Genomic DNA, 144,179 nt, shown 5'->3' with positions numbered 1-144,179 from the left:
CCGCATCTTCTAAGCTGCCTCCTTGCTTGCAGATTCCAGAAACAGATTTTTCTTCAATTCAGTGCTGTAACATGTACTCTTCCCGCCAGCCTGGTCCCAGAGCCGCATCATTCCAAATGAACAGACAGGAGGCTATATTAATTATGAAGCTGTTGGCTGTTCACGATGCCATGTTTAAGATTTGTTTGTCACCTTTGATCCCCTTTCCCCAAGGGTTGCAGAGAAAGAAACTCTACTGTAGAGACCACAACAGTGGTTCTCAACCTGTGGGTCTTGACCCCTTCGGGGGTTTCATATCAGATATCCTGCATATCAGATATTTACATGACAATTCGTAACAGTAGCAAAATTATAGTCATGAAGTAACAATGAAATAATTTTATGGTTGGGGCCACCACATTATGAGGAACTGTATTAAAGGGTCTCATCATTAGGAAAGTTGAGAACCACTGGTCACCCAGAACATTCCCAGAAAGGCCTTCCGTTCACACACTTTAACATTGATGACACCCACTGCCCCAATCCTCTCAGCAGGGACTCCTCTCTCCAATGTGACCTTCTCATTGGCAACTTCCATCTTCTGCTCTTGAAACCTCAGCGCCAAGGCCTGGAGGAGCTCAGGAAAAGTACCACAGGGGAGTGAGTCACACAGAGACTCCACTATCTCTCCTCATAAATTCCAAGGGAAGTGAGAGGAAACTACCAGTGGCCCCTCCCACCCCGGAAGTTCCGTTTCCTGCACACCTACTGAGCACATCCACTCTTCAGCAGAGAGCAAGGCCATAAGAAACTTGGGACTGGAATTCATAACCAAATTTACAACTTCCTAGTTGGATGGGTTTGCACTAGTTACTTGAAACTCTTGGGGCCTCACTTCCTTAGAGAAGGAAAGATGAGGTTATAGGAAAGAGTAAATGAAATACAATAGCATAGTCAGACTCGAGAGACTTCTGGACACATGTGAGAGTTTGCTAGACATTCGCTGTCATGCAACAAAGCACTGTTTCTTAAGCATCTACTATGCACCAAGTCTGAACTGCAGTTGTGAAGCCCCAAGTCTTGGTCCTTGTCTTACAAAGTTTACAGTCAGAAGAGGAAGGGCTATGTAATCCCCAACCGTGAGCAGTTGGAGGGGGAAATGGGTAGTGTTAACAGAGAGACTAGAAAGACTAAGAGGAAGCAATGGAATTAGGCTACGAGCAATGACATTTAAGCTGAGACGAAAAGGATGTGCAGGATAAAGGTGATGAGCTATGGGGATAGATGCCAAAACCTGGAGGTGGCCAAGAACACTGAGCCATCAGAAACCAGGAGAGGAGAGTCCAGGGTAGCTGACCATGTGGCCAACAAGAGAAAAAGGGTTGGAAAAGCAGGCTGCCTTCAGCTCCCCTGGGGCTACATGAGAGATCAACATTTCACTCTACATCAGAGGGAAGCCAGGAGGACAGAGTATGCAGACATAACTTAGTTTGTGTTTTCTAAAAACCCCTGTGCTGATAACCATGGGTACCTAACCCAGAACATCTTAAAAGAAGTGACTGTAACCAGGGAGACAGCTGGGATGGTAGCAATGCACATGAAAATATGGACAAACAACTTGATGGTCGGCTGGATTTGGGAAGCAATGGAGCGTGGACGATGAAGACCTTTAACTCAGGTGAATGAAGACTGAAGAAGGACCAAATGAGCAGGGAGACAAAAAAGTCAGTTGTGGCAATGCCAGACGTATCATTCCATAAGAGAATGCGGAATATCAAAGAAATAAATACCTGTAGGAATATGCATTTGGGAATAAGAACATATAGATACATTTATCAAGTAATATGAAGGAATAGACTCACAATGTCCTTTCTGAGTTGCTGTGGAACAATCTCTGTACACTGTAAATGTGCATTCTCTCATTGTTAATAAAAATATCTGATTGACCAATAAATGGGCAGGAAGAGATTGGGTGACATAACTTGAGGTAGAGAGAATTCTGGGAGGAAGAAAGGTAGAGTCCCAAAAATCACCAACCAGACAGAGAACAAGTCAGACATACAAAATGGAACATGAGCTTCAGGGCAGTACATGGATTAATAGAAATAGGTTGAGTTGTAAGAGCTAGTTAGTAATAAGCCTTAGCTATTGGCCGAGCATTTATGATTAATATAAGCCTTAGACTGGTTATTTGGGACCAGGAAGTCGGGACAGAAAATGACAGTTTGTCATTCTGGAAGCTCACAAAACATAGCCCAGAATATAGGAGTGCACAATAGGCTTGAACTGTAAGCAAACAGTAGCTGAAAACCCAGTCTTGGTAGCAATTTGACCCAGTCAGCAGCAGCAGTACAGGGCATACTGTTGAGTAAGAAAGTTAGTGTAGAGGGTGTTAATTAAAAAGGACTGAAAAGAGCTGAGATAGGAGACTGGACAAGTGGGTTACAAGGAGAAAGACTGACATGAATCCACTAGGAAGCAGATTCCAGCTAAAGACTGCTTTGTAGACCAGGCTGACCTTGAACTCAGAGATCCGCCTACCTCTGTCTCCTGAGTGCTGGGATCAAAGGTTTGTGCCATCATTGCCAGGTCAAGTTGTCAGATATTTTGAGCTCACCTGTTTCATCCCTACAACATCCCAAATCTATCCAGACATCACCCGTCAAACGGTGGATGAGTTCAGGTTCTCCTGAATTCTTGACTCAAGGGAAGGACTGAGGCCTTTTGTATTATGGAGCCCTGGGTTCAAGACCAAGCCCTGTCTCCACGATTTAGTGGCCATGCAAATGTCAGTATAGGACTGGGAAATAGTCACTAGCCAGTTTCCTTAGAATTCTGTCTGTTTATTGGGCTCTTAACTCATTAGGTAACTTTATAGCGTGTCTCTTCAGAAAAAATAAATAAATAAAAACTACATCAAAACCAAAGAGGGGGCTGGGGTCTAATGTCATAACAACTATAAGATGAGTTAGAATTTGCTTGTTGGATCCAAGACTAGGATTCCCCATACAAAGAAATAACAATGTAGGAATAAAGGAGACAGGTCAACTGGTAAAGTGCTTGCCATTCATGAATGAAGACCTGAGTTAGAACCCCAACATAGCCAGTGTGGCCAAAGGGGTACACTCCAGGTTCAGTGAGAGACTGTGTCAGGTAAAGGATAGAGGAAGACACCCCAACATTAACTTCTGGCAGGCACAGATATGTGGGTGCATGCACACGCATGCACACACATACACACATACACACACACACACACACACACACACACACACACAGGCACAAAACAACAGTGTGGCCCAGGCAGCCAGCTGTTTACCAGTCTCCTTGTTCTGGGCATATAGGTAGACTACATTCCCCAGATGCTTCTGCAGGTAAACATGAGCACATGACTGAATTCTAGCAAAACCCCCAAGAGAAGCACCATCGGCAGTGAAAGACCCATAGGGAAGAGAATTGACCAATGGTCAAGTTTAACCCCCACAACAGAACCGAAACAGGAACTCCAATTCAAATCCAGTATTTGCACATCTGAGTTTAAGGGCCAAGACGCAGCTTCTCCCACAAGGGGGCTGAAAAGCCTGTTCTGCCTCCCAGAAGAAGCTATAAGAAGCAAAATCAAGTCACATGCCTCATAGGAAACATCCAGTTGCTGTGACCCCTGTTTTAATATTGTCAGAGCAGTAGAGGTGGCTTCAGCTGGGGGTGACGGGAAAGGACAGCCAGTTCCAAAGCATTTGAAGGATGGAGCTCACTTAGTAAACATAAGGGCCTGCAAACATAAGGGCCTGCGTGTGATTGCCAGAACTCATCTAAAAAAAAGTCAAACATGGCCGGGCGGTGGTGGTGCATGCAGGCGGATCTCTGTGAGTTCAAAACCACCCTGGTCTACAAGAGACAGTTCCAGGACAGCCTCCAAGAGAGAAACCCTGCCTTAAAAAAAAAAAGCCAGACACGGTGGCAGGCACTTGTCATTCCAGCACTGGGAAAGCAGAGACAGACAGATCCCTTGGGCTCACTGGCCAACCAGCATAACCTACCTGGCATGCTCCAGACCAATGAGAGAGCTTATCATAAATAAATAAACAAACAAACTAATGAGTGAATGGATGGATGGATGGATGGATGATGGACAGACAGACAGATAAAATGAATGGTTCTGTCTCCACCCTTTCTTCGGCCAGAGCAGCCATCTTTCCTAGAAGTGCACAGCTACTTGTGAAGACAAAGGCCTCATGATGGAGAGCAGGGTGTGAGAATACCTGGGGGTATCCTCATCACATCAGTTGGTCCAGGCTACCTGGAGGTCCTTACCTAAGGGAATGATGACTGTCCTCTCAGAGAAGGCAAATGGAACCAATGTGTCCCTCAAGTCACAGTTTTCACTGTTTGACCCTTAATGAGGACATTGCTTAACTGATATCAGTATTACTTCAAATCAAGAATAATAGTTCACGGCTGGGAAGATGGCTTAGCAGTTAAAAACACTGAATGTTCCAGAAGACTGGAGTTCAATTCCCAGTACCCCTATGGTGGCTCACAATCATCTGTAACTCCACTTCTAGGGGATCCAACGCCCTCTTCAGGCCCTCAGAATCTCCAAGCATGCAAGTGATGCACAGATGTACTTGCAAGTAGAACATTCATACACGTAAAAATAACTTTTTAAATTATGAAAAAATAAATGGCTAAAAATCAATGGGCTTTATTAAGTACTCACCAGGTAGAAGGTGTTACACCAGAAATGTCCATACAACATGCCCTTCTCATAAAAATGGTCACAATCCTTATTTAAAAGTTGAAATGCCCCTAGGCATTGCAACACATGCCTTTAGTCCCAACACTCAGAAGGCAGAGGCAAGCGGATCTCTGAGTTCGAGGCCAGCTGGTCTACAGAGTGAGTTCCAGGACAGCCAGGGCTACACAGAGAAACCCTGTCTCAAAAAAACAAACAACAATAAAAAAAAACTTTAAAGACGCAGCACCTAAGACCCAGGAAAACAGTCTCTTACCTAAATTCACAATTTGATGTAGCAAAGCCAACATTCCAGCTAGAGGCAGTCTGACTTCAGAGCAACTAAGTTCTTCTACTCATGAAACTGCACAGTGTCTTACACATACTACTCATGAAACTGCACAGTGTCTTATACATACTCTTCACCCTTTGCAGGAGACATAATATTTTCTATAGGGGCAGCTTCTAATTAGTACAGGCCTTCTCAATTTCCATGGTACCGTGTTAACGGAAACATGCACATCAAAACCACATCTTCACTTGCAAGTCTCAGTTGCCACGGAATTATGCAAGTGTTAGCCTCATTGCCATTATCAGACTATCTACCAGCAAGAATGCACCGTCATAGCCCTTCCCAGAGCTCAGTGACCTACAGTAACAACCACTTATTTGTGTCACTCTCAGATGAGTTGGCTGCGGGTCAGCTGGCTTGTCTCTGAGCTTTGGGCTGGGTTCAGAGCTATCCGTGGCCCCACGCATTCTTCTTGGACCTGCAGTAACCAGGGAATGTTCTCACAGCAGATCCCAGGAGCACCAGAGGCCACGTTGCACAAGAATACTTTGGGCCTGTGAACATGCCTCTAGCATCTCATTGGGCCAAACAAATCAGGTAGCTAAGCCAGTATGGCTGGGAGGGGGAGGATACTGTAGAGTCACATGGGAAAGTGGGACTACCCAGTCCTTCTGCCCAGGAGGTAGACAATGAAAACTCACAGTCAGGCAGACACAGATTGAAACTTGGCTACCAGAAAAGGCTGGCAGAGAAATCCTGATGTCCTATTGGCCTCCTCTTCTCTCTGGCCCTTCTTAGCTCCAGTGGCTCAGGCACCCTCCTCTCCTGGTTCCTTGGTCCTGATTATTGCATAGAGAGGTGAATTCTCGCCAAAACTCAACTGATCCCAGATAGAACTTAAGCAAAGTTGGAATGATACTCGTGATAACAGATAAAACCCCAGAGTCTCGAAGCTCCCTCCCAACCTGATCTTTGCAGTCGTGGGAAGCACACGGGGCTGAAACGGCTTTTCCGGACCCTCACTCTGTGCATGAGGGATCTGAGGCTCTGAGAAATGAGATGAGTGGCTGGAAGTCTTACAATAGTGTCACAGTGGCCCAGCCAAACTCGAGTGTGTGTCTCCTGTCTCTAGGCCATGGTTACGGGAGGAAGGAAACATCATCCAACCCAGATCCTGAAAACAGCTCGGGTTTGGGCAAGTCAGACTTGGTTGGGGAAAAATGTCTGGGGGAAAGGCGTGTCCCACGAAGATGCCCCGCAAACACTTCGTTCCGGAAACTCGGGCTGCTCAACTCTACGCCCTCTAGCTTTCCACAGGCCCCCATTGGTCCACAGCCAGAGACATCCGGGCCACAGGAATTCAGTGTCCTTCTGAGTGTCTACCAAAGAGCAGATCTCGTCTTAATTCTAGGAATGATGTGTTCGCTCTGATTCCGTCCCAGAGCACCAAAATGACATTATTTCTATTTCCCTAGCCACCCTTTCCTTCCATCTTCTCCAAAGGCCCCAACTCAGTTCCCACCTCTACACAAGCATGCCTTCTTCCCAGTTGATTTGGTTTGAAATAGGCTAAAAAATTTTTAAGTAAAATCCATCTTTAGCTACCAAGTGGCCATGCTATGTTTGGGGGATGATACTAAAATAAGGACCTTCTTTTTTTTTAATGAATTGGCTGACATTATGATGTCAGAAGGACTGGAGCCAAAGGTGTTTTGCTAAAGGGAGTCTCCCCACAGCCCCCCTCCAGACGACAGGGCACCCCTGGAGCCCATAGTGCTTACAACTGTTCCCACTGTTTATACTCCCAGCTCCCCTGACTGCCTCTTTGTGGGAAGTTGTTTACATGAATTTATTTTGGGAAAATTCCATTCGCCAGGACCAGGATTTCTTCACAAATCATTGCCTCTCACTTGTGTCTTGATCAGATCTGGGCAGGCGACTCTCTTCGGCGCTAGCTCTGTCCCCTCAGGTTTCTCCTAAGGGGTGAGGGGAAGACACAGGGTGGTGGTGAGGAGGGTGATGATGAAGATAACGTGGCCAGGGTAGGCTTGGAAGAAAGAGACTTTAGGGAGAAGAATGATGTCCCACAGGCGTGGGGTGGCAGATCCCTTACCCGTTTCCAGGCCACAGCTAAGCATGGACTTGCCCATCTTTGTTCCCAGCTTTATGCTAAGACACTCGGACACAGAAACAAACTGATAATGTTCTCTTACCTCACAAAAGCTCAAGAGCTTTAGAAAAGAATGACAGAAGCAAGTGATCCCAATCAGCCTTGTGATCCTGGTTGGACCTCCACGCCCTTGCCCCACCCGTCCCTCCCAGGAACATCTTGATCCTTCCTTGTCAACTCTTTCCACTGCACTGAAGGAGGATCGAAAACAGCAAATGCATTCAACTCGTTGCCACTGGTGGCATCGCATATACACACAGGCCACACCACCCTTATTTTAGGGCTGGAGCAATTTCCTCTTCCTCTTAAAGATAGACTTACTGGAGAGCTGGTGAGTACCAGCTGCAGGACTTCAAAGATGCTAAGACGTCACTTTTGCCCTGCAGGAGAGCACTTGGGCCCAGCAGAAGGAGGGAAGGAATGGGGACTACAAACAAACCATGGAGTGGATACTTAACTCCTAGATGGGGTGAGGAGGGAGTTGGCTGTGGTTACAGGTAAGCTCTGAGGAGAGAGTGCAGGACGAGGCAGCCTCTCACATCAACCCTGCCCCCATTTTGTCTCAAGACCCTCGTTGCTCAGCAAGCCTGGCTTCTCTGTCTGTTTCTCCCAACATTGCAGCCCACTGAAGCACGTGGCAGCATTGTTGAACAACCCTAGGATGGTCAAACTCTCTGTTATGTATATTCTCTTGTCTAATTAAAAAATAAAAAAGAGGATATAGTGCCAGGCGTTGGTGGTGCATGCCTTTAATCCTAGCTCTTGGGAGGCAGAGGCAGGAGGATCTCTGTGAGTTCAAGGTCAGCCTGTTCTACAGAGTGAGTGCCAGAAGAGGCCCCAAAGCTACACAGAGAAACAAACCAAAAAAAAAGAGGATATAGGGTTGACTTGCAAATACATAGACATGGAAAATCTTTGGGAAAACAGAACCTTGGGTAATGAAATGGCCCACGTTTACTAAGCACTCACATATACCATGCATGGGTCCAAATGTTTTATCCAGACAAGTCTTTCGGTCACCACAACTTTGTAACTTAGGAACTCAGCACAATCATGCAAACTTAGGAAGTCAATGGAGATGTGCTCAAAGACCCACAAGTGAGCCAGACAAATGCACAGCTCCTTTTGTAAACACGAGGGTGGCTGGACTTTCTCCATAGGTCTAACCGGAGTCTCTTGGTGTTTGATTTTTTTTTTTTTTTTTTTTTTTTTTGGTTTTAGGAGACAGGGTTTCTCTGTTTTGTTTTGGAAGCTGTCAGTCCAGCCCGGCCTCGAACTCACAGAGATCCGCCTGCCTCTGCCTCCCGAGTGCTGGGATTAAAGGCGTGCGCCACCAACGCCAGGCTGGTGTTTGAACTGTTTGGACTGCTTGCTTGTTATTGTTTTTGTGGGGGACTTCCGCATGCTAAGCAAGCACTCTACCACTGAGCTACACATCCAGATTTCAAAGACCCCACTATGCAGACACCATTGCAGGCCTTTGGTAGACCCCTCCAGGATCCCGTGAGTGCAGGAACACCAATTTCAGATTTGGATCCCCTTCTTTTCCCCATTCTATCTCTCACTAACTACTTCAACAAAATCCCTAAATGTTTCAGGTCTTGGTTCTCTTGTACTGCTATCATAAACATGAAGTAAGATCACATGCACAACACTTAGTTGGCACATCTACAGCAGATGTTTAAAGACACAGTGAAGGACTGGAGAGATGACTCAGCAGTTAAGAGCACATCGAGCATCTTCCAGAACACCTGAATCTGATTTCTTGCACCTGCATCAGGTGGCTCACAACCACCAATAACTCCAACTCCAGGAGACCCAACCCTCTGCCTCCTTGAACACCTGCCCTGACATTACATACCCACAAACAGAAAACACACACACACACACACACACACACACAAAGTGATAAAAATGATATTTAAACAGAAGTTTTTTTTTAACACAGTAACTGCTACTGTTGTTCAGATGGGCACAAGGGGCCCGGTATTGAAATGATACTAATGCAAGATACCATGGCCTCCCTTTGTGAACATTCCTTCAGACTGCTTGTATTTAGACCCTAGAGACCATCAAAGAGACTGGCCCTGCCTCACTGCTCAAATACGTGTCCACATGCATTGTGAGTGCTACTGAATTTTAAGTGATATATCGAATGGATGAACAGATGAGTGGACGGACAGATGGATGAAACCAAATTAACCCCCACCACTTTACTAGTACGCTTTCTGATGCAGCAACAAAATACCTGAGATTGGCAACTGAAAAGGAAGAACAATGTATTTGAGTGCATGGGATTATGCGTGGTCGTCAGCCTGTGGCCACTTGGTCCTATGGTCTTTGGAAGCCTGGTAAGATGGAACATCATGGCGGGGAGTATGTAGCATAGGATGCTGTTCGCCTCCTGGAGGCCAGGGAGTAAAAAGGGAAAAGGAAGAGAGAGAGGCCCGATATCCCCTTCAAGGTCTACAGTGACATAACTTCCACCAACTAGGTCCTACCTCCAAGTTTCCACACACCACCAACAATGCCACAAGCTTGGGATTGAGCCTTTTTAACACAGGAGCCTCTAGGGGACAGCCCACATCAAAACCACAGCATTCCACCATGGCTCCCAGTGCAAAAATGTGCTCTGTCTGCATACAATGTATAGGGACCAGTATAGGCTCAGAACCCCCCAAGACCAAGGTCTCAGCACAAAGGAGATTTATTTGTCCCAGAGAAACACAGAGAAGAGAATAAAAGACAAACACAGGAGACAGAGGACGAGGGAGAATTGGAAGGGAACAGGGAAGCAGGGTCTTTGTTCCAAAGGTATGAAAGACTACCTCTGGGTAAAGAGGAGATTCATGTGGTACATAAGCAAATGGCGGTTTATAAAAGTACACGGGGAAACCCTGTGTTAGAATACGGTGTTTAACTTTAATTGGGCGTGTTAATTAGATGAGCCAAAGGGGCTTTTGATTACTGGATTTTAATACTTTGATATCTGGACCTTGGAAGTCTGCATCAGGAGGAGGAAGTAGCCAAATAGGGGAACAACCTTTGGTGACTACCTTTAGAAATGTAATCTAACAATTTTTAACCAGGCAAGGAGAATGGGGGAGAAGGTAAGGCCTGCCAGAGCCATATTTGCCATGCTCAGGCAGGCTAACGTCCCTCCAAGACACACTTTATAAACTGGCTAAGATTTTCTTTCCGTGTGAAGAATAACTCATCCTACGCATCTAACCAAGGTACGGTTTGTCCTGTAAATTTTACTCCATGCTTAACAGCAAACTTCACTTCGTGCTTAAACAATAACAAATATATTCAATCCATCTCCAAAGGCTTTTCTTTTGAAGACAGAGTCCCTCTATGTAGCCTAAGCAGGCTCGGCTTCCAAAATCTCATCCTGAGTTCCAGGATTTGGGGGTAGTCATTACCATGCCCCAGGCACCATAGTCATCCACAGTTTCTTGCTCAAAATCCTTGCATGTGAGTCCAAGTATGAAGTCTTCTCTGCGATTGAAGAAAACATTTAGCTTTGAGTCCCTGCAAGAATAAAAACAAGGTAAGCCATATATCCCCATGATACAGGACACACCACATATATTCCTACTCCAAAGAGCAGGCCAGGAAAACAGCTAGGAGGAACTGAAACTCATGGGGGGGCTGATATTAAATCCTATCGCTCCAGATCTTGCATCCAATGCATTTGGTGGCAATACACAAACTCCTCTGAGAGCTTGGGAAGTCCTGCCCTTATGAACTTGCTGAGTTGGGCCCACATAGCTATTTTGGGGAATGGGAGAGGAAGCTATTTCTGCCTCTTGCCTATGACTTCCTCAACAGATGGTCCTTGTTCCTGGCTTCTCTCACCACCTGGAGTCTCCAATGGCATCTTTGTCTTTACTGTCAACCTTCATCACCTTCTGACCCCCTCCTCCTCCCCGCCACACAATGTCAGGTTTCCCAAGCTTTCTTTTGAAGTCTTGATGGAAGCCTCCATGAGCCCATAACTGTTGCCTTCCATATGGAAGCAAAACCATGATCATGTGGTCGTCACACGTCTTCTGCCACCAGCAGGTGCAGTAGCTGTGTCCTGTTGAGTTGTGGCTGGATAGCCTTTGAGTCCCTAGACTGCTGGACAAAAGAAACAAATGCTGGAGAAACAATTTGCTGAGGGGTCCTTCATGAGCCCTTCTTGAAGGGCAGGGGACTCTTCTTCAAACAACAGATGTACAAATAGTCCTCATTTTACACTGACAGGTTTGGGCAGCCTTGGTTCCATCCTTTCTACTGGAAGTAGAATGTTTGTTCTGTGTTACTGTGTCTTGGAAGTATGTAACTTCTTGTTTTTACGGGAGCTCCCAGTTGTGAGCTCACCTTGCACCTCACAAGAGACTTTGGACTTAGACTTCTGGGCAGTACTTGACTGTTGACTGGGGACTCTTGGAGATGGACCCCACCCTTTCCCGGATCTCTTTTCACTTCCGGCCTCCAAACGTTGAACAGTCTCTGCTACCACCCACTCCTGCCCTGCCGTCCTGACTCACCAAAGGCAATAGAGTCCAGTGACCCTAAGCTGAAACCTCTGAATCCATGAGCCGAAACAAATCCTTCCTCCTTTATTTTGTTGTTTACTTCAGATGTATTCTGACAGTTAAGGGAAACTTAATACACCATCCCAGACTGTGTTTGTTTTAGCACCTGAGAGGATCACTCCAGTCTCTGACCCCTCTCCGCTCTCTGAAGCCCCATGAGGCATCTTCCAAGGTGTCTCACTGTGACCTCTTTGCTGAGCCCCTTCACAATGGTGCATTGTCCCACTATCTGGTACTTGTTGACTCACCTCTGTGCAGCGTCCTCCCTGCTAGGACTCCATAGCCCATGGACCAGCTCCATCCCAATTCCCAATTCCACCTTCCATAACCCCAGCCTGTGCACAGTGCTTTCAGCCTGTTGGGGAGGAGGTAGTGTCCAGGTATTTGTTCCCTGGGGCCCCAGTCCCTGGAGACCTGGGCTGGAACAGTGGGTCCTGTGTGTCTTGGCATTCCATGGCCAGACTCCAGCCACACTCTGAGGTTGTTTCATACACGACTCTAAGTGTCCTGGGCTCTGCCTACCCAAGAGCCAGGAGCAAGTCCAGCCTGAGGCTCTGTCGCCCTCATTTGGTAGTGGGTAGTTGTGAAAAGAGAAACTGGCCACCAGCAGAGTCTGGGGCTAAAGTCAGTTATAATTTCCTAGGGGTCAACGCAGTCATCCAGCAAGACATGACTCTAGATGAAGCTGGCCCTCCAATGCCAGGGCTGCCAGCCTGGAACACCAGCACACCCTCAATGCCACACTATAGTTCTTCTCTCATCTCCACCAATCCCAGAAACACTACCAGTGTCTTGGAGAACCAACCCTCCCCTTACCAGTTGAACACTACCAAGAAAACCACAGGCTCAAAGGCTCAGGTTAGTACATGTCACCTGCTTGGTGTTACACCTGGTAGGAGCAATGACAGAGCCAGTATGATTCCTTCTTGTGGCTGGGGAGAAGCAAGAGTGAGTTCATGTATAGGATATGAGGGCATCAGGACATTAAGGACATCAACTTGTTTCACACCCCAGGCCCAAGTTTCAGGGGAAAAAAATGGCCCACGTTTCACCAGAGTTCCAGGTGGAAAGATGCTAATTAGTAAATTTAGATTCCGATGGGAGATACGAGCTCTCATCTACCTGAAGGCCAATGTCTACACATAAACATTCGTGGCAGGAACTCCTAGTGTGGGGGAAGGGCAGCTGGGAACTGAGAGTTCTCCCCACAGAGTACATGGGAAGTATGCCCAGTGGCCTGTGTTGTCTGTCATTGCTGCTCATCTTGCCTAGCAACCATGACCCAACCTTCTGTCTCAGTGTTGTCTTCTCCTGGATACCATTTCTGAGCTATTGGATCAAAAAGAGAATTTTTTTTAAATGTGTTGTATGGGAGCAGAGTTAGAGAGAGTCCCATTTCTGGATCCCACAGTAGAAAGGAAAAACTTCCAAAAGCTCTCCTCTGACCTCCACACATACAACATGGCATATATGCATGCCCACACATACATACACACTAATAATGACTAATAAATAAGAATTAATTTAAAAGTAAGAATTGGAGCTGAAGAGATGGCTCAATAGTTTAAAGCACTTGTTGCTTTTGCAGAGGACCCAGGTTTCAATTCACAACACCCACATGGTGACTCCCAACCATGCATAACTCCAGTTCCAGGAGCTCTGATGCTCTTTTCTGACCTTTGCAGGCACCAAGTACACACACACACACACACACACACACACACACACATACACACACATACACACACACATACACACACACATACACACACACATACACACACACATACACACACACACACACATACACACACACACACACACAGAGTATTGTTGTGGAATGATCTTTTTGTACACTGTGAAGATTTGTCACTTGGATTGGTATAATGAAAAGCTGAACAGCCAATAGCTATGCAGAATGTAATGCTGGGAAGAAGAATAAGGGCAAATACGCAGAGAGCCACCAGGCAGACGAATAGGAAGCAGCATGGGTATTACAAAGTAAAGGTAACTGAGCCACATAAAAGAGCATAGATTAAAAGACATGGGTTAATTTAAGATGTAAGAGCTAGTTAGTAACAAGGGGAAGCTATCGGCCAAGCTTTCATAATAAGAAGTCTCTATGTGGTTATTTGGGAGCTGGCAGGTGGGACAGAAAAGTTCACTAACAGTGTCCAGACATGTATTTCCACATAAGATCTAAAACCTAAGAAAGTTTAGCACAGAGTCAAACACAGCTTCCTGGTGACTGTGCTGTCTCGAGTAGGCTTGGAGCTAGCAGCATACAGAGGTGCACCTTTTTTAGGAGGCCCTGCTACCAAACACTTAAATGGGGTTTATGAGCAGCGGATGGTGCACTACTAGGTGGCATGACATTAGGTAGGAATACCCACAGCAGCGTGGACCCAGAAACTTCCAAGAACTGGAAAAGTTCACGTGGCTCCCACCAGTACTTCTGTCATGAAGCTAAGCTCTTAGGGAATCAAGGGTGGCAGAAACAGCCACCAGCACACCATGAGCTAAGCTGCTCAGCCATTTAAGATTTTGCTCATGCAGACAAAAAAGGTTATAGATAAGTAGCAAAGCAGGTTTATACAGGGGGAAAAAACTGTAAACAGGTTACAGTGCATTTAACTATGTGTGGATGCTTAAAGGAAAAAGAGTATAGACAGATATAAAAATAAATAGTTTAAAATAATAAAGTCCTTAAAGAAAGAGTAAAGTAATAAAAATAAGAATAATAAAGAATAAGCCATGTAGACATAGGAAGTACATGAGGAGTCTGGATCCTGTATGTTTTTGTGTTATCTTTGAAGTTTTTGATGGCTGATGAGCAAACAATACCTGCTGAGATATATTGGATATAGTAACTGCTAAATTAAACCAACCTATTTATTTTTAAAATGTCTTAACTTCAAAATAGAAATCAAAAAAATATGTTTCATTGGAGAAGAGGTTATGCTTTTGTTTACACAGAAAGCAAAAGGTTGTAGATTCGTTCAAGGTTAAAGAGAATCAGGGTTGATGGGGGGGTGAAGCCCTTGAAAATCCTGACTACAGACATAGAAAAATAAACCTAAAAAACCACAAGACAAAAAAATGGAGGGTGGGGGGGAAAAACTACAAGGCAGGTGATGTATTTTTTAACCTACTCAAACATAAAACAAAAAATAATCTTTGGCTGCTTTATGTACCACACACAGTTCATACTTGTGTTAATGCAGATATGTATGTTACCTTTGAAAGTTTATGTGTTTTCAGAGCAAGGAGACCAGGACACCAATGAAAATGGATGGCCCAGGTGATCCAGCATCTCAGAGTGCCACATCCTCAGAGTTCTACATCCAGAACAACTTCAAGGCTATTGGCTGAGATGGCCCAGTATCAATCACAAACTACTCCAACCAGGACTTCAGATAAACCCTGCGCTTTCCCATTATATATACACTGAACAAAAATAAATAATACAGCTAACTCTCCCAGAATTTGACCATTATCCTAATTTTTCCCAGGGCTTCCTAAAGATACAATGCCCCCAGACAACAGGAAGCAGTCTAGAAAATGTGGCACCCACATTCCCAACAGTGGATGGCTTTTGGTCATTTTATGGGTTATAGATTTTTGTCATCATTTAGGGGGATTGTTTACAAATTGTTATTGGTCATGGTCAAGAAAAAAGCTAAACAAAGGAGTTAGATTCAAGGATCTGTTTCTGAAAGAAAAATGGGGGATATAATATAGAAATGATGAGATAAAGGTGTGGATTGTTGTGTCTACTTTTAAACAGCCTCCTAGTCTCAAATATCTTACATTGTTATGGGTTTTTATATATTGATACAAATTTAAGGTTATTTTTGTTAGAGAATACTGTTTAAGGTATTGTACTTATACAGCTCATTTAACAAAGTAATATAAATTTCTAGTCCTTGAAAGTTATTACTATAAACTAGGATAATAAAGAAATACAGGTTAGAAGTTAATCACCTGTAACAATCAAACTTGTAGTTATGTTAGGTATGTCTTCAAGATCAAACAGATATGTTTTAGATAGACAGATGGTCTTCAAACTCATCAAAGACCTACAGAATATGGCATTTAAATTGTTTTGGTAACATAGGACTTTTCAAGACCATGAGACACATCTGCTCTTGGCAGTACCAATTTACTTCAGAGAACATAATGGGCACAGAAGAAACTCCATATGAATTTTGCTTTCAATGTGACAAAATTAGCCATTTGGGCAAGTGGCTCCCCTTACCTCGATGGCTGACAGTATGCTGTTCAAACTTGACAAACAGGACACAAAAAAGGTGACCACTGGACTTTGCCAAGATGAGGTAGGACAGTCCTTCAAAATTCCTGCTTTATAGAAAAGTCTGTCAGATATCCTAAGCCTGTAGGCCAGAGATGATGCCCCAACATTGCAGAGGAATCTTGGGTGACTTTCCAGGCAGCCAGATATCTCTATTGTTTTGGAAGTGGTTTGCACTGCACTTCCTGTTTACTCGGGTAGTACTATGTCCTTCTGGGGTCTCTGATGGACTTGAAGACTAGGTAGTTATAGCTACAGATATCCTTAGTTATGTTAGAAGATAAATTAGGTACAAAGCTTTGGGCCCATCAAGACAGAATAAATAATGGAGTATTTTCTTCATATATGCCAAATTCAAATAAACTGGACATTGTAAATGTAATTCTTACCTGATAATTGTTCTTATTGTTTATGTTTTATTATGTTAAAGTTAAAAACCTTTCTTTCTTATTTAGACAAAAATGGGGAAATGTTGTGGAATATTCCTTTACACTGTGTGAAGATATGTCACTGTGACTGGTTTAATAAAAAGCTAAAATAGTCAATAGCTAGGCAGGATCTTTGGGGCAGAGAGGACATTGGGAAGGAAAAAGGCCGTCACAAGCTAGACAGAGAGGAAGCAGGATGAAGAGTACAGAATAAAGGTAACCAAGTCACTTTAAAGATGTAGATTAAAAGGCCGGGCGTTGGTGGCGCACGCCTTTAATCCCAGCACTTGGGAGGCAGAGGCAGGCGGATCTCTGTAAGTTCCAGACCAGCCTGGACTACCAAGCGAGTTCCAGGACAGCCTCCAAAGCCACAGAAAAACCCTGTCTCGAAAAACCAAAAAAAATAAAATGTAGATTAAAAGATATGTGTTAATTTAATTGTAAGCAATAAGCCTAAACTATCGCTGAGCTTTCATAGTTAATAAGTCTCCATGTGGTTATTTGGGAGCTGGCAGGTAGGACATAAAGGCTGCCAACATAGTGTAAATACACACAAGCAGGTAAAACACCCATACATATAAAATAAGTCTAAAAGATAATGAAAACAATAATTGTCTTTGAATTAGAATTTTGCATATATGATTACCTAGGAAATAAAATGACCCCTGTGAAAACATCCAGGCAGCAACCCAGATGTGCAGAGAAGATGGGAGACTGCAAAGGGTATGTGCACTGACTCTTGACTTGGAACAAAAGGCTCAAAGGTAACTATAAACTCTGAACTTTATCAGAAAAGAACCTATAGTGAGTGACTCTACTCCAAAGGTCACAGCGATTTAAAAACTTAGCCATGATAGTGCAAAGGCCTGGCTTGATGTCCACAACCTGTTAGTTCTGTTACATGGCCTGAGTACCTCATCACGGGGCAGAGGAGAGGACTCATTGGCAGGCTTCAGGTCTAGCTCTCAAAGCTATAAAACAGGGTGTAAGCCTAGTCCAAAGAGAGCTTCAGACCAGGTCTGGATACCTGAGGCATCAGTGTGAACCTTCCTTAGTCCCACCTTGTCAAGGGTGGGCCATTAGCAGAGCACCTGGCCACCCATTCCCAAAAAGTGAGCCAGGTGCCAGGGTGCTGATGAGGTCCTGTTCTTTCTCTTGGACACACTACAAAAGCATGAGACTTGTGAACAGTACCCATGCTGAACTCTGAGATTTGTGCTATCCCTGCCCCCACCCCGTACTTGTTATAATCCAAGTAAATGTTTTTAGGTGCCAGGAAGCCAGATGCCCTCCCCCTAGTTCTTCCCAGCACCTGCACGGCTGGGCAAAGGGACATTCTTGCAGCTGTTGCTGTAGATTGTCTGGTTTCATCTGAGTCATTGATAGGCTTGGGCAGGCCAGCAAGGGTTTTCAAAAGGTACTTCCCCTTTGGCCACAAAGCTCCATGCATGGCCTCAGCCTGATCTTTCACTCCTTGAACGCATTTCTATGTGCAACCCTCATCAGGTTCTAACTGAACCAAGCCTCACCTTTAAGTCCATCCAGCTTCCATCACCCACAGGGAAGATCCAGAAGCAAGGATGCAACCTCCAAAGCCCCCGCCTCCTTGCTGTACAGCAGCTGCTCCTGTACACTGCAGAGTCTGCTTCAGGGGATTCTCAGCCTCCTTGTCTCAATGTCCATTCACACAGCCAGGTCCCAGAACAGACCCCCATCCTCTCACAGGTGGGCCACTACAGATGCTCTTGACCTCGAATTTGCCTAAAGTCAGAGGGCCACTCCCTCTGACATCATCAGACAGCATCGCTGATTACACAGCAGTGGTTCACACGATCAAAGTTAGCTTATGCCATATAGTAGGAGTGTCTACTCCTGCGATCCTAGCACTCTGAGAGAGGACCTTACACTCAAGGCCAACCTGTGCTACATGGAAAGGCCTGTCTCAAAATATAAACAGAGAGGGTTGGAGAAATGGCTTAGCAGTTAAACACACCAGCTATTCTTCCAGAGGACCCAGGTTCAAGTCCCAGCACCCACATGGAAGCTTACACCTGTCTATAACTCCAAGATCTGACACTCTCACACAGACATACATGCAGGCAAATACACCAATGCAGATGAAATAAATTTTTTAAAAAACTTTTTAAAAAAACAAACAGAGCCTTCAAGATGACTCAGCAGATAAAAGCACTTGCTGCTAAGCCTAATGACCTAACTTTAGTCCCCAAACCCATGTAAAGGTAGGAGAGAAATCTGGCTCTACAAATCTGTCCTCTGGACTCCACACATGTCCCACGGCATACACACACACACATACACATACTCACACACACTCACCTGTTAAACACACACATAATAATAATAAATACTTATTTTGAAAGTAGTATTGACTTGTGAACCAAAGAAAACTGGGTAGTGGGCCAGGTAAGGCCTGTGGGAAGTTTTCAGATCCCTGTTACAAAGGGATCAGACCCTCACCCAGTCCCCTGCTTTAACGGCCATGACAGGCTGCAGAAAAGTCCCAGCAAGATGTAGGCATCTGACTCAGCAAACCGTGCTGAGCTTCCTGACCTTGCCCGTCCTCACAACCACTAGGAGTTCAGATACCCTCCATGTGGCAAAGAACCAATCAGAAGTTAGCTGAAAGGCTCTCCCCATGCTTTACAGTAAAAGTGGTGTAACTGTGGCAGAAAGAATACCCTGGTTGCTATGCTACAGACCATAGCAACCAGTTGACCAATCAACACAAGACAGGTAGCCCAAGTCCTAAGACTGTGTCCCTACCCCTAGACTCTCCTCTTACACACCCCAATAAATTCCCCACCGTTCCCCAAGTCCGGGTTCTTCCCCCACTACCACATCCTCCCCTCGTTAAACAATAAAACTCTTTGCTTTTTCATCAAAATGGGTCTCTCGGTGATTTGTGGGTTCAAGATTTGGGCACAACAGTCAAAGGATGAATACCACAGCCAGGCGAAGATGGAGGAATAAGGCAGACGTGAGTCTCAGCAAAGAGCCTCTTCGGGGACTAAAGAGCATAGAACGAGTCAAAGCTGTTCGTGAAATAGAGATTCATATCGAGTGTGGGGGTCAGGCTGCAAGTAGAACCACAGTCCTCCAGTTAGTGTTAGAAGGACAGAGAGAAGAGGAAAAAGAGATGTCTCCAAGGTGTGGGGGGAGGGGCGCTATTTGCAAACTTCGGGGCTGGAAAACAGCTCAGGCGGTCAAGTCTGTGTGTCATGAGCATGAGGATCTAAGTTCCTTCCCTAGAACTCATTTTTTTTTTGTTTGTTTTGTGTTTAAAAAAAAAAAAAAAGACCAAGCATGGTGATGTGTGCTTGTAATCCCAGTGCTGGGGAGGTGGCGGCAGGCCCTTCACACACTGATCCACCAGCTTTGTCTAGTTGGTGAGTTCCAGCCCAGAGAAAGACCCTGTCTCCCCCACACACCCTCTAAAAAACGGTGAAGAGCCTGAGGTGTCCTCATATTCTCTCTCTCTGTCTCTCTCTCTGTCTCTCTCTCTCTCCCCTTCACCTCCCTCTCCCCTCCCCCTCTCCCTCTCTCAAAGAAACACTTCCAACTCTGGGCTCAGCTCAGCTTGGCCCTTCTTACGCATACCTTCTCACTGACTTCCAAATTTAACCTAGTATTTGAGCCCCAGCCTCTGGCTACCCGGTGTAGGTTTGCCTAAAAGCGTGGAAGGAGATGCTGGTGAGGTCCCGGCCAAGCCTTCTACTGCCTCTGTCTGTCAGTGTGTGTTTCCATCATATACAGCTGCCCACAAAGCTATTTGGGCACCCATGGTGCTCCACGAGCAGGCAGTGTGTATTTATAACCGCACAGCCATGTGTGGACAGCCCCACACATAGATCTCACCTCCATCGCTTCACACATCCCCGAGGTGCCCCGGGCCTGCTTCCTGACCTCACGTCAGGCGCTGTGTGCCCCGTAATTGACTCTGATGGGAACCGTGCTCTGCCAGCCAAAGGCATGCAGCCCACCACCTCCCACAGCCCACGGCTGCTGCCCTCCCACAGATTCAGGGGCCGAACCTTCCTGGTAAAGCTATGCCTGCCCAGAGACGGGCTATAAACATGCCACAGGCTGACCTGCGTATGGAAATGAGGCTCGCGGTTGGGACTGGCGCCCAGCCACAGGCCTGTGGCCTGGCTGCCGCCTAGTATCTTTAGCATGAACTTGATTCCCATCAGTCCTTTCTCTGCTCTGCCTCCCGGCTCCCTGGTCTCCCGCCGTGTCTTCCACTCATAGTTTGTGGCTGAGGTCTTAACCTCAGGCCTGCACAAAGGGTTTGGCTCCAGCCTCCCCGTCTGACAATGATAACAACAGAGTCATAGCATGGTGCTCCTGTGTCCAGAACCTATCCAACGCTTGAGTCTCGCCGCACTACAAATAACGACCTGAAGCCGGGAGAAAGTCAGTCGTTCAAGACTAAATTAAATGGGACAAGGTTAGCACAGTTGGAGAGGACTCCCAGAGCTACCGGCACCAGCTGGAAGATGGTGTTGGATTAGGCAGACACAGAGCAAGGATGTGCAAAACACCTAAAATGCAGAGGACAGCTGGCAGAGAATCAGACTCACCTAAGGTGGTAAGAGGGTGGAGAGAGAGGAAATGAAGAATGTCTCCGAGCCTGCATCAGAGCTACTTACAGAGTTCTTCTCCAAGAGAGAATAAAGGCCATCCAGGAGACCTTCTTAGAAGATGCACCCGGAGGATACTCAGACCTCTGGAGATGGTGCAGGCTCAGTGCCCTAAGGGGTCAGACATGAAAGGTCTCTTGAAGACCCCCAAACCACTCCTGAAAGCCTCCAAGATGTCTGCCTACCCTTTCATCATCAACATGACCCAGCCAGTCCTGGAGTGGGACCCAGGCACCTTGGGAGAAGAAACGGAGGACACTTGACTGCTTCACGTATCAGTGGACTGTGGTTCCTGGGCTCAGCTCCCATGGGGACCCCTGATGGAGGCTGGCCATGCCCGACTCCCGTTTAAGCCACTACGTGTATGTAAACCCTCCCTCTCTCCTTCCCTATCCCTTTTCTTCTTTCCATCCCTTCTTCCCATGCCCTTTTTCCTACATTTCCAAAGGATTCTATCTTGGGTTGAACCATGCTGAACCTCCCTGTGATTTCTGGTCATTTGCTCTGCTTCTGCCGTCAGGACTGTACCAAATGGATGGTAGCATCAGCAAGAATGGCGTTTCATTGGTACTAAATGCTTCTCATGCAGTATGTTATTTATCCTTCCGGCATTGGGGCGATTCAGTCACTATCCAGTCTTTCACAGCCAACAACAGGTGGCAGAGTGCAAGTCTTCAGCCCTGGCAATCTAATGCAAGAGCGAGTTCCTAGAATCACTTACTGAGACATTCCAGCTCCCCTCTTGCCCTGCATTTGCAAACCTTGAAATACTAACGTCAGAGTCAGCAAGACAGTTCAATGACTGGTAAAGGTGCCTGCCTCCAAGCCTTGACAGACTTGAGTAGGATTCCCAGAACTCTCGTGGCAGGGAGAGAGAACCACCTCACACAAGTTGCCCTCGAATCTCCATAACACACAAGTACCCAAACACATACACACACAACAAATAAAATATTTTAAATACTGAAGCACTCACCCCATCTAACTGGGCCAAGCTACATCGGCTTCCTAACCATGTTCCCGCCACGTTTCCAACCACTCCATCAAGCGCCCCAGAGTCAAACCACATCTTCCCTGTCCTGCCCACCTGACAGGACCTTCGCAGAGCTGAGTGCAAACCGTTCCCCCACTTCCAATCAGCCAGTCTTCCCCCAAAACTCTCATTCCATCCAGCCCACAGCCTGTGAAGATCCACTGAGACTCTTTAAACCTAAGAGTGAGAATGGAATCCGCTGTACCGAGCATCAGCCCCCCCCCCTTCAGTCACACCCACTAAGGGAGGTCACTCATCTGGGGATCTTCTCTAAAACAACTTTCCACCCCTCTTACTGCTTCCCATCCCCTGCCCGTGGGTCTCACTGGATTCTGTGTCTCTGGCTCCCATGCCTCAGGCCGTAATAAACCTCGCTGAAATGTAAGTCCAAACCCTACCCATTGTCATCCCGTAAACAGCCTGGACCCGAAGACCACCTCCCTCCCTCCCCAGCAGATGAATAAATCAGATGTAGACGCCCATTGTTCTGGACACAGTCAGAGTCAATTGCAGGATTTTAAATCTCTCAGCACAGAGCAGCTGGCTGGCTATGAGAGGCCCCGCTCTGTCTCTGGGAAAACCAGCTTGGGGTGGAAATAAGAAAGGAAAAAAGCCTAGAGAGATCAAATAATCAATAGTCACCGAAAGCTCTGGGTGGTATCCCCTTGGATCCCACAGTAAGCAGATCCCTAACTTCACCGTGATTCTCACACTGTTAGAACATCGGGAGGGGACAGACAGTCAGGCCAGGAGGCGGCAAGTCTGGTAGGCCTGGGGTTAACCCCCATTTGGGTGGGTCCCCTCCACACCTACCCTCTAACCTCAGCAGGGGCTAATTTCATCTGCAAATGTTTGAATGGTTCCTAGGTGAGCCTTCACTGTCCTAAGCCACTAGCTGAATTCCAGTTTATTATCCCAGAATCCCCAAGAAGAATTCATAGAAATCTTAGACTAATTATCATCACTCCCTGGACACCCCCCACCCCTTGGGTTTTGGTTTTGTCCTGTTGTTTTGTTGTTTTAATCCCTCACTCTCTTGGGAGACATGGTGTGTCTACCACTGCCGCCTGAGTGGCTGCCTGCATTTTCCCTCCCTGTATATGTGGAAAATCATAAAAATATTTGGTGGCCAAAAAAAGAATGGGGAAATGCTTTGGTGGTCTGATGCAATAGAAATGCTTGAAGGGAGGGAGAGAGGGAGGGAGGCGGGAAGCTGGTTGTCTTATTCTAATCCAAAGGCTTGCACAAACACTGTATTGATTGGAAAATGCTAGGTGGAAGGCATTTTCCTGGGAGACCTGCCCCGCCCCACCCCCTCCAAGCAGACAAAAGCCCTGTTGGCATCTGGTAGAAGGAAAGTCACTTAGAATCAAACCACAGAGTTTGGGAAGAGCTAAAAGCTGAAATTTTGTGGGCTATGTTCAAGGCTCCTGCCCTGGTGGCCCAATTCCCTTGACTGAGAAAAGAGGCGGTGCTGCTGGTGTTGGAGCAATGGCGGTGCCAAGGTCGGTGCTGACAGTGCTGGTAGAGAGAGGGCAAGAGGGGATGGGGGATTTAAAATGGAGGTGTGTTGGTTCGAATGAAAAATGTCCCCCACAGGCTCACGTATGTGAGCACTTGCTCCCCAGTTGGTGGCACTGTTTGGGAGGCTATGGAACTTCAGGAAATGGAGCCTGGCTGGGAGAAGCCCATCACTCAGGGTGGGGCTTTGGGAGTGTACAGGCTCACCCCAGTCCAGCTCACTCTCTGCTTCTTGGGGGTGGGGGTTGAAGCGTGATCTGTTTGCCTCCCACTCCCGTTACCACGCCATCCCCACTATCACAGGCATCTAGCCTTCTGGGCCTGGAAACCAAAGCAAGTTGCTTAAGTTGTTCCGGTCGTGGTATTTTATTACAGAAATGGAAAAGTAACTAATGTAGGAGGGGAGGAGAAGAGAACAGGGACTTGTGCTGGTTATGTCAACTTGACATAAACTAGAGTCGTTTTGAAGAGGGAATCTCAGCTGGGTATAAGACACGCCTTTAATCCCAGCATTCAGGAGGCAGAGGCAGGGGAATCTCTGAGTCTGAGGCCAGCCTGGTCTACAGAGCAAGTTCCAGGACAGTTAGGGCTACACAGAGAAACCCTGCCTCAGAGAGAGAGAGAGAGAGAGAGAGAGAGAGAGAGAGAGAGAGAGAGAGAGAGAGAGAGAGAGAGAGAGAGAGAGAGAGAGATTCTCAATAGAGAAAACGCCTACCAGATAGGCTTGTGGACAAGCCTGTGGTGCATTTTCCTGGTTGATGTTTGATGTGAGAGAGCCCAGCTCACTGTGGGTGGTGCTACCCCTGGGCTGGTGGCCCTGGTGCTATAAGAAAGCAGGCTGAGCAAGCCATGAGAAACAAATCAATAAGTGGCACTCCTCCATGGCCTCTGGGTCAGCTCCTGCCTTCAGGATCCTGCCTGGCTTAGTTCCTGCCCTGACTTCCCTCAGCAATGGAGTGGGACCTGAGAGTTTGAGATGAAACAAACCCTTTCCTCTTCAACTTAGATCATGATGTTTTATCCCAAAATAAAACACAGGAACCCCAAAATATGAGTGAAGGGGAGAGGAGAGGAGAAGAGAGGGGAGGGGAGGGAAGGGGAGGGGTGAGGGAGAGAAAATAAGGGGATGGGGAGGGGAGGAGAGGAGAGGGGAGGAAAGGGAAAGAAAGGAGTGGGGAAGAGGAGGGGGTGAGGAAGAGGAGAGAGGAGAGGAAAAGAGAAAGATGGGAAAGGGAGAGGAGGAGAAGAGAGGGGAGGGAAGAGAGGAGAGAAGAGGAGAGGAGAGAAGAGGAGAGGAGAGGAGAGGAGAGGAGAGAGAGAGGAGAGGAGAGGAGAGAGAGGAGAGGAGAGGAGAGGAGAGGAGAGAGGAGGGGATAAGAGGGAGAATAGAGGAAGAAAGGGAAAAGAGAATAGAGGAGAGGAGGAAGAAGATAATAATAGATGAGAAGAGGATAGGGAAGGGGAGAGAAGGAACAGGAAGGGATAGGGGAAGGTAGAGGAGGGAAAGGCGGGGAGGGGAAGAAAACATAAGCTTTCGTGCTGCTTTAGAGCTGAGAAATCGGCATGGTTATCTCCTTCGATGTCCCTGATGACTCCCAGGGGCAGTGCAGGTGCCATGATCACAACACACCCATCTCAGAAAATCAGAAAACAAACCCCAGAGACTAACATGTCCTAGCCAAGGACATAGAGCTCGTCAATGGCAAAGCTAATGCTCAGATCAGTCCTACACATCAGCTTCATGCCATGTGTGCTCTTGACAACAGAGAGTGTGAGTCACGGGTGTCCTTTAAATATGCAAACTGTCACTTTATTGAGTTTGAAGATGTAGCATGGTATCAGATGCATGATGGGAATGGGCCATTTTGCAAGGCTAACAAAATGGAGAAAGGTGCTGGTTTGCACACCTCCCCCAAGGCAAGTTCTCCCAGAACATCTGACTGTGACATTAGTTGGAAGTGGGGTTTTGAATATCTAGTGAGTTAGAACAAGTTCACACTGGGTTAAAGTGAGTTTTGAACCAATGACTGATGTTCTTAGAAGACAGATATTGAAATGCGGACAGAGGTCACTGGTGAGGGTGCCACGTGAAGGAGGAAGCAGATCTGGGGATGTAACTCAACGGTAGAGTGCTTGCCTAGCATGCTTGAGATCCTGGGTTTAATTCTCAGCACCCCACAAACCGGGCATGGTGGCACATGCCTGTAATCCCAGGAATGTTGTGCAGGAAGATCGGAAGTTCAAGGCCATCTTCAGCTATATACAGGATCTCAGACTAGCATGGACTACTTAAGACCCTGTCTCAAAAAGGTGGAGGGGTGCTGGAGAGATGACTCAGTGGTTAAGAGCAAGTGCAGCACTTATAGAGTTTGGTTCCCAGCACCCCATATCAGGAAGTTCATCATCGTCTGCAACTCCAAGTTCACAGAATCTGTCTCCCTCTTCTGGCCTCCGAGGGTACATGCACTCATGTGTACATACTCTGCCCCACCGTCAAATACACATAACTAAAAAGATAGAGGTGCTGTGAAATATTAGTTTATGATGTGTCATGCTTGTTTTGTGCTGTGGAATATTTGTTTAATGGCGCAAAGATGTGTTGCGTTCATTTATGTTGTATTTTTTTTAATTATTAAATTTTTTTTATTTTTAAGTTTAAATTTAGATTAGAAACATGGTTGGTTCACAAGTCAGTTCCAGGTCCCTCTCCCTTTCCCTCCCCTCCTCCCGTGCCCTCCCCCCAATTCCCCCCTTATCCCCTCATTTCCCCAGGGAGGGTGAGGCCCTCCATGGGGGTGTCCATAGACTGTCATTTCATCCAGGGCAGGGCCTAGACCCTCCCCCCAAGAGTTCAGGGTGAGAGTGCACCTCACATTGTTGGATCAGAGTCCAAAGTCCGTGTGTATACTCGGGATTAATACTGATCTACTGCCCAAGGCTCAATAGATTACCTAGGCCTCCTCACTGACACCCCCATTCAGGGGGTTATGTTGTATTTGTTTAACTCTGTAAAGCTGTGTTACTTTGCCTTCCTAAAATACCTGATTGTTCTAACGAAGAGTTGAACAGCCAATAGCTAGTCAGGAAAGGGATAGGTGGTGCTGCCAGACAGGGAGAATTTAGGAGAAGAAATCTAGGCTAGAGAGATGAGCTAGGATCAAGAAAAGGAGAAAGAGAGGAGATGTCAGAGGCCAGCCACCCAACCACACAGCTAGGCACAGAATAAGAAGGAAAGAAAGAGATATAGAATAAAGAAAGGTAAAAAGCTCAGAGGCAAAATGTAGATAAAGAGAAATAGAATAATTTAAGTTAAGAAAAGCTGGATAGAAATAAGTCAAGCTAAGGCCTGACATTCATAAGTAAGAGTAAGTCTCCATATATTTATTTGGGACCTGGTGGCAGGTCCTCAAGGAAGGGGAAGGGAGAACTACATAGAAGCAGACAGTGAGTTGTGTATATACAAACCACAGAATACCAGTTACTAACCCCAGAAACAAAGAGAGAGGCTGTTATGGTTAAATTTTTTTAAGTTTGTTTATTATTGTATGTGTATTGCCTGCTTGTATGTAGGTACACTACGTGCGTGCCTGATGCCCACGGAAACTAGAAGAGGTGTCAGATCCCTGGTAATTGGAGTTACAGATGATTGTGAGTACTAAGAATCAAACCCCTGGAAGAACAGTCAGTACTCTTAATGGCTGGGCCATCTTTCCAGCCCCTATGGTTAATCTTGATTGTCAACTTGATTGTACTGAGAGAGGCACAGACTGGTAAAATATACTTCAAGGTGTGGTCTGAGGGCATCTCCAGAGACAATTAACTAAGTGGAGAAAAGGCCAGCCCTAAAGGGGACAGTACCCTCTCAGAGCCTGGAGACCCTAGCAGAATTGGAGGGGGAAAAAGGAAGGAGTCCGCCAGCACTAGTATCAGGCTCTGTGCTTCCCGGCCACTGGGATGCAAGCAGCTTGTGCTTACACATACTCCAGCCACCATGAAGTTCTTCCTTGCCTGGGACCCACAGCAGGGCAAGCTGACCCCAGATTCCAGCTAGATCTTTCCTCCCGTGTGCTGTCAAAGCACCATGGAATACTGACACACAAAAGCATGGAGCGGCATCTGTCTCAGAAACAACCTAGATTTTGGACATCTAGCCTCTACTTCTTTGAGGATCTTAACTCATAGCCCACCCATGACAGCAGTTTCTTAAAGCAGCCCCAAGAAACTACTAGAAGAGGAAGGGCAAGCACACAGCTAACTAACTGAGCAGACAGAGCTTGCAATGGAGACGGTGAGGACCTCCACACTGGTTTCACTGGCTGCAGGCCTCCACCCTTCTATGCTGGTAATTACATGTGAGCCTTGTGAAACATGGAAGCCTTCAAGTGAAGGGCTAAACGTTTCAAATAGTGTTCTATGGAGGTGACGGTAAGCTATCTGAGGCATCCGTTACCCCACTGATCACTGGGTTGATTCTAGCTGGCCAGGAGAACATTCCCTTCCTACCTCACTGTTCCATGTGCATCCATCTCGAAGCCTCGATAGGTCAAAAAGGACAAACTTCCCCAAACAGAGGAGGGCCAGCATTCATTCAAGGTACAGAGCAGCTGCACTTCCTTCTAGAAATCTCCAAACAAGTTCTCAAGGTCCCAATAGTGTCCTATAAGGGAGAAAGTCACTTACTCTGAGAAGTGGGACTCAGAGGGAAGGATATAAACCACAGTCAAAGTGAGAGGACCGTAACATCAGTTCAACAAGTCAACTTGGGGTGGGGTGTTGTTAGTTGTTAGCTAGTTTGTTTGTTTGCTTTGAAACAGATCTTGATGTGTGATCCAAACTAGTCTCAGACTCCTGATCCTTCTACCACAACTGCCTCCATGATGAGGTTATAGGTGCATGCCACCATGCCTGGCTCTACTGACAGAATGTTGTTACTGTTGTTCTGGAGATATCCCAAATAACCCAGACTGGCCTTGAACTCACTGTGTGGTCACACCTGACCTTGAACTTTTCCTGCAGGTTCTGAGGCTGAAGGCTGATTCTGAGCAAGAACATTCTTCCATCTGGGCAGAAGCAGGACAGCTAGGAAGAGCTTAAGATATGAGGTAGGGACTCCCCAGTGGGATGGCCTAGCACAAATCCTGACAGGGAATCTACACAGATGCAGATTGCTAATCTGGTGGGCTCACATCCCCAATATGGTTTGTGCCACATAACATGTCACCCTGACTCTGACCTGGGTGCTCCAATTGTCATGCATTTCTAGTAATATAGACACTAGTCAGAGAGCCATGGAGGACCAGGGGGTGGAGAGAGCCATCCATGTTTGAGGAAGCGAACAGGAAAACCAAAAAGGCAGTGCAAGTCAGAGCAAAGCAGAAATGGTATATGTCCTATGTTCTGCTTATTTCTGTATCTCCAACGCCTTCCAAAGTCATCGGCTCAGAACAGCAACCCATGTGCCACGAGGTGTAAGTTGCTGAGTTAGGAAGACGGCAAGGCTCAGCTGACTGACTCTTCAGTCGATATGACATGGACGGAAATCGCTCCATTCTAGTCTGCTGGCAAATCGGCTGGTACAGTATCCAGAAGGGCTTCCCTTACCGCTGGCACCTGGACAGAGACGGCTGAAAGATCAGGCTTAGTTGGACTGTAAATGAAACCTGCCTAGACTCTCTCCAGCATGCCCTCCTGGGCAAGCTAGACTCTACTACAGTGAGTCAAAGCTCCCAAAACTGAGTGTTCCAGTAAGCAAGGCAAAGGCCTTTTATGACCTGGAATTGACACAGCACCTTTATGCCATATTACTCTGCTCAAAGCAGTCACAGGCCAACTCAGACTCAAGGGGCAGTGAAGAACACAGTCCTCATCTCCCCAGAGAAGAGGGCCCAGCAATCTACACCCATAGTTTAAAATCACCATCCCAGAGATGCATGAGAGATGGGAAGAATCGCTCTCTAATTTGTAACTCTCCTAAACACTAGCACGGCGAGGTAGACCAGCAGGATAGCACTTGCTGGTATACACAAGACCCTAGGTTTGTGCTGGGTGTTGGTGGCACATGCCTTTAATCCCAGCACCCGGGAGGCAGAGGCAGGCAGATCTCTGTGAGTTGGAGACCAGCCTGGTCTACAGAGCGAGTTTCAGAACAGCCTCCAAGACAATACAGAGAAACCCTGTCTCGAAAAACAAAACAAAACAAAAAAAGACCCTAGGCTTGTCCTTTAGCCTCACAAAATAAGAAAAACTTTTCTTTAAGATTTTTTAAATGCGTATATACATATGTGTCTGTGTGTGGGTATGAACACATGAGTGCAGGTACAGTGAAGGCCAGAAGAGGTCATCGAATCCCCTAGAGCTGAAGTTACAGGCAGCTGTGAGCTGTCCAATGTGGGTGATGGGAACGAAACTTGGTACAAAACAGTAGACACGCTTAGCCACTAGGCCATCTCTCTAGGTCCCCAAACCACTTCCTTTTGAAAATGTAATGTATATGGGTGTTTTGCTTGCATGTGTGTCTATGCACCATGTGCGTGACTGGGGCCCACAGAAGCCAGAAGAGGGTGTCACATCCTCTGAGAGCAGAGTTACAAACAGCAATGAGCTGCTGTGCGGGTACTGGGGGTAACACCTGGGTCCTCTGGAAGAGCAGCCAGTGCTCTTAACCACTGATCCATCTCACCAGCCCAATTTTAAAAACAAAAATCCTGTATGTGGGTTTCTGTTCCCTATTGTGGGTTGAATTGTATCTGACAAAAAAAAGTTGAAGTCCTCACCCTTACACATTTTAAAATGTGACTATAGTTGGAGACAGAGCATTTAGAGAGGTAATTAAGTGGAAATGATGTCATTAGGGTGGGCCCTAATCCAATATGAGTGGCGTTCTCACATGAGATGGGAATCAGGACGCAGGCACAGAGGTAAGAACACGTAAAGACACAGGGAGAACAGCCATCTACCAGACAAGGAGAAGGCTCCAAAACTCTGTGTGTGTGTGTGTGTGTGTGTGTGTGTGTGTGTGTGTGTGTGTGTGTGTCAGAGACAGAGAGAGAGAGACAGAGACAGAGAGAGAGAGACAGAGACAGAGACAGAGAGACAGACAGAGACACAGAGACAGAGACACAGAGGCAGACAGAGAGACACACAGAGAGAGGGAGGGTGTTGTTTAAGTCTCCCAGTCTGAGGTAATTTGTTATGGCAACCCTAAAAACTTACTGCAAGCCCCGGCTAAGCCACTGTGCCCAGCAAAGGAGTCCTGGTGTTTATAGAAGCAGTGAGCAGTCTGGGCTTGCAAGGTTACGGTCAGAGCAGGTACAGAGTCCGGGTGGTTTCAGTGTGCACAGGCCAGCTGCCTGCTCCTTGTGTACCAGAGCAGAAGATGGGAAACGGTGGCTCACTGCTCCCTTCTCTGTGAGGTGCAAGCGGAGCCGTTAACCTTCATCCTCCACAAAAGCAACAACACTTTCTCTTTGCAAAGATAAACAATGGCCCCATCCAGGTCTCTTATAAACACAGACCTTGAATGCAAACAAATGCAGGTATGCATAGACACACACTTGCATACATACACATACTTGCATGTACATACAAACATGTTATTCCTGGATTCTCTCCCAACATACTCCCTTAATCGCTCACCAATATCCAGCAACACACCAGGAGTCAGGAAACCTGGACTTTGTCACAGCTCTGCTAATTTTCATTCCTCCTAGCTTTCTGTTTGTTCCATTTTAAAGGCTAAGGACTAGACTAGAGATGATTCCCAACATGATTTTCAGCACTCAGGACTCGCCTGGCATGACAGCCGCGTAGGGGTGTACTGACCACAGGCAGCCTGGTCACTTCTGGCCTCTATTCCCTCCGCTGTGAAATGTTCTTAGCAGGCTTCCTCTTACAGTCTAAAGGAGAGGTCTGCCCTTTGTCCTGTCAATTCTCCATCCAACCTTCCTTGATTTTGCTGGGGTTTTTTTGTTTGTTTGTTGTTTTGTTGTTTGTTTTCTTTCAACAAGAATGCCTCCTCCTTATCCTCCTGAGCCTCCTGAATGACAAAAAGAAATAAAAACAGATAGAAGGACACAACTGCTCCTAGATTGGTGGAAGAGAGGGTTTATTGTAGACAGAAGGGAGAGCATAGCCAGAGGCAGGGACATCTGGGAGAGTCCAGAGTGAACATGACCAGACTGAGCTGCCCCTGGGGGTGGGGGCCGCCCACCAAAAAGGGTGGCCCGGGCCAAGAGGGTAAAGAGTAGACAAAAGGACAAAGGGGCCAGGTAACCTAAATGTCTGGATTATATAAGAAAGGGCGTGGGGGGGGGGAGACCAGCCCTTGGGCTGCAGAAGTTTAGGGTAGGGAGCAGGGTCTGCCAGCCAGAAAAGCCCTGTAGCAGGTAAAGACTGAGGGATGCAGGGAGAACCTGGTGGCCAGTGTCTGCTTTGACGTGTTAATGGACACCTCAGTTAGCCTTTTGCTTGACCCTAACAGCCCCTCGGTGTCTTCCCAATGCTTTGCTTTCTCCAGTCCCAGCCTGCCTGAGCCCCCTGTTCAAACTTTCCCCACTGCGTCCCAGCTAGTCTACTGCTCTAGCCTCAGTGACCTTGACTGACCTCCATTTCCACTCCCTCTCCCATGATCCTAATGGACCCTGGGCCTTCCCCACCAGCGTCTCCGCCCACCCTGTGCCAGGGCAGCCACCATCCTCACACCCCCTTTGTTTGCTGACTCTTACCACGCTCACCCTTCATCCCCACAAGATGTCTCTTGATCGCTGAGCCCCCCTCTCCCGTTGCCACTGAGAACCCCTCAAGTTCCACTCAGCCTTCCCAACCCCAGGGCCTTGGCATCAACCCAACAAAGTACCTTCTCTCCTGGCAGCTCTAGACACCAGAACTAAGCAGAGAGCAATCCTCCAGCTACCCAGACAAGTGCCAAGCCAGATGAGAGAAAGGCCCCTGCCACAGCTGGCCCTAGACAGAGACCACCTGTCCCTAGTCCTTCTGGCCCCCAGCGTCCTTCCCAACCTCCTTCAGCCCTTTCAATCTCCCAGCCTGGGAGCTGCCCATCACTCCCTCACAGGATGACCTGGCCTCCCCCCACGGCACAGAAAATAGAGGTGATCAGGAAATGACGCCCTCATCTTCCTGCCACCCCACCTACAGCTCCACACATGTGCCCCAGCCTTCCTGCCTTTCCTCCCCCTGCCGGGGCCAACCCCCTCCTGTGACAGATCCCCCCCACCCACCTCTCCCTCACTCCTTGCCCTGCCAGAAGGGACAGCCCCCTCTGTCTTTGTCCTTTGCCCTAGTCGTGGGTACCTTGTCATGTATGTATGATCACGTCTCTCCTTTTGGAAAAGAGGACTAGAATGCAGTCCCTGCCCTCCGAAGTAGCTTGTCCCCTCTTCCTTTCCCGGCTCAGACACTAGAAATCAGCCACTGGTCTGGGACTTTCTCATCCTACTCTTATAGATGTTGAAAGTGACAAAATCTTCTGGGATTGTGTGAGAGTGTGTGTATGTGTGTGTGACTGTGTGTGAGTGTGTGTGTTAGTGTATGTGTGTGTGAGTGTGTGTGTGAGAGTGTGTGTGTGAGAGTGTGTGTGTGAGTGTGTGAGCTCATACAAGCATCAGCTCTTATCTTCCACCTTGCAGAGGCTTAGCCTCAGCCTCATCTCTCATCAATGCTACTGTGCCAAGCACTCAGGCTAGCTGTGCTCTGAACTTCAGACAAACCCCCTGTCTCCACTTGAGCTGGCACCCAGTCTTGTTTTGTTCTTTTAGTTTTTTTTTTTCAAGATGGATTCCAGAGATCGAATTCAGCCTGTGAGGCTTGTATGGCCAGTGCCTTTTTTTATTACATTGTCTTCCTGACCTTAAAATTTCTTCCTTGTTGTTAAAAAGCACATGCTCAGGCTGGAGAGATGGCCCATTGGTTAAGAGCACTGGCTGCTCGTCCAGAGGACACAGGTTCAATTCCCAGCACCCACATGGCAGCTCACAACTGTCTGTAACTCCCGTTCCAGGGTATCTGACACCTTCACACGAATGCATGTAAAATAAAATTAAATAAGGTTTTTTTAAAAAAGCACATGCTAATTGTGGATTCACAAGATGCAAACAATGCAAGAACATTTGAAAAAACAATTTTAGCCAGCAGGATGACTCTGTGGGTAAAGCTGTCAGTGTAAGCCTAAGAACTTCAGTTTGACCCAGAAAACCAACCCCAGAAATTTGTCCTCTGACTTCCACATGCACGCTGTGGCACACACACACATAAATAAATTAAATACATACAAAGAAAATTTGAAGCCAGCTGTGGTGGCGCATGCCTTTAATCCCAGCACTCAGGAGGCAGAGGCAGGTGAATTTCTGTGAGTACTAGGCCACCCTGATCAACGGAGTGAGTTCCAGAACAGCCAAGGCTGTTACACAGAGAAACCCTGTCTTTAATAAATAAATAAATAGAGATGGGGGAAGAAGGGAGTGATGGAGGAAATCTAAAATAAAGTCAAAACTTCTTCTGCCTCAGGGAGTAGGTTTGACATACCGCCACACAGCTTGCACCCAGGCATCAGCCACTCAGCTACTCAGGCGCTCTTTACAGACAGCTTTCAGAGTTGATGGATGGCTCTGGAACCTGCTCTTCTCAGCGCACAGTGGGCTGTGGATGTCTTTCCATGGTAGCCAATGTGAATAGACACCATCAGAGGTGGCTCCCCACAGGCCAGTGTATGGCCTCACCGTCACTGATTGGACTCATCTCCAGAGAAGGGATGTTTAGCTTGCCATTCAGAGCCTCCCTCCCAATTTGGCCAAGTGTTGAAGGATGTAGCTCAGGACTGGGATACAGGAAGTACAATCAGATGCGGCACTTGCCCTATTGCTCTCTTTCCACCGAATGGCTCCCCCGTCTCCACTTTTTCCAGGATAACTGCTTCATTCCCCCTTCTCTCCTGTTCAGCCTCCAGTCCCTCATCAGCATATTTGTGACCTCAGGCCCCGAGTCCACCAGGCCTTCCAGCTTTGCTCCCCAAGGAGCAAGCTATTCTTTCACAACCATCTGAGACAGGCTGGCCTCCTGTGCAAAGACTCTCCAGTGTCCAGAACCAGTAGCCAGCTAAGTCATGATCTCACGACTTTCCCTTTTCACTAGTACCCATAAGGACATCGCCAACCGCTTTCCCCACATCCCCCTTCCATTTGCTTCCAAGCCACTGGCTCTCTATAGTACCTCAAGCCAGACTCGCCTGTACTGAGAGTCTCCCTGCCACCACCCAGCCTGTCCTATCCCCAGTCCTTCCCAGCATCCCTCTAACCACCTCAGGGAGTGATGTTCTCAGCCACCTGGCAAAAGACTGAAGTACGACTTGGTAGTTCCCTTACTGTAGGAGGTGTGTGTCATAGTCACTTCAGCTCCAACTCAACCCAAGGAAGGCACAAATACAACACATACACACACACACACACACACACACACACACACACCAGTACCACAACACTCTCAGACAACACCCTGGCACAAGGTCCAGGACAAAACCAGCATCAATGCTGATCTACGGAGAATCTTGACTATGGCAGCCCCTCTGTGACCAACATCAATATGAAGCTGAGCTGAAGTCATCAGTCTTGCCATCTTACCAATAATAGAGACTTCCTTCACTCCAAACCTCTGTTCTCTCATCTGGAAAATGGGTATAAAGATACAAGGTCTGTAAAGAGATGGTAACCTAGAAGCAGGTGGAATGGAGGTGTAGGGAGAGGAGTTGACAGGGTCCTTTATGGGTACCAGTGAAAAGAGGAAAGCCATGGAAACAGTGCTTAACAATGGGGTGACTGAGAGATGGTGTTTAATACATATGTGTGTGTAGGCATGTATGTATATGTCTATGCATATGTACACTGAGTCTTCTACTCTTTCCTCTGTCTTATTTTTCATCCCTGCCAAAGCATTCCAGGGCCAGGACTCCTTTCCGCTGCAGTCCTTGAAGTAAATGTCACCAAGGCCTACTGCAGCAGTGCCCCAGCTGAGTCACCTGCTGTCTTTCAAGCCAGCCCCACATTTGTCAAAGCCTCAGTGAGACATCTAGGTAGTAGATTAAGGGAACAGCAGCCAATTGTCACCAAACTGGCTACAAAAGCAAGGGTCATGACATCTCTTCACAGCAATAGAAATTCAGTGTCTATGTCCAGTGTCTGCCATCCCTCCCTGCCCCAGCAGTCCTAGAGTTCTACTTGGGAACGCAACACATGCTGTGCCCATCCATGCCCAACAAAGTCAGACGGAGTGACATTGTTATGATCTGAATGTAAAGTGTCCCTCCAAAATGCTACTGAAGTTTTAGGGTCAGAGTCCAGGCCCCGGCAACCTTCACAAGCTATGCTCAGCCCACCCATCCTCAATAGGTCAATTAACCACCCAACTTTAATAAAACAATTAACCACCCATCCTCAATGGAACAATTAACCACCCATCTTCAATAGATCAATTCGTCACCCATCTTCAACAGATCAGTTAACCACCCATCCTCAATAGATCAATTAACCAAACAAGTAATGGCAACAAAGAGATTTGCTCGATGTGGTCACACTAGGAAGAGGAACAAAGAGTTCCAGTGACACTTGCATCCTAACAAGCTCATCTACAGGGTCTTGACATGAAGCTTAGGTTTAAATAGGGGCAGAAGTATGTATAACTAAGTAGTACTGGTCAAGGTGTGCCCTGATAATCATGGATGCCTTGTTGACGCATCGTTGTCCTGGCTCCTATTCTTTCTGTAAGGTGATCTGACAAGTTGTCATAACTGGGTGAAATCTCTTTCAGGGAACACAATTTCCACTCTAGCTGGGACCAGGCTCCATTTAGTCTTTTCCTTCTCCCAGCATGAGATCACTGGAGAAATTCCAATATCCTGGGTTCCATTGTCTCAGTCTGATAGGGAGCTCACAGTTATCTATCTGGAATATCTTCATTCCTACCAAGATCATTGCAAAAAGGCTTTTACAGAGCAGACTTAGTCCCCAGGTAGATCCAATAATTGAAATGTGATTGGATAATGAGACCTTGGCCTACGCAGTGGAGGACTCCACCCATGTGAACCCCGTGATGGCATTGCTGGGAGATGAAGGCAGTGTGGAAGGCAGGGCCTGTCTGGAGGAAATAGATCACTGAGAGCTTGGGGGATCCTCTCTCTCTCTCTCTCTCTCTCTCTCTCTCTCTCTCTCTCTCTCTCTCTCTCTCTCTCTTTCTCCTTCCTGGCCACCATGAAGAGACATCCCCGCTCTGCCTCATACCCACCACCATGATGATTCTGCCTCTTCTAGGGTCAGAGACTGTGAACCAAATCAGCCTTCCCCTTTGAGCAGCTAAAGGTTGGTTTCATGAGAACTCAGTGAATCAGACAATTTCTCCTAGCAGGGATAGAACTAGGCACCCAGCAACCACCAACAATGTCCTTCCCAGAGCTGAGAGGCTGGACATGAGCCAAAGTCTGAGAGCGAGCCCAACACTAGGAGCAGCCATGGCACAGATAGGTCAAGAAGTGCCCCAACACAAGCCAGGCATGGTGGCACATGTCTGTAATCATAGAACCTGAAAGGTAGAGGCAAGAGGATTGGGAATTTAAGCTCATTGTTAGCTACCTAATACGTCTGAGACTAGTCCAACTGGGCTGCATGAGACCTTGTCTGTCCCAACCTCTTATCTTACATTATGAAGTCCTCACAGTGTCTTCCCTTGGACAAACCCAACAAGAAGACAGAGGGTGAGTAAAATGGAGGGTGTGTGGCCCATAGGGACAAGTCTCCATATGGAGAGAAGGGTCAAGCATGGCCCTGGAGGAAAAGGGCATTGTGCTCTCCCACCCTGCTCCCAGTGGAAAGAAACAAAGGCCTGCCATAGCGAATGCTTGGCACAATCCGGTCCTTATCCTCATCATTATCAGCTGCATCACTTGCCAGTCATAAGCCCAGCCTCTGCTCTTCTCTTTAGCGATCCTTGTCTTCCCTCTAAAGAATGAACTTGGTTCTCCATTATCTTCTTAGGGAAGGAGCCACTGATGAAGACAACAGCATTCAGTTTCATTCTAGTGACCACATGTCACATTCCGGTATATTAGGGTGGTAAGGAATCTGAAGCAACCACACCTCCCTCATCAACTTTGTCCAGCCTACCAAAAGCAGCCCATGAGGCTTCCACTATTTGCCCCTTGGAGTCAAGGCATCAAGGAAGCTGACATTGGCTGAGCTACTACAACACCCAGCACCATTCCACATGACACGCAGTGCGGCTTGACAGTTAAGCACACTGGCTTCGAGACTAAAGGCGGTGTTCAAAGGTGGATCACTTTCATGAAATGCTTGTGGCCCTGGGATCCACCCCACCACTGGAAAAGGGTGAGGGGGGAACCTCAGCTTTGAGGCAGACCAATCCTGGACAAACTGTTGGATTTTTCTGATTCCCCGTTTCCCCCATCAACAGGATGCTGCCTGTAAAAACTTTGTGGTGACAATGAGGAGGGTCTGGTACAGAGACATTCTATCATCTCTCAGGGAATGTGTGCCCGATGGAGAAATGGAGATCAGACCCGGTAAGGGGTTTCCTATGGGCTTCCGCAGTGGTGACTTTTGAACCCAACCCAAAGTCAGTAACAGTCCACTGCCTGCATTACTGTACCCCTCCCATCAGAAGCCACCACTGTGTTTTGAAGAAGCTTAGACAACACATTCTGTAGTCTTATTTTCCCCATAATGTTGCTTAGTTGTTGGGGACAGATATGCATGGGTGTGGGATTTGTGGCCTCCCTGGAAGCAGCTACAGGAATCGCTTAGAAAGGAGGATAGAGGAAGACTTCAGCTGAGAAAATCCTCATTGTGTGCATCCCTGCAAGGGGACCAGCTGAATGCATCTTGTCCTTTCACTGAAACTACCAGCAGTAGGGGCTTGAGAGGGATCCCCAAGAACCCCAGCACTATCTCTAAGTTAGCTGCCAATCTAAGCAGCCACCTCATATCCTGGCCTCCAGAGCTAAAAAAAAATGACTCAACAACTCTCCCTGCAAGGCCTTAGGACACTGTTCTCAGAATCTGGTCTCTAGGAAATCAATGTGAGGTCTGCTTCGGAAATGAACTTTGATGTAAACTAGGCTGGTCTTTGACCCCTGAGGCGAATCTTTTTCTATGCAACAGTAGGAGTTGATCTTCCAAGCCTCAGTATCTTCATCTTCGAAACCTAATTCCTGGTGTCATTAGGAGGGTGCACTGAGGTCAGGTGTTTGCAGGGGAAGGGACACAACACCATGGGATCCAAAGCTGTGGTCTCCTACCAGCTTCGAGCCAGGGAAAGCTGAGCACACCTGGATTCTTCAGACAGAGTCAAGGCTGGCTCCTGTCTGTGGCCTCGGAGCTCTGGCCCCCTCTGGCCAGGGTTGCCTATTGTTCCCCTTTAAAAGGAGGAAGTACCCTTCCTCTGGAGACTGCTGTCCTGAGCCCAGCCCTGGAATTCTGGAGACATTCACTTCACGATGAGTATGTGGAACCACTTTCTGGGTTTAAGAAAATATATTATTGTTTACCTAACATTTCCTCAGTGAGAAATGGGTGTCTGTTGCTTTAAACAGAGGCAGGGTATGCATACAGAAAGACTCCAGACTTGTTTGTAGCCAAGAGGAAGGGAAAGGAGGCATCCTGTTGTTAACCAAGGACAGACGGACAGAGGGACAGACAGACAGGGAATGAATCAGCAGAGACCTGAACAGAAAAACCTAACTCATTTTCCCTCTCCACAGAGAATCATCTTTTTCTCAAAAGTAGCTCCTTTCCTTTTCTTTCCTGACATGTGTTTTGCCAGCCTCACCTCAAACACTACTAGTTTGCTTTAAAAAAAAAAAAAAAAGCAAACTTTCTTCACACAGGCTCTGAGGGACTGACTGGCATTTCCACCTGACTATGTCAACCCTGAAAATTCAGGCAGCCATTTTATGAGCAGCTCCTGAACTCAGAACCTGGGCAACGGGAATGTGAAAAGCCCATCTTGTGAGTTGAATGGCCCAGTGGCCATGCCTCTCCCATGGTGTCTGCCGCACCTGCCTGCTTCACAGATACAAAAGCAGAAGGGGAGGCTTAAGAGGGCTGAGGGTGGGCCAGGCAGGTATGCAACTGACTAGTAGTGGGTTGAGGTTTCACCATGTATCTTTAGGTCCCTCCTCCCAGCACCCACCCTCACAGACCCATCAGCAGGTGTGAGGGGAGTAACAGGGGAAAAGGGAGTGACTGGATGGGTTTCTGGCCACGTGGCTTGCCAGCTTCTGAGTGCCTCTGGTTGTCTCTGGCAACGCTTTGTTTCTTTAAAGTGCTCCAGCATCAAGATCCAAGCCCAGGATTGTCATATCCCGAAGGTGCGTCTGATTCAATAACTCATTCTCAGCAATGTTAGTGAGCATTAAGGAGCATCTATCAATTGCCAATTCAAAGTGGTTCTCCCAAACCTCCCTGCATGAGCTGGTCTCTACATACTCCTCACTTTCATCCATCCATCTCCTCACTTTAACCCTTGCTGGGCGTGCTTAGCCAAGCCTTCAAGAGTCTCTCAGCAACTCTAACTCCGCCCTAACCTAAGTGTAAACCTGAGACTCCCAGCAGCTGCTCCAGCATCACCAGGAAGCAGAGGGGCAACTCCAGACTTTTGCCCCACTCCAGAACTGCTAAGTGAGAATCTGCCTTCTGCTGAGATCTGTGTGTGCACATTAAAGTGTGAGAAGCACCATGACAACACAGTCACCCCCTCCTGCCTTGGGACCTTTGTACAGGTAGCACTCTCTGTCTAGAGCACTCCTCTTTCATCTACGCCAGCCTTGGTCTACTCATCCTTAGCTTGTATGTCATTCCTACTGAAAGGGATCACTTGCTCCTCCAACAAAAATGTCCAGTTCTTTCCTTTTATAATATAACTTGCAGTACGTAATTACACACCAGCTCACATCTGTCTCCATGAAAACTCAGGCCATGTTTTACCAGCTTACACATAATATAGTGGGAACTTCGAGAATGCATGTTGACTAAATAAACTATTGCCACCTGGAGAGAGAAGTACACAGACAGACTGCATGGGACACTTAGTCTCTCTGGGCATCATCACACCGTCTAAAAATATTTGCTGAGTATTATTCCTTTACGTCCCAAGCTGGGATCCAATGTATAAAAGGATGGCTTATTACAAAGGAGTCCAAAACTTGAAAGAGTAAGTCTACTGTCTTGTTTAATGGACATGGTCAAGGGCCAAATGAAACTACTCAGGTTATTCTTGCTGGCAGCAGCAAGGAACCCTCAGAATCAGGGAAAGGAAATTAATATATCCTACCTCCTGCTTCCAGAGTAGGTGTCCACATAGCCAGCAAGTGTCAAGGAGGGATTTCAAGCACACCAGAGTGACGTACTGATTACTTCTCTAAGATCCATGACTTGTGCCTTGTTTTCATGTAAAAGGAATTCCAGAAATCCAACATGGGCCATCAGGCTTGCGTCATTGGCAGCAAGCCCGTTACCCACTGAGCCATCTTGCCAACCCTAATCCTTGTGACATCAAGAAGCAAATTTACCCTGATGAATGTAGTCTTCATACTTCATCAAGGACATTTCTCTTTGCCATAGATGGAGACCACTATGGAAACCACAACCAGTCCATATGAAGAGCGAAGAGACCAGTCCCACGGCTAAACCTACAAAACACTTACACACCTAAGGCTCAAGGAACATTGAGGAAGAGAGGGTGGAAAGGGCATCAGAACAGAGGACCAAGGACTTGGCTGTGAGATTGTGTCTCCCAGGAATTTCAGAAGCTACACCCAAAAGAATCTAATGCCTAAACATGAGCTGGACAAGGATGTCACAAGTGAACATGCCAAATACATGGAGAAAGCCCTCGAGGCCTCAACTCTAACAAAAAACTACAGACAGCTGAGTAAAGTTGAGAGCAGCAGAGGCGGCCTTCCCCAGGGAAGAGCACACCAACCAGTTGTCCAGTGTCGAACAGTCAGCCCTGAAAACAGACATACAAGTAACCTTGTGTGGACTCAGCAGGTTACATTTGGGAATATAAATATATATGCATGTAATAACGACTGATTAAAAAAAGAGGCCGTGTATTTGAAGGAGAGCAGGGAGGAGTATATGGGAGGATTTGGAGGGAAGAAAGGAAAAGGAGAAATGTTATAACTAAAGTACAATCTCAAAAATAAGCAGCAATCTATTTGTATCTATCTAATGTATCTATTTGACCCGAATAAATTATATCACTGTTAATTATCTTTATAAATTCAAGCAATGTGGTAAAAATGCATTATTCATTCAGCTATCACTGGCCCCTTCTCCCTTCCCCCTACCAAGACAAGGTTTCTCTGTGTAGCCCTGATTGTCCTGGAACTCCATCTGTAGATCAGGCTGGCCTCAAACTCACAGAGATCTGCCTACCTCTGCCTCCCAGCTGCTGGGATTAAAGGTGTACGCCACCACCGCCCAGCATCACTGGCCCTTCTTAAATTACTAACTTATAAAAATTTTAGGGTATCTCTATTTTTTCTTAGCTTACCTCCCCATGCCCATCAGCAGTTTCAGACATCTCTATATTTACAGTGCCAATGATAATGACATTCACATTCTGTAATTTGGTCAAAACAATAATTGTCCTCAATTCTTTGACTATCTAAAATTTGAAATACATAGCACTTATATTATTAGTCTAATAATACTCGAAAATAATGCATAACAATACCTGCTTTGTCATAAGCGTTATTGTTTTCTTTCAGTTTCCTGTTGCTTTTGTTTTCCATGTAGTGTTTGCCTTTACTATAAGTCCTCCCTTTTTACTGCAAACTTTCCATCATACAGTGTTCCACTGGGACTCTGTCTTAACACACTGCCCCTCACCTCGCATCCACAGCATCTTCTAGCATGGTTGCTTTCAAGTACCACAGAGCTTGCTGGCAGATCAATCACACAAGAATGCTTTCTCAATTAAGGCTCTCTCTCTCCCAAATTGGCTCTAGCTTGTGTCTAGGTGACATAAAACTGGCCAGCACAAACTGCTACTTGTGTGCGTGCGTGCGTGCGTGCGTGCGTGCGTGCGTGCGTGTGTGTGTGTGTGTGTGTGTGTGTGTGTGTGTGTGTACAGGTATAGATGCATGTGTATGCACATGTATGTGGAGGCCATAGTCACCCTGGATGTCAGGCCTTGGGAGCTATCCACCTTGTTCTGTGTTTTGGGGGGCTGTTTGTTTGAGACAGGGTCTCTCTGGGACCTGGAGCTTGCTGGCTAAGCTAGGCTGACTAGCTACATATCCCGCCTTCTCAGGACTGAGATTACAAAGACCACCACACCCAGTTTTTCCTGTGGGTGCTGGGGATTGAACTCAGGTCCACATGCTTGAATGGCAAGCATTTTACCAACTGACCTATCTTCCCAGTTCCTTCTCCAGCGTTTTTACAGGAATATAGTCTTAACTTCCAAGTCAGTAAATGAAGAGTTTGTGGCACACAGCTTTTATAAATCCTTGTAGTTTTTTAAATATACCTCTCAGTTACAATTGATAATTTTTCTACATGGCTAAATCGATTGAGAATCATTTTTCCTCAGAACTCTGAAGTCACACTCTTTGTTTCCTATTTTAGCATCTGGTGCTGCCAATATGGAATATGACTTAAAGTCCCTCATAGACTATGTTTTCTTTCTTTCTCTTTCTCTTCCTTTCTTTCTCTCTCCCTTTCGTCCTAGGCTTGCTTTCTTCTGGATATTTTCATTCAGAAAAAGTTCACAGTGATTCATCTTTCCAATTACAAACTCATGCCCTTCAGCTCTGAGAAGCATTGTTTTGTTTACAAATCCTTGTTTTCTGTTTTCTTTATCACTTTTCTAAAGCTCTGCCTCCTAGATGGCACCTTTATGAGTCTTGTTTCCTTTCTCATCACTTCTGTCCCTTGGCCTATGCTCTGGGATGTCTCCTTATCCTTATCATCCAAACAGACATTTTAGTTTTATTTTATTTTTTAAATAAATCCTTTCTTTTTATGTGTATAAGTGTTTACAGAAAAAGTTCAAGACCAGCCTGAGCAACTTAATGAGACCTTGTCTCAAAGTATAAGAAGGCTGGGGGTATAGCTTGGTGGCAGAACACTTGCCTAGCATGCAAAAGATCTCGGATTCAATCCCAGAGCCACAGAAAAGAAAGGAAAGAAAGAAGGGAGGGAGGGAGGGAGGCAGGGAGGGAGGGAGGAAGGAAGGAGGGCGGGCGGGCAGGCGGGAGGAGAGAGAGAGAGAGAGAGAGAGAGAGAGAGAGAGGGAGAGGGAGGGAGAGGGAGAGAGAGAGAGGGAGAGGGAGAGGGAGAGGGAGAGAGGAAGAAAGAAAGAGAACGGTCTCTTCAGTCTCTATTACAGGAGGTGGGATCCTCCTGTGCCCACACGGTTTGATCTTGAACTACACCAAGACAGGCTGAAGGGGGTGAGCAGGGCTGAAGTCAGGCCCTCTCTGCTCTCCAATACATGTGTCCTGGCCCAGGGATTGTTAAGCCCAGCTTGGGCTCTATTTCAGCCTCTCATTGCCCTCTCCTGAGCACTCGTGCAATGCACAACCTGCTTGCACATTCACAGAAGGGCTGTTTCTCTCCGATAAGACTTGAATACACTAGATCTCATTGTCATAGGGTGAGATGCGAAGGAAACCGAGTCCTACATCCTCCTTAAATTGAGCACATACTCCATGTCCCCACGATCTCTGCTCAGCTTGCTTTATTTATGTTACCCACGTGATCCCTGCCCAAAGAATTTGAGTTTATGACCGTTATCTTAAACAATAATATTTTTATGTTGGTTTATCCAAGTAATTAGTTTCATGGTCTATTTCTGAATGGCATTTTTCTTTCCCACCCAACCCCCTTTCCCAGCACGCTTGGTTAATCTATTTGTGCTCACTCTACCCTCTTCTAAAAATACATACAATGCAACAAGATTTTTTAAGGTAATCTCTGGAATGTGCGAAAAGCATTCTGACCACAAAAGCTATATTAAGGTGTTTAACTATCAGAAAATTGCTGTATAATAAACCTATCAAATAGTAAGTGTGTACCCTGCATGTATGCACTGGGAATTCCTAAGCAACCTCAGTCTGTAAACCTATTCACCTCACCCGGGCACTCAACTGACTCTTTATGCCTTAGCTTTGACCAGCTTGGGAAGCTTGGAGGTTCAGTTGCATCTGAATAGCTTTAGGATCCCGCAGTTCCGGGGAGCTCTCCAAGCAGATAGGACTTCCCTAGCTCACCCAGAAACTGTGCTCATTCTTCCCTATTACTACCAGCCCACTCTGAAGGAATATATTTGTTCACTTTCTATGTTTCAGGAAGTCTCTGGGGCTCCAGGTCACTGTCGTGGGCTGTCTCCATCAGCTAATGCTGTATAACAAGCAACCACAAACACCACAGGAGCCTGTGGTGTAACAAGAAGCATTTCTGAGGGTCTCGTGGAGTGGCTTGACTTCAGGATACATGTCCTGGGGTCACCTGGGGCAGCTTAGCTCCGCATAGCTCTCATCCCACAGAGCCCTCGCGATGACACACATATAAAGAGGAAGTGTAATGACATAAACTATTTCCACTTCTTCATAGTGTATCATCCATTAGCATCAAGTGAAATACAGAATCTGGGAGCCAAGGGCAGGAGAACGTGTTTGTCTCTGGAGATGGGTGGGAAGGGAGAAGAGGGGTATTGACAGACTTTCGTCACTTGTCTGCTCTTTTTTCACAAATATCTACTCCTTTCCCACATGCAAAATGCACTCCCTAGATCCCTGAGACACACCACCAAACCTGGCATGGATCTGAAATTCCAGAGTCTCATGATCTACACCAAAGCTAGCCGAGGCTCGTCTTCATTTTATTGTGAATGAAAATAAGAAATAAAAAAGGACTCTGTGAGTTCTACAGAGCAAGTTCCAGGACAGTCTCCAAAACAATACAGAGAAACCCTGTCTCAAAAAACTAAAAAAGAAAGAAAGAAAAAAGGAAAGACATGGCTGATCCTAGGTATGGTGGAGAAGAGTTATGGTAGATAAAAAGGAAAGCATAGTCAGAGGCAGGGACATCTGGGAGACTCTAAAGTGAACATGACCCTGAGGAGAAGGGGAAGGGGAGAGGGGAGAGAAGCTGCCTGGGCCAAGAGACTGGCATAGTCAGAACAGCTGAGTTAGAGAGAGAGAGAGAGAGAGAGAGAGAGAGAGAGAGAGAGAGAGAGAGAGAGAGAGAGAGAGAGAGAGAGATGGGACAGAGGAGCTGGGGGAGGGAAGCCCAGCCCAGTATTTGGGTTGAAGAGTTCTGGGTAAGGGGCAGGTTATGCCAGTCAGGAGGACCCTGTAACTGAGGGATGCTGGGAGAACCCGATGACTAGTGTCCACTTTGATATGTTAATGGGCACCTCAGTTAGCCATTTGTCCTGTGTCCTAACAATAAGGACCCGAGAATCAACAGGATGCGTTTTTTCCTGAGACACCTAATATACAATGGAGCACCGTGTACTGAGTTCTTGCAGAATCACTTCTCTGGTTCCTGATGGGAAAGAACGGAAGGCAGGCAGCCCTCGTTCATCCCCACAGTTACCACATCAAGCTGGGGATGCTCTTCACTCTTGTCCAGCCTGGTCCTTTCCTTCCTTGGAGCTCTTGGCTCCTCCCCCTGCAGTATCTTCCCTGCCCATCTGACTCTGCCACTTTGGAAGAGCACGTCTTAGGGCAGGCAGATCACAACCCGCTGTCTGCTTCCAGCCAGACGTATGCTTGCATCTCCAACCGCCTCGTTTCTCTTTTGAATCATCTGGTGGAATTTCTTTCTGATATTTTGTTAGCATTCTGTGATGTTCATTCCATTTGACTCCAAGCACAAAAGCCATGTCCACAATTCTTTTTGAAAACAAATCATTTTGCCAGGCAGTGGTGGCACATGCCTTTAATCCCAGCACTAGGTAGGTAGACGGATCTCTGAGTTTGAGGCCAACCTGGTCCACAAGAGCTAGTTCCAGGACAGGCTCCAAAGCTACACAGAGAAACCCTGTCTCGAAAAACAAAAACAAAAAAGGAAGGAAGGAAGGAAGGAAGAGAGGAAGGGAGGGAGGGAGGGAGGGAGGGAGGGAGAGAGATAGAGAGACAGAAAGAAAGAAAGAAAGAAAGAAAGAAAGAAAGAAAGAAAGAAAGAAAGAAAGAAAGAAGGAAGGAAGGAAGGAAGGAAGGAAGGAAGGAAGGAAGGAAGGAAGAAAGAAAGACAAGCCATTTTCTCTCCCTGCAGAATCATACCCTTCATTTTGTCCAGGAGGCTTTGTGTACAGCTGAAAGGGTGCACCATATTCTAGTTGGCCACAGGGAGCAGCCACTTAGTGAATATCTGAGCTAAAAGACTTCAACTAAGAAAAATCAATTCAACTGGGCCAAAAAGTCGCTGAGTTTCCTAGTGGCTGATGCAGTGAGCAGTGAAAAAATCCATGCTAGTTTGTTAGAAAAATTATGTTCTTTTTTCTAGAGATTATCATATACAGTAAGCAAAGTAAAATTCAGATTCGGGGATGGAAGGAGCTTCTTGAAGTGAAGACTACTTCTCACAGTCCAGGAAACTTAATAATGTCCTTAGGGTTTAAAAAAAAGGCTCAAGTGAACCTCAAACAAGAAAATATGCTATCCTAAAGGCAGCTTCCACTTACCTGAAAGAGAGAGGAAAATGGGGTAACTAAAAAGAAAAGGTATAAAGGCACGTGAAAGGATAAGAAACTCAAGATTTAGCCAGCTGTATTTTATTTGTTTCATAAATTTCAAAGTGCTGAAGAGAATATAAGCCTTTGGTGAGATGGAAGGTCCACTTGCTGTCTGGCTGACCACTTGCTGGATTCGCTGTCTAAGCTCTGGAGATGCTGGGCTGGTGTTCTGTCTGACCGCTGAGGGCTACTAGTGTAGACCTTCTTGTCTGAAGTGGTGGGGAGCTCTCACAGAGGCTTAGGGATGGTGGTTCGTGTCTGAGCAAGAGAATGACTTGCTCCCTTTGTTCTGAAAGGGTACTTTGTGTATCTGAGACATGTGAGGTTAATAATAGACAGCGGGGGTCAGCAAGATGGTTCATCAGGAAAAGGTGCTTGCTGTCAAGCCTGATGACCTGAGTTTGATCCCAGAACTCATACTGATTTCTGTAAGATACCATCTGGTGTCCACACACATGCTCTTACATGTGTCCCTATACGCACAACACACAATCAATAAATAAAAGACAGTGTGCATGTGTGAGTGTGTGTGTGTGTCCCTCTTCAGGAATTCTAAGAAAATGGGCTGACTACAGCCCTAGTGGCTTCTTTCTGTCCAGCTCTGCTGAGTTGACATGGAAGTGAGAGCTTCACAGGAAGGAAGATGGAAGGCTGGAGTTGGAAAAACTCCTTAGAGCTGATGTCACTGATACAAGAGGCACTTGTATGTCCTCACTAGTGTCCTATCTGATCATGGCTGTGGCCCAGTGCTGAAGCCAAAATTTGGACAGACTCTTTCCAGATTCCCAGCTGGGTATCTCTGTCCCAAGTGGCTGCTATCTTCCCTGCTTACTAAATGTGCATTGTGATCCCAGTTACTGGGAGACAGAAAATCCACTGCTACACCCAAAACGCCACATGGCTAGCCTGGTTCTGGGTGATGCTCTCACTCTCCAGTTGATACGTGTGTCTCCCCATTCACAGTGCTGTTACCTGTCTTCTGGCGCAAGAAGGCTCTCAGGAGGTGATGATTCATTCATAGTGGTGGGCACAGAGGTCAGAATAGGGGAAAAGCCTTCTGTCTGTCATGACACCATCCCTTAGAAGAAGGCAGGGTTTCTAATTTGAGACTCCTTTCTAGCAGAGGCATGCTGAAGGGTGGCATGAAGAATGTTGCTCAGCCAGCCCACCAGTAAAGCAATTACAGAACAAAATTAGGCTGGTGCTCAGGACCCGATTGAGGAGGGTTACGGTTTAGGATATAGCACAACAAGTCTCCCCTCAAACATGCCCTAACCTAAGAGCCCATCCCTAGGACTCTGTGGCCCCTCAGGCAGCCTCCCTGCTGAGGATTGAGCTTCCCTAGCAAGCAAGGAAATCATCAAAGGCTCGGCAGCAGGGATGCTCAGCCATTAGACAGGGAAGACAGATTCCCTCTAAAACCAGCCTTTAAAGGCAGCTCATTTACCTTCAAGGGCCTCAGGAAAGCCCCAGATAGGTGCCATCCAGGAAACAGGGATACTTTGAGATCAGCAGGGTATAATGCAGCATAAGAGAGGCAGGTCAGGCCCAGAAACAACTTCCTGACTCGGAGGGCTTATTGGACCATGAAAGAGGACTCCTAGGGAGACTGCGAAATCACCATCTTTCTGGGCCTTTAGATGCTTGTTTGTGTGAGACAGTGGCTTCCTGGTCAATCCAGAGGCAGGCTGGGGGATATGAGGACTTCTCAAGTCCCCTCCTGTCACCCCAGGAGGCTATTTCAGCCTAAGAGCCAGGTTTCCCCTTTCTGAGTGGAAAATCAAGTCCAGAAAATGGCATTATCTTTATTGCCTTAGAACAGCACAGAACTATCCACTTACCACTCTTCATTCACTCATTCATTCAACACACACAGTAAACATTCATTGCAAGAATTATCCAGTTCTGCCTATTTGAGAGTAGTGGGAGTCCTTTGATGTTTTGTGATTTTTATTATTCAAAGAGGGATGGTGTAAGTAGAAAGTGGCAGATCTGCTTCAGAATATATTCTCAGCCTGGAAGCCATGTCAGTGTCTTAACTCTGTGGGGCTTCTCCAACTTTGAAACAGATGTGGGATATAAAATAGAATCCATGGTTCTAAAATATCAAGTGGAAAGTGATGACTCAGGATAGTGCAGGCAGGAGCTAGAAGCTGGGGAGGGGACCAGGCAGATGAGGATGAAGTGAATAATAGTTTTCTTTATGTTGTCTCACATACCCACACTACACACACACACACACACACACACACACACACACACACACACACACACACACACACGCACGCACACAATGTCAGGCCTGGAGAGATGGCTCAGCAGTTAGGAGCATGTACTGCTCCATAGAGGATGGAGTTCAGTTCCCAGCACTCACATGGAATGGCTCACAACTGCGTGTAACCCCAGCTCAGTGTATCAGACCCTCTCTTCTGGCCTCCTTGGTCACTGCACTCACATGTATAAGCCCACACTCAAATGCTCACATATGCACATAAACTTTTAAATATTTTTAAGATAAATACTAAATCAGAACTCTCAGCATCCCCCAGGAAGTATAGATTTTATAGTAGCAGAATGCCTGCAATTTGGGTTAGAAATTCTCTTAAAATTTAAATGCAAATTCCTTAGGTGACCTGGTCGTGTACAGACAGACAGCTGTGTCCCAGCAGCTGGACAAGAATACTCCCTGTGGGAAGGGTGGAGTGTGGGGACAGAGACAAGCCTTTCATGTCAGCTCTTTGGAGTGTATGGTCTTTCTCCAGAATCATTCTGGGGCTCACAAGCCCAGGATTACCACTCCAGTCCTCTTCCACAGTCTGCTGAGTTAGGAGCTTCTGTATTTGGGGTATATTTATTGGGCATTCACATTGCTCCTGGAAGTGAACTGTCAGGGTGTGCTGGGTCCTGCCTTCTCCTTATCTTTCCTGCCTGCTAGGTTTGTATTCTTAGTGACACAGAGATCACAAGTTTATTCACTCACTCACTCTATTCATCCACTCATTCATTCAGTTGTTCATGGAGTTACTTGTTCAACACACTCAGTAAATACTCTTTGTATTTTTATTACATTTTTTTTTATTTAGGGGAAGGGGCACACAGGTGCTGTGTGTGTGTGTGTGTGTGTGTGTGTGTGTGTGTGTGTGTGTGTGTGTGAAGATCAGAATGGGTCCTCGGAATCAAACTTGGGTCATCTGACTTGGCAGCAAGCACCTTTATCTGTTGATCCAGATCACCAACCCGGAAAATATTCTTGAAGCTTTGTCAAGAGCTAAAATACAGCAATGAACAAGACAGCCTCCATTCCAGTGGTGCTTAGACCTAATTTCTAGTGAGGGAGAGGTACATAAATAAGAACAATGAGATGTAATGGAGAAGATAGATAGATTGATAGATAGATAGATGATAGATAGATAGATAGATAGATGATTGATAAATAGATAGATGATTGATAGATAGAGATAGAACTTTTACACTAACTTCATGTATTATACACACAAGTATGCAATTTCAAAACCAGGGTCAAGTAACAGTGAGAGGCACAGCATTGTCTCAGAGGAATGGGAAAGCCCCTTTGTACCGCTTGTGACTCTATGAAGCCTGCATCAACAGGAATCAGCCCAGTCCCTACCCACCAAGGGAGAGCCCTCCAGACAAGCATCTGGAAAGTGCCAGGACTGTGAGATGGGAAGCATCTTGGTACAAGAAGGGCAGCAGAGCCAGGACACGGGAAGACAGATCTGTAAAGGGCCATATAGATCAAGTAACAGCTTAGCCCAGTGTTAGTGCATTAGTGGAAACAGACAGATCCTGGGTGTGGTGGCTTGAAAGAAAATGGCCCCGAAGGGAGTAGCAATATTAGAAGGCGTGGCCTTGCTGGATGAAATGTATCGCTGTGGGGACGGGCTTTGAGGTCTCTTTTTCTCGAACTTCCCTCCGTGTGGCAGTCAGTTGACTTCCTGTTGCCTGCAAGATGTAGCCCTCTCAGCTCCAGCCCCATGTCTGCCTGCACGACACTGTGATGCTCCTGCCATGATGATAATAGGCTGAACCTCTGAAACTTTAAGCAAGTACCCCAATTAAACGTTTTCTTTATAAGAGTTGCCATGATCATGGTGTCTCTTCACAGAAAAACAACAACAACAACAAAACCCTAAGAAACTGGGGTTCAATTCCCAGCTTGAGTCAGAGGCCAACCAAGAATCCCTAGCTTGTTCACGGTGACCCAGCAGTGGAGCAAAGGGCCAGAACAGACCCCAGAGCCTGCTGAGCTCCTTGCCCGGTGTTTGAGCCACAGTGTCGCAGCCCTAGGGAGGTGCTTCCACCCCAGAACCTCTAGAGGTCACTGCGGTTTGCGGAGGATGCATTCAGATTGGCAAAAGCAGGAGCAATAGGAGGTGAGGAGAGATCACTATGAAAAACCCAGACTTCGAAGTGGCCAGAACTGAACTCCTCCAGTTCAGATAACACATTCTCGGGTCTACGACCCTGAAGAGGGCATTCAGTCTCTCTGAGCTTCAACCTTGCTCTGTGCGATATGAGATAGCACAGACCCACTCTGGAGACGTACTGTGGGTACAGAAAATGCAGGGCTTCGCACAGGTCTGGCATGTGTCAGGAGCCCTTAGGGGGTAAGTTTACCATTACAGTCCTGAACCTAGAAAATCTTTTTCCATTGTTCTAGAGAGAACGGCCACACACAAACACGCCCGACTTATGCTTGCTCATACGCATTCTGAAAATATGAGGCAGCCGATCTGTGCCTCATCTCCTTCTAGTCACTAGGAATACAATATAGAGTCTACGCAGCCGTGAGCATGCTAGCACAGAAGGGAGGCGACAAGGAGCCATGTGAAGACTGGCGAAGATGCGACTTCAAGCAGGGCGAGGCCAGGGCCCTAGAGTGGTGGCTCGTGACTTTACTTGGGAGGCCAAAGCAGGCAGATGTCCATGGGTTCAAGGCTAGCTTGGTCTATATGATAAGTTTCAGGACCGCCAGAACTACATAGTGAGGCCCTATCTCAAAAAAAAAAAAAAAAAGAGAGAGAAAGAGAGAAAAAGAAAGGAATGACTCTATGCTGGCATCCAATCAGAAGCCAGAAGAATGAAGCTCCATAGTCAATCCCACCCACCTGAGATCAGCTCCAAACCTTCCCATTGACATCATAATAGCTTGGCTTCTGCTCTGGGGAACTGTTTCTCCCTGGACAGTTCTAAGCGCCTATTGGAAAGAAAGAGGTGTGGTGGTTTGAATAGGAACAGCCCCCACAGACTCATGTGTTTGAACACTTTGCCCATAGGTAGTGGCACTATTAGGAGACATGACCTTGTTGGCATAGGTGTGACCTTGTTGGAGGAAGTGTGTCACTGTAGGGGAGAGCTTCAAGGTCTCAGGTGTACAAGGTAGGCCTAGTATAGCATTCACTTCTGCTGCCTAAAGATCCAGATGTAGAACTCTCAGCTCCTTCTCCAGCACCACATCTGCCTGCATACAGCCATGTTTCCTGCCATGATGACAATGACTAAACCTCCTAACTGTAAGCCAGCCCCAGTTAAATGGTTTCCTTTATAAGAGTTGCCACTGGAGCCGGGCGGTAGTGGCGAACGCCTTTAATCCCAGCACTCGGGAGGCAGAGGCAGGCGGATCTCTGTGAGTTCGAGGCCGGGCTGGACTGACAGCCTCCAAAACAATACAGAGAAACCCTGTCTCGTAAAAACCAAAAAAAAAAAAAAAAAAAAAAAGAGTTGCCACGGTCATGGCGCCTCTTATCAGCAATAGAAACCCAAACTAAGACACATGGCAAACAAATGTCCTTGGATCTTGCCCTCTGTGGAAGCTTTATCAGTTTCTGTTGTTCTCAGGGCAAAGTGCAAAGTCTCAGACTGACATGCAGAGTCCTTTGGTATCTGAGCCTTCATGGAAACTCCCCAGCTGCACTGCGCTCTTCTCCCCCTCCCTCAAAGTGCGCTTCCAAGCACACACGCTGTCTCACCTCTTCCCAACTGGACCTTGATCTTTCTGGGTTCCAGGCCTTTGTTTCTTCTGTCTCTTGCTGCGTGCTACAGGATGACCAAAAGTTAACCGGTCAAGGAGAACACAAGGAAGAAAGACACCTGAGGCAGAGGGAGATCATGACCCATCTGTCTGCATCCTCTGAGTACCTCTCTCCCCTTCCATTCATCCTGCCTTCCAACCACCGTCCGTCCACACTAGATATGTCTATCTATCCTTCCATCCATGTCTGCTCATCTACTTGTTAATCTACCTTTCTTTCTACCCATCTTCCCTTCTACACATAATCTACCCTTCCATCCGTATGCCTAGTCATCCGCCTATTTATTCATATATCCACCCACACACCCTCTGTCCTTCCGTTTACCCTTCAGTCCACTCCCCATCCATCTCCCCACTCACCTATATATTCATTCATCTGGCTATCTTTCCATTCATCCACCTACCCCTCTAACCATCCATCTTGCTCTATCCATCAATCTATCCTTCAACCTACCCATTCATGCACCTACTCACTTCTCCATCTATCTTTACTTCCATCCCTCTTACCCACCTCCCGTAGAAGCTAACAGCCTAATGGAAAGGCAGCAAGTGTCACCCATTGCTTAAACCAATGATGTCATAACTTGTTTGAAGCCAAACCTTGCCAGACCTTGCCCTTGCAATTGGTGACAATTCTCACTTCCCTCCTCCTGATTCTATTTCTATCAGTGTTTCCACAGATGTCATCCCACAGTGGGTGGTGGAGACGTAACTCCAGCATTCGTTACTAATTTTCTACAAGAAACGCAAATCCAGGAGGATCACTGTGAGGTTGGTGACCTTGCTGTAAGTGCTAGAGCACTGAGGTAAAGGTAGTGTCCCACACTCCTCAACTTTCCATTGTTTTGCTGTTTTTTACCCCAATTACCCCCCCCTTTCCAATGTCCAAGCTACTAATATGGGACCCTCTCAGTGGCACCGTCGTCTGGAAGGGTAAACTCATCCTCACTCCCTGCTGTGGCAAGTCCCCAGGATCTGGTCAGTATAATGTTCCTCCACAACTCCTCTAGACTGTTTGCCAAACTGCAAGTCAAGACCTCCCAAATCACAAACATGGGCACCTACTAGGATTTCGGTTCATTTCCCAGGATTTTCAGGTCAGCAAAACCTGGAGCGCACTTTCCCAGCATTCTTTGCTCCCCTCCACACCAGCTACCACCTCTTGTTGCAGCATCTAAAAGCACCACAGATCTCAGGAGGACACCTGGTCCCAGCTCCTCCCCCTTGAGCCCTCAAGCAGGCTATTTTTTTAATCATTTTTTATTTTAATTTTAAATAGCTTGTTTTACATGTCAATCCCAGTTCCCTCTCCCTCCCCTCCTCCCGCACTCCCCTTCCCCCCACCCTCCCACCCTATTGCCAAATCCTTCCACATAGGGGATATCTAGAGTCTGTCATTTTACTCTGGGTAGGGTCCAGGCACTCCCCTAAGAGTCCAGGCTGAGAGAGCAACCCTCTTTGTGCTATAGGCACACGAAGACTGTTTGTATACCAGGGATAGACACTGATCCACAGCTCAGGGCCCCATAGGTTTCCCAGGCCTTCTCGCTGACACTCACATTTGGGGAGTCCAGATCAGTCCCATGCTGGCCTCCCCACTGTCGGTCTGGGGTCCAAGAGCTCTCCCCTGTTCAGATCAGCTGTCTCTGCTGGTTTTGCCAGCCCATTCTTTGCCAATTTGCTCATCACTCCTCTCTCTCTGTCACTGGGTTCCTTGGGTTCAGCTCAGTGATTAATTGTGTGTTTGCCTCTGCTTCCATCAGTCACAGGATGAAGGCTCCCGGATGGTTATAGACATCAAGTTCATTATCAGGAATGGGCATTCGAGGTGGTCTCTCCACTATTGCTTAGCTTGCCAATTGGTGTTATCCCTTTAGATCACTCGAGGTTGCTCTGGTGCCTGATCTGTATTCGATCCTATGATTCCCTCTTCCCCCTATTCTACCCCCACCCCCTCAACTTCCTGTTCCCCCATGACCAACTCTCTTCCTCTTCACCCCCTCTCTTCTTCCCAGGTCCCACTCCCCCCCACCCCTCGCCGTGTTCCCCATCCATTCAGGGGATCTTGTCTCAATCCTCTTCTCTTGGGTACTATGCATATATCTTTTAGGTTCTTTCCTGTTTCCCAGACTCTCTATCAGTGGAAGTGCAGACTGGCACTATCCTGATCCATTTTGTAAGAGATCTCGGACTTCCAAGTCACTCTCTTCGGGCCCCCTTAGACAACACCTTGCTTTGAATCAGGAAATTGTATTTTGCCTGAATCTGAATCGTGTTCAGATTCAATATCATTATCAGAAGGCACAGAATGGGAATGGTTTCTAAAATCAGGGTGGGAGGCGTGTTCTCCAATCTCACCCCTAAAGCATTCCTTCTGCAAATGACTTTGGAAGCAACTGCTCTGTGTCACGTGACTTTCCCTCATTTGCTGGGAATGACAGACTGAGCCACACAAACACCGGTTTAGGGGAGGGGCGGGATTAGGGGGAGGGGCGGGAGTGGGGGTGCTTACTCAGCAAATCAGTTCTCTGGTCCTTACTCAACCACTCCAGGGACTCACAGAAGAGGGGACCCAGGAGACAGGCAGTTCCTTTCTTAAGAAAACTGGAGACAGTCTTGTTTCCATGCAACACTTCTGCCCTGACTTAAACTTTGACTCTGTACCAGTAGCCTTTCTGAGCTATTTGCACTGTGAACATAGCACCTAAAAAGATTTACTTAAAAAAAATTAAAAAGAGGTGACTGTCATTTTTAGAAAGGCGAGACACCCAACACATCCTACTCTGAGAAGATTTCTTTGACAGAGTCTGATGTTGCCCGGATGGTAAATATACCCTCAGACTGCAAGTAAACAGTCCAAGGCATGGAGCTGGGGGTATAAAAGAGGACATTTTACTCAACGCGGCCACACACACCTTGTTATTTCCCAGAAATTAGAGGGTCTCCCAGTGACCCCGTAAATTCATCACAGGTCCACAGCTTCAACAGCAGACTCATTTGGATAGTTTTCCAGTCCCGTTAGATAAGATGCAAGAAGCTGGGGGTAGGAAAAGCAGAAAAAAATTCTTGGTCTCTGGGCTCCTGAAGGAAAAACTCCATTAGCAATGAGTATCTGTTGGTTCAGGATGGGATTGACAAGACTAGATGAGGGTTGATTCCTCTATTGGGGCAGCATTTTTACTGAAGCGGTAAGAGTTTATAGGACTGACTAAAGACAGGCATGCACACCGCAAGGGCTGAATCAGGCGGGCTAGCATCCTTCTGCCTACAGAATGGATCAGAGAGGTTTGGAACTAAAGGAAGATCTCAAGGCCACGCTTAGCAACTCACCACTCCCCTTTTACAGCCCCAAGGTTGAATTCAAGCCCTTGGGCATGTAGAGAGGTGCTCTCCCACTGAGCTCCATACACCAGCTCCTTTACCAGCCCTTCACTGGGCAGCTGTGGAGAACTACAAATCCCCATGTTCTAAGTAGTTGCCATTGACTCCCTCTAAACCAGGTCTTTCCACCACTAGTGGCCACTGGCAAGAGCCCAGCCCTGAGCACTTGACACATTAGAGAAAATACATTGTTCGATCTCCACCATCTGGAAGACCAAAGGTGGGAAATAAGGCTCACTCAGCCTCACCCAGAGTCCGATGCTGGGAAGGACAGAGTGGGGAGCTGTAGGAAGTCCTCTGTGTGAGTCACTTGGGCTGTCCTCTGTAAACTGGCAGCCTTGTGGGTTTCTTTGTGTGGTGGGTTGTTGCTTTGCTTTTTGAGCTAGGTCTGCCTGTTTTACAGTGGCATTTCCAACCCCCACCATTTATTTATCCATCCAACAAGTGTTAATAAACCTTTACTGTCTATGACACTGTGTCACTGCTGAAGATTTGTCTTGTACAGAATCTCTTGTAGCCCGAGATGGTCTTGAACTTCTGACCTTCTTTACAGGCATGATCCACTATCCATGTTTTATGCCATCCTGGAGATTGAACCCATGGCCTCACAGATGGGAGGCAAGCACTGTACATCTTGGCAACATCCTAACCCCATCTAGACTTTTTCTATAATAATGTATTTAATGCATATTGGTGTCCTCTTCCTTTTCCTCTCTCTCTCTCTCTCTCTCTCTCTCTCTCTCTCTCTCTCTCTCTCTGTGTGTGTGTGTGTGTGTGTGTGTGTGTGTGTGTGTGTGTGTGTGTGTCCCATGTGCATACGGTACCCAGGGAGACCAAAAAAAGGGCATATGATCCCCTGGAACTGGAGTTACAGACAGTTGTTAAGAACAGTGTTCCTTTTTGGTTTTGGTTTTTCAAGACAGGGTTTCTCTGTGTAGCTTTAGTTCCTGTAGACCAGGTTGGTCTTGAACTCACAGAGATCCACCTGCCTCTGCCTCTCAGAGTGCTGTGATTAAAGGTGTGTGCCACCACAGCCCGGCTGAGTTACAGACAATTGTAAGCCACTTTGTGGGTGCTAGGAATCAAACTCAGGTCCTCTGGAAGAGCAGCCAGTGCTCTTAATCACTGAACCATCTCTCCATACCCCCCCAGCATCTAGACTTCTAATTAAGACCATTTCAATGATCAGCTGTTGTCTTTCCATGGTGGGCTTCACACTTCATTTTCATGCCCTGAGACAGCATCTCCTCCCACACTGTCTGCTTACAGAAGCTGGTGTCTGTTCTGAAGTTGGAAGTAGGTCCACAGAGTTCTTTGATACGGACTTAAGTGTGGCTGTTATGACATCCAGCAGGAAAAAGAAAAGCAGTCATGAACGAAATGTCGATTATAACAATGGTGACAACGTTCCCATGTTCCCACCTGTCAAAGGTGAGGCCTGTGAATGAATGCTGGAGCTGGGATTCAACCCCAGGTCCTGAGATGCCTCTCTCTGAATGCTTCCCGCTGATGCACATGAGCCCAAGTGGACGGCGCCCTCTGGAGAAGACGCCACACAGGTAGCGTGGCTAGACACGATCGACACAGAGCGAAGGGCTGGAAGGCTCCTGAGCCAGACAGCCTGGGTTACAAGTCTGACCTGTGACAGCAGCTGGATGGCCTTGGGCAAGTGGCTTAACTCCTTGACCCCTCAGTTCCACAAGGATCAAAATCAAATCACGATAGTGCCCACTATTGTAAAGACCAGAGAGTAATAACCCAAAGTATCTTGACCTAATAAATGTCACTCAGTTGTCAGTTGCTCTAGCATCATGGGTAACCTGAAGGCAAGTGAGGCTGTGAGAGCAAAACAGAAGAGTACAAAGGTCCCTAGCTGGGAGTCCAGGGGGAAGACGAACTGAAACTAACAGGAACCCACTCTACCACTTACTCTGCACATCGTGAAAAGATCCGAGGCTTTCCCGATCACTGACTCTCTCATCTGTCGGGTAAGGAGTTCAATCGTATTAGTCATCACTACTTGGCAGAGACCACTGACTCCCTCGTACATCCAGTGGCCCCTGGAGATGAAGCCTACCCAGCTGGACTGCTTGGACTTAGAACAGCTGGTGAAGATGACCGGTCAGTTTCCCTGAGGTCCAGACTCACCAATTCATCCCAGATGCTGGGGCTTTCCCAGTTCGCACTGGAAGTTCTACATTCCAGGAATACAAATGGAGGAAAACCAAGAAGGCAGGCTACCCTGGTGGTCAACTCCTTTTTTAAGATTCCATAATCTTTTTACAGACTTTGCCATGCATTACCACCTCCGTAGATTTTCTTTTTTCTTTTTTGTTTTTGTTTTTGCCATAGTTGGTACAGAAGTCTTTACTCAAAGCTCAGTTCCCAAAGACTTTTCACATCATTTTGTCAGCAGTAGGTATAAGTCAAGTCAGCTGTGGAAATAAATGTTCCCATAAAACAAAGCTAGAGAGGTTGGGGAGATGGATCAGTCAACAAAGTGTTTACTGTGCAAGCGTAAAGGCCTGCGTTTCAGTGCCGCAGAATCTATGTTAAGAAGCCGAGATCAGCCTAGCAGTGGTGGCGCACACCTTTAATCCCAGCACTTGGGAAGCAGAGGCAGGAGGGTCTCTGCGAGTTTGAGTCCAGGTTAATCTATAGAGCAAGTTCCAGGACAGCTAGGGTTATTGCAAAGAGAAATCCTGTCTCCAAATGAAGGGAGGGAGGGAGGGAGGGAGGGAGGGAGGGAGGGAGGGAGGGAGGGAGGGAGGGAGGGAGGGAAGCTGAGCACAGAGAAGCTTATTGTAACCCCAGCATCAGGAAATTGGAGACAAGATGATCCCTAGGGGTTGCTGACCATCCAGTCTATCACAACTTACCAGCTCAAAGTTCACTTGGAGACCCTGTCTCAGAAACATTAAGTGGAGGAGTGAAACCACCTACTGATGTGAGGCTGGGCCAAGCCCACCAAAGAGACTTCTAAGAGCAAGATCACCTGCCTGACTGAAGAAATGTGTGAGCAAGAAGTTATTGCAGTAAAATAGTGGCAGAAGAATGTAAGGAAGGCTGCAAGGCTTTGGTCCCTTTACAAATCTTGTGACTGATGAGGGTGTAGGGACAGTAAATGGGGACAGCCCAGTGACTCTGGAATGGTATCAAACAAGGAAACAGCTCATCATAGTAGGGCCTTGGGACAAGTTTAAACAATGGGTGTTCAGCAGGGCAGCCCGTAACCCTCCCCATAGAGCCTAGTTTACTATGACACAAAGTCAGATCATACGCACTTTTATATGACACTTTCTGCTAAGAACATTTTTATAATACTCAAGAGAAAGAGGAGTATGGTGACTTTGCATTTAACCCCAGCACTCAAGAAGCAGAAGCAAGCAGGTCTTTTGAGTTCAAGGCCAGCCTGGTCTGCATGGAGAGTTCTAGATGAGCTAGAGCTACATAGTGAGACCCTGTCTCAAAAGAAAAAAAAAATAAAATGGTGAAGAACAGTTGAGACACCTGATGCTAACCTCTGGCCACCATATGCACATGTATGCATACACACCCACACATGTTCTTAGACATATATGCACAAAAAAAGGAGGGAACTGTGCTGGACCAAGTAACACAGATCTAGAGCAAGCTGCTTCCTTTTTGCCTAGCAACTAGGTCCTGTTCATTCCTTACCATTCAGCTTAGACAACACTCCTCTGGGATGCTAAGCTAAGATAGAGTCCTTCAGCCCCATGTAAATCCCAATGCACCCTGAGCCCCTGGCATTCCCTCTCTCCCAACATTCATTAAGTGGTCTTAATCAGGCTGCAGCCTCCATGGAGACAAACACCCACCACCATCCACATACCTACTGCACTGACCACGGGTCTAGCAAGTGGCTCATGAATTTTGGGAGATCAAGTGATAACCACAAAAGACACTCTCAAGCAATCACCAACCCCAAGATCAGCGTCACCCCCCCAATCCCAAGCATCTCTTTCCCAGTCACCCCAAGATCAAGGCCTCCTCCCCACCGACTTTCTCAAGGAAGGCAATAGCATGCACTCTGGCCACGGAGAACGTGGTATCTGGTGACACTACTGGGAACGCTGACAAAAATGTGGCTGTAGTGGGTTCATCCTGCTCTCAGGAAGGACTAGGTATCAGTCAAAGTTCCTCACACACAGGAAGAACACAAGCTGGTGCCGGCCGGCCGGTGGTGCTGGACGACCCGAGCCTTTGGTCTTGGCTTTCCCGTCCTGGAGTATTTATATCCATCCGGAGAGGCTGGCTGGTCTCGTCAATGTGAATGTGTGCCCACCCAAAGTAGCTATACTCCGAATGGGTTCAGTACCAGCCTTAGATAGGCGTTCTCTGCCATTTTGAAGGTTTTAATAAGATACGAGGTGAAGGGCTCAGGGAGTGTGTCCAACACTATCTTTGTCTTCTCAGAGGGGTGAGCACCACGATTGGCGTGTTGTTTGACTTTGGTTTGGTTTACGGTCCTGAAGTTTGAGTCTAGAAAGTCATACATGCGAGGCAAGCACTGTACCAGAGAACTTCCCAGCAATTTTCTTTCTTTCTTTCTTTCTTTCTTTCTTTCTTTCTTATTTGAATCAAGGTCTTGCTAAGTTGCATGGGCTGGCCTTGAACTTGGGGTCCTCCTGGCTCAGGATCCTGAGTAGCTAGAATTACAGGCCTAAACCCAAGGCCTGGTTTGCATTGTTTATTTTTACAGAAACAACTGTCTTACAAAAGGAAAAAGAGAGAGGCGTAAGACCCTCATGGTCTAATGAGTGTAAAAGGACGAGCGTCCAGGAATGGAAGCAAAGACTGCCGATTCTACACCCAGGGTCTCTATGCCCATCTCTATGCCCAGTCTGTGTCCTGGAGACCTGGTTCCTGCCTCTGATTTAATCCTTTCTCTCCAGAGAGCTGCAGAAAAGCTGCAGTCGCCTCTCTGGCCTCAGGGACTTAATCTTTGCAGGGACAGCAAGGAAGGGCACACATGATTTCCAGTCACAGAAGTCAGCACGAGCTCCGTGCAGTGCAAGGCACGCAGGTGCAGCAGAGCTGGCTGTCCCAGAAGGGAGAGACCTGCCACGCGATGGGGGGCCGAGTCCGCAGCCTGTCCTGCGCTTGCCAGATCCTAGAACTGGGAATGCATCAGTTACTCCCACCCAGGCTCCACTTCCCAATCTATAAAGTGAGCCGGATGGTGATGATGGGATCGTTGGCCAGATCTCCTGGTATCGCTATGAAATAAGAGAGAGCGGGGAGAGTCCTTCGACTAGGAGGAATTCATTCAGTATCCACTGGCCGCTATTTCCAGTACAGGAGTTAAGGCCCTTTATCCACATATATAGCCTACTAACAGTGTATCAGGCACAGTACCTGAGATACAAAGAAGAATATGGAAGCTGGCTCAGGCTTCGGGGTCACTGTATGTGACTCAAGTTCAGAGAAAGACAGCCAGGCGGAAGTTGGATCCTTGTGGAAGGAACTGGAAAAGGCGTGGTGGAGGAGGTTGCGGAGGATGCTAGACAAGGAGAGGCAAGGAGACCACTTATCCCTGGCCCCTCAGCCCAGTGGTTGCACTTGGGATGAAAACCAACACAGGTCAGATTTGGTCTAGGTTCCACGGAAGTAACTCCGTTCCTGAAGTCTAATTTCCAGAGTCCGCTCTCGACAAAGGAATAACTAAACGCTGAAGTGACCTCAGATCAAAGTGGATTATTTCCTTTTTACGGCCAGTCATTTGGCTAGTTAAGCCAGACTGGGAAGAAAACGGAGTCGTCTTTGTACAGAGGCACCAGAAAGTGAAAGGAGAGAGAAGCGATTATGCAGGACTTCTTGTCCGCCCTGCCACCCCTTCCAAGAGTCTCCGGGTGGAATCCCGCAGTCCGTCTCCTGGGAGCGGTTCGCTCTCCAGAAAATATGACACTATTTCCTGCCCTTGTTTGTTAGCACACCCCGTCACCATCCGCCTCGGTTTCAAGTAACTGCCAACCGGCATTAACACCCTCCTCCTCGCCGGGGCAGAAAATAGAAAAGGAAGAATTCAGCAGACCACCCCACCCCACTCCCCCCACCGCCCTGTGCCATCCTCGGTGGCACCAAGATAACCAGGGCAGAAACCACGGGAGGATCTGTGCTCCCTTCGCCAAGGAATGCTAAAGACACAGTTTGACTACCTCCTGCATTTTCCTGCAAAGAGAAAGCGTATTGTTTAGACTGTCTAGGCTCTCTACCGCACTACAGAGAAAGACAACCCCGCACCCCCTCGGTGCCGCCCCCATCCCCTCCTGCTCCCAAGTACAAAGCCAGAGGTGTTGAATACAGCCGGGCAGAAGCTGTCCGCTGCTGTCTGCAGCCATCAGGTGAGCCGCCCGCCGGCGCCTGCAACGGAGACACACTGACCCCTAGTGGCCGACTGAGTCCTTGAAGCCCTGTGCCCACCTTTGCTTAGTAAACCATCCCTTGTCACAGAGCAACCATGTAGGTTCTCGAGTGGGTGTGGCCCGTGCGGTGCCTCCACCACCTGCCCCAGCACACTCACCCACACCCCATGTCCCTTTCCCCTTCCAGACCGTAGAAGCAATTTCTCCTCCTTTAGTCCATTCCAGAGAACAATTTCCTAAGTACCTTAGAAGGGGCTCCTGGGCTCATCTAAGGCAGGTTGCTAAGTTTGGGGGGGATGGGTAGGGAAAAGAGAGATGGGCCAGTGGGTAAGAGCATTTGCTACTCAGGCAGGAAGATTAGCGTTCCAATCCCTTAGCACCCTGGTAAAAAAAAAAAAAAAAAAAAAAAAGTGGGCGCGGGGGAGGGGCGGTTTGCTGGAGAAATGACCCAAATGGTTAAAACACTGGCTGTGCAAACATGAGGGCTTCAGTTTTGATACTTAGAACCCACATAAATGTCAAGTGGGTGCCTGCCTGTTACAGGTGATCTCCAAAGCAGGCTGGCTAGCCTATGAGTGAGCTCTGAGTTCCCGTGAGAAACCCTGCCTCAAGTAATATGGTGCAGAGCAAACAAAGATGTTTTCCAACGCCAACCTCAGGCCTGCACACATGCACCCAACACCCATGTACACACATATATACATGAAAAGATTAAAAAAGAACAGGTGCACCTGTAAGCCCAGCACTGGGGAGTGGGATGGGTACAGATGAATACACACACACACACACACACACACACACACACACACACGGGCACACGAACACACACACTATTTATTTATTTATTTATTTATTTATTTATTTATTTTGGTTTTTCAAGACAGGGTTTCTCTGTATTGTCTTGGAGCTGTCCTGGAACTCGCTTGGTAGACCAGGCTGGCTTCGAACTCAGAGATCCGCCTGCCTCTGCCTCCCAAGTGCTGGGATTAAAGGCATGCGCCACCAATGCCCGGCGCACACACTTCTTAAATTATTCATGTGCAATCAATATGCAGTTAGAACTATACCGCCACTTAACAGACAAGCAAACTGAGACTTAGAAAGGCTTAATAGTCAGGGAGGATGAATCCAGCAGGAAAGCCAGGCAGCCTGTCTCTCAGCCACGGCACTGAGCTCTATGCTATGTGGGTACCAGCAAAGAGGTGACCAGGATGACGGCAGGGTGTGACAGGCTCTAGACCCCAAGCCCTTCTCTGTGTCACCCTTACCCCTAAGTCTTAAGGGCCATGACAATGCAAGATGGAGCCAAGGCAGGAAGTGGTTGCAGGAGGCAGCGCTCTGAGCTCCTTGCTTCCACAGAACGTCACTCAGTTTTGGAGCCTCGTGGGCGCCGCACAGGATGTGCAGTCAAACTCGAGCTGGACAGCGTGAGGGAAGGTCCCAGGAAAATGGGAGAGCAGGAGGAGGGCAAGAGCTCTGTGAACCATAATGCTGAGTGGAAGCATACCTCGTGTTCTCCAGGGCCATCCCAAGAAGAGGGGTCTTAGGGTGCAGCCTCATTGCTCCTTCATTCTGGAGCCAGTACAAGGGGCTGAGGCAGACCTCAGCTGAGTCCTGAGGTCCACGTCTGAAAATGGAAGCCCCTCTCTTTAGTTTAGCTCACACGTGTTTCATAGACATCTTACTGCATAGGAGTAAATACAGCGTGGCCTTTAATGTTTTCATCACTTATTGTGTGTCTCTGTGGAGCAGGAGGAGACATGCACGTGCCACGACCCACATCTGGAGGTCAGAAGACAACTTGCCGAGGTCTGTTCTCTCCTCCCACCGTGTGGATCCCAGGGATGGAACTCCAGTCATAAGCCTTGCCAGAAAGTACCCTGACCCACTGAGCCAACTCACAAGCCCACCAGGCCCTGTTTTTGACTTGAGAAAAAGGAGGTCTCTGCCAAATGGGCTGAGTCACTATCTCAGGTTTCCTAGGGAATGAGCAGAGACCCCACACACCCGCTTCCTGCATCAAAGCAGCTGCCTTCCCACACTGTGACTGCCACCAGGACCCTCATGTGCTGAAAACCCAACCGTTCCCCCATCTCCCTTCTAACAGTTCAGCAAAGCTTGTCCCTGTCTGCAGACCTTTACCCGAGCAGCTCCCTCAGCCGGGAGTGTCCTTCCTGTATGTGAGGTTGGCTCCTTCCTGTCATTCCGGTGTCAGCTCAAGTGTCACCTCCTCCGAAAAGCCTTCCCTGTGCACCCAACCCAAAATAGCCTTCCAGTTACTCTCTGTTGCATCACCATCGTACCTGCTTCCCAGCAGTTATTAATCTCAGCAGTGTCCAGTCACCCTTGGTAGGTTCAGCCCATGTGTAATAGGGGCATCCGTTACACAGCAAAAACCTTCCATGGGCCACTGCAAGACCATGCCAGTAGGTTCTATCATTATCCCCGTTGAATCGAAAAGGAAATCGAGGCATGGAACATTCTACAGCTTGTCCAAAATTCTACCATGAACATTAACCTGTCAAAAGAGCAAAAACCAACTGAAATTTTAAACAAGCACGGGGTTTGGAGATTCTTCCCCTCAAATGACAAAGAATTAGCCAATAAGAAAGTGGAAAGATGCTCAAAATTGTTATTAGACACTGGAGAAATGCAAACCGAAATCCACGATGAACTCCCTTTCACACCCACTGGGAGTGTTTAATTGTTTTAAGTGGGAATTAATACGTTACTGGCAAGGACATCGAGAAGTCTTGATGCCTGTGTGTTTCTGGTGGGAGTAAGAAATGAGGCAGCTGCCGTAGAGAATAGAAGCTTTCCAAAAGGTTCAATGCAGGGCTGGGGAAATGGCTCAATCAGTAAGGCATTTGCCCTGGAAGCCTGGGGACTTGAGTTTGATTCCTAAAACCCATAAAATTGTTTTCTTCTGTATGTTTAAAGTTGTCTGTAATGTGGTGGCACACTCACTTGTAACCACAGAGGCAGACAGGTGGAAACAGGCGGATCCTTGGGGCTCACTGGCCAGCCAGTCTAGCCTAATGGGAGACCCTGACTCAAATTAAGGTGGGTGGCGTTCCTAAAGAATTACACCCCAAAGGCAGTCTGATGACCGAGACCCATTGTGCACAAATGTGTGTGTGTGCGTGTGTGTGTGCGCGCGTGCAAGCATGACAAAACTCAGTGGAAATGACATACGATCCAGAAATTCCCACTCTAAGCAGAGACCAAAAGGAATTGAAAACAGTTTCCAAACAGAGGCAAATACCTGAATGTTCACACCACTCAGGAGGGCTAAGAAGTGGAAGGAACTCAAGTGCCCATCAACTAATAAACATGTGATAGGATATATATCCTCTCAATGGAATGTCAGTTGGCCCTGAGAAGGAAAACTGATGCATGCTACAGCGACAATATCCTTGAACTCACATGCTATGTGTAAGAAATCAGAGACAAAAACATGAGAGTCAATGTATATGAAATATCCATAGTAGGCCAGTTTGTACAGAACAGGCAGATAGGTGTTGCTGAAGACTGGAAGGAAGGAAAAACAGAATGACAGCTTCGGGGACATAGGGTCTCATTCGGGGTGATGAAATGGTGGGAAGCGGACAGAGGTGCTGGTTGCACGACCTGTTACTGGATGAACCACCACTGAGTTCTGTGTTCTAAGGGTTACAAGAGACCTAGACAGATGCCTCGGCAGAGACAAGCCCTTGGCAACCTGGGTTCAATACATGGAACCCGTGTGGTGGAAGGAGAGATCCGACTCCCGCAAGCTGTCCTCTGACTTCCAGGCTCACAGATGGCATGTATATTAAATAAATAAATGGATTATAAATAAACAAATAAATTGGCCTTTGGATGCAGCAAAGATGGCTCAATGGGTTGCAAAAACTTGAGGACCTGAGTTCAGATCCCCAGCAGCCATGCAAAAGAAGTCAGACATGCAGCCTGCACCTGTAATCCCAGCTCTGGAAGGCAGAGATTTACAGGCTCGATGGCCAGCCAGACTAGCCCATTGATGAGCTACAGGTTTGTGGAGAGATCCTACCTCAAAAAGGACAGTGAAAAACAATTGAAGAGTTGACTTCTGACCCCGTGTACACGCATGTGCACACACACGCACACACACAAGCAGCACAAAATCTGCTTTGCATGTTGTGTTTCTCACATCTCTGGACCTAGGGCCACTAGTGTCAGGTATATGGTAAGATCATACATAATCCCCTGAAGGTGTGAGGGAGGGATGGGCCAAGCATCCATGTCTCCCAGCCCACTCAGACCCTTTCATGCCATCACAAAGTTCCAGGAAAGTTCTGGGTCCATGGTTCCCAAACTCCAAATGCTCCCTCCCCAAGAATCCCACTGATTCAGAGGGCTGGTGAGGCCTGGAAGTGTGCACGTGGAACTCAACGCCTGTCTTCCACAATTCAATAACATGACTGCATGCCTTCCCATTCATCCGCAAAAGAGGTTCTCAGCCAGATAGTAACAGCACATGCCTTTAATTCCAGTACTCAGGAGGCAGAGGCAGACAGATCTCTGTGAGTTCCAGGCCAGCCTGGTCTGCAAAACGAGTTCCAAGACAGGCTCCAAAACTACAGAGAAATCCTGTCTTCACAAAAAAAAAAAAAAAAAAAAAAAAAAAAGAGGTTCTCGGAGAAAGGGCCCGCACCTGTGGGGAAGGGGCAGACACTGAACCATACTGTTTCATAGTAAGAGATCTCTAGCAAGGTCTCAAATTCTGTGTGTGGAAGGGGGAGTTACAGGCTCGGGGAGGGACAGGATAACCAAATGCACACTCCCAGGACCTACCCCGCCCCCCATGACCTGCTTCCTCCAGACAGGCACTGCCTCCTAAAATATCCAGAAACTAAAAGTGTGCTATTAGCTGGGAATCAAGCCTTACATGGTGGTGGTGGTGTTTTAGGAAAAGTCTCGTGAAACTCGAGCTAAACCTCAAGATTGCGGTTTAGCTGAGGATGACCTTGAATATCTGGTCCTCCCACCCCTACCTCCTGAGTGCCCAGATCACAGGCATGGGTCACCACACCCACTTTTATGGAATTCTAGTAGCCCAGCCTAGGCAAGCACTAGTCAACTCTCCAAGTCAACTTTCCAGCCCAGTACAGCAGTCTTTTGGGAGCATCTCACATCCGACAACATGCTTCTGTGTTACCAGGTTAAAGATTTGCAATTCAAAGCTGAGCTGGGGGCTGGGACAGGACAGGGAGAAAATTCACAACTGAACAAACAGATACTTACTACATGTCTCCACCCACAGTGACAGAGAGTTGGGACCCTTTCCAGAAATGCCTGCCTGTAGGAGGAAGCCATGTGCTGCCATTAGCCATGTGACTTACTAGAGGCGCATACAGATGAGGTAATAAAAGAGCGGTTTACCACACCGCTAACCACACCCACTTTAGGCATGACTAAAGACGTATACGGACGTAGGCAGTGAATTACGTCACTAGCCAGGCCCACTTTTGGGCATGGCTAGGGGCGTTACAGGGGAAGGTATAAAAGACTGAACTACGGAAGTCTTGGTCTCTTTTTCCGGCTTTCGGCTTCCAGTTCGGCGGCGGAAAACTACTCGGCTCATCTGGGTTACTTGTTTGGTCTCTTGTGAGTAATTTCTACAATAAATACTTAGTTTTACTTTCAGTAAGTGTGCCGTTTATCGTTGCAGCATCACCTGCCAACTCCTAACCTGTCATGCAGACCTCTGAATACATGTGTCTCTCATTGTGTACTGAGTCCATCTGAATGGAGACCATCTTTGTCTAAGAGCATCGAAAAGAACAAATTCACTTCCTGGCTAGATACTCAGGGCTGGCTAAATGAAATACAAAATGCAATTTCTCACAGAAATCCTAATGCCCATGCTTTTTTTTCTTATATCTTAGTGTATGTGTGTGTGTGTGTGTGTGTGTGTGTGTGTGTGTGTGTGTGTGTGTGTGCGTGCGCGCGTGCATGCGTGCGCGTGCTGGAATGTTTATGTGTACAATGCGAGCACATGTGTGGAAGCAGAGGACAACTCTGGGAGTCAGTTCTCTCCTTCCACTATGGGAGTCCCAGGTATAGAACTCAAGTTTTCAGGTTTGGCATTAAGTTCCTTTACCCTCTGAACCATCTCACTAGCCCATGGGTAGGTATCCTTTCTGGCCACAAACCCAAGCCATCTGAGCCAAGACTCTCTGCCTGTTTCAGGAAGTACATACCATGTTGGTCAGCAAGCCAGGAACCAATACCCTTCTCATTCAAGGGGCTCGAGGCTACATACTAGCTCCCATGTTAGATACCCTCAATGACACTGTTTCTTTCTACTCCACTGAGGGATGCCTCTGACACAAGAAATATGTAAAAGATCAATTAATGGGGCAAAGGTCTTGCCATATAACCCAGGCTGGCCTGAAACTCTCTATGTAGATGAGGCTATCCTTGAACTTACTCTCCTGCCCTGACCTCCCGAATACCAGGATGACAAGCATATGCCACCTCTCTTGGCCTGCTTCTAGTTGTAAGAATCCCATCAGGCATATAGAATTAATGCCTGTGTGAGGACACCGGTGTGGTGACACCTGCCTGATCCTTTTTGAAAGATGCCAGATTTTATCTTCCCTGGGACCACTCAGGAGATCACCCTTTCCCCCCCAGCATCTGCTTCGGTTGGCATTTATTTCTTCTCTAGAAGTTGGTATGATGACCTTCAACATGAACACCAAACAGAGATGCCCTAAAATATAACAGTGCTTGTGTGGAACCAGCTTTATAATGGGATATAAATACCACAGAAGCTGTGGGAATGTTCAAAAAGGAAGAAGAGGTGGTGGCCACGCCTTTAATCCCAGCACTCAGGAGGCAGAGGCAGGCGGATCTCTGAGAGTTCGAGGCCATCCTGGTCTACAGATCGAGTTCCAGGACAGGACAGCTAGAACTGTTACACAGAAAAACCCTGTCTCAGAAAAAAAGAAAGAAAGGAGGGAAAGGAGGAAGGAAGGGAGGGAGAGAAGGGGGGGGCTGAAGAGATGGTTCAGGGTTAAGAGCACTGCTCATTCTTCCATAGGTCCTGAGTTCAATTCCCAGAAACCACATGGTGACTCACAACCGTCTGTAATGAGATCTGGTGCCCTCCTCTGGCCTGCAGGCAACATGCAGGCAGAACACTGTACACATAATGAATAGATCTTTTTTGAAAGGAAAAAGCAAACAGAATTTTCAAGACAAAAAGATTACATTAGACATAATGAATCAATAGCCCTCAGTCACAATGATCAATAACAAGGGTAGCGTCAACCCCAAGTTAAGCAGAGTGAGGCTAATGTCTTTACAGAACTTTCTATGTGAGGTGTCAGAGGCCTTTGAGTTCTACTAGACTTCTTTTCCACAGTTGCTATCAGGCAATCATGTGTAAGAAGCCTGCCTGTCTCACACGCGACTGCCTTTTTTACTGCTTTGTCTTCCTAGAGGTGACACAAGGGACTCCATTTTTTGTCCTGCCAGCTTTCTTCCCCATTGATATGCAGAGGCTCCATAACTTTATCACTAAACAAACCCAGCCCAACCTCCCTACAGGCAGACCCACCCCTGACACCACTGAAGATGACGCCCCTGGCTAATCTCTGATTCTGGGACTGGGGTACAGGTGAGGACTAAGGTGGCCAGAGAAGCAGCCTGCTTTCCAGGGGAAATCTCTGCCTTGCTACCTTTGCTAGAAGACTAGGCATGTGTTTGATGTTGAGTTATGGCCCTGTTGGGTTGATCTTGAGCAAATACCTTCTTTTCAAAAAAAATTTTTTTAAAGCAGCCCCTGTGAAAAACTGCCAAGTGCTCATTTTTCCATTCATTTTTAAATCACATGCATATCTAGTCTATCTATTCCCATGAATGGGTGTGAGCATGCCACAGCACGTTTGTGGAAGTGGGGGGGGATTTACAGGAGTCGGTTCTCTTTTCTCATCATGTAGGTCCTGGGGGTCAAACTCAGGTCACCAGGCTTGACAGCAGGCACAGTCACCCACTTAGCCATCTCACCAGGGTCCATTCATATATTTAAAGAACAGCACAGGCTGGAGCGATGGCTCTGTAGTTAAGAGCACGTCATCCTGCTCTTGCAGAGGACCCAGATTCAGTTCTCAAACCCCCCCACACACACACGGTGACTCACGACTCCATTAACTCCGGTTCCACGAGATCAGTGTCCTCTTTGTGGCCTCCTAGCACATGGTGTACATATACACACGCAGCCAAACACTTACACATATAAACCAACATTAAATAAGTTTTGAAAAAATAACAAAGAGCGTTACACTATCCGGAACTGGGTTTACAGAGGTGGGTAAGGGAAAGATATCCCCAGTACTCTCCTTGTAGGAAAACAGACACACAGAAAGGTCAAACACCAGCTTTTATTAGTGCAGCAGAGGGGGAAAAGAAGCAGATGACCCAAAACTCAGCAGCTCCAAGGGATACCATCCCCTTCTGAGCAGGGTACCCCCAAGGTCCCCAGTGCAGACAACCCGCCCCATGCCTGTTGTGCAGCCCCCAGATCCATCCCTCTAGGAGGACTTGGACCCCGCCTATGCTTGCAAACTGGTAGGAAAGCCTCAGGAGCCCTGTGACTCAAGCTGTTAGTTTTCACGATGCGGGCCGGTTAGTAAAACAGAGCAGAATATAGATTTGTCATGTCCCTTGAAGGCCACTTCTGGCCTGCCCACAAAGGACCACAAGTTCCTGAGGTCGGAAGACCTCATGTCTACAGTTTCAGATTAAATGGAAGATGAGCTTCTCTCTGTCCCAGCAGTCTCCGGGTCACAGTCTGTCAACTTGCTGGAGAAGAAAAAGGGAGAAAATAATTTTAGAGTGGCAGTGGTGGTGGTGGAAGAGAAGAAAGGAGCCCCCAGCTGTTGCTTCCTGCAAATTCCCTCTGTGTGCACCAATTTTGAAAGATTTATTTTCTTTATGTATATGTGTATCTGTGTAAGCACACATGTGTATGGAGGCAGGTATGCCAGGAAGCCAGAAGAGGGTGTCAGACTTCCCTGGAGCTGAAGTTATACAGGTGGTTGTGAGCTGCCAGACCTCAGTGCTGGGAATTGAATTCATTCAAATGCTATGGAAGAGCAGCAAGCACTCTTTTTGATGATGTTGTTTTTTGTTTAGTTTTTTTAGTTTTTTTTTATTTTGGGGGTTTTATAAGACAGGGCAGCCCTGGCTGTTCTGGAACTAACTCTGTAGGCCAGGCTGGCCTCTGCCTTCTAAGTGCTGGAATTAAAGGCAAATGCCACCACCACCCAGCACAGCAAGCCTCTTGACCCATTGGGCCATTTGGATCCTGAGGACAATAAAAAGGAGAGGCTCCCTATAGCTACATCTTACAGGAGAAATAGAAAGCAGACAGGCCAGCTTTTTCCAATCCACCAGAGACTAGTGGACTCAGACTCAGGATCTGTAAGCTGTTTTGACTCCTAATTCCAGGCTGGGGTGCTCTTGAAACCACCACTTCCTTGTCTCTGTGTATGTGGGAGCTGTCTGGAATGAGACGGAATCCCATGATTCTGCTGAATAAGTCACTCACTGAGTACCAGGCCCAGAGACAATGTCACCCCAATATGTAGATGCAGAAACTGAAATTGAGAAGGGAGAAGTCACTTGCCACAGAGCTGAGACACAGAGCCTCAAGCCCACACTGGCCATAGAGTGAACCCCTAGCTACTCCACAATTCTGTTTTAAATTTTAGTGTGTGTGTGTGTATGTGTGTGTGTGTCTGTGTGTCTGTGTGTGTGTCTCTGTGTGTGTGTGTCTGTGTGTGTGTCTATGTGTGTGTGTGTGTCTATGTGTGTGTTTGTCTCTGTGTGTATGTGTGTGTATATCTTTGTGTGTGTGTCTGTGTGTCTGTGTGTGTGTCTCTGTGTGTGTGTCTGTGTGTGTGTCTGTGTGTGTCTGTGTGTGTGTCTATGTGTGTGTTTGTCTCTGTGTGTATGTGTGTGTATATCTTTGTGTGTGTGTGTCTGTGTGTCTGTGTGTCTGTGTGTGTGTCTCTGTGTGTGTGTCTGTGTGTCTGTGTGTCTGTGTGTGTGTCTCTGTGTGTGTGTCTGTGTGTGTGTCTGTGTGTGTGTCTATGTGTGTGTTTGTCTCTGTGTGTATGTGTGTGTATATCTTTGTGTGTGTCTGTGTGTGCATCTGTGTGTGTGTCTCTGTGTGTGTGTCTGTGTGTGTGTCTGTGTGTCTGTGTGTCTGTGTGTGTGTGTCTGTGTGTGTGTCTCTGTGTGTGTGTCTGTGTGTTTGTCTGTGTGTGTGTCTATGTGTGTGTTTGTCTCTGTGTGTATGTGTGTGTATATCTTTGTGTGTGTGTGTCTGTGTGTCTGTGTGTGTGTCTCTGTGTGTGTGTGTCTGTGTGTGTGTCTGTGTGTGTGTCTGTGTGTGTGTCTATGTGTGTGTTTGTCTCTGTGTGTATGTGTGTGTATATCTTTGTGTGTGTGTGTCTGTGTGTCTGTGTGTGTGTCTCTGTGTGTGTGTGTCTGTGTGTGTGTCTGTGTGTGTGTCTGTGTGTGTGTCTATGTGTGTGTTTGTCTCTGTGTGTATGTGTGTGTATATCTTTGTGTGTGTGTGTCTGTGTGTCTGTGTGTGTGTCTCTGTGTGTGTGTGTCTGTGTGTGTGTCTGTGTGTGTGTCTGTGTGTGTGTCTATGTGTGTGTTTGTCTCTGTGTGTATGTGTGTGTATATCTTTGTGTGTGTCTGTGTGTGCATCTGTGTGTGTGCATTCATATGTATGTACATGCTTATGCCACAGTGCAGATGTAGAAATCAGAGGACAGGAGCACAACTTGTGGGAATTGGTCCTCTCCTCCCATCATGTGGGTCCCAGGAACCAGACTCAAGTCATCAAGCCTAGTGGCAAGTGCCTTTTCCAGCTGAGCCATTCCACCCGGCCCCACAGTTCTGTTTTCCAGAATAAACCAAACAAGAGTTTTCTATGATAGAAGACACAGCCCTCCCTTAAAGGAGGAAATGGAGCCTGGAAGTCAGGAGCATGTCCGTATGTAGCCATCCTGGCAGAAATAAAGGTATTCTCAGGAGACAATTGAGGGGCTGAAGATGCAACTCAGTTGTTAAGAGTACCGCCTAGATGGGGCTGAAGAGATGGCTCAGAGGTTAAGAGCACTGACTGCGCTTTCAGAGGTCCTGAGTTCGATTCCCAGCAACCACCTGGTGGCTCACAACCATCTGTAATCAAATCTGATGCCCTCTTCTGACCTGCAGGCAAACATGCAGACAAAACCCTATACAAAATAGACAGACTTGCCACTAGGCTTGACAGACAGACAGACAGACAGACAGACAGGAGCACTGCTTAGCATGCATGCAGCCCTGTATTTGACCCTAGAACTGAACAAAACCAACTGTGGCCGCACACTCCCATAATCTCCGTACTTGAGAGCTGTGGGAAGAAGGATCAGGAGTTCAAAGTCATCCCAGTCTACACAGGTTTTTAAGATTGGGGCCCTCCCTTTGGCTATCAGGCTATTCACACAAAGCCTTAGAAATCAGTATTTCTCTAGGAGTTCCACACTAGGAGAAGGAAAAGACTGAGGCCCAGCGCCTGCAAGAGAAGGAATTGTCTGCTGGGAAGAGGCGGGAGCCTAGACAATGATGACTGAGTGACCACGCTTTGACCAGGGCCACATACTGAGGCACGCCTCTGGTCCCCTACTTAATCCTACGCCTCAAGTCAGGAGAAGGAACCCTGAACCTCTGCTCCTCTTCCCTATGTGGCCCCATGGAATGCCTCCACTCTCTAGTTCCCTCCATTAATTATGTCTTTATCCTATTGGAAGCAAGCAGCTGAAACTAGCTTGCAGGAGCTGCCAAGGCCCAACTCTAAACATAAATCTAGAGCTGCGTGGCACACTAGAGGAGCTGGTCCAGAACTGGGGTCGGAAAGAGCAGAAGAGGGAAGGAGCCCAAGCCTTACTTCTCTTCCACTCTGGGAGCATCCTCTTGCCCTCTGCGAGGCTGCCTCCCAGGGAAGCCTTGGACAGCACCAAGCAGCAGACTGTGTAAACTTTGCAGGATTGGGAGTTATCAGAAGATGGCCATGCCAGCTCTTTCTGTGTCTGAGTGAGGAGCTCCATTAATGCACTTTAGCCAGCTAAAGTGCATGCCATCGATGACGCTAGGGTAATGGCAGAACTTCTGGGAGAGCGCTCTACAAACTACCGGCTGACACTCTGAAGGGAGCATCCAATATGCAGTGGCAAAGATGAGAACATTTCTTGTGGCCACGCACAATAAACCATCCAGTTATGCTCTGTCCTGCTCGGTCTGTAAAAACCTCAGAGAGGGCTAGGCACTGAGGTGCATGCCTTTAAGTACTCAGGAGACAAAGACTGGAGGACTTCTTTGAACTCAAGACTAGCCTGATCAACACAGCGAGCTCCAAACTGGGGGAGGGGAAATTACAGAGACATGACTCAACGGTTACGAGCTGCTCTTTTAAAGAACTCAGATTCAATTCTAGTACCCTCATGGTGGCTCACAACTGGCTTTAACTCCAGTCCCAGAGGATCTGATGCCCCCTTCTGGTCTCTGTAGGAACTGCATGCAGGTGGATGGCAAGGTACCATTCCCCACCCCATCTGGGAGCTCTCGGTGACAAGTAGGCTCCTCTACTTTCCTTCTTGCCTGGCTCCCTTGCCACCCCTTAAGCAACAAGCAGTTCACACCCTGGTCCCTAAGCACACTGCCCCAGAAAGTCTTCCCACCATGAACATGCTTCCCACAGTCGCCCTCTCCAACAGAAGGCCTGGGACATACCAAGGCATCCCTGGGTGGTTTACACGGGGTGGACCAGGTTCCTGTCGCAGTGAGGCTTACAATGGGGATTCAGCCAGTGTTCCAGAAACTGCTCCTCAGCACGGTGCTCCAGGACCAGCAGGTGGTGCACATACTCCTGAAGAGACAAACCCACAGCAATGAGAGACTCTAGGAACTCGCTATGTAGACCAGGCTAGCCTTGAGCTCAAAGAGATCAGCCTGCCTCTGCCTCCCAAGCACACACCCAGCTTGTTCCTTCTTCTTAGCCTGTCTTTCACACAGCCCAGTGGGAAGCCAGTCAGCAAGGGAACCAGATGGTTCAGCCTGCAGGGTCAGCCTCCCTCCGAAAGAACCTTGGGTGCTATAACCATTATATTTCACACTGCAAAGTGTGTGTGAAATGAAACCACATAAATATTTTTAAGTAACTCTAAAACAGACCAGTAAAGTGGCATTTCACCTTGAGAGAATGAGCGTATTCAGTCACACAGTATTTGTGACAAGATTAAATCATTTCGATATGTGTCTAAACATTCTAAACATTCATGCACACACACAGAGAGAGAGAGAGAGAGAGAGAGAGAGAGAGAGAGAGAGAGAGAGAGAGAGAGAGAGAGAGATTTCAAGACAGGGTTCTTCTGTGTAACAACTCTGGCTATCTTAATACCCAATTTGTAGACCAGGCTAGCCTCGAACTCACAAAGATCTACCTGCCTCTGTCTCCTGAATGCTGGGAGTAAAGGCCTGCGCTGCTACCACACAGCTCAAAAATGCCTTAAAGTGCATAAACCTTCCTACAGCACTGAAAAGCCTTTAACAGAGGGCCCGGTTTGAACTTGAAGTTTTTATGTTATGAGAATGTCCTCTAGGAACCCTATAACCAGTACTAAATACAATCATTAAAAATTGGTAAAGGAGGGGCATGAAGCAGGGAAATAGTTCAGTTAGTAAGGCATTTATCATACAAGATTAGGACCTGAGTTCAGATCCCCAGCTCCCACATTAAACAAAATGTGCATAGTGATGCATGCCTATAATTCCAGTACTGACGAGATAGACAGAAAGATCCCAGGGCTAGCTGGGCAGCCAGTCTCTCAGAAGTCTTGAGCTCTGGAGACAATGAGAGACCCTGTCTCCAAAAAGCAAGATGGAGAGCAACTGAGGACCTCTGGCTTCCACCAGTCTGTGCACACAGCTGTACCTGCACAGCTGCGCAGGAAAACACACGTACACATACACCATACGTGTGCACACATCCAGAAAAGCCAGATAAGGTGGCTACATGGCTGTAATCTCAGAACACGGCAGGCTGAGGCAGGAAGACGGCCGTACATTCAAGGCCAGCCCAGACAACAGAATGAATTTCAGGCCAGCATGGGCTTAGTGCGAGGCCCTGTCTCCAAAGAAAAGAAGTGTTATACGGAAAGAGGGGAGGCTAACATTCCCCTTGATGAGGGCCTAGAGCACGCAAACAGGTAAAGCAAGCATTACCACCTACTTAGTTGCATCCACTGCTTTTTGGAACTGGAAAAAATTACACTGAGTGAGGTAACTCAAGCCCAGAAAGACAAACACCACATGTTCCCTTTCATATGCAGATCCAAATGCCGGCCTCTGGGGCCACTGCCCTCACATGGTGCACACACATACATGCAAGCAAAACACTCCTACACGTAACATAAAAAATAAGCCTATGAAATAAATGTTAAGTAGAGAGAGGGCTACATAAAGAGATGGTGTCTCAAAAACAAGCAAATCCTGGTCTCAAGTGATGATCTGCCTTAGCCTCCTGAATAGCTAGTATTATGTCACAAGCTACCCAGCCCAGGTAGGTTTTATTCATTGGTTTGTTTTTTATGGCAACAACCACAGTAACTGAGTGTGTGTCTTAGTGCCTGATGCACAGTAGGGCCTCAGTATAGCTCACTGAAGAAATATATAAATGAATACATGAAAAGATTGCTTTTTATCCTACTAAATCCTCCTTGGAAGGTCCCTCACCATCTGTGTCGATCATCTTGCTGTAATAGCCAAATGTACATAAAAGCAAAAGTCAGTATCTATTTCACAGCAGCTGAAGTCATCACTAAAGAAAAGCCATCAAAATAGACACACACTGAGAACAAGAAAGAAGCCAGCACCGGTTTCCATGACACTTCAGTATTTATTTTAAATGTTAGGGAAATGAATATGCCACAAAGGCCTGAAAGCAGTCATTAGTCAAAGATGAAAAGCCAAACTACAAATCTGCTCAAAACCACAAATTCAACAATTGCATTGGCCGAGTCCGAAATGACCCAGCATTAATGATCATCTCAAATGTTCCTGGACTGGGAAAGGAGAGGGAGATGGAAAACAGGTTTTCATTTCTTTAGATTCTCTTCTCTGGGGAAGGGAGAAATTAAACAAAAACAAAAACCAGCATTTGTGTTCCGTGTCAAATGCCCATTGTAATGATTTAAGTGAATCGTTTCCCGGTAATTGGAATGGAAACTGCACACAGACCCTCACTGGAGTGGCCTGATAATGAAGTGTCCAGCAGAACCTGACCTGACCCGAGAGTGACATAGCAAAAGTCTATCAAGGCATGAACGTTTTCCAAGATGTCACCATCCTTTCCTATGACATTTGGGCTGGGTTACAGATCCATTGACATTTGGAAGAATTATTTTGCTCATTAGTCAAAGCAAGGTAATCACACAGGCTAGAGGATGGCTCAGAAGTTAAGTGCCCTGGATCCCCGAAGGCTCTGGGCCCCAGGAAAGCCAATACATGCTGAGTACAACTGACAGACAGCTTGGTAGTTCTGAACCATCTTTGAGACCATGGGAACAAAAGGCTAATGGAGTTCCTAGGACATTTGTCACAGGGCTAAACATGAAAGCATATCTACAGAGGCTGCTTGGCATAAAGCTAGCATGATCTATCCTCACCCAGTAAGAACATGCCTGAAAGGAAGGCAAGCCAAAATGGCCCAGCTTCCTAAGAAGGCAAACCCCCGGGGTACAGGAGCGCTTGTGACCATGGTCACAGAAGACATCGCTGAAGCCTGAGTGTCAACTTTCTTAAAGAATTTGCATCGTTCTCCCTGGTAAATGGCAAACAACCTCTTCCCTAAAATCTCCAAAGATTAAGTGAGGCTTAATGAGTTTAAATGAGGCAATAGAAGAGATTTTCTTGAAATAAACTCCAGGTTCCACAGTGGAGTTCTACCCAGCTGAGTCCCCGCACCCCACCCACCCATCCCAGGAAGCACGGAGACGTAACTAGTATTTAGTAAATGCCAATCATTGGATTGGTGCTAGAGACCCAGAAGTGAAATAAACTGTCCTTCTCCTAAAGCCATTTAGAACAGTGTAACAGGAGAGACATAAAAATATCAAAATTGGGAACTGGAGAGATGGCTCAGCGGTGAAGAACACATACGGTCTGTGCAAAGGACCCAAGTTCAGTTCCCCGCACTCATCTTGGGCAGCTCACAACTGCCTTAACTACTGCTCTAGGGAATCCAACTCCCTCTTCTGGACTCCACAGGTACCTGCACACACAAGAATACATACTCACACACAAACACACAAATGCATAATTAAATAAAAAAGAGTCTTTTTAACTAAATAAAAATCTAACCATTATATTTAATCTAACCTTTATATTTAAAGTTCACCAAAACACCTCCTTTGATCCCCAGTGAGACGACAGGGCTGAGAACCCATTATATCCCTCTAGGCCTTTTCCTAGAAATCCACCTTGAGACGCTGTGTTTATGCAAAGTACGACATTGTTTTGTAGATGAGGAGGACATTCTCTCTATCCACAGCCCCCCTAGAGGATGTCTGCAAAAGCAACTGCCGAACTGAACTTCCGTATACTATGGCTTTTCCCACACACACAGTTTAATTTGCCAGCTGGGTCAAGTAAGAAACCAGTGATAACAACTAATTATAAAACAGAATAAACCAAATGTTAAGTGGCAGAGCCGGAGAGGTAACTCAATCAGTAAAGTGCTTGCCCCGACACAGAGTAGGGCCTGCCTCAGAGGAGGCTGGGTGGATCTGTCTAGGGAGAAGGTTACTGAACTTATCCGTAATTATGACAAAGAAAGACGACAGACCAGACAGCTCCATTAGTAAAGTACTTGCCTTGCAAGCATGAGATCTTGAGTTCAATCCCCAGAGCCCACATTACAAACCCAAGCATAATGGTGTGCCCTTGTAATCCCAGTGCTGGGCACACCAAAGCAGGCAGATCTCTGAGCTCACTGGCCAGCCTGTCTATCCTACTTGGGGAGCTCCAGGCCTTCGAGAGGCCCTTTCTCAAAATACAAGGATGATAAATCCTGAAAAATGATACTTAAGCTTAGCCTCTGGCCTCCACACACGTTAAGTGTAGGGAGAGACCTAGGCACCTGTGCCACTGGCCACGCCTGTTTGGGGCATGGGTACAGGTACATACGGATGTGGTCAGCAGCACAGGTTTCTAGGTCTCTCCCTACACGTAAGCACACACGTAAAAGTGCAAATGCACCCACGGCGGGGAGGGGGGGGCTGTCAACATAGCTCATTGGACTGCTCTTTCCCCTTTTGCCGTGAGAACATGAAATGATGTAATGTCTATGGGCAAGATGGAGTGAGATGAAGGGCAGAGGCTGTATGGGGAGGCTTGCTAAAAGAGAAGCTCAGCAATTCTGCAATGGACCCAGTGATGGACACAGGACTCTCCTGGTCACTGTTGTTGCTATGAAGAAACTCCATGACCAAGGCTTCTCTTATAAAAGAAAGCTTACGGTTTCCGGTTAGTCCATTGTCCTCACGGTAGGAAGCAGACAGGCATGGCACTGGAGCAGTAGCTGAGAGCCTTATGTCCTGCTCGCTAGGCAGCAGGCAGAGAGAGACACTAGGCCTGGTATGGGCTTTGGAAACATCAAAGGCCACCCCCGTGACACACCTCCCCAACAAGATCACACTTAGTCCAACCAGGCCACACCTCCTAATCCTTCCAAGCAGTTCATCAGCTGGGGATGCAAATATATGAGCCTATGGGCAGCATTCCCCTTCAAACCACCACAGAGACTAAGTGACTGACGGGTGACTTGTAGAGAGGGTAGACACACTAGACTCCCCCGCCCTAGGCAAGATGAAGCAAGACAGCCAGCGCAAGATCTCATCACCCTCCCCAGAATGGTGCACAATTTTAATTTTATGCTTTGCTCCTTGCTAGAGTTTCCCATTTAACGTTTGTCGACTCAGGGAGACGATGAGTCATAGAAGCTTAAGAAAGGAAACGTGCAGATAAGGAAGTGTGAGCATACCAGAAGGGCAGACAGGACAGAGAGAAACACTGTGACTTTCGGGAGGAAGAGGAGGGTGCCAGGAAGAGCCGAGGGCCTCGCGGGTAGATGGAGACACTTGTGAGAAGGAGCGGAGGCTCCATTTGAGTGAGACGTTCTGGAACATCAGTTACCTTGGAAGGGCAGCAGGGAACCCGGGGATGGCTTGGGGATAACACGTCCCCAGGCCAGAGCACACTGCCTTTTTCACAAGCAAATAGGAGGCAGGAGGCTGTCTTAGTTAAGGTCACTACTACTGCTGTGATGGAACACAGTGACCAAAAGCAACTTGGGACAGAAAGGGTTTATTTCACTCAGTTCCATATCACAGTTCTTCATCAAAAGCAGTGAGGACAGGAACTCAAGCAGGTCAGGAACCTGGGGGCAGGAGCCGTCGCAGAGGCCATAGAGGGCGATGCTTACAGGCTTACTCCTCAGGGCTCACTCAGCCTGCTGTCTTATAGAACCCAGGACCACCAGCCCAGGGATGGCCCAAACACAATAGACTGGGCTTTCCGCCATCAATCACTAACTAAGAAGATGCCCTCCCTCCACACTTGCCTACAGCCTGGTCTTGTGGAGGGATTTCCCTAGCGGAGGCTCCCTCCTCTCTGATGACTCTAGTTTGTGTCAAGTTGACATAAAACTAGCCATCACAAAGGCTTTATGGATTATTTACGGGACGCTTTTCTTTAAATAATCACCCCCCTCGTTATCACTATGCTGAGTGCTCCCACACGTTCTCTCATTCCGGCCTCACAATGAACCTAAAAGGCAATTATTATTTCCTCATTTCCTAGCTGTGAACACCGAGGGGTGGGGGGGGGTGTTAAACAATTTGGCCAAGATATGGCAGTCAGTCAGTCGTGAGCAGAGATGCAGACAAGCTAACTATCACCCACTACGAACTACATGACCTTGTTGAAAGCATACATAGGGTCACTGATGTTTTTAATGCTTGCTTAAATAGTATGCCCTCTAAATTCATGCCCGCTTATACAAGGGTGAGCCTTTGTTTTGTAGATTGGATCTTTATCAATGTTACCAATTAAAGATGACATCATACAGGTGGGTCCTATCCAAAGGCCAGGGTGTCCTTTGAAGAGGGAAATGTGAGAGACTAGGATAACAGTTCAGTGGCCAGGCACTTTCTTAGTACATACGGGTTCAATCAGCACATGATGTACTAACTGTTTCGGGTTCCTGCTACCTTAACCTCTCCACAGTGACAGGCTACAACCTGGAACTGTGAGCTCAGATAAACCCTTTCTCCCCTAAGTTACATTTTTCAGGGTATTTTAGCACAGCATCCAGAAACATAGCTAGAACATTCCCACACTGAAAGGAGGGAAGGGTAGACACTGCATCGATCACCCAAGCAAGAAGGCCACTTGACGGCAGGCAGGTTGGAGTAATGGGTTAAGAAACGGTAAGGACCACCAGCTACCACTAGGAGGCAGTGGAAGGACAGGTAACAGACAATTCTTCGGAGCTACCAGAAGGAACTAACTCCACCAATGCTTGACTCACACTCCAAGCTCCTGAGATAATAAAATACTACTGCTCTAAGCACCGCAGCCCATTTTGGCGGCCCTAAGAAATGAAAACACACAAGCCACATAGAGGATGGAGGTGACAGTAAAGTTTTGCTTCTTGTCACTCAGAAACATCGTCCCTTTTGCACCATACACACATATTCACCTGGTACTTATGCAAATATGGGTAGGCCAAGTTTGTTTTCAAAACTTCCCCTCCATTTCAAAAGTTGTACCTGCAAATTTTTATTTAAAGTTTTACCAAGAGTACAGGAAACTGGACTACCAAGGTGACTCTATAGAGGGGAGCCATGCTTGCCATATAAATTTGGTGACCAGAGTCCAATCCCTGAAACCCATAGAAAGGTGGGAAAGAGTCAACTCCACAAAGTTGTCCTCTATCCTATCCATGAGCACTTCAGTACATGCATCCACAGTCATTTATCATGCACAACTACAAAAATAATACATTTTAAAGGAGTATAGGATGCTGGACATGGTGGTGCACACCTTTAATCCCAGCACTCCGAAGGCAAACACAGGTGTATTTCTGAGTTTGAGGCCAGCCTAATATATTCAGTGAGTCCCAAGCCAGCCAGAGCTACATAGCAAGACCCTGGCAGAGAGACAGAGACGAAGACAGAGACAGAAAGACAGAGAGACAGAGAGAATGGAGACCACTTGTTTTGTTTTGTTTTGTTTTGTTATCTGCTTGTTTTCCAAACAGCTATTTTCCTGTCCTGGGACTCTATTTGTAGACCAGACTGGCCTCGAACTCACAGAAATCTGCCTGCCTCTGCCTCCCGAGTGCTGGGATTAAGGGTATGTGCCACCACTGCCAGCCGAGACTCAGTGTGTTTTGTTCACTGAACCTAAAAAGATTCATGTGTATGAGAGGTTTTGTATTTTATTATTATTTTATGTGTATGAGTATTTACCTGCATTTATTTTCATGCACCATCTACATGCCTTATGCCCTCAGGAGATGTCATGGAAGCCCTGGGAAACAGTTATAGACAGCAAGGGAGTGCTCTTAACCTCTGAGCCATCTCTCCAGCCCCATGTATGAGGGTTTTTATCATATATGGCTAATATCTAAAAAGTTCATTGTTCAGAAAAAAAGGCAAGTAAGTGGTAATACAGTTCTAATATGCATCACTAATAATGACAAATTGGGTGGAGCAGTGATGGCACATATCTTTAATCCCAGACAGGCAGATCTCTGTGAGTTCGAGGCCAGCCTGGTCTACAGAAGGAGTTCCAGGACAGGCTCCAAAGCTACAGAGAAACCCTGTCTTGAATAACCAAAATAATAATAATAACAATAATAATAATGGCAAGTTGGAATACATCCCGTTGAAATGTGAAAGCAACCACATTGCAGAAAAAGCAGAAACAGGACCCTGCTTACCAGCCTTGCAGGCAGGAGAGTTGGAGCAGTGCCCTTCCCTGACATGGTGGGGACACAGTACAGAGGCCAGCAAGCCTGGAGCAGAGGCGGGACAGTGAGGTGATGGGGGCTAAACAGACCTCCAGTGCCTGTGGATAAAAAGAACTGAAGACTGGAAACCGATGACGCAGTGGGCAGGCAGGAATGCCAGTGGGGTTGCTGCTTACTCTACTCATAGCTATCACAGGACGGTGGAGGGTTAGAAGTGGCCAGGCTCTAGAGCTGGGGTGGCGCCGCATGCCCCAACGTGGAAGGCGAGAGCAGCAGCCATGGAGAGTGTAAAGTCAGGAATTCCTTTTGGAGCCGTTAGATCAGAGATGCTTATTAAATATTCAAGCACAAATAGAGAGCTGACAGCTGAGTTATCCAGTCCAGAGCTCCTGAAAGAGATCAGGCAGGCGCAGAAGTGGGCAGCCATCGGTACGGAGGTAAGCTTCAAGTCACGGGACTAAAGGAACAAAGGAACGGGGAGGGCAATGCCCCGGGGATGCTCTGACATTTAAGCAACTTTAAAGGCTAAGACTCAGGCCAAGGAAACCCAGCTGCAGACCCATAAAACAGAAGGAGGAGAAACGGAAGCTGGAGGGGGTGAAGGCCCTAAGAGACAAAGCAAATGCCATATTTAGGCAGCCTGGATTCTGCCCATCCAATGAGCTCAAATGAAGCAAGCCTGAGCAGCTCTCTAGAGACGACACTGGGCAGCAAGAACTGAGATCCAGCCCTGAAGATGGAGACACGCATTCCCATGGCTGAGGGGCTCTTCCAGAGGAGCTCAGAATCATTTTTATATTTGTTACTTTCACACCACTGCAACCTCAGTACCTGACAGAAACAATACAGGATAGGAAGCTTCAGGCGGGAGAGACAGCTCAGTAATTAGGACTTACTGTTCTTCCAGAGGACCAGAGTTCAGTTTCCAGCACCCATGTCGGGTGGCTGTCAACCACCTGTCACTCCAGCTCAAGGGAATCTGTTACCTCTGACCTCTTTGGGTACCTGCATTCACAAGCACATAATCCCCATGCAGATACATGAAAATACAAACCACTGAAAATATTAATAAGCCTAGTGGTAGTGGCGATGGTAGCACACGCCTTTGATTCCTGCACTCAGGAGGCAGAGGCAGGTGATTCTCTTTGAGTTCCAGACCGGTCTGGTCTACAGAGAGAGTTTCAGGACAGTCAGGGCTACACAGAGAAACCCTGTCCCAGGGAGAAAAAAAATCAAAAGTTAAAATATACATATATATATATGTAAATTCTTTTGTGTTGTTTTTGTTTCGGCAGAGACAAGATTGCTCTGTGTAACCCTGGCTGTCCTGGAACTAGCCCTATAGACCAGGCTGGCCTTGAACTCAGAGATACACCTGACTCTGTCTCCTAAGTGCTGGGATTAAAAGAATATGCCACCACCACCCAGCTATAATCATATATATATATATATATGTATATATATATATGACTTATAAAAGACTTGTTTTGGCTCGTGGTTTTAGAGAGTTTATTTAGTTAATCGTGGTGCGGAAGGCAAAGCAGAGATCTCAGTTCAAAGCAGTCAAGAGTGTGTGACTGTTCACATCATGGTGAACCAAGGGCAAGAACCAGGAGCCAGGTACAACTTTCAAAGGTTTGCTCCTACTGAACCACTTCCCCAGCCAGGCCCCAGTGCCAGCTGAGGAATAAATACTCAAAACACAAGCCTATGGGGACATCTCAGCTTCAAAGGACTTCCCACTCTGCCTTCTCTTCTAGAGCCCCATCTTCAGTTGTGTCCAAAGCAGGTTGGGTTGCTTGGTTGGTCTTGGCCTCTGTGAGCTTGTTGAGGCTTCATTAGACCTACAAGTCCTCTGACACAATAGAGTCACTATGACAACTCAGTAAAATCTATCTGTCTCCACATGCCTTGTCCCTAAATGAATGTCAGCCTCTGGGGCGCTCCCATCCCATTTCCAGGAAGTCCAGACCCTACTCCCCAGAATCTCTGCAGACCTAGAGCCAAGTTAATTATAAATGACCGCCACAGCCCGTTCCTCTCTCTAGCACAGCAGCTTCTAGATTCCAGGGGTGACTTTCCCCTCCATGATCATCCCACAGTGTACTGCCTGCCAGTCATCATTCCTTCCAGAAAATCACTTACACACATGGTTGTGTGTGGCTGGGGGTTGCAGGGAATAAAACAGCATGCAGCAAAATCAACTGCAAACCCAACGTCAAGTGTTCAGATACACGCAGCAGCGGTTTCCTAGAGCAGGGGATCCTAGCAGACTGCCTTCCTTGGGCTCCATTCATATCCCTTCCTCCGGTCCCTCTTCCTATCTCCCACACACAGTGGGCCTCACCCTCTTGCTTCCAGGCTGCCCTACTGCATTTAAAGCCCCTCCCTGCTTCTTCCCCAGAGCCATCTGTTTCCCTCCAGGCCACAACTTCCTCCATCAATGGTCCCGTTCCTCCCTGCTCCCCCAGGACAGATGCCAGCCTGATCATCACAAACACGTTAGGTGTAGGAACTAGACAGAAACTGTTTCAGTCACAGCTCAGGGTATTTGGGCAGAGCTTGTCTGAACCTGTTTCCAGCAAGCTGGTAACTCGGCAGAAGCCAGTCGCAGAGATGCTTAAGCCAAGAGTCAAGATGACAGACGCCACACAACAGATCTTCATGAGGAGAGACTGCAAGTCTCCATGCGCATTTTCCTTTTGAATTAACACTACCCCCAAAGCACCACCCATCACCCCTGTCCATGGCTTCTTCATTCTCGGATGAAGTTTTCTTTCATCCAGGCACTTAGTGAGAAACAAAATAAAACCATCCCACTAGCCAGCATCTCCATTAGTTACATTGGCAGTAAGCATGTGGGGCTCTAGGCTTAGTTACCAGGAGTACATGCCTTCCCACCAAAAGCTGACAACTGTACTCGTTTGCCAAAATCCACCAGTCCATCTCCTGGGTACCATGACAAGGAGATGGATGACATGTCAACAGTGTTTCTCATGTACAGCAGGGTTTGAAGGCCAGCATCTAAGAGGCTCTGTACCCTGAACCTCTAAATGGTTCCTGAGAAGCAGGCCTAATTAGATCAGTGCCCTGCTTAAAATCCCTGGATGGTTCCACAGTGTATATATACAGCACAAAACCCAACCACGTTGCAATGATGTCCAGGGGATATCCTACCTGACCCTGAGACAGCTTTCCACTGGCATCATTCCAAGCAGCCCAGGGGCTCAAGTAAAGGCCCAACGATGAGCATGGAAGAAGGATTTCAGATAGTCTGACACATAATATTTTTTGCAAAACCTTTTTCAAAACACACGAGTGTAGGCCAGACATGGTGTCTCACACCTTTAAGCCCAGCACTCAGGAAGCAGAGGCAAGTGGATCTCTGTGTCTTTCTGTGAGTTCAAGACCAGCCTGATCTACATAGTGAGTTCCAGGATAGCCTACCCTGTCTGAAAAAGAGAAAGGGGGCGGGGGAGAAGGAGGATTGGCTCTTCAAGAGCCAAGGGTTCTTGGATGATGTCCACCCCTCTGTGAAGCTCCTGACCCTGCCTGGCCAAAGATGGGACCTCACTGACATCCCAAGACACGCTGGCAAGCACAGGGCCACCATGCTTTGCATTCAGATCCAGCTGTGCGTGTTCTCAGGGGTGGTGATGGCCCCAAGCCAGAAACAGGCACAATATCATCAGCAAAGGAGTACACTCGGAAGTTTGTAAGCCGGGAGACGACCATACACGGCAGAGTTCAAAGCCAAGTGCAGCACATTCGCAGGAGGCAGGAAACTGAACTCCAACGGTCCAAACACCTGCAGGTGGAGGCCTACACAGCCTTCAGCAAGGGCCAACGCCGTTGCCCCACAGAGCTCAATACCGCCAGGTGCAAGCACTGTCAGATAAAACCTCAAAGGCCGGCATGAACTGAACGGCAGATGTTTGCCCTGCTTATGCAAGGCCATAAATTCAATGTCTGTGCAGGAAAGAAAGCTGAGTGCAATGATGGACAGTAAAGTAAGGAAACTTCCCACACAGACAGAAAGCAGAGACTCAGGCTAGCGGGTGGGCTCAGTGGGTAAGGGTGCTTGCTGCCAACCCTGAAAACCTGAGTTCAGTCCCCGGCTCCCACACGATACAAGGAGAGAACCAACTCCCCCAAGTGGACCTCTGGCCTCCACATGTGTGTACACACCACTAAATAAGTAAATGTAAAGCAAAGAAAGAATGAGAGAAGAAGCAAAGTAAATTCAAAGACTCAACATAGTCTGGCCTTGAGTTATCAGCATTTACCTTCGATGGTTTTTTTCCTTTTTCTATGCTAGGGATCAAATCAAGGGCCTTGTGCATCCCAGGTGAGCATTCTTCCACTGAGCTACTTTCCCGGCCCAATAAACTTCTTTCAAATAGCAAATTATGCACATTGAGGCCTAGGAAGTGTGCTGCGAGATTGTCTCCTAGAAATGTCAGAGAGACTGCATCCATGAACTAGTTATTATCAACACGGCTGCCTAACAAAGACTTGAGCAAGGACAGCATCAGTGGACATGCTAACATGGAAGAGGGAGAGCTTGCAAGGCTTCAACTCCAGACAAAGAACTGTGGGCAACTGGGGAGGGCTGAGAGGGGGAGAGATGGTCTTTCCTAGGGAATAGCCCCCCAGTTAGTTATCTGTTGTCAACCCTGAGATCGTATGCATACGGGCTGAGTAGGTAGTGTTTGTGTATTCAGGAGTGTGTGTGTGTGTGTGTGTGTGTGTACAACAATTAAAGAAAAGGAGGTCATGAATTTGAGAGGGGTTGGTGAGAGGAAAAAAAAGTGGGGAATGTGTAATTATATTATGATTTGAAAAGTTTTTTAATGTTATTTAAAAAAATGAAAGCCGCCGGGCGTTGGTGGTGCATGCCTTTAATCCCAGCACTTGGGAGGCAGAGGCAGGCGGATCTCTGTGAGTTCAAGGCCAGCCTGGTCTACCAAGGGAGTTCCAGGACAGCCTCCAAGACAATACAGAGAAACCCTGTCTCGAAAAACCAAAAATAAATAAATAAATAAAAAATAAAAAAATGAAAGCCAATACCCAGCTTGCTTTCTCTTTTTAAATGCAATCAAGGACCCAGTCCACAAAACGGTGCTATCTACATTTAGGTTGGGTCTTCCATCTTGAAACTCTCAGACATACCCAGAGGCTTATCTTAGAACTGATTCTAGATCCCGCTGTGCTAACTATCAATATTAGCTATCACAGGTGCCCTGGCTCAGAAAGATTAGGCAAGTGGAAACCATAACCCACAGGGCAGAGCTGAGGACAAAGGCCATAATCAGAGGCAGCTGGTACCAGGATCCTACCCAAGATGGCCACTGCTGGCTAAGGATGCTAGTGGACTGCCTGGGGTCCAAGAGGCAGACAGTGGGTTAGCATCAGACAAGAGGAGCAGCTGCTGAGCCAGCAGAGCAGAAGAGGGAGATGCTGAGCAGCCCCCTCGGGATGTGGGGATACACAGCACGCCCCGCAGACCCTGCTATTTCTGTTTTCAGTGCGCTGTCCACAGTAGGTGAGTGGAGCCAGCGTCTCCAGGGGTGAAGATCACACGTGTCTCACTCCTGGGTCTGTAATAGAACCCCCATCTCACAACCCACCCAGTGACCAGAATGGATGCCCATTCAGAAGTCAGTGTGTGCTATCAAATTGCCAGGGCCAAGCGCTCACCCGTATGGGTTCATCCGGAAATCCGGGTTTGCTGGGTCTGTCCTGTCGCCGGGACCTCAGGAGCTGTTTGGCTTGCTTTTCTGTCAGTACTGGGGAGGCTTCTAGAAAGAACCAGGAAGAGACTTGAGAGATCCCCAGGCCCAGGAGTGCCCACTCCGTCACAGCGCTCCAGAGGGGATTTGCAAGTTCAGTCTTGGTTAGAACACAAAGAGAAATCTGTCCCGAAGAGTGTGGCATCTCTGAGGACTTGGGGATTTTTAAATTGTTTCTACTATGGTTAACTCGGAGCAAAAGCTTCGGGATTTGAATCTACTTCTTATTTCCTGCAATGGCCCATTCATCTAAAGTGGACCTTTATGTAATGTATGGGGGGGGGTCGTTTGTTTTTGTTTTAAGGCAAGGTCTTTGGGCTGACTGGTCTTAAACTCCGTGTTTAGTTAGGATGACCTTGAACTTCTGATTCTCCGAGTTCTGGAATTACAGTTGCTTATTACCATGTCCAACTAACGTGGCCCTGGTTTAGTTAGGATGACCTTGAACTTCTGATTCTCCGAGTTCTGGAATTACAGTTGCTTATTACCATGTCCAACTAACGTGGCCCTGGGACTAAACGCAGGACTTCTTCACGCAAAACTGGGCAAGCACTCTGCCAACTGAGCTATCTCCAGTACTGAATATGGTTTTAAAAAACATATTTTCCCCATCCTATTGTCTGTGTTAAATTCAGTCTTCACACATTCCACTGAGAAGTTACGATCACAAAATTGTTATTGGTGGGAGAGGCTCATTGAAACATTAAAAGATATTAGCATAATAAAAGCATACCAAGCTTCTGTGATCGGATATGAGCTTTAAAAGAAGATGTAATTGGAGACTCTTCAGCATTTCTGAAAATAGTACTCAAACACATCCTAAGGCTTTTCAAAGAAAGTAATTTTCCTCCCTTTTAAATAATAGAAATTCTAGAAGCTTGCTCTTACAAAAAGAAAGTGTATCAAAATATCAATATATACCATGCATGGTCTGGTCAGCGCAAAAGTAAGCCATGTCCTTGGGGAGAGAACCTACCTGAGGAGAATACCAGCAGAGTGAGAGCAAAGACCAACACAAACAGCTTCTCCATGATGCCAGGCTCCTCTGCCCTGACTGAACGCTCCGGACCCTACTTGAAGGAGGCCCCGTCAGTCCCAATGCTGTGTAGACTTTCACTAACACGGTTTGCCACGTGATGCTAAGCGTATCTGACTCTGAGTGTGTAATAATGACTGTTAAACTATTTCCCTCCGAATTCCTGTGACTTTTCATCCTGAGACAGGAAATGATCCCTCTGTAATGTGACCTCCTGAGTGTGGTTTTGAAAGTATCCATTTCATGTAAACAGGTCTATCTAGCACATTCTGTAACATTTCTGAGTATTTCTCAAAAGCCTTGGCTTATTTTCTGTTCCACTGGGTAGTAATCATTCCTTTCCTGACATCTGATTATTTTGTGTGTGTGTGTGTGTGTGTGTGTGTGTGTGTGTGTGTGTGTGTGTGTGTGTGTGTGTGTGTCTGTAGACGGGTATTCACATGGCTCTGCACGAGTATCGAAGTCAGTTCTTGCTTTCCACTGTGTGGATCCTGGGGATTGAACTCAGATTGTTAGGCTTGGCAGCAAACACCTCTACCCACATATCTCACCAGCCACAATCATCTCTTATATTTGCATATTTCAGTAATGGATTTTGGAAAAATGTTATAAATCCAAGTTCATCTCTCACACACACACACACACACACACACACACACACACTGATAATTTCAGAGGTAGGTAAGCAAGGAGCATAATGAAAAGAATAAAAAGACTTTCCCCTTGGCTTTGGAGCCAGAAAGACCACCCTTTGAATTTTGACTTTACCTTTCTCTCTCTCCCTCTCTCTCCCTCCCTCTTTCTCTACTCCTTTAGATAAGTTGGTAAGGCATTTAACTTCTTTCTTCTCGTCTTGGAGAAGGAACCAGCACACCCCACTTGTGGGTGTGGTGAACTTGGGAGAAGCAGGAACTCACAGTAACTGTGACCTCTCACTTCCAGCCATGTCTTTCATAAAACTGGGGAAACTGAGACCCAGAGATGGGAAGCCAAGTCCAAGCTCACACATACATACTGGGGAGAATCTAAATCTGGTCTCCACACGTACCCTGTGTGTTCTCATTATGCTCCAAGTCAAAGCTTAGATGCCAACTGTCCATAGGACCCTGTGTTAAAGACATCACCCCCAAAATGCCAGGCTTGGGGGAACAACCCTTAAGATATGAAATCTAGCCTGGATATAATAGTACTTGACTTTAATGCTAGCACTCTGGAAATTGAGGCAGGTCAGCCTGGTCTACATAGAGAGTTTCAGGACAGCCAGGGTTTTGTAGATGAATTCTGTCTCAAAAAAAAAAAAATGCTGGGCAGTGGTGGTGCACGCCTTTAATCCCAGCACTCTGGAAGTAGTCTGGTGGATCTCTGTGAGTTCAAGGCCAGCTTGGTCTACACAGTGAGTTCCAGGACATCCAGGGCTACACAGAGAAACCTTGTCTTAAAAAAGAAAAAAACAATGATAAAGAAAACTGTGTAGCCTACACAGAGAGACCTAACACTGGGAACATGCCCTGATGGGCATTGTGGGACCTGGCTCCGTTCCTCTTTCCCTTCTGCTCCTGGGTCACATGATCTATTCTATTCACTCAGTGCTCCTGGCAAAATATGCTGCCTCACCACAGGCCCAAAGAGTCATGGGCTAGAACCCCTAACCCTTCCAGAGGTTCTCACTCTTCCTGATGCTGTGACCCTTTAATATGGTTCCTCAGGTTGTGGTGACCCCCAACCATAAAATGATTTTGTTGCTACTGCATAACTGTAATTTTGCTACTGCTATAGATCATAAGACAAATATCTGATATGTGGGATATCTAATATGAGATCCCTGTGAAAGAGTCGTTTGACCCCCAAAGGGGTCGCAACTCACAGGTTGAGAACCACTGCCCTACAGTGTGAGGTAAAAGAAATCTTTCTCTTTTTTTTTTTGTTTTTGGTTTTTTGAGACAGGGTTTCTCTGTGGCTTTGGAGGCTGTCCTGGAACTCACTTGGTAGTCCAGGCTGGTTTCGAACTCACAGAGATCCGACTGCCTCTGCCTCCTGAGTGCTGGGATTAAAGGCGTGTGCCACCAATGCCCGGCTAAAAGAAATCTTTCTCAAGGCTGGAGCAATGTCTCAGTAACTAAGAGTACCTGCTGTCCTTGGGAAGAAGGATCCAGCTTCAATTCCTGGTAGCATACACATGCTACATATGCATGCATTCAGGCAAAACATTCACCTGTAAGGAAAAGAAGCCATGGCTTGGGAAGAGAGCAAGGTGAGAGGGTACAGAGGAGGATGTGGAGGAGAAAAGGGAAAGGGGAAAATGTAATTACTTATCTAAAAAATTTAAATAATTTTCTTTTTAGGTTTTTCGAGACAGGGTTTCTCTGTGGCTTTGGAGGCTGTCCTGAAGTAGCTCTTGTAGACCAGGCTGGGCTCGAACTCACAGTATCCGACTGCCTCTGCCTCCAGAGTCCTGGGATTGAAGGCACTTTTGTCTTTCAAAATTGATCCTCTCAAAGCCCTGCAGTGGTAAATCATGATTTAATCCTGGCACTTGGGAGGCAGAGGCAGGTGGATCTCTGTGAGTTAGAGGCCAGCCTGGTCTACAGAGCAAGTTCTAGGACAGCCAGAGCTATAACACAGAGAAATCCTGTCTGGAAAAACAAAAACAAAAGCAAACAAACACAATAACAACAACAAAAAACTGATGCTCTCAAATATTGCATCACAGCATCTAATGCACCCATAACACACCTCTTCCTGCACAAGGCTTGGGGAAATAAACATCAGGAAGACCCCAAGAAGCATTCACCAGTTAGTTTCACAAAGGTAAGTAAACCTGCTGGGTGTGGCGGTACACTGCAAGAACCCCGGCTACTGCTGAGTAGAAGCAGGAGGACCAGGGGTATTCAAGATGCTCTCCACTACAGATGTTGTCGTCTAAGGCTCTGAAACAACCAAAAGCAGACACAAGACATTAGTCACCTCAAGGCAAGATTTAGTGCAGGACAGCACAAAGGAAGGGGAAAGGGGAGGGGTTTGATCCATCAGGACACCAAATACCAGTTGAAGCAAGTATTTAAGCACAAAAGTCACAAGCATTTGTTGCCAAGTTATAGTTACAATCACAATTTAAAGATCAGGGGCTCCTTGAACGCTCCATCATTGTTAACCATTGTACATGCTATGCAAGACTTTCAGTCCAGCCAATCAGATTGATCTGTTCCTTCTGTAGTTAGGAACAGCTACAATGTTTCTAAAGAACTAAAGATGCATAACTATTATTTCTATGGCTTAGGTAGGAGGTGGGTCGGCTATCACAAGGATCTCAGCTCCCCTAGGACTTGGGAACCTGAACTTTGTTTAACTGTACAGGTGAAATGGAGTCTGAAGTCAAAATGGCAGCACTTAGGACAAGGTGCTTTTGCCTCTTCCCTTCAAGAGGAAGTTCGGTGCAACCCTGAATCTCATGACCCTGTCTCAGGTGAAGAAGAGGAGAGTCCAACATGTGGCTGAAGTTCTCTGAGACTCATCAATAATCATTACATGAAAAAAATCATTAGATACATAGCAAATTATAGCTAGAAGGGATGTGACTTCTTGGTACAAAGCTCTCCATTCAGAATAATGACCTGTTGTCTGGTGGTCACTTTGCCAGCTCCAAAGAAAACAGAACCTGACCCAAAGTTGTCGGAGTTTATGCTAATGCTGGGTAACTGATATTAAACTGAAATGCCCTCAAAAAAGAAAAGGAAGAAGAAAAATAAACAAAAATCTTAAACTGAAATATCCTGGCCCCTGGGTTGGTATTTCTAGCAGACTGCAAACAGAGAAAGAAAGCATGCATTGTCAGTAGAAGATGCCTCATATGTGGTCCATCATCTGTCCATCCCCGTCCCCTCCATCTTTGAAACAGGGTCTCATTATGCAGCACTGGCTGTCTTGTAACTCACTCTGTAGACCAAGCTGGCCTCGAACTCGCCTGTCTCTGCTCCCTGCATGCTGCGATTAAAGGCATGAGACATCATTTCCAGTTGCCCATTCATTTCTCAAAACAATGGATTTGGTTTTAGGAGCTCTGCTGCTGCTAGAAACCTTCTGTTTTATACAGTTCTCAAGAACCCGGGAGATGGCTCAGCGATTAGGAGCCCTGTACCAGGCTTTTTCTTTTGGGTCACCAACCAGCTCCCAAATCAGGACATGGAGACTTCTTATTAATTATGAACGCTTGGCCTTAGACTGTGCTCATCTCTGGCTAGCTTTTATTTCTTTAACTTAAATTAACCTGTTTCTCTTCATCTTCTTTTTGCCTCAGGGCTTTTTACCTTTCTTTCTTTCTTTCTTTCTTTCTTTCTTTCTTTCTTTCTTTCTTTCTTTCTTACTTTCCTACTTCTTCCAGTGTCTGACTGGCAGGCAAGCTGCCTGGCTTCTGGCCCCAGCTTTGTCCCTCTCTTTCTCTCTTGTTTCTCTTCTCTCTCATTTATTCTCTATGCCCATCAGCCCTGCCTAACCCTCTGCTTCCTAGCCATTGGCCATTCAGCTTTTTAGTAGACCAATCAGGTGCCTTAGGCAGGCAAAGTAAAACAGCAACACATCTTTACACAGTTAAACAAAGGCAGCATAAACAAATGTAACATAACTTTACATCATTAACAAAGACAACATAAGCAAATGTAACACATCTTTGCCCACTTAAAATAATATTCCTTGACTCCTCTTCCAGAGAAACGTGGTTTGACTCCCTGGACCCACAGGGTGGCTCACAAACCTATCCAGTTCCAGAGGAGATGATAGTCTTTATGGGCACTGCATGGACATGGTACACAGATATACACACAAATGAAACACACATGCACATAAACTAAAAATAAATCAAAACAAGTTTCCAAAAAAGAACTAAGGAATTTCAAAGTATTATTTCAGGAATATGTATATTTGTCACATTAAGTATTTTGAGGTTGTTTTTTGTTTTTCTTTTTTTTTGGGGGGGGACAGACTGACAATATGAATACTAAGTCTGACAGCCTAAATTCAATCCCCAGGATGTGCAAAGTGAAAAAACTGAAATCCTCACCTCCACACAAGTGCCGTATACATATGTATCTACAGGAAGCACACAAGTAAATATGTAATAACATATTTAGGCATCTTGGGTTTTGTTTTTGCACACTCATTTTTTTCATTTTTTCTGCTTTTTGTGGTTGAGTAGAACACTATTGTTTTGTTATATCAAGTAAACTTCTTCTGTTAATTAGAAAAAAATCTATACCTAGCTAGAAATTTCTAAAATGTTCAGTATACATTCATTTTGAAAGCATTTTCTCTAATCTGGTAACTCCTGCCCAATAAAAAACAGTGATGGTGCATGCCTTTAGTCCCAGCACATGGAAGGCAGAGGCAGGTGGATCTCTGAGTTCAAGGCCAGCCTAGTCTACAGAGTGAGTTGCAAGGCAGTCAGGGCTACACAGAGAAACTCTGTATCTAGAGGGAAATTTAAAAAAAAAACATAATAAGAACTAGGCATAGGTACACAGTTGTGATCCCAGTACTCAGGGAAAGAGAGTCATGATTTCAAGTTGGCTTTAGATGCATTATAAGACCCTCATTCAAACAAACAAACAAAAAAGATAGATACAATAGAAGGAAGCTTTCTGGCTGAGGATGTGGCTCAGGTGTCAGATCCTTGCCTAGCACAGGCTTGAAGCCTTGGGTTTGAGACCCAGCAGCTCATTCTTAGGCTTGGTGACACAAGTCTAAAATCACAGCACTCAGGAAGGGAGGCAGGGGGCCAGAAGTTCAGGCCATCCTCAGCTACATGGCCACATGCCTTTAATTCCAGCACTCTTGTGGCATAAGCAAGAGGCAGGCAGATCTCTTTAAATTTGAGGCCAGCCTGGTCTACAGAGTGAGTTCCAGAGATATGTAGAGAGACCCTGTCTCAAAAAACAAACAAAATAAAACAAAAAATAAAGGTAAAATAGAAATAACCATTCCTGGGCGATCTCTCACTGTCTAGTGTTGCTGAATCAAGCCTTCAGCCTGATATGGAGTTTTTACACTTTCCTATTTCAAGTTCTCCACGGCTGCACATGGCTCCTGAACTATATAGACACCAGCAGCCTACAGCCATCCATCTCTCTTGCTGGTATCCTATTCACAGCTCCTGTACTAGGACCGCAACTGATCTCCCACCATCCCCGCTGCCCATGTCAGTCCATTCTCCATGCAGCAGCACTGGTTATCTCCGTCAAACAGAGACTCAACCAAGTAAGGGGCACACAGCTATGGATGGCAGAGGCAGATGGATGTCTGTGAGCTCCAGGCCACCCTGGTCTATATAGTGAGACTCTGCCTAAAAACATTTTCTTAAAAACATTTGAAAAAATGCAATTAGAATTTCCACTGCCTTCCCGATAGACTCAAAACGAAACCAGGGTCCTTACCGTGTGCTAACACCCTGAGCTGTATGCATGTAGCTCTTTCCAACCTAGTTCCCCCACCCCCCAGTCCTCCCCACTCAACTAACAAGTTCTTTCCTACCTCACGACTTTTGCCTGTGTTCTTTCCTTAACGCCTCCTTCTCATCCTTCAGGTGCCAACTTGAAACTTTTCTCATCTGGGTAACCCTGACCTTCTTAGCTTTCCCAGTAAAATTCCCCTGCCTCCCGCACCCATTACTGTCTCATAATTTATTAATATATCTAGTTATTTCTCCAGGCTGTCTCCTCCACCGGGCTGTAAACTCTAAGAGTATCCTCTAATGGACTGAAGAGGTGACACTGAATGACTGAAGAGAAGTCAGAGCCTGTATTACACCCTGGGATGCTCAGGTGGAAAGGACTCGGCAGATGTGGAGCTAGGTGAGCTAAAAAGCTCAGAAGAGCCCATTCAAGTTCAGGTTTTGCCTCTCAGACGAGGATGCAATTCCCATCATATCCACAAGGTGACAGTGTAGAACTTAGGACCCACCCTCGCCCCCTCACCTAAAACAGCAGGGAAGCAATGAGGTCACTAAACTTTCCTATTCTGGAAGCAGTCAAGCTCCCAGGGAATCACTGATCATAGGAAGAGATGGCGCTTCAGTGCCTAAGATTATTTCTCTACTACTTAATGTACTACTCGAATTCTTTTTTCTTTTTTTCATTCCTGGGGCTCAAACTCAAGGCCTTGAGCATGGTAGGAGCATGATCAACCCCTGAGGCCCACCCATCACAGCCCCATACTTGAAGGACTTCATCAGACTCCAAGGCTGGGAGAGCTCAATTACCCATGTGACAACATCTATGAGCATAAGAAAGTGCCACCCAGGCTTGCGGAAGCACACCTGTAATCCCAGAACTCACGAGGCTGAGGCAGGAAGAGCGTGAATTACAGACCAGCTGAAAGCAAGACCCTGACTCTACGTTCGTACTAACGTACATACATACACACATACACACATACATACACACATACATACACACATACACACACATACACACACATACATACATACATACACACATACACACATACATACACACATATGTACATACATACACACACACACATATACATACATACATACATAGCTACCGCTCATCACCCATAATCTCATGGCATTCATATAACTAATGTGTTCCCATTTTCTTTTGGAAGTGATTCTAGAAGAATAGAGATATTCAAGGATCTTGATAAAGCCAACACTAAAGAGTTCTCTGCATCCTCCCACTACATGATGTTTTAACAGCAAAAAAAAAGATTTAAAATTCCAGGAACTAAAATACTTTCTGAGACACAGAAATCTATTTGGGTTCTTTGTTTCTGTTTGTTTTAGTACAGAAAGATACTGAATCGAACCCAACCAAAGAACTAACGTGTGTCCACATTATATAGTCCCGGAGTGAGCCTCATAAATTCTTCTTGTTTTTTGTTTTGTGTAGCCCTGGAACTCCCTCTAAAGACCTGGCTGGCCTCAAACTCACAGAGACCTGCCTGCCTTTGCTTCCTGAGTGCTGGGATTAAAGGCTTGCGCCACCACCTCCCAGCTAGGAATATATTTTTTAAAACCATATTCAGGACTTCGGATATAGCTCAGTTGGCAGAGTGCTTGCCTAGCATGTGTGAAGAAGCCCTGAGTTCAGTCCCAGGACCATGTTAACTGGATATGGTGGCAAACAACTGTAATTCCAGCACTTGGAAGGATCAGAAGTTCATGGCCATCCCAACCAGACACTGAGTTCAAGGTCAGCCAGCTAAAAGAGCTTCCTTCAAGTTATGGTTTTTGTTTTTGTTTTCAAGATAGGGTTTCTCTGTGGCTTTGGAGGTTGTCCTGGAACTAGCCCTTGTAGACTGGGCTCACATTATGTTTTTATTGAACAGGAGTTAATTAGATTAGAAAAAAATGTTTTCAAAATGAATCTATACTGAACATTTTAGAAATTACAGCTGGATATAGATTTTTTTCTAATTGATGGAAGTTTATTTGATATAATAAAATAACAGTGTTCTACCCAACCACAAAGAGCAACATTCCTTGGTGTCACATGGCATGATACATGTTTGTGTTTAAAACTGAGTTTGCAAACCGGGCAGTGGTGGCACATGCCTTTAATCCCAGCACTCGGGAAGCAGAGGCAGGTGGATCTCTGTGAGTTCAAGACCAGCTTGATCTACAAGAGCGAGTTCCAGGACAGCCTCCAAAGCTACAGAGAAACCCTGTCTCGAAAAACAAACAAAACAAAAGAAAGAAGAAAAAACTGAGTTTGCAGTGAAGTCGATCCCTTGAAGTACTCAGAAGCACAAACTGAAAGGCCTTAAAATAATTATACATTTTATTCTGAATTTGGTTTTGGTTGTTGTGCATTCAGAAACCTTTTACTGCCACCAAATATTCTGCCGCCCAACATTCAGAGAGGGTCACAGCTCCCACTGTCACAAGCTAAGATCTGGACTAGGTGACTCTCTTTGGGCAATGGGACAACAGCAGATGTGACACAAACGGGTGTGCGATGTGTTTGTGAAATTAGTCATTTAAGGCAGTCTACCTGGGTCAGTCAGTCTGCCCAAACCTGCCACGCCTGGCCATATATTTAAGTTATTCATAAGGCCTTGTTTTGAGTGGCCATTCAAAGACAAATGAACGCCTCTGTGTAGGCAGGGTGGCATAATGGCTGCAACTCTGGGCTTTGGAGTCGTCACCCAAACTGGGATAGCTAGGTGTAATGTCTGCCTATAATCTCAGCAGTCAGGAAGCAGAGGCAGGATTTTCAAAAGTTTGAGGTCAACTGGGGGCACATAGGCTGTGACCTTGTCCCCAACACACACACACACACACACACACACACCATGCACACACACACACACACCATGCACACACACACACACACACACACACACCATGCACACGGTGGCGGGGATACAATTGCCATTCTTATTCATCCCTCTTTCTCTGTGTGAAGTCAACTCTAATTTGGTTTTACACACACACCCATTCTTGGACACAGGATTGAAAGTCTTACACTAAGTCAGGAGTGGTGGTGCATGCTGTGTTTGTAATCCTAGCACAAGAAGATCAAAAGGTCAAGGTCTCCCTTGGCTACACAGGAAGTTCAAAGCCATCCTGGACAACATGAGACCCTGCCTTTAAAAACAAGAGGGGGGAATAAATGAGGTTGTGAAACGGTTTCAGAGGACCAAAGATGAAGAGGTTAGTCACGCATATCAGGACACAGGCCTTTCTACATGGCTTATTAAGAGAGACTGTGTCCCCTTCTTAATGTGAGATGGCTTGCCCCACTCACACATCCACTTTGGCTTCCCTTGCCCTCAGGACTTTGCACAAGCTCGCCCTCCCTTCCCTTCCTGTTTGGAGCTGCAAAACAATGGAGAGATGTTTTGGCCTTGGCCAGAGGCCTTCCTGTCTACTGAGTGCTTCCACAAATGGACTTTGATTTCTCTTCTGATTCCAAGGATGTTAGCCTCAATTTGTGTCTGCCCAGCAGGTGAGGACAGCCAAGGTCAGCCACTGTTCTGGAGGCCAGAGCCAGCCTACTGTCCAACCTAAACAGGAAGGAGAGGCACACGGGCAGAAGGGCAGGAATGCAAGATGCTGTCAGGCGAGGACATGTGGGCGCACTGTGAGGGCTACAGTCCTATCCTGGAGCATTCAGGAACAGTGCCCGGCCTGGGACTGGAAGACACAACAATCATTCTGGGAAGAATATTGCTCCCATCTCAGTCAGGACAACAAAACTTCCAAGACCAGGGGCTCCAGGCAGTGCTTTTCCAGCAGCCTCTGAGAAGTTCTGATGCAGAAGACAGAAAGAAGAAAAAAAGAGGAAAATAGAGAAAGAGCCTGGGTCAGGTATTGTAGCATATCTGTAATCTCAGCGGTCAGGAGGCCGAGACAATAGAATTGAGGGTACAAGGCTAACCTGAGCTTCACAGCAGTAAACTGTCTCCAAATTGATTGACGAATCAACAAACCCTTAGGGATAATCAGCAAGAGTAAAAAGAGAGAAAATATTATTAGAGGCAAGAGAACATTTTTGCTCAAAAGTAATAGGAGCAGGATGCCTGAGGGGGGGAGGAGAAAAAGAAAAAACTGGCAAACAAATCAACAAAGAAACAAAACTCTAAGCAGGGTGTGATGGTTTATACCATAGTCCCAGCTGCTTCAGCAGCTAAGGCAGGAGGATTGCTTGAGACCAAACTGAGCAACACAGTGAGAGACTCTATCACAAAAAAACAAGAGAGGGGGGGGGGGACGAAAGAAAAATTCTGGAAATTAAAGAGGGCTGGTGAAATGGCTTAGCAGGTAAGAGCCTTGGGCTCGATTTCAATCTCCATACCTATGTTGGAAGAGGAGAGCCAAGTCCTGAAACATATCCCATGACCTACAGGCAGTCACTGCAGCATGTGTGTATACACACACACACACACACACACACACACACACACACACACACACGTCGCGAACACACACTAATAAACTAAAGCTTTTTTAACACACAGGAAGAAATCGCAAACTTAATAAAAAGATTTAAGAGAAAAGTGGAGAAATATTTTTAAAATAAATCAAGAATGGTGCTCATCTCTGTGTGTGGGGTGGGTCTGGGGTAGAAGGGAGGGAAGGGGCAGGATAAGTGGAATCTAGGGTATATGGGGAGGTGGGGGAACAGTTAGTTCTAAGTGGGCTTTCATGTTACCTGTTGAGGGGTGAGGACAGGTTGGTGTCACACCATCCCCTCCCTCAGCCTTCTAGCTTGGACACCCTGATTTGCCCCATGGCTGTCTGTTTCTGGGAAGGTTTTTGGAAGGTCACCCAGGACAAGATGGCCATGCTGCCATTTGCCCTGGAGTTGGATCTGTGGGCAGGGAGCAACTTGTGGCTGGTCCCAGCCTCTAGTGGGACATAGGAATGTAAGAAAGGAGGGCAGAGAGGGCCTCCTTGGAACAGGTCTGAAGTACAGTAATGAAGCTCTGGGAGTCAGGTGGAGAAGGATTGTGAGTGGGAGGACCTACCAGAGACGGTGCGAGGGAAAACTCGGCTGTTGTGGACATGGTTAGGGTGGGTGGGGGGTTGCCATTGCCAATTGAGCTGCTGGTTCTAATGAATCACATTCAGAACATGCAGTAGGGTTGACACTGTAAGGGGTGGGGAAATTTAGCTTTTTTGCCCCAGTCTATTTTTGGGGGTGGGGGAAAGCAGGAGAATGCCCCTTCCTCCCAAGCCCTTTGTGTGTATTGAGCTTTTTTATTTCTTAAGTGTTGGCAGGGGAGGGTGGGAACTGGTGGTGACTGAGTTCCCTGTTCAAACCTTTCATTGGGTAAAGACTGAATTATTTTAGGTTTTATTTTTCTTACGAATGTCCAGATCTGTGTTTCTCCCTGCCCTCCAAGACTGGCCAGTTGGAAGTGTCTAGTTTTTGTTCATCTCTCATTTCTGGAGCAGGGACTGAGACCCTGCCACATCTATGCTCTGCATCCACGCCTCCTTTGGACATTAAAGGTCGATTGATGCACTTAAAAAAAATCAAGAATGACAGAGAGGCTTGAGAAAACAAGAAAAATATGTTTAAAAGAAAAGGCATCTGTGCAAATGAGTTGAAAGCAGTGTCCACGTGAAAAGCAGCATAGGGACGTTCACAGAGGCTTTATTCATCATAGCCCAAACCTGGCAACCATCAAGATGTCCTTCCAGAGGCAAGGGGACAAATGATCTGGAGAGAAAACAAAGCAAAGAAAGAAAAGGACATTTGAATAGTAAGTGAGGGGAGCAGATTGAAGCCGGGCCACCTAGTGCGCTGGGCACCACCATGCATCTGGACACCCAGAGCCCCATCCCCCACCCTAATACCTGGGCCACACAAGCATCATACTCATTACCCAGAGCATCCTCCTTCTGAGAGCATATTTTTGCCAGATGGTCAAACTATAGCCCTGCCTGGAAATTTCTCACAATGGTAAGGTATCTTCCCAAGACCACTGATTTCTCAGGCTGGGATCTTCTCAGGGAAGCTGAATCCATGCTCTGTCCCTGAGACATTCAGCTTAAATCCCCCTGGTGACCCTCATATAAAAGGTAATAGGTTTCTGTCGCATGCCCACCCCATAATAAGTTTCTCCACCAATGCAGTAAGCCAGATCAAGCCAAATTGAAAAGTATAACAACAAGTATATTAAGCAAAGCAATTCCCTGGTAGGTTCACTAGCCTCATAGAATGATGCCAAAGACGTTGTATGCCCAGGTTAAGATAGGAAAGTATTATACATTGTAGGTGAGGGGTGATGACATGTCTGCCACAAGCTGGATTTGTGACCAAGTATGGTCAAAAACTGAGTGCTTAGGCAGGTGATGGGGGATGTCCTTCTGTATATATGTTTCTCTTATTGGTTGATGAATAAAACACTGTTGGTCAATAAGGCAGGAAGATAGGGGGGGACTAAGAGATAAGGAGAATTCTGGGAAAGATAGGCAGAGGGAGCCCTGCCAGGACAGTCGCCATGTAGCCAGTCAAAGGAGAAACAGGTGCAGGCATTCTCTGATAAGCCAAGATCATGTGGAAATGCATGCATTAATAGCAATGGGTTAATAATTAAGATAGAGCTATCCAATAAGAAGCCCTAATCATTGGCCTACAGTTTTATAATCAAGATAAGTCTTTGTGTGCTTATTTGGGGCAAGGCGGCTGTGGGACCAGGCTGGTGGGAAAGAACCTCCACGACAGGCAGGGACTTGGGCAACTGGCACCTTCAGGGGAGGAAGCTACAGCAGCCACCAATAATGCAGAACTGAACTTTAGTCACCTTTCCTTTGCTAAGAGACTCTGTGAGTGGGCAAGGCTTGTGGGAGAGAGAGGAATGGGCTTCCTAGAATGTGCAGGGGTGAGCGGGAAGCTCCAACCACGCATGGGACTTTACAGTCCCTTCTGGATAGGGCTAATCAGGGCTTGTTTTAGTCTCTTGAAACAAAGCTATATTGTTTAGGGATATTCTTGGGAATGGTAAAACTAAAGAAGAGCAAGGAGATGACCCCAAGTTCAGGACAGGCATTTCCTGTGATGGGGGAAGGGACTGCTGTGAGTGTACAATATGCCCGTCTGGGTAGTGGGTTCAAATGTATTATTCCATTATTACTTTTCAAGCTGCATGTATGATGTGTAAGTGCACATGTGCCTCATACTCACATGTGTGTGAGGCCAGAGATAAACCTATGGGTGTTGTTCCTCAGACGCTAACTAGCCAGAGAGCCCCAAGAATTTTCTTGTCTCCACCTCCCCAGAGCTGGAATTGCAAGCCCAATCCACTGCATTCAGATTTTCTTTGCTTTTCTTTTTACATTAAAAACATCTTTACCCATTATTTTATTTTAGGTGTGGGAGCATTTTGTCCGCATCCATGTTTGTACACTATGTGCATGCAGTGCACTAAAAGGCCAAAAGAGGGCACCATACTTCTCTGGGACTAGCGTTACAGACAATTGTGAGTTGCCATGTGGCTGCAGGGAATTGATCCCTGGTCCTCTGGGAAAGCAGTCAGGTTTTTAACTGCTGAGCCATCTCTCCAGGCCCAGCAATCAGCTTTTTATGTGAATCGTGGATATCAAATGCAGGTTTTCTCATTCTTGCACAGTAGGCAATTTCCCAGTTGAGCTACCTCTCCAGCCCGTGGAGCATGTAGTTTTAAACTCTGATATATGAAAGATTTCAGAATTTAAACAACAATTTTAAATAAATCGATCAAAAAGTAACCTGGAGATCTTGTAGGGAAGGGAGATGCCTGTCTCCACCGCAATTTGATTAAGGGGGCCTGGGCAGGAACTAGGCAACCTGAAGTTTTAGATGATATTAGGTAGCCTTCAAAAAAAAAAATCTAGCTGGTTAAGAGCATCATGGCTTTGGTATGAGACAAGCTTGGGGTCAAAGCCCCGTTCAGTTGCCTGGGGCTGTGTAATACCACATGAACTTCCTTTGCATATAAACTGAGACTGGTGAATCTGTCAATTGGCCTTGGCGATGATAGGAACTAGGTGCAGCTCAGTGGCAGTGCATGGGCTTAGCATGCAGGAGGCTCAGTGGCAGTGCATGGGCTTAGCATGCAGGAGGCTCTGGCTTCAGTCTCACAGGAAGAGAGTAAGATTTCTCAGATGTGGAAGTTGCTGTGAAACTTTTCCTATTCAGGCAAAACTATCAGATAATACTGACTTGCCAGAGGGACTATTTTTGTTTGATGGAGACGGGATTCAAATTGGCCTTGATATCACTATGGAGCCTAGGCTGGCCTCAAACTTGAAGGAAACCTCCTGCCTCATCCTCCTCGGTGAGGGAACAGGTGTGCCCCACTACACTCAGGAAACGGTCTTTAAATTTTTTCCGTAAGCATTAATCCCTTCATGTAGTGGCATCTTGCTTTGCCAGTGAACTTGTGGTGGTGGCTACATCCTATGGGCATGGCTCTAGGTGTGCAGACATGACCCATTATAAGGAAGAGGAGGGGCTCCGGTTTCAGAGAACATCAGAAGATGTGGTCTCTGCCAGCTCCTTCTCTAGCACCTACTGCCAAGCCTGATAACCTCAGTTTGATTCTTGAAACCCACAGGTAGAATAAAAGAACTGACTCCTACAGAACCACCTCACTGGCTCATGAATGGCCAAAGTAAAACACAGTGATTTGGGATGAGGTAAACTGTTAGGGATGGGGTCAACCTTGCTATGTAGTTCAGGCTGGTCCTGAACTCACAGAGATCCATCCTCATCTGCAGGCCACCATGCCCAGCTGTTTTATTTTATTTTGTGTCACATGCATGCAGGTTCCAGAGGAGGCCAGAAGAGCGTATCTGACCCTCTGGAGCTTGAGTTATAAGGCTACTGGATAACGGTACTGAGAACCAAATTCAATTCCTCTAGAAGAGCCCTTAACCTCTGAACCATCTCTCCAGCCCTTAATTCTTTTTCTCCCTTTCCTTTTTTTTTAAATATTTTTTTTTTGGTTTCTCTGTATAGCCCTGGCCATCCTGGAACTCACTCTGCTGACCAGTCTTAATGGGGAACGCCCTTCTGTATGCTGTGTGTGTGTATATGTGTGTGTGTGTGTGTGTGTGTGTGTGTGTGTGTGTGTGTGTGTGTTTCTCTTATTGGTTGATGAGTAAAGCTGTTTTGACCAAAGGACAGGCAGGATGCAGCCAGGCAGGAAGTATAGGCGGGGCTACCAAACTAGAAAAAGGCTGGGAAGAGAAACACAGGAATCACCTGAGAGATGTCATGTAGCCACTGAAGGACTAACATGCCTTGTGGCAATACATAGTTCAATAGAAATGTGTTAATAAGAGAGAAATAGCCAGTAAGAAGCCTGAGCTATTGGTCAAACAGTTTATAATCAATAGAAGCCTCTGTGTGTTTATTTGGGACCAGACAGACAGAACAGAAACTGTTTACACAGGCTGTCCTCAAACTCAGAGATCTGCCTGTCTCTGCTTCTCCAGTGCTGGGATTAAAGGCTGGCGCTGCCACCACCACCCATTGGTTCTTGTTAGACCGGTTTCTACAGGCCTGATTCCCTCTGAGAGCTGGGATTTCCCACATAGTAATTGGCACCTAGCAATCATCCAGTATGTGTGTAATAATACCAGTAAGAAGTCTAGGGTAGCTCAGTATAGTGTTGTCTAGCATGTGATACCTTTGAGTTCCATCCCCAGCACCAATATATAAATAAGTACAGACAGAAAGAACACTGGAGATTTTTGGCAATCTTTTATTTGTGCCATTCAGAACGTTACACTTTCAAATGACAGTTTTCTCCATGGTTATGTCATGACATCCATAACCATGTCAATTCCACTTCCACTGGTGAGGAAGTGGGTCAGGCTGAAGACCAAATACTGTAAATCGTTTATGGTAGAACTTCCTGTGGTTCCGAAACTTTGTCGGTCAGACATCTATATTAACATCCTCAAGTGTTACTCCTCCCCTTATTTCCCTAAACTCATTCCACACCAAGTCTTCGCTTCCCCGGTGCTCATCCTATCCTAAGCTCCATATCCATACAAAGTCTTTCAACATTCCTGACCACCTCCAACCTCTCCTCGCCTCCAGCTCGAAACCCCGCCCTCATACCTGACCCCTCCCACCCAAGGGGAGCGCAGCCGCGGGCCCCGCCCTATATCTCGTCCCCCCCCCCCCCTTTAAAACTGGGCTTCATCAGCGCAGGCCCCGCCTTTCATTAACCCCGCCCAGCAGCGGAATGTGCTGCCATAGGCCTTGTCCTATCCGACCCCGCCCATGCTCTGGGAGCGTCAGGCCCCGCCCATCCCTCGCCGTGGTGGGCCAGCGTGCGGACTGCGCAGGTGCGCGCCGTCAGCGCGGCCTCCTCACCCCAAGCACATCTCTCAGCGTGAGGTTGGGACGGCGACCCCAGGCTTGGCTGCAGCTAGAACCTGGGGCCGCGCGAGCGGACGGAGGTCTCCAGAGACCTCGCGAGAGGGGCGCGGGACGGCCGTTGTGAGCGCGGTGGTGCGGGCCTGGCCTGTGCTAGACGGAGCCCGCGGGTGCGGGGCTCCGGGAGCCGAGGCCGCGCGCAGCGAAGGCGAGCCGCACCCCACGCTGTGAGTCCTAAAGGCGAGCCCGCTCCCTAGGCCACGCCCCAGCCTGGGAAGATGGAGGGGGACCGGCGGACCAGTCCGCCTACCCAGAGCCTGCTTCCCGATAGCCACTTGGTCCTGTGGACGCTGTGCTCCGTGCTGCTGCCGGTGTTCATCACCTTCTGGTGTAGCCTTCAGCGGTCACGCCGGCAACTGCATCGCAGGGACATCTTCCGCAAGAGCAAGCACGGCTGGCGTGACACCGACCTGTTCAGCCACCCCACCTACTGCTGCGTGTGCGCGCAGCACATCCTTCAGGGAGCCTTCTGCGACTGCTGCGGGCTCCGCGTGGACGAGGGCTGCCTCAAGAAGGCGGACAAGCGCTTCCCGTGCAAGGAGATCATGCTCAAGAACGACGGCCGGGTCGCAGATGCCATGCCTCACCACTGGATCCGCGGTAACGTGCCCCTGTGCTCTTACTGTGCCGTCTGCAAGCAGCAGTGCGGCAGCCAGCCTAAGCTCTGCGATTACAGGTATGGCCTTTGGGGGGGGGGCACGGTTGCAAACACTGGGTCGAGAGACCTAAAATCATCAGTCGCAGCAAATGGCCTAAACCGCTCACTCACAAGCATCCCTGGCACTCACGGCAGTTCCTCTTTAGATGTTTCTACTTTGTTTTGTTTTTGAGACGGTCTCCTGTAGCCCAGGCTGGCCTCAAACTCACCCGATTGCAGAGGATGACCTTGAACTTTTGATCCTTCTGCCTTCAGGTCCCCCATGCTGAGATTTCAGGCCAGTTCATGGGATGCCGAGGATCAGACTCAGAGGCCCTATTACTCAAGCCCTCTGCCAACCGAACTCCAGCACCATCCCCACCCCCTGCCTTTCTTGTGGCTACTCTGTAGCACCCCTGTTATGTGAAGGGAAATGAAGGGCACACAAAGTGACTTTATGGCAGTCACAAACCAGCTGGTTCTTGGTGTGGCACTGTGAAAGCAGCGCTTTTGGTTTCTTTCACCAACACAGACAGCTCTTGGTGTCACAGTCAAGTGTTTGACACGCAAGGCTTGTTTATGAGAGGGGTGCACATTGTGAGAGTTGTATTATGTGTGTGGAGGGCAAAAGACAGAACTCTGTGAAGTGAGTTCCCTTCCACGGCATGGAATCCTGTGACTCTAACAACTCGTCGGGCTATTGGGCCTCACCAGCCCAGAAAGGAATATCTCTTTAGTCAGATCTTTCAGGACTAGTGTCTCACATGAGGCTATTTTTGTGGCTTCAGCATCTACACTGAAGAGTGAATTTTGCCTGTAGGATGCTGTCTGAAATAGGCTTCTGTGTTGGGGGTTGGTGGGAAGCTTTGTAGATCATTTACTCTCCCTTGTTTTAACAGTTGAGAAAAATTGAGGATAAAATAGGACTGGTTCCCAAGATTTCTAACACCTAGCCTAGTCAGAGCCTTGTCTGGCTTTCACTATGTAACACACTTCCAAGAGCTGAAGCAGAAAGGTGGTTCTAGCTGTGGAGCGTGTGTGTGTGTGTGTGAGTGTGTGCGTGTGAGAGAGTATGTGCGTGTGAGAGTGTGTGTGTGAGTGTGTGTGAGAGAGTGTGTGTGTGAGTCAGTGTGTGTGTGTGAGTGTGTGAGTCAGTGTGTATGTGTGAGTCAGTGTGTGTGTGTGTGAGTCAGTGAGTGTGTGTGTGTGTGTGAGTGTGTGTGTGAGTGTGTGTGGGGCAGGGTGTACACATGAGTACCCACAGGGGCCACAAGAGAGTGACACACGAGCACACACCTTAGCTGAAGGTGTAGGTGGTTGTAAGCTTCCCGACGTGGCTGCTGGGGCCCCAGCTTTTCAAAAGCAGTACACACTCTTAACTGTTGGCCCCTCTCTCTATCTTCTCTTTAAAAAAACAAACAAACAAACAAAAAAAAACCAAAGAACTTACTTCTTTCTTTGTTTTCTGAGACAGGGTTTTTCTGTGTAGCCTTAGCTATCCTGGAACTTGCTCTGTAGACCAGGCTGGCCTCAAACTCACAGAGATCCACCTGCCTCTGCCTTCTAAGAGCTGCATTAAAGGCGTGCACCACTGCCTGTGTAAAATTCTTACTATGTATGAATTTATTGTCCACACTGGAACACATTGAGAGCAGAAGAGAGCAATTTTTTATTTTTGGTTTTTCGAGACAGGGTTTCTCTGTGGCTTTGAAGGTTGTCCTGAAACTAGCTCTTGTAGACCAGGCTGGTCTCGAACTCACAGAGATCTGCCTGTCTCTGCCTCCCGAGTGCTGGGATTAAAGGTGTGCGCCACCAATGCCCGGCTGAGAGCAATATTAATAATTATGCCAGAAAATAAACTTAAATGGAGATATTTACAACCTAGCAAAGACATGTGCTCACCATATTCCTAAACCTGACTTAATTTTTTTAAGATTTTATTTTAATTGTGCATGTGTGGGTCTTTTGCCTGTGGGTATGCTTATGTGTCACATGTGCTTAGTATGCAGAGGCCAGAAGAGGCACACACCTTTAGTCCGAGCACTCAGGAGGCAGAGACAGGTGGATCTCTGAGTTTGAGGCCAGTCTGGTCTACAAAGTGAGTTCCAGGACAGCAATACAGAGAAACCCTATCTCAAAAAAACAAACAAACAAAAAACCCTAATGAAAAGGTCATCAGGATGGCTCAGTGGGTAGACTCTTGATACCACGTCTTACAAACTGAGTTCAGTCTCCAGGGCCCTCATGATAGAAGGAGAAAACTCCCAGAAGTGTTCTCTGACCTCCACATGTGCTGTGGAATGTCCCTCTAACATATAAGTGATACAGTAGAAGATAGGTGGGTGGGTAGATACATAATGAAAGTTTTTAAAAACTAATGAAAGGTGCCTATGGCCGAAGCTAAATGGTAAGACTTTGTCTCAAAAGATCTGATTAACTATGCAGGTGTGAAATCAGGAAGTCAAGTAGATCAGTATCTCATATTCTTACCTAGCTTAAAAACTGGTGGAGAAATTTGACCCTTTTCCCCACAAATAAATGTGGTGTGATATGAGGCAAAATAAATCTAATATACTAGGTTAGAGTTAGCTGAGCTGGAGATGTAGGTAAGTAGGTAATAGAACTTGTGAATATTGTGAACAAGTCCTGGGTTCCATCCCCAGTCTTAGAGGAAAAAAAATTACCCAAGCCAGGCTTGTTGGAACCTGAGGCATTAAGATTGAGAGTTATAGGTCAGAGAGGGTCAAATAGCAGCATGTATCTAAAAAACAATAATATATACAATAGTTATTATCTGTAGGCCTCTGGTAGATGGATTTATTCACTTCAACTGTGCAACCATCTATTACAGTTTCTGATGTTAAAAGCTAGTATTCATAAATGGCATGAGCAAGTTGTGTTATAATTGTCTTTAACACATTGTACAGGTACCTATTTTTAGCCATCAATAGAACTCTTGAGTAAACAGTAATTTCTTGACAAATCTCAACATCCAAAAGGAAAAAAAAACACCTTTAAAATAGAAGGCCAAGAGTTAACATCTGGCAGGAAAGTGTTTATTCCCTCCTTTTTAAATCAGTTAATTCTGTCCTTCTCTGGTGGCCTGCTTTTGCTCAGTCAGATCTGTCTTATCTGTGAGTGGATTAAATAGCTTAGCAGGTTAACAATAGAAAGCCCACGTCTTGCCAGCACTGTTCCCAGCCTGTCTTTGGCCCTGATCCCCAATACAGAGGCAAATCTGAATACACATATTCTGTCTTCGTCTCAGAAGCAGACATGGAACTGTGTATCAGCTCCTGAAAGGAATGGTTTGCTTTACCTTTTACATCAAGTTGAAAATTTTCTAAATCAGACCTGAGGAACTACAGATGTCATAAACAGGTTTAAACTAAAGTATACACATTTCTAATGCATGCAGCTGTTGTTCTAAAGCGACCTTGTTAGGGAGGTGTCTACTACAAAATCGCCCTAAGAAAGTATTTATGCTTTTTGTTTGTTTGCTTGCTTGCTTTTGTTTTTGAGACAGGGTTTCTCTGTTTAAAAGCTCTGGCTGTCCTAGAACTAGCTCTGTAGGCCAGGCTGACCTTGAACTCACAGAGATCCCGCCTGCCTCTGCCTCCCAAGTGCTGGAATTAAAGGCATGCATGACCACAAGCGTCCTATTTATGTATTTTTAAAAGTATGATCATAGGCAGTATATTCTTGTTTTTTTTATTACATTTCTGTGTGGATACACTGTTTAAACTTGTTAAGAAAAGCTTCTTCTTTGCTAGCCGCTTTGGTTTATCTCCTGCCAGTTGCCTGGGCTCTGCCGCTTTGTAGTCCCCAAATAAACACACAAGACGCTGTATTAATTATGAAGCTGTTGGCCTTGCTTGTTTCTTACTGGCTAGCTCTGACTTAAGTAATTACCCCATAATTGTTAATCTAAGTATTTTTCTTACCGGAGAATAGTTCCGGGCTTCCGACCCTATGGCGTTACATGTTGACTCTCTCTGTGTTTCTCCTTCCCAGAGTCCTCCTGGACTCCTAGTCCCTCCTATCTAGATTCCTATTGGCCAGACAGTCTTTATTGACAAATGCACAGGACTTCCCCCAACATCTCCTCTTTTCTGTTTAAACAAAAAGGAAAGTCTTAACTTTAACATAGTCAAATTGTATATAACAGAACAGTTATCAAGTAAGAACATAGTTACAATATTTTAGCAAGATTTAAAGAAAATATCATCCATCCCATCCTTGTGAGTCCAAAGTTCTATATGTAGCTTATCTTTTATCATAACTAAGGAAAACTATAATTATAAATATCTATCTTCAACTCCATCAAAGACCACAGAAAGATAATATATAAACACTAGGATTGACAGAGACATCTTACTGCCTGGACAGTCACCCGAAGTTCCTCTGTATTGTCAGAGCATCCATCTTTAGCCCATAGGCCACAATGTGTCCAGAAGATTTCTCAGCAAAGCAGGAAATTTCGAACTGTCCATCTGCATCAGCAGTCTGTCAGTCATTTTTCTGTGTCTTGCAGAAAGTCTGGTAGACTCTTCCATGAAGCAGGAACCCTGTAAGACTGAGTTCAGCAGTCACTTTTCTGTGGGTCCTGCATGTCCAGATTATACAACAACAGTCAAGCAGTCTAGGCAAGAGCAGTTTCTTTCCCAAATGGCTAATCTTGCCATGTTGAAAATAAACTCCATAATGAGTTTCTTCGATGTCCGTCTCAGACGTAATTGGTGCTGCCAGGAGCAGACATTTCTCATTGTCAAGAAAAACCCTAAACCATTTTAAATGCCATTTTCTGAAGGTCTTTGAAAGGTTTGAAGACTGTTTATGTGAAATATATTTCTGTATATCTAGAAAACCTAACTTACCTAACTATAAATTCTGACTATTATAAGTACCTATCTATGATCTGTATTTAATTACACATTACTTTTTAAAAGATCAGTATAAGCACAATACTTAATCAAGAGGAGAAATATACATATCACAAAATTGACCTTGAATAAATGAAAAACAATACCCATACCATAATTCCCCTTTTTACCATTAAAAGGAGATTGGTTGTGATCATTAACCAATTATAAATAATCCCATTTAAATGAAAACAAAGATTTATAAACAAGATGGGAATTGGGACGTCACTCATTCCAAACTGCTTCATGCTGGAAGGGGGCGCTGCTCATACCATGGGGATCATGACAAAACTCAGAAACCTGTATAAGTCTGTATTTTCGGGGTGTGTAAAGCTGCATCATCTTAGCTGTCTCAATAGTTGGAACGCCTGGTCCACTGCTTCCGGGGGTCTTGGTTCATCAAATCACAGAAGCCTGGAAGGAATCCTCAGCTTTTCATTTTCTGTAGAAACATAAGCAAAAACTCCTTTTCCAAGTAACATATCCTTATACTTAAATTTTGAAGTCAAGGCATTTTTAAAATATAGAAGTTGGATTAATTTAGCAGCATTTATAATCCAGTGTACTTTAGCAGTTCCTTCCTGAGTAATCAAAAAACTGAAAAACACAATAGTATACAGTATCCAGACTCTCTGTGTATTTTCCATCTTTGCGTGGCTTATTTATTTATCTATTATTACTTTATTTCTTTTACTTTTATTTCTTTTTCTCTGAGACAGGGTTTCTCTTTGGAAATCTGCCTGCCTCTGCCTCTGAAGTAAATCCTACTGGCGTGTGCCACCACAGCCGGCTTTTGTATTTATTTACCACTTTGCCGTTTCATTTTCTCTCTCAATCTCACATATATTTTTAAACACACTGTAAACCTTTAGAGGTTTGTTCATCCAAGTCTGACTTTACTGTAAATCTTTACGTTTTTCTGGCCACATGTCTTATCTGTTAAACCCGTGGCTGTTTTAAACTGACTTTTTTTTTTTCTTCAAGATGACTCTAGCTTACTGCCTCAGTCCATGCTGACATCCAGCAAAAGCTGCCACTTCCAGCTGTACGTACACACCTTTTAATCGTTAGCAGAGTCTCTTAAAACAATCTTGCTGGCTGATTTTTTTTTTCTTTTTATGACCAGTCAAGAAGACTCCGGTAAGCGAGCCATGTGAATATCGGCTTGTTGCTAGCGAAACAGAGCACACCTGAGAAAAATGCTGCTACCAAAATCTGTGCTTCTCTCTGTTCTTCTGTTTCTAAAATTCCTTTAAAGCTTTTGTTATTTTGCGTGGAAATTCATGATCCCACTCCTGATCACCATTTTGTTAAGAGAAGCTTTCCTTGAGAGGAGCCTTCCCGCCCACCTGGTTCCAGATCCGCATCAGTCCCAAATAAACACACAGGAGGCTATATTAATTATGAAGCTGTTGGCCTTGCTTGTTTCTTACTGGCTAGCTCTGACTTAAGTAATTACCCCATAATTGTTAATCTAAGTATTTTTCTTACCGGAGAATAGTTCCGGGCTTCCGACCCTATGGCGTTACATGTTGACTCTCTCTGTGTTTCTCCTTCCCAGAGTCCTCCTGGACTCCTAGTCCCACCTATCTAGATTCCTATTGGCCAGACAGTCTTTATTGACAAATGCACAGGACTTCCCCCAACATAAACTTTACACAGAAATGTGGTTTGTGGATTAGGAACACTGGTTGAAAATTAATTGACGGCTGTTTCTTCTTTCCTCAGGTGCATTTGGTGCCAGAAAACAGTCCATGATGAGTGCATGAAAAGTAGCTTAAAGAATGAAAAGTGTGATTTTGGAGAATTCAAAAATCTTATCATCCCACCAGGTTATTTAACTTCCATTAACCAGATGCGTAAAAACAAAAAGACAGATTATGAAGCGGTAATAATTTATTTTCTTATGAATTTATTCACTTAAACTGTGTATTTGAGAAAAAAATGGGAATTAAGTAAATAAGAGGTTACAGGGTTTAAAATTTCATTATGGTAAGCTATAAAACTTTACCCACGGCCCATCATGATGGCAAATAACTTTAATAGTAGCACTCTGGATGTAAGGCAGAAGGACCAAAAGTTTAAGATCAGCTCAGTCTATATAGCAAGTTCTAGAATGCATAGCAAAGCTAAGGACCAGGGGCTAGAGAGATGGTTCAGCAGTTAAGAGCTCTGGCTGGTCTTTCAGAGGATCAGCACCCACATAGAGACTCAGAACCAGCTATAGCTCCAGTATCAAGGGATCCAACACCCTCTTCTGGCCTCTGGGCATTACTTTCATATGATACACAGGCATAAATGCAGCCAAAATACCCCTACATATAAAATAATAAAAGAGCCTTTAATCACGGTACTTAATATATAGAGACAGGAGGCAGAGAGCTCTCCGTGAGGCCTTGCCTAAAAAAAACTAGGAATCACAAACAACAAAACCTTTCAAGCTAATGTATTCTGAAATACATCCAGACAAACGAATGAGATCAGAGAAGATCAAAATCCACTCTATTAATGGCTAAAAGAACGTGAACTGTATTAACTGGAGACAGACTCATAAATGCTAATGTTGAACATCCCTGATTCAACATAGAAATTCCAGAATTTTAGGTGCCATCATAACACCACAAGTATTAGTTGCAAGTCATTTAGGATATGCTTGGATATTCATATACAAAAGGACTTCTGCTAGGCTGTTGTGAGCCACCTGAAGTAGGTTCTCTCTTCAAGAGCCTTATGAAAATATTATTTAAAGAATGATAAAGGAGCTGGAAAGATGGCTCAGCAGTAAGAGCACTGGCTGCTCCTCCAGAGGACCTAGGTTCAATACCCAGCTTCCATATAGCAGCTCATTCTCCAGCTCCGGATTATCTGACACCCTCTGATTTCTGAGGACACTACATGCAGCACATGATGCATGTATATACATGTAGACAAAACACACATAAAAATACATTTAAGATACATTAAAATTGATTAAACTTAATTTCTTAAAAAGGATCGCGTGGCCTGTCCCAAATGATGTGACAGACTTTGATGATTCCCCCATGGGAGTTCTCACCCTCCCTGAGGAATGGATGGGGGGAGGGGTGAGGGGGTTGTTGGGAGGAATGGAAGGGTAGGATGGAGAGGGAACTGGGATTGGTATGTAAAATAAGATTGGTTTTTAATTTAAATAGAAATTAATGTAAAAAAAAGTAAATAAAGGATGACATGGGAAGAATACTGTAGAGACTGGGAAAGTGGCTTGGTCAATAAGTCCTTGGCATGCAAGGATGAGGACCTAACTCAGTCCTCAGCATCTGTGTAAAAAAAAATGAGAGCATGGTGGCATCTCTGCGTAATCCCTGCCTTAGGAAAGCAGTATTCTGGGGCTTGGTGGCTAGCCAGCCTGCCATAACTGGCAAGTTCCATGACCCATCGGGAGACCTTATTTCAAGGAAGATAGCCTCTCTTGGTGGGGATATGGCCAACACCTCTCACCTCAGCACGTGGGAGGCAGGGGCAGGTTGATGTCGATGAGTTCCAGGCCCATCAAGGCTGTATGTCAGACTATCTCAAAAATGAGGAAGGGAAGGAGGGGGTCGTCTCTCACCTTTACATGGAGACATACGCACATAAGAGGTCTACATTGAGTGAAAGGCCAAGCTATAAGGTCCTCTGCCATTTTTGGGCTTGTTTTTCATTATCCTGTTCATAGTGCTGGTGTAATTGTTATTTCAGTAAATTATAGCACCATTACCACTAAGGGTTATAGTTGCCATCTCTCAGACACTAATCCCCTTTTGCTCGTGTTTTTTTTTTTATAGCTAGCTTCCAAGTTTGGAAAGCAGTGGACCCCATTAATAATCCTGGCCAACTCTCGTAGTGGAACTAACATGGGAGAAGGACTCTTGGGAGAGTTTAGGATCCTGTTAAATCCAGTCCAGGTAACTAAAGAGAGAACCTTGCTCTCTAAGATTTCTAACTTTTATTTTCCCTGAAATACAATGGTTACTGATGCCTTAAATCACTACCTAGTCATAGGAAAGAATAATAACTATAAAAGACTTGCACCTTTCACCGGGCGGTGGTGGCGCACGCCTTTAATCCCAGCACTTGGGAGGCAGAGGCAGGCGGATCTCTGTGAGTTCGAGGCCAGCCTGGTCTACAGAGCTAGTTCCAGGACAGTCTCCAAAACAATACAGAGAAACCCTGTCTCGAAAAACCAAAAAAAAAAAAAAAAAAATCACTGGGTCGGCGTTGGTGACTAAAGTAACTTAACAGATATGTGGTGATTTATCCAGTTGAGATTGTCCCTGCACTATACCATAGAAATCACCTACACAGAAGGCATAAGTATTTTCCTGTATCAGTAAATATTTATAGATATTTTGAGTCTTTATATTTTAGATCATTGTGTAATTTTCAAAGTTATTTTCTAGAAATTTGCACTAGTTCTGTTTTAAAGCATAAAGTACGGACCACTAGCTAAAGGTGAGCTTACACACTGTAGTTTGACGAGAATGGAAGAGAGTCAAATGGCGTTGTAAACTTAGGCTCTCTACGGAATGGCAGGTAGCTGGTCTGACCTCCTGGGCCTCTTCAGAATGAGGCCAGTTCCTCCTTTGTAGGTCAGAGTGCTGGGTGAGCCACAGTGAGTTCTGGCCCTGTCTCTGGGAACTGTCAGAGGAACATGCATACTAGCCAGTACTGCTGCTCGACTATGCCTCTCTTCATCTTGAAGGCCTTGAAGGCAGGTGAAGGCCAGTGTGGGGTAAACATAATCTCTTTCTGTTCTTTTATTTCTAGGTGTTTGATGTAACGAAAACACCCCCAGTCAAAGCCCTGCAGTTGTGCACTCTTCTTCCTAACCACTCAGTTCGAGTCCTTGTTTGTGGAGGGGATGGGACTGTGGGCTGGGTCCTCGATGCAGTTGATGAAATGAAGATTAAGGTATCTGTCTTTAAGAACTGCTGTAATGGGGTTGATGATATGGCTCAGTAGTAGAGCACTTGCCTAGCATGTGTAGCTCAGTCCCTAGCACCACACCCAAAAGAATGAAAGTAGCCGAAGATGAAGCCCGTTTGGATAATTAGGAATGAAAAACAGTTACATTTTTGTCTTTGTTGCTTTAGTCTTTAAATTTTACAAAATACTATTATGCTACAGATAATCTAAAGAGAAAAATCTGCAGTACATCTTCTATATTCTAGGGACAAGAAAAGTACATTCCACAGGTTGCGGTCTTACCTCTGGGAACAGGCAATGATCTGTCCAATACCCTGGGTTGGGGTACAGGCTATGCTGGAGAAATCCCAGTTGCCCAGGTCTTAAGAAATGTAATGGAAGCAGATGGAATCAAGCTAGACCGGTAAGCTACACTGTGCTAGCAAGTCTGTTATTTGAGCTTAAGGATATATTATTTGTATAAACAAAGACTTGTGTAGCTATAAAATTCAGTGAAGTTGGTCGGGCATGGTAACTCATACCTGTAATCCCAGCACTTGGGAGACTGAAACAGAGAATTGCCATGAATTTGAGGCCAACCTGGCCCATTGAGTTAAGACCCTGTCTCAAGAAACCAAAAACAAGTGAATGTAATTTAAATGAAAAGAACTATATTAGTTGCATTTATAACAGATTCTCGTGTGTTGTTCTTGGTATTGTAAATAGTTCAGTTATAAATTATGCCAGTATTTGCACACTTAATTAGATATGGGTACTGTCTCAAATACTTTAAAATAGCATTGGAATTTTCATGTCAGGTCATCTAGAAAATAGGTTTTGTGGTTAAAAAGTACTCTTTTTTTAACTTCCTTTTTTAGATGGAAAGTGCAGGTAACAAATAAAGGATACTACAATTTAAGAAAACCCAAGGTACGTTTTCAGTGCTTCAGTTGTAAGCAATTTAACAAATGCACAGAGTGTCTATGGTCTGCGATTCAGGTCGGGTAGGACGGAGAGTCTGGTATCTCAAGGGAGCTGGGTAGAAAGCAGAGTACCCAAGTGCCTGTCTTACTCACTGAATTGCTGGTTTTGGTTGTCTGGGTTTTTTCTTTGTTTTGTTTCTGTTGGCTTTTATTGGGGGGTGGGCTAGATGAATACTCTGCCAGTGAACCACATCCCCAGCCCCCAAGCTAGACTATAAACATGCTTGGAAAAGAACATTGCCCAAGTACACTTAGTTCCACCCTGGCAGATCAGGTTAATTTGAATCAGCAAAGGAACACAGGATTTCCCATACACAGGTGAAGCATGTCAGCAAATAACAAGCAATACAGAGATAATGGAGAATACTTTTTGTTTACTGAGCATCAAAGACAGGATCACACATGCTCCCCAAATATTCTGCCACTGAGGTACCCACAATCCCAATCTGTTTTTTGTTTTGTTTTGTTTTTGTTTTTTTAAGAAAATATTCTGAGATGGTGTGACCATAACACACAGACACAAGGGGAGCATAGGACTTTATTTTCAGTTTAAAGACATTTTAAAGTTAGACTGATCAAGACTTGGCAACTGATGAATTGATGGCCACAAAAAGAAGAAAGCAAGTACATTTTTTGTTTTGTTTTGTTTTGTTTTTTGAAACAGGGTTTCTCTGTATTGTTTTGGAGGCTGTCCTGGAACTCTCTCTGTAGACTGGGCTGGCCTCAAACAGAGATCTGCCTGCCTCTGCCTCCCGATTGCTGGGATTAAAGGTGTGTTCCACCAACGCCCAGCTTAGATTTCTAATTTTAATGATTAGATATATGTAAATGGTATTAACCAAGGAAATAAAATTAAGGAATTTGGGCTTGGAGTAAAATGAATACTTGACATGTCCACTCAAATGACTGCAGGGTGGGGTATTGAGTAAGAGGCTGGAGTTGTTTGCTCAGAGTGAAATCAGTGATAGACATGAAGACTGAAGAATTTAGACTGAATTGGCAAAATATAAACTATGGGAATACAAACTTAAGACCAACAGAATCTGAAAGTTACAAAGAAGGTGCAGAACAAGTACCAAGAGAACACAGGAGAGAAAAAAGCCTGCATAGAAAATGCAGGGCCTCAGTGGTAGCGCAAGCCTTTAATCCCAGCACTCAGGAGGATTTCTGAGTTCAAGGCCAGCCTGGTCTACAGAGTGAGATCCAGGACAGCCAGGGCTGTTACACATAGAAACCCTGTCTCAAAAAATGAAAGAAGGAAAGGAAGGGAGGAAGAAAAAGCAGAGCCATCCCAGATTGAAGGTCTGAGATGTGGCGTGATGAGTGGAAATGGAAAGCGGTGGGAGTCGCGTCTGTAGTTATTAGCCCACAACTTCGCTGGCGGTTTATGATCGTCTGTGAAAAGTAAATACAGATCTGTTGTCAACAAGATTGTGGACTGAGATTGACCAGGGTGGCGCAACTGGCAGTCATTGTTGGTTCCTCTCTCGCAGGAGTTCACAATGAACAACTACTTCTCTATTGGACCTGATGCCCTCATGGCTCTCAATTTTCATGCTCATCGTGAGAAGGCACCATCTCTGTTTTCCAGCAGAATTCTTAACAAGGTGTGTGGGATAAAATAACATTTCCTGCTTATCACGAAGGTACAGTAAAAATCAATAGTTCAATTCTATTCAGCACTCTTAGATTCAGATTGGACAGACTTATGAGAACATTTATATGCCCTGTTTTGTATAGGATTTCAAATTAAAATCCGTAAATATATTTTGTTAACTATGACAAGAGTTTTAAAAGTAGAGGTTGGGATATTTTACCTAGGTGGAAGTTAATTGAAATATGTTAAGGTATGTCTTAAATAGCTGAAAGAAATTCTATGGAAAATAAATTTTTGGTTAAGTGACTAATAGAGAAATATATCCTGTTGGCTTAAGAAAACCACACAAAGCAAATGAGGTAAGGAAAGGGGCATTTGTTCACTTGGCTCTTAGCAAAAGTTATCACTCCAGTTCCTAGCATAGCTGATCCCTTTGACAGAAGTATTATTTGGTGTGGTTTTGATTTGGTTTGATTGTTTTGGGGAATAGAATTTCTCTGTATAACAGCTCTGATTGTCCCGGAACTCACTTTGTAGACCAGGCTAGCCTTGAAGTCCCAGAGATCCACTGCCTGTATCTTCCCAAGTGCTGGGATTAAAGGCATTACCACTCTTGTCTGGCTGTTTTTGTTTGGTTTGTTATTATTCTGGATTTTTTTTTTTTTTTGAGACAGAGTCTCTCTTTGTGTAGCTCTGGAACTCACTATGTAGACTGAGCTGGCCTGGAACTTGCAGGATCCACCTGCCTTTGCTGGGATTAAAGGTGTGCTCCACCATATTTGGCTCTGTTTAGGAATTTTTTAAAGTGACTTGACTGTGAAAAAAATAAATACAAATTATGTGTATCCTTATTTCTGCTTTACAAATAGTTGAAATTTCATACTAGGATTCAGGGGGTGGGGTGTCTTTGTAGCCTTCTTTACAGCGGAGAGATGAGCTTTGGGAGGCAAGAAGGCAGTACTGCTCAGCACGACTCAGTAGCCCATGTTAGTTCAAACTTCAGGAGTCTGGCCTCAAGTGGTTTCTTTTAGGCATAGTTTGGTGAGAACTATTCTGGTGATAATTAACTCAATCCCTCTGCACAACAAAGTATCCATGCATCTCCTTGAGGAACAAAGTAAGCTAAACACACATTAGACGTGTTTCCATGGAAACTCTCTGTAAAGTTCATAAAGATGGGTTCTGTAGATTGCCTGAGAAAAACAAGCTTATGATAGGGTCTGGGGGAGGATCTGATGCTGGAAAAATAATCTCTGGCCACACAGGGAGAGCAAAGGTCACCAGGCTAGAAAGCTTCAGCCTTCTGGACAAAGAAAAGGTTTTGCATTCCTTCCCCTGAAGGAACAAACCTGTGTGCATGTCTGTGAGCACAGAAACCTCCGTGTCCCCTAGAGACCCCCTCTTTATTTTTAGCGAAAATTGTGGCTATAATAATAAGAGTTAAAGCCGGGCGTTGGTGGTGCATGTCTTTAATCGCAGCACTCGGGAGGCAAAGGCAGGCGGATATGAGTTCGAGGCCAGCCTGCTCTACAGAGCAAGTTCCAGGACAGCCTCTAAAACAATACAGAGAAACCCTGTCTCAAAAAACCAAAATAATAATAATAATAATAAGAGTTAAGGCTGAATGCAATACCCACATTGCTACTCTAGCCATTATGGGCAAACATAACAGAATTGTAAGAATAGCTAGCAAAGGGCCAGGGAAAGAAGAAAGTCATCTTAACCATGATAGTCATTCTGAGGTCACTTGGGAGATTTTGTTTGTCTCTTTTTTGGATTTTTGTTTTTCCAAGACAGGGTTTCTTTGTGTAGTCTTGGCTGTTCTGGAACTTACTCTGTAGACCAGGCCAGTCTCAAACTCAGAGAGATCTGCCTGCCTCTGCCTCCTGATTAAAGGCATGGACCCCAATTGCCTGTCACACTTTATGCAGATCATCAATTCAGCCATTGATAGTATGAGAGAAATCTGACACATTAAAGCAGCACACGCCAGGAAATTATTGGCACCAAGATTATGCTTGGGCAAAAATAATCTATACTATTTTGTGAAACTGTGGTTCTCGATTTGCCCATTGCTTGATTAACTTCTGCTGTTATTTTTGCTGTTGTATTAGTAGTTTTACTAATCATACAGGCCATTTTTGATATATCTCTTTATATTCCAGGAATCACTTCTGGGACTGGTAATAAAAAAGGAAAAAAAAAAGACATTGTAGCAGCAACCATTACAGGATCCAACAGCTGCAAAAAATCATCACAATTTTCAGGGAGAGCTTTCTTTCACAGATACTAGTTCCCTTTTTATTAATAATATTACTGAGACAGGAGAGGGCAGTAGAGTTGACTCAGTGGTTAAGGTCACTGGATACTCTTGCAAAGGACCAAGTTTTGATTCACAGCACCCACATGACAGCTCACGACCCTCTCTAACTCCAGTTCCAGGGCATCAGATGCCCTGTTTGATTTCTGCAGCCCATGTGTGGTACGTAGATATGTGTTCAGGCAAAACACCCAAGCACATAAAATAAAATCTTTTTTGAAATGATGTTACTAAGACAGTAAAGACTGCTATTTATATAGTTGGCAACTTCAGTTCTTCTGTCAACCCTTCTATACTCAAAAGTGTCTATACAATGGTTGCTAAATTTATATGCATTTTTCCTTTAATAATTTGGAGTACTGGGAAAAAAACGTTTTCTTACTTCAACATAGTCTTATAAAATATACTTTTTAGATAAATCAGGAGGCAATGCTGTTTAAACATAAACCATTCCACCCATATCCCAAATTACCTCTGAAAAACAGACTAGTTAGACCAAAAAATAATGGATTTTATTGTCACCTTCTAAAAAGAAGGATCATTCTATAAGAATGGGAAGCCTGAGGCAGGAGAATCACCACAAATTCAAGGCCAGTCTGGATTACATAGCAAGACCCTATCAGAGAAAAAAAGAGAGGGTCCAGAAGTGCTGCTTTCTTGGTAGAGTCCTTATCTGATGTGTACGTAGCACTGGGTTTAATCCCCAGGACCCCAGGAAATCAGGTGTGGTGACAGCCAACCAGCTGTAATCTCCGTACCCAAGAGGCAGAGGCAGGAGGATTAGGAGTTCAAGCTAAGCATCAAATTCTAGGCCAACCTGGCCTACATGAGACCCTATCTCCAAAGAGAGAGGCAGTTAACAGTACATGTGTCATGGCCACAGTTCACCTAGAATTCTCCTACCATAGTTGCACGATAAAGTGATATGCTGAGTGGGTGTTCAAAGGGTGTGAAATGGGGTTGTATGCCATAGGCATCTCCATTTCTCTTCAGTATCCATGTCACATGGGAAGAAATGGCTTACAGCGTAGCAGGAGCTTTGCTATAGTGTCTTCTTGTGCTTACTGCCATATTTACAGTGTCTTCTTGATACTTTAATACCATGTTTACAGTGTCTTCTTGATATTTTAATGTTGTGTTTTGTCTATTTTCTAGGCTGTTTATTTATTCTATGGAACTAAAGATTGTTTAGTGCAAGAGTGTAAAGATTTGAATAAAAAAATTGAGGTAAGCTACTAATATCTTTTCTAAAGGCGTGTGTCTTGTCTGAATTCTGAAGCTCTTTAGCAAATGCTGTGTTTTCTGTAAACATACTTCGATCATGGATGTAAAGTGTCTGTTCCTTTGCCAGACACTTGCCTAAGCTGCTTGTTATTTGTTTTATATATATATATGAGTGTTTTGCCTGCATATATGTAAGTAAGTGTACCACTTGTGTGCCTGGTAACTTTAGTGACTCAAAGAGGGCACCATATCCCCTGAACTAGAGTTCAGGACAGTTGTAAGCTGCCATGTGGGTGCCTGGGAACTTAACCTGGGTTTTTTGTGAGAGTAGTAGGTGTTCTTAACCAGTGAGCCATTTCATGATGACCTCCACTTGACTAAATTCATTATATTCATTACTCCTCTAAATTTTCAATGCAAACATATATGTCAAACATTCCTATATTCTCAGAGACAGCAAAACCATTTAAAATTAAGTGATTTTCCTAAGTTAGATAGTTCATGGCCACTGGAACTAGTAGTCACAACTTGGACCCTGGTTTGTTTCCAAAATCTGTTCAACTGGTAAGCTGACTGATAGCAAATTCAAAGTTCCTAACACAGTGCTGGCTCATCTGAATGCTTGTGAAAGTTTAAAAGATTCATTCATGTTTTGAATGGTACTACTTACATATCAAGTACAAATGTATTAACAGTAAAAATAGAACATTGTTGTCGGGCGGTGGTGGTTGTGCACACCTTTAATCCCAGTACTTGGGAGGCAGAGGCAGGCAGATCTCTGTGAGTTCGAGGCCAGCCTGGTCTAAAAGTAAGTGCCAGGATAGGCTTCAAAGCTACACAAAGAAACCCTGCCTCAAAAAGTCAAAAAAGAAAAAAGAAAAGACACTGTTAATTGTGTGCTGCTACAGACTCCTGACCTCACAGTCTTGTGTATTTTGCTTGCTTCTAGAAAGAGTCTGTAATAGTTAATAACAACAACAGAGACATTAATTAGAGAAACCCAAAACTATTGTAAAATAATGGGAGGAATGATAAACATGTTGGAGAAAGAATGGATAGCATGAGCATGCAGTAAGGAGCCTGATACACCAGCCCAGAAAGCTGCCATCTAGCAAACCCTTAGCTGCACACCCCCAAGCCACCCAGCAGGGAAGGAATTGCAAGACTGTCCATGAAAGTTTTATTAAGTGTGGTGCTGTAGATCAGACCCAGAGCCTATAGAGCACACATGCTTGTAAGAGAGCTTCAATGCAGAACATAGTTTGCAGGGAGGAAGAGGGTGAGAGCCAAGGCTAAAGAGGCAGCCTGTTTGGAGCTTGAATTTTGCCTCAGGTGCCAGGGTAAGCAAGCCAGTGTAGGCTGTAATGAGGGAGTGACACGTTGGTGGTGCCCGTTGATACTAGGGTACATGAGACAAGAATGAGGCCAAGTGCACAGCCTGTTAGAAACATTTGCAGGGAAGATGGTGGATTACACAAAATACTGTCAGGAATTTAAGATGGGCTGTTATCTGGTTTCCTCTGAATTGGCAGTGGAAACACAGTGCAGATAGTGCAGGCCTCCTGGTCTGGGAATGTAAGGTGCCTTGTGCTTTCTCTGACTATTTTTTACAGAGTAAGGTGCCCAAGTAACTAGTTCAGGGGTATCTGAAGCCCTCTTCTGACCTCCCTGGGCACCAGGCATGCAGGTGGAACAGACTTGTATGTAGGAATTCACACTACACATGAAGTACTGTTTTGTTTTGGTTTTTGGTCTTTCAGAACAAGGTCTGGAGACTGTCCTGGAATTTGCTCTGTAGACCAGGTTGGCCTCAAACTAACAGAGATCTGCCTGCCACTGCCTCCTGAGTACTGGGATCAAGGTGTGCGCTACCACCCAGCTACATATAAACTTTTTAAAATATATAAATGTTAAAAGAAAATGGCAGAATAGTGAGGATTGGGACAAAGGGATGTTGTTGATAACTTGATTAAGAACTGTTCCACTTGGGACTGAGAAGATAACTCAGTTGGTAAAGGACTTATAGTGCGTTAAGACCATAATGCAATCTCCTGAACCCATTTGAAAAACCAAGGTGGATAGCACCCGGGCAGTAATACCTGAGGTGGACCTCAGCACATGTGTGGGTGCACACACACCAGGAATAAACTAATTAAGAATTGATTCCATGGGCTGGAGAGAGAGCTCAGCAGTTAAGAGCAGTTAAGTGCTCTTGTAGAGGTCCCAGCAACCACATGGTGGATCACAACCATCTGTAATGGGATCTGATTTCCTCTTCTGGTGTATGTGAAGAGAGCAGTGAAATACATAAAATAATGTGAATAAATAAATCTTTAAAGAAGAATTGAATCCATTGTATGAAGAGCAGGAATGGCCAGGTTGCCTTGAGTCTAAGGAGTTGTCTTCCCCTCGGACATGTCTCACATCTGTGAGAATGCATATTGAAGTCTGAGTTCTAAGTAGATAGGTGTGGAAATAGGGCGCCCTGTAGTAACTAACTACTTACATTTCTTTAAAGCTAGAACTGGATGGTGAGCGAGTTGAACTGCCAAATTTGGAAGGTATCATTGTTCTGAACATTGGATACTGGGGCGGAGGCTGCAGGCTGTGGGAAGGAATGGGAGACGAGACTTACCCTCTAGCCAGGTATGTACTTTTGCAGTGTAGTTGATTGATGGGTTTGGGAGTGTTTGGTTTTGATGCAAGGTCACTGTGTAAACCATGTTAATCTTGAACTCCGTCTTCTCACTGTAGCCTCCTAGAGCTGCATTACAGTTGCTAGTCACCACAGTCAGCTGCAGTCTGGGTTTGGCCTCTGTTTTGTTTTGCTGCTAGACAGGTTCTCACTATGTTGCTCTGGTGACCTGGTATTCACCTAGTAGACCAGGCTGGCCTTGAACTCATAGCTTCTGCTTCCCAACTGCTGGGATTAGAGGTGTGGGTCACCACACCTAGCCTTCTGGTTTTTTGTTGTTGTTGTTTTGTTTTGTTTGGATTTTTTGTTTTTTTTTTTTGTTGTTGTTGTTTTTAGTAAACTTTCATGTTTCCCTCCAGTTTTCACTTCTATATATGTTAACATGGACATTAATAAATTGATGAAATAGGGTGTGGCAGAGCTGCATGCCTTTGATCACATAAACAAACAAACAGACAGACAGACACAATAAGTAAATAAATAATGGGTGGCCCACTTAAAAGAGTAACTGCTTTGCTTTCCATGGATAATTTGAGTTTATGCACTCTATAAGCCATATTTTCTTGTTCTGATGTTAGGCATGATGATGGTTTACTGGAAGTTGTTGGAGTGTATGGGTCTTTCCACTGTGCTCAAATCCAAGTGAAACTGGCAAATCCTTTTCGAATAGGACAAGCACACACAGTGCGGGTGAGTAACTGTTCCCAAGCCATGGATATGGAGAAGACAGCATGCATCTGTCACTTCTTCTCGTCTCTGTAGACCGTAGCAGGAGCTTGCAGGAAGCTAGCCAGTTAAAGAAATAAAATACCCACTGCAGAGAATCCCTAAACAGTCTTTTGGTACATTTGCATGAGTTTTTGTTTAATGTCAAAGGTTAAGGGCCCGTAGGAGATAGTGGGAGACGGGAAGACCTGCCTGTAGTTTCTAGAACTGACACTTGTAATTATTTCCTGATTCAGCTGATTTTGAAGTGCTCGATGATGCCGATGCAAGTGGATGGGGAGCCATGGGCCCAGGGACCCTGTACTGTCACCATAACACACAAGACACACGCTTTGATGCTCTACTTCTCTGGAGAACAGTCGGATGATGACATCTCAAGTGCTTCGGATCAAGAGGATCTAAAGGATGCTGAGTAGAGAGAGGGATGAGCTGCGACAGCATCTGCCCACACCAGTAGACACATGGTCACCCACAGGAAGTACTGTTAGCACGCCAGTCTTCATTTCATTCCTCGTATAATGGTGTGAGCTTATGCAAACAGCGTTTCCACAGCTAGACTTCAGTCTCACAAATACATACTCTTATCAGCAAGATCCTCTGATCTTGAAAAAAAAAAAACACAAAGTTGCACGAAGATGAAATGTTTCTCCTGACTGAATGTTTCAAGACTGGGGCTCACTCTGCAGTATGCACTGTATTAAGTATCATATTTGATAGGGTGTGGATGAAAAAAATCATTTCTCTCTTACTTTTTGATACAGAGACAACATAACATGTTAAAAATTAACTTGCCTTTTGAACTGCTGTGGTTAACACTGGGCTTATTCCTGCAGTGTGCTTCCTGAGATTTCCCACACCCCAAACCAAATGGACCCAACATCCTGATTTCTAGGAGCTCCTGAGAAAGAAGGGAAAGAGAAATGGTACTTGAAATTTTCACAGTAGTATATTTTCTGTCATCATTTTAATGACCATATTGAGCTGAAATGCAAAAATCTTTTTATTTTAATTGTTTTTGTTTGGGCAGTACTAGGGATTGAACCTAGACGATGAATGCTCTATATTAAACTATACTCCCAGCACAATATATATATAATAGATATATATTAAGTGGATGGGTCTAAAGTAAGATTAAGAGTACTTTAAGTTGGAAACTCTATAATTCACCAGCTTCTCTATTGCTTAAAAGATAGTGTTGAGGCCCGGCGATGGTGGCGCACGCCTTTAATTCCAGCACTCGGGAGGCAGAGGCAGGCGGATCTCTGTGAGTTCGAGGCCAGCCTGGCCTACAGAGCGAGTGCCAGGACAGCCTCCAAAGCCACAGAGAAACCCTGTCTCGAAAAACCAAAAAAAAAAAAAAAAAGATAGTGTTGACAGTGAGAAAAAAATAGACATAAGGGAAGCTTTCATTTTGACAGCATCACCCTCGGAGAGGCAAGGCCACTGAGATGTTTATATCATATTTATTTCAAATGGGAAAGATATCTATTTTTAACTTATTATTAACCTTGTGGCATGATCCTTGTGTTTAGTGTTTACACTGTAGTGTACAGTTTTATATAGTAAACTGGTCACACAAATCTGTGGTCACAGTCACATAGAACTCTCCCTTGGTTCCCACAGCATATACACTCACTGCTCATTCCTCAGACTCTAAGGCACACGATGAACTTGGGGTCCCAAAGCTTTGCTTCACTACACCTCCACCCTCTGCTTATTGAAAGGCGGTTCCACGGCTCTCCATTAGAGGGTGCCCTGCCGCTGTTGTCAGTGGCCTGCCTCTGCAGTTAGCCACACCCAGTGGGCATCTAGCCCCGTGTGTTTCTGACAAATGGCATATTTGCACTTGGTAGTCTTGCATGAATTAACTTCTAAAAGACTACAATCTAATCCAAAACCACCATTTATCTCTTTTAATGCTTTATTATGGGTCTGTAGTCAGTGAATTGCCATAAACTTTAGTCTGAGTCACCTCAGGCTAGACCATGTTTTTGAAAGGACAACTTAGCAAACTAATTTTTCACTGCTAAGTTAACCTCTTCTACCTGTTCCTAGGTGAGGCCAAATTGTACCATTGACAGATATCCAACAGGTCTGTCCCAGCCTACTCATAGGCCTTCACACTGGATAACTGCAGCCAAGGGTTTCCCTTGGGAACGGATCCTGTTTGGAATGTAATGAAATTCATCCTTGGATTCATGGTCAGGGTTGTTAAGATGTCACCCCCTGAGGCACACTCTTAAATTTACCTATAGCTCACAGTGCTCATTTATAGTGGAAACAAATCATTAATTTGGGACTATCAATGGAAATATTTGGGGTAATTCTAGAGATACTCTAGTTAGAGCAGGCTGTGTCCCCTCCCCCAACACACCATGTTTTTCTGATGCCTTGCTCACTCAGATTTTTATTCTGTAGCTTTCACAATACCGCATCACAAAGCATAGCAGTATTGTTTTACTACAGCTCACTTTTAGGCACTAGTTCACCCTGCATTCCAGATAAATGTATAGGCATGTGCCTTGTTTAAATACAATTTGTAAGACTTGGCGTTTGCAAGTTATATATTAGGGAGTAGTAGCTTACATTACCAGGGGTCTGGTTCACCACGAGATTGTCTGTTCCGTTTAAAGTTGTCTCAACAGCAACATAACTTACATGTTCTCAGGAAAAACTGTGAACCGTCTGTTTTCACATCTCTTGTCTTTTTCTGCCCTGATACATTCCTAATGCCTCATGTGGCTTAAACACCAAATACCCAGCAGCTCCTCTAGGTCCTTAGGCAGTTTCTGGCACTTGGTTACGTATTTTGTAGTCAGAGGCACTTCTGTCTAGAATAGAAGTTGTCCAGTAAGGTCACTGAATCTAAATGTTTTAGATTTTCTGTAATTCTTAGCTGTGAACCTGTAATGTAAGCTGATATTTATAAAAATTTTATAGTGAAACTATTTATTTTATTTTTTTTAGAGTATGAAAATCTGTAGTAGTTGCCTTTTGAACATTTGTGTACCTGGTTGTAATGTAGACTGATTCAGAAAAGTTCTTATTTGTGCTGTAAGCTGAGTACTTCTCTACCAGCAGCATGTCAGAAAGAGTAATATAAAGTCAAATATTTCTAATGTACACTGTGGGATTTTTAATTTGCACTAGCTAGAAAACTTGAAAGGTTATGTTAATTTGCACATCAGTGTGGACCCAAATACATAATCTGACCAGAAAGGTCAGTAGAATAGATGATGGTTTTGTGCTACTTTTGTTCAAAACTGAAGCAAGAAACTAGCACTTTATATTCAGAAATCCTATAAGGGGTATTTTGGGGGGGGGGGTGGAAGTTAATTTGGTTTTTGTGACTTTTTAAAACTTCTGTACAGTTTAGGACAAGGAATATTAAATAGATTTTATTATTATTATTATTATTAGAATTTTTTTCTTGGTTTGGGTTAACTTGTTTTCATTTGTGTTTCTTATTTTGTTTTGCTTTTACAGTCTAGGAATTTGTTTTTCGAGACAGGGTTTCTCTGTAGCTTGGAGCTTATCCTGGAACTCACTCTGTAGACCAGGCTGGCCTCGAACTCACAGATACCCTCCCTTTTTGCCTCCCAAGTGCTGGAACTAAAGGCGTGGGCCACTGCCCGGCCTTAGTTTCGTTCCAGCCCTCAGGAAGTCACGTGCTCAGCAGCTCTTGCTTAGCCTCACCTTTGCAGAGCATGCCCTGTGTTCTAGAAGCCTCAGACCTAGCTGCTGCATCTCAGGGATCCTCTCAGCCAGGAGTGTGGTTGAGGGGTGAGTTCGCAGCCCACTTGTGGTCTCATGGGACAGAGGAACTACCTTACTAACAGCACACTTGTTTGTACTAGGTTGGCAGTGTATGCTGTGACAATCCCAACGCCTGAGGCCAGCCAGGCTAGTGTGAGAACCCAGTCTCAAAAAGAAGTTTGCATTTTAACCCAGTTGGTGGCCTAGCTATTAACATAAAAATCGATAGTTCCTGTTGTGAATGTAGTCTTTAGGCTGCAGTGTAGGGAGAGCTGGTGGAGCAGTGAGCAGACCAGGTGAAGTGCCTGCCTTCTCCCTCAGTCAGTGCAGAGTATGAGACTGTACTGACCTACGCTGCACTGAGCGGTGATGAGTGAGTCTTAGGACTACAGGATGTAACGTATTTACACTGTTTACAAAACAGCTCTCAGTTGGGCATGGCAGCAGTGTCTGTCATCTCAGAGACAGAGGCAGGAAGATCTCTGGGTTCAAGGCCAGACAAACAGACGTTACATAAACCCTGCTTCAAAAAACAAGGTGTTTTCTTTAAAGAAAAAGATTAGTTTTATGTATATGGATGGTTTGTCTGCATGTATGTCTATACCATGATGGTGCCGGGTAGGCCAGAAGAGGGTGTGTGATGAGCAGCAGTGTCATTTTGGGAAGAACAGCCAGTGCTCGTCACTGCTGAGCGAGCCATCTCGCCCGCTCAAAGGGTTTTTTGTTTGTTTGTTGGTGGTTTATTTTGGTTTGGTTTTTCAAGGCAGGATTTCTCTGTATTGTTTTGGAGGCTGTCCTAGAGCTCACTCTGTGACCAGGCTGGCCTCGAACTCACAGAGATCCCCCTGCTTCTCTCTGCCTCCCGAGTGCTGGAATTAAAGGTGTGCACCATCACTGCCTGGCATCAAGGGTTTTTTGTTCTGTTTTTGTTGTTCAAGGATTTGAAAAGTACTTTCTTTGAAGACTTCGTCACATGGTTGATTCTCTAATGTTTTTTGTGTACTCAAACCCTCATAGTTTTCTGAAAATACTCTTTTGGGGGGACTCAGTTGCCACTTGGAACATAGTCCCTTGGCTGTCTCCCACCTTTCAGTGGCATTTTTGTTGCATAGTATAATACCAAACTTAGCCTCTATTCCTTGTGTCCTGACCATAGTGTGGAAATTGTCTGTATTCAGTTACTCTATGTAAATACACACACGTGTGTTTACTCTGATGCCCCTGGCTGTGTAGTGAGTATGAAGCTTACTGTTCTCAAAAGGTTATATCTAAGATTCCAAGGTTTTAATACAGACATTGGCAAGATTTAGTACTCTGCAAATACAATACCTGTTGAATATAATCTACCCAGAAAGTATGTCATCATGATGCAGACACTAGACCCAGGGCATTTCCTCAGTCTCCATAAAGGTAACTTGGATATTAAGGGCACCCACATTAGAGGAGATCCAGCATAGAATGCTCTGAACAGGAAAGGAACACACACACACACACACCCGTCTCTTTGATGACCGACATAGAATGTTGAAAACAGGGAGAGTTGGGAAGTTAGATTGTTTTCCTAGTTTCATCTGGCATTGTCCAAGCAAGATAGCACCCTGATTGGATGGACAGATTTGATAGGGCTAGATACGACAAGGCATGCTCTTGGATGGCAACTGCCCCATAAATCTTTTCCTTAAAACTCAGAGTTCTGCTAGTACTTACAACTTGATCCACTTGAATGGTCCCTATTAATAGGTTGGCCCTCTGCTCTGTGATTGTGTTCTGTGCAAGTTTAGAGCAGCCTTGCTCGGTCCTCAGTGCTCTCACAAGGGAACTCGTACCCCTGAGTCCTCAGCATTGAAGATGCAGTGACCACTGGAGCAGCTGGCCAGCTCCCCTTGTCCCCACTCTGACTACAGTACTGACGTCTACCACTGTTAATTACTCTGTTAATTGCTTCTGTTGAGTTAGGTCTGCATCCTATGGTCAGTGCCTACAAACAGAAATATAAACGAAAGCATATGATATGTTGAAAATATGTTTGCTTGTTTTAAAATAAAATTAAAAGCCCGGCACTTGAAAAATTGATCTCGTGGTGGGTGTATGATTGTCAAACAGTGACATGAGAGAAGCTGTGAGTCTCTAGCAAATAGCCATTGGTCTTCAGCGGGCAAACATAATTTGTAGTAAGTTCTAAGCCATATCTTTGAATGCAAAGAAAAAAGTTTATAATGCCTGTGGTCATGGTGACACACTCCTTGTGTGTCTGAATGAGAATGGCCTCCATAGACTCATGTTTTAATACTTGGTGGAAACTGGGGAAGAACTAGGAGGTGTGGCCTTGGGGGTGGTGGGGTGCCACAGGAGAGGGCTCTGTGATTTCAAAGGCCTCCCTGCATCCTCAGTGTGCTCTCTGCCTCCTGTTTAGGGTTTGAGATGTGAGCTCTCGGTTGTTCCTGCTGCCATGCCTCTTCCATTAGACTTGCAATGAAGTGGCATTGAAGAGATGGCTCTTGGTTAAGAGCACTTGCTACACAACCATGAGAAGCTGAGTTGGAATCCTGGCACCTACCTTTTGGTCTCTCAAATTCCTGTAAACCTCAGCGTTCAGGAGACAGTCCTGGAGTTAACTACCAACCTAGGGAAGACAAAACAAGGCCACACATGAAAGGCACACACACCTTTAATCCTAGCATTTAGGAAGCAGAAGCAGGGGTCTCTGCAAGTGCTCTGGAGGGAAAGGTACCCTGACTTTCAGGAAGTCAGGCTATACCTACAGCTGTGAAGGGAAGGTTTTCTGGATACCTACAGCTGTGAGGAACCTGAAGCATACCTGTAGCTGGGTCCGGTGAGGGATGGACTCCTGGCAGGATGCGGCCATCCTGCTCCTCTCTGATCCCAGTGCAGGTGAGGTCTGCTCTGCCTGCCTAAGGGGACTTCTCAGCAGAATCTGCTCCAGCTCCTGCAAAAAGTTGTTACTTCTGCTCACCTCCCAAGGGAGTTTCCCAGCAGAGGTATTGGTTTCTTCAGCTCTGCCCTGCTAAAGGAGTTTCCCAGTAGAGGTTCTCCCGGCTGGCAAAGGGTCTTCACTCAAAACTCTTTCAAGGGAGATTTATTTGGGAAGGAGGAGTCCAGGAGAGTAGCTGCCTCTGCCGGGATGGATTAGGACAGTTGCCAACTGAACAGGCAGAGGGACATATATAGGGCTTCTTAGGGGTGGAGTTTTACCAGGGAGAAAATTTTCAGGGAGGGAATTGGTCAGATTTTGGTCCCCTTGAGCTTGGACAAACTCAGATTGGCTGTATCTCATTCTCAGGGATTGGTTGGTTTCATTTTCAGTTATTTGGGCAGGTTAGACTTTGGTTTTTAGGGCCCTTTTTGGCCTTCTGGCTCTAGTTTCAGAGCCAGGGTGTATTTCTTTTACTTGCTCTGGTTCCAAGGCCAAAGTGTGTTTCTTTGGCTCTGGTTACAGGGTCAAGGGTATGTCTCTTTGGTTCTGGGTTCTGGGTTCAGGGTCAAAGTGTTTCTTTCACTGGCTCTGGTTTCAGGGCCAGGGTGGGTATCTTTATAGCTGACTCTTTTACCCTACAGTCTCTATGAGTTCAAGGCCAGCCTGGTCTATGTAATGAGTTCCAGCCCACCCAGTGCTACAGAGTGCTACCCGATCTCAAAAAGAAAAATTGTTATACCCAGATAAGAGGGTACTTATATGAACTGGAACATATGAAACGCACTGTGTGTCCCAGTTAAGTGGCACAGTAACATCTGTAGAGCATCTGTCATTCATAAAGCAATTTCAATGGAGTATTTTGTTCCTTTCAAAAAATTCAATTGAATCTACAGAGCAGATATAATTTCTGTTTCCCAAATCATGACACTCAGAAAGGTTAATGGCATGCTAAGTTGCCCTGACTCCATTTTTGAGTCTGTGTAGACATTGTCAGCAGTCTGCTCCCTGCCCCCTGACAGCCAGGTCTGCATTGACAACACATTTGGGATTTTCATGACTCTGACCATGGCCCAGATGTAGTAACCAAAATAAGTAATGATTATACAAGCAAAACAAACTAAAATAACAGAAAAAGGTATAAATCAAAATTAATTGTCATGTTGTGTCTGAAATAATTAGGTTCTATCAAAACAAATGTTTCAGAGTTACTCTGACCCTCATCTAAAATTGACATAATTGTACTATTTTACTTTTAAAAACACTGCCCTGAAGCTTCAACACCAAGAGACCCTGCAGTATTGTCTTGCTCTTGATCACAGGCCAAAAATTTAAAGGATTCAATCTTGAGATTATTGGCTCAGTTGGAGGGATGGTTCATATCTTTCTCATGTGGATTTATCTCAATGCCAGTGTCTCACAGATTGAGGACCCCAACCCACAGTCTTGTAACTCTGAAATCCAGTGGGTTTGGGCCTTTCTTTCCCCAACTAAGTTAACCGTCCTCTGGTCGGTGAGGGGTTTCTAGCTCTCATTGGGTCATAGGCAGACTTCCCTATACAGTTGGCTATTGTAACTGTGACGGTTTCATTCTGTTTGTTATGACCAGAAGCAAGGACAGAGTTTATTTCCGCATCCTGCAAATAGAATTCATTGGTAGAATTTGGGGCAGGAACTTAGAAAGGGGGCTGGAGAAATGGTTCAGTGCTTAAGAGCACTGGCTGCTCTTCCAGAGGGCTCAGGTTCAATCCCCAGCACCACCCACATGGCACACAAGTGTCTGTAACTCCAGTCCCAGGGGCTCCGACACCCTCACACAGACATACATTCAGGCAAAACACCAAAATGCACATACAATAAAAACAAATCTTTTTGTTTGTTTTTTGTTTTTTGAGACAGGGTTTCTCTGTGGCTTTGGAGGCTGTCCTGGAACTAGCCCTTGTAGACCAGGCTGGTCTAAAACTCACAGAGATCCTCCTGCCTCTGCCTCCTGAGTACTGGGATTAAAGGCGTGTGCTGCTGCCACTGCCGCTGTCCACCACCACCACCACCACCATCACCCAGCTTCAAATCATTTTTTAAAAAAGAGAACTTAAGCAAAAACTCGGAGATAGGCCTGCTCACTGTCCCACACAGCATCACTTCCAGTCAAGGAACTCACTTAACAGCCAAACAAATACAGCAGAGATCATGGAACCAGGAAGAGGTACTTGCTAGATTACCCACAGGTCATTTTAGACTCAGATAGCTTTCTTATACAGGTCAGGATCACCTGCCTGGAGGTGGTATCGCTGAGCCCTCCTACATCAATAAGATACTGCCCCCCAGCTGGGCGGTATCTTATTAATTGACCATATTGTCCAGGTGAGGTTGCTCCTAGACCAACCCCACCTGGACACTCCCTCAAATAGGACACTTCTCAGATGCCTCCAGGTTGTCAAGTTAACAGTTTGTAACGAGCATTCTTCCCAACAGCCTTGTCCCAGAGCTGCGTCAACCCCAAATAGCACACAGAGACTCTTAGTTACAATGCTGTTGGCCAATGTCTGGGGCTTTGGTTAGTTCTGTCTTAAGTATTATCCATAACTACTAATATATATTTCTATAAGGTCTTATCTTACCGAGGATGCCAGCCTCATGCATCCTATCTTCACGGAATCACCTGGCAACCTTACTCTTGACTACATTTCCCAGAATCCTCCTCAACTCTCCTAGTCCCACCTGTCTTGCTTCCCTATTGGCCAACAGTGCTTTATTTATCAACTATTAGACGAACATATATACAGAAGGACTTCCCCCATCAACAATTGAAACAAACTAAGACAGGGTTTGAGAGATGGCTCAGCCATTAAGAACAGGAACTTGCTGAGGACCAAAGTTTGGTTCCCAGCTCTCAGATTAGGTAGCACAAAACTGCCTGTAACTCCAGCACCAGATCCAATGCCTCTTCTGGCCTCCAAAGGCTCTGCCCTCATGTGTACAAACACATGCACATACAGTTTTTTAAAGTTAACTAAGACAGTAATAAACTCCTTTATCCTCCTTCCACTGTCTCACAGCTATGCCACAAAGCAGAAATTTGTGTTTGTATGTATGTGTGTACATTCACGTGTGTGCATGTGCATCTTATATGCTGGTGTGTGTGTGTATGTGTGTGTGTGTGTGTGTGTGTGTGTGTGTGTGTGTGTGTGTGTGTGTAGACCAAGAGGTAACCTCAGTCTCAGGTATCCTTTCTCAGACACAGCCCACTTGTCTTTTGAGATAGGCTCTCTCACTAACCAGGGGCTCACCAGATAGGCTAGACTGGCTAGCCAGCAAATCTCAGTGCTCTGTTGTCTCCACTTTCCTGTGCTGGGTTAACTGTATGCCACCATAGTCAACTATTTTACATGGGTGTTGGGGATGGGATGGGATTCATATCTTCAGATTCACATGGCAAGTACTTTACCAACTGGCATATCAACCCAGACCAGAAAGCAAAGTCTTGTAGGAACTGACCTGGTAAGATGACTCAGCAGGGGAAAGACACTTGTTGCCAAGCTTGATAGCCTGAGTTTGATCCCCAGGGCCCACAAGATGGGAGAAGAAAGCAGCCTGCATAAGTGGCCCTCTGATCTCCACATGTGTTCTGTGGTTCACACACACACACACACACACACACACACACACACACACAATAAATGTGAAAAATACAGATTTTCAGATTTTCATAGCCCGGCATTATAGTGCACACATTTTATCCCACCTCAACCAGAGGCAAATGAATTTCTGTGAATTTGAGGTCAGCCTGGTCTATATAACAAGTTCCAGGCACGAAACAGGACTACAAAAACAAACACAAACAAATAAAGCCTCAGCAGTTGCAACTGGGGTGCCACACAGGTCAATATATGGCAGTGTAGTGGACTTGTTTTGACTGATCAGCTTTTGCTATGTCCAGTCATTTTGTGCTCTGACTCATCTACAGGCCCACAGAGAGATGACGTGTGAACCTACAGGTTCAAAAGCAGGAAAAGGAAAGTGATACTCAGCCTGAGCCCAGAAGGAGGTAACAGCATCATAAATTCAAATCCAAAGACGTCATACTGGACAAGACAACAGGAAGAAAAGGGCACCAGCAGAACATCAGTGGGAGATGAATTTGGGGAGGTAGCAAGCATGACTAGGGAAGAAAACGTTTTCATATGCACGCTGCTGTAAAGACCAGCTCTCAGCAGCTCAAGAACCGAAGGGGAGATACAGAATCGGCTGACTAATCACTCAACTGACTTTTTTATCTGAGGGAGTAGAACTTAATTCCCTGGGGCTGGCAAAAAAGGGAAGCACATACACATACATACACATACACCTCCAGAGTCTATCATCGTCTATATTTTTTCCCTTATAGCTTATATACCCCATAAGACTCTTTCAAGTGGTTACATTCTATTTTTCAAGTGAATAATTATAATGAATACAAGTAAAGAATATCATGTTTCTCATTTCCCGGACATGTTTAGACATTTTATGTATTACAGGTGAAAAACAAGGACCCACATACATTCATGTCTAAGCAACGTACTATAGATAAACGAAGCATAAGCAAGCAAGGTATTTTTCTCAGCCAGTTCTTTTACTGGCAGGCTGAATTTTGAGGTTACAAGGAAAGAATCATTTCGTTTATCCCAAAAGGTAACCTTTTTTTAAAAAATCTTAAAAAAATAAATAAATCTAGCCAGGCGTTGATGGCTCATGCCTTTAATCCCAGCACTCAGGAGGCAGAGGCAGGCGGATCTCTGTGAGTTTGAGGCCAATCTGGTCTACAGAGTGAGTTCCAGGACAACTTCCAAAGCAATACAGAGGAAGCCTGTCTCGAAAAACAAAACAAACAAAAGACAAATATGAAAAACAATCATCTCTACTTTAAATCCTCAGGGTGTATACCCACTCATCAACAGTTTTTTATTAAATCATATCGGGAAGTTGAAGGTAAAAATGGGTACAAGGAATTAATTGTCACCTTTGGTCACCAACCCAGCGTTAACAAGAAAAGCACATCAGCTAATAATAACCAGGCTGCCTTTGTTCTTGTTCCTTGACCTCACCAAGCTCATAGTTCAACTATCAAAACTGTACCTTTCTAGACTCTAAATTGTTCCTCAAGATTCTCCACCTGGGGTCCATTAACAAAAACACCTTAACCTAACCTTCTAACATTATGCATGTCTGAATTCTTTCTAAGGGTGGTGGTTGAACCATTAATCTGTTCCAGCAGCAATGTTTGGAAAAAGTCAGTCACTATTACTGTATCAGTGACACTGCCCAGTGAGGGGCTAGAAATCTCCTGAAAGTTTTCATACAACCCATAAATTATGAGGAACAACATGGTGACTGAGAGGGCAATAAGCAGAGCTATGCTCAATGACAGCATGAGGACCTTAGGACTCATGTCCTCCGGGCTCTGCCTCTCCAAGGTTTCCTTGATGAAGATTTGCTGTCCATGTTCTACAAGTTCCAATTCTGCCTGTTGGTTCCCTCACATGGCCCCTGACACATTCATTCTTTCATTTATTATTCATTCATTTATTCATTGAGGAGGACATGTATGCTACAGTGTCTGTAATCTCAGCACTGGGGAGATAGAGACAAAAAGATCAGAAGTTCAGGTTCACCCTCATCTACACAGTAAGTTTGAAGACAGCTTTGGCTACATGAGACCTTGTTGGCAAGGCTGGTGGAGGGAGGGTAGTTTGAGCCTTGGAAGAATGAATCTATTCATGACTTTGTGTACAGTCTTATGTGGATGGTAGAAACAGAAGCACAGAATGCCAGCTCATACAAACACAGCCAAGGCCAACTCCTGGCTTGATTGAATCAGTAGGCTTAAAAGGAGTCACTCTGAATTTTAAACCGTCACTTATGGACTGGTGACAAGTGCGTAGCTCAGCAAGTAAAAGTGCTTGCCACCAAGACTAATGACCTGAATTCGATCCCAAGGACCCACATAAAGTAATAGAGTAAAACTCCATTGCAAGCCGGGCGCTGGTGGCTCACGCCTTTAATCTCAGCACTCGGGAGGCAGAGGCAGGCGGATCTCAGATCTCTGTGAGTTGGAGGTCAGCCTGGTCTACAGAGCGAGTTCCAGGACAACCTCCAAAGCAATACAGAGAAACCCTGTCTTGAAAAACCAAGAAAAAAAACTCTATTACAAAGGTGAGAACTAAGCTGGGATGTAATGGTACAAGCCTGTAATCCCAGCACTTGAGAGGCAAAGGCAGGCAGATCTGAGTTTGAGGCCAGTCTGGTCCAAGTTCCAGGATGGTCAGAGGTGCTACACACAGAAACCCTGTCTCTAAAATCAAAACCAAACGAAGGCAAGAGCCAGCTCCCAAAACTTGTCCTCTGACTCCCACATGAATGCATAGGCCCATGCATACACAATAGGTCAATCGATGCAATAAAAAGAAGTGTAATGATAAATATTTACTATTACTCATGTAGATAGCAAAAAGAATAATCGAAGGCTGCGCCGTAGCTTAGTTGATGAGTATGCCAGATGTGGTGGACATACCTATAACCCGGAGGCAGGAGAAGTTCAAGGTCACCCTCAGCTACTTAGCGTTTAAGGTCAGACTGGGCTTCGTGAGAAACCCTGCCTACACAAAACTAAACAGAAGGTTCCAGATTACCTTGATTTTTGTCTCACACACCAAAAAGCGCAGCACTGAAATTCAAGGGGCCTGAAGACCACAATGTAGGTGGTTGAGCCGTGGGTTAAGAAGCTGCTTCTGGGCTTTGCTGTGAGGGGGCTGGGCAGGAAACATCCCCACTTCCTCACACCTCCTGAGAACTCTGAGAAATGAGAACCTGTCTCTGATAGCTTCTCCAGACAGAAACAACAGTTAGCCAAAGGACTTCTGACAGTTCCTTGAAGGCCCCCCAGCCTCCCACATCCAGGAAGAGCACAGGATGTTCTGCCAAGACTTGGATACACTGCCTTTCAAGTTCACTTGAGTAGGTGCAAGGTCACCATAATGCCATGGGGCAGCCCTCCCCACACATGGGAGCTGGGCTTTCCAAAACTGCAGATAAGCTTGGTTTTAGATAGACTGCACAGATAATGGGGAAGTGCTTGGTGCTGGGCAGAACTGAAAGTGTAGGCCTGTGTGTCCTGTGCTCGGCTGGTAGTGCTGACTGGCTGTTTGAGAGCCATCTCTAGTCCTGAGGGCTTGCCTCTATGACACCTGCTGTGGTTTCCTTCTGAGATGTCCCCCCACATGGTTATGTGTTGAATGTTTGCTCTCTAGCTGATGTCACTATTTTGGGACACTGTGAAACCATTAGGACAAGGGACCTGACTGGTTAGAGGAAGTCACTAGAGGCGAGCCTTTGAAGTCCAGCTCACTCTGCTTCCTACTCGGCCATGATGTGAGGCGTCTCCACCAGGCTCCATCTATGGTGAATTCTGCCATGCCTTCCTGGCCTTCCTGAACTGAGCCACTCTGAAACTCTAAGCCAAGGGAAACCTTCCCGGAAATTGTTAATGACAGGTATTTTGTCACAGTGACACGAAAGTAACAGATACAACAGTTGTGTTATTAATTACCTGAAAACTTAGTAGCTATGTTCTTGGCAGGGGCAAGGTACTTTTCAGACACCACTTCTTCCCCTAGCTCCCCCAAAGGCTGGGGTTCAGTAGGTAACACTGGTTGAGTTCAAACCACCTCACTGTAAAGATTTCTCACTCGAATTGGTTTAATAAATGCTGATCGGCCAGTAGCCAGACAGGAAGTATAGGCAGAGTGACCAAACTAAGGATGATGGGAAAAAGAAGGGTGAAGTGAGGAGTCACCAACATACCCAGAGGGAGCAGGAGATGAATGTGCTGTGCTAATAATAGGTACTGCCACATGGCAAAGTGTAAATAAGAAATATGTGTTAACTTAAAATGTAACAGCTAGTTAGTAATAAGCCTGAGCTATTGGCTGAGCATTTACAATTAATAGAAGTCCCCCTGAGTGGTTACTTGGGAACTAGCAGGTGAGAGGGAATTATCCCAGTACAATGCCTTGGCTTCCTCACAGCATGGGATCCCAATACCAAGGAAAACACTTGGAGAAGCAAGTGGTGGAGAGAAATCCTGTCTTTTCAGGTGACAGTCTCAGAAGTTATAGTGGCATTCCTACAAGAGGCCCAGCCAGACTCCCCAGAGAGGAGGTAACCTCAGCCTCTTCATGGAGATGTGGAAGGGTGAGAAGTTCATAGCACCAGAGAGAGGCACTGGCCAGTTTTGAAAAATGTGTATGTAACATTATTGACATTATCTATCATTCTTTTTGTTGCAGCAAAATATACATAAGGAAACACACCGTTTTAGTGATATTTCAATAGACTGGTTTTACGTGTAGTATTCAGTTAGTGCCTGCATGTGTGGGGTGGGAAGACAGCATGCAGGAGTCAGTTCTCCCCTTCAGCCTTGTAGGTTCCAGGGATCGAATTCAGGTCATCGGGATGGGCAGCAAGGGCCTTTACCTCTCGCTGGCCCTGTTTTCATTATTTCAAAATGTATAAAACAATTGCTTGCAACAAGTCTACAACATTTGGCAAATATCACCACCATCCATTTCCAGAACTTCCCCAACATCCCAGTCAGGACTCTGTACCCATCCAACAATGGCTTCCTATCCCCACTCCTTCCTGAATCTACTTTCCAGCCATATAAAGTTGCTATTCCAGGTACTTCATCTAAAGGGGACTGTCAAGGTTTGAAATGTCCCCCATAGGCCCATGTGTCTGAACATGTCCCCAGCTTCCCGCTGTTCTTGGAGATTATAACACCTTTGGGGAAGGTGGCATAGCTGGTGCTACGTGTCACTGTGGGTGAGGACTTCCAGCATTGTACCCCAGGCCTGCCTCACACCTGAGCTCCCAGAGTCTACCAAGCTACAGTGATGCTCTCCTGCTGTGTTGGAGCAGCTGCTGAGCCTCATCACTATGATGAGTAAACTTCTGGAACTGTGTGCCTAAATAAGCCCCTTTTCTTGGAAGTTTCGTTGGTCTGCTATTTTGTCACAGCAACTAGAAAAATAATAAATACAGAGACCAGACAGTATCTGTCCTTTCACATCTGGCATAATGTTTTCAATGTTCAAAAAAGACCTCTTGAGCCCGTTTGGTTATGCAAAGTGGCGTCACAGAGCCTACCTCACATGGTGTTGACGCAACTCCCATCAGAAGTGAATCTAATTCCCCTCTCTATGAATATATACATTGACCTTTCTTTCCTTTCTGTTCCTTCCCTTTTTAATAGGTTTTCTGTACCCTGATAATAGGTTT

The 144,179-nt window shown here is 45.9% G+C and overlaps 2 protein-coding genes, 1 long non-coding RNA gene and 1 pseudogene across 3 annotated transcripts; 2 read left to right on the top strand and 2 right to left on the bottom strand.

Annotated features, from left to right (window-relative positions):
- Positions 1-4,668: 4,668 nt before the first annotated feature.
- Positions 4,669-7,311, bottom strand: LOC121141174. Its single transcript, XR_005878070.1, has 2 exons — positions 7,220-7,311; positions 4,669-6,982 (listed from the first exon to the last, which is right to left on the bottom strand). It is a non-coding gene; the product is annotated as an uncharacterized LOC121141174 (long non-coding RNA).
- Positions 7,312-71,697: 64,386 nt separating this feature from the next.
- CUNH17orf67 (chromosome unknown C17orf67 homolog) lies at positions 71,698-91,603 on the bottom strand. The gene is made up of 4 exons (XM_040748020.1): positions 91,195-91,603; positions 90,127-90,227; positions 76,125-76,260; positions 71,698-72,137 (listed from the first exon to the last, which is right to left on the bottom strand). Exons 1-3 carry the CDS (start codon positions 91,247-91,249, stop codon positions 76,144-76,146), a joined length of 273 nt encoding a protein of 90 aa, XP_040603954.1. The 5' UTR covers positions 91,250-91,603; the 3' UTR covers positions 71,698-72,137; positions 76,125-76,143.
- LOC121141681 lies at positions 77,537-77,644 on the top strand (annotated as a pseudogene).
- Positions 91,604-108,042: 16,439 nt separating the features above from the next.
- On the top strand, positions 108,043-131,408 carry Dgke (diacylglycerol kinase epsilon). Its single transcript, XM_040749463.1, has 11 exons — positions 108,043-108,825; positions 115,437-115,596; positions 117,512-117,631; positions 118,494-118,637; positions 118,898-119,055; positions 119,510-119,561; positions 121,108-121,221; positions 124,687-124,758; positions 127,274-127,401; positions 128,029-128,140; positions 128,413-131,408. Exons 1-11 carry the CDS (start codon positions 108,368-108,370, stop codon positions 128,590-128,592), a joined length of 1,698 nt encoding a protein of 565 aa, XP_040605397.1. The 5' UTR covers positions 108,043-108,367; the 3' UTR covers positions 128,593-131,408.
- The last annotated feature ends 12,771 nt before the right edge of the window (positions 131,409-144,179 follow it).

Source organism: Mesocricetus auratus, unplaced genomic scaffold (assembly GCF_017639785.1).
Source record: "Mesocricetus auratus isolate SY011 unplaced genomic scaffold, BCM_Maur_2.0 Super-Scaffold_100007, whole genome shotgun sequence".
Lineage (NCBI taxonomy): Eukaryota > Metazoa > Chordata > Mammalia > Rodentia > Cricetidae > Mesocricetus > Mesocricetus auratus.
This window is presented reverse-complemented; position numbering and strand designations above follow the sequence as displayed.

Bases quoted from the DNA above. Each gene is read 5' to 3' on its own strand.
- Dgke (XM_040749463.1), top strand. From the start codon at position 108,368: ATGGAGGGGGACCGGCGGACCAGTCCGCCTACCCAGAGCCTGCTTCCC. The intron at 115,597-117,511 runs GTAATAATTTAT...TTTTTTTTATAG, and splicing joins AAAAGACAGATTATGAAGCG to CTAGCTTCCAAGTTTGGAAA. The intron at 119,562-121,107 runs GTACGTTTTCAG...CCTCTCTCGCAG, and splicing joins ACAATTTAAGAAAACCCAAG to GAGTTCACAATGAACAACTA.
- CUNH17orf67 (XM_040748020.1), bottom strand. From the start codon at position 91,249: ATGGAGAAGCTGTTTGTGTTGGTCTTTGCTCTCACTCTGCTGGTATTC. The intron at 90,228-91,194 runs GTAGGTTCTCTC...GGTTCTTTCTAG, and splicing joins TCTGCTGGTATTCTCCTCAG to AAGCCTCCCCAGTACTGACA. The intron at 76,261-90,126 runs GTGAGCGCTTGG...TTGTCTCTTCAG, and splicing joins TTCCGGATGAACCCATACGG to GAGTATGTGCACCACCTGCT.